This window comes from Orbicella franksi, chromosome 13 (genome assembly GCF_964199315.1).
Source record: "Orbicella franksi chromosome 13, jaOrbFran1.1, whole genome shotgun sequence".
Lineage (NCBI taxonomy): Eukaryota > Metazoa > Cnidaria > Anthozoa > Scleractinia > Merulinidae > Orbicella > Orbicella franksi.
The window spans coordinates 13,107,336-13,248,869 of record NC_138157.1 but is presented as its reverse complement, the minus strand read 5'-3'; the positions used below and the strand labels follow the sequence as shown (position 1 = coordinate 13,248,869).

Genomic DNA, 141,534 nt, shown 5'->3' with positions numbered 1-141,534 from the left:
ATGCTTGTTAGCATCCCGCTGAATTTCATTAAGGGGGCCTTTTTTCACCGTCATGCACTTCTTGCTGAGTGGGAAAGTAGCTTGCAAGTTTGAGTTGACTAGTGTACAAGCCTTACAGTTCGTTAATGAATGTGCTGTCTTCATTTCTTTGGTTATGGTCTTTCCCTCATCCCAGTTAGCCATTGAAAATGTTGACAAATAGACCGCCTTGTCTTCTTTGTTTCTCCAGGAAGAAATCTTTTCGTCTATTACCTTGCTCACACGGTTGAAATCATACTGGTTAAGAGTAAACTGTGGATACTCTTTAAAATGTTCAGAATAAAGTTTGTGCCTTTCTGTTAACACTCTGGCGCCAAATTTTGCACTGCCTTCACCAGGAGCTTTCTTCAAGCTAGAGCATAACTCTTTTGTTTTTCGGATACACACTCTGGCCTAAGCACATTCAGCCTTCAAGGCCATATTTGTGGGAAGTTTTAGTTCCTAAAGAAACTGTTTTAGTGAAAGAGTTTGGCTGTATGTGCTCGCTAGTGCCCGCCACAGTGAAAAAGTGATATTCAAATTGTAAACTGAGAAGTGCTATTTTATCGCATTAAACGCATAATTGGCGCCAAAAGTAAAACGAACGAGTTATTGAGAGAGGAAATGTTTTAAACAAAGAGAAACCACTGTTAGCGAAGGTGTGCACATTGATCTGTAAAAGATGAAAAATATTTCATAAAGCGGAAGAACTTGTCATTTTCATCTCTAAATTAAGAAAAAGATGTTTACAGATACCAGAAACTTTGTTCTTTAGATACATTGTCACCTTTATTCTCTCAATCGTTTCGCTTCAAATACACCTTGAACTAACGATTCTCGTCCGCCATCTTGAAAATTGTGACAATTTGGCCTAAGGGGAGACAACTGCAGGCTACAAAACAGCGTTTTCCTATTGCAGTAGAGTAGAGTAGGGTGAATTCTTGCCAAGTAGTACCAGTCCACACGCTGCCAAACAGGCAAAATGGCGCCGATTCGCGAGTACTACTCGAGGAAACCTATTTTGTCAAACGGGGAGATGTTAAACTTTATTAGATGTCGGAAAATATACGGATTTTGAAAATTGAGGTATTTTCCTTTACCGAAACGCCTTTTAACATGGGACAACAAACCAACAACATATAAAATTAAGTCACAACAAGGAAGAATTGAACGCTGAATTCAAAGTCTTCAGTCGCGTGTCATAATTAACCAGTTCTAAGCATGTGCAGTTGCCCTTAAAGGCGGAACTCTACACATTAGTTATGTATCTTTGAATCAAATACACATTCGAGTTTCGCTAAGGCGTTTTAGTGTTCCCCGTTTTCAAAAGTAAATAACAGACATTGAATAAGGGTATTGTTTCATAGATAAGGAATGATTGTCACGATGAAAACAATGCTCAACCAGGTGCTTTCTATTATTGCCCTTTACAATCTAGGAAAGTTTCATTCGGTTACGTAAAATGTACATCCAGAAAATGGCGATAACCTGTTATAGCCTCGTTTCCGTGCTTTAGTCAGGCCTTTATACACTTGAGTCTGTCCACTCCATCTTGTTCTGTCCACTCCATCTTGTTCTGTCCACTCCATCTACGAGTTGAAGATAGACTATAGTTAAAAAATAACTCGATGGAATAAAACCTCATGCTATTCGTGTTTTACTAAGAGATGTAAAATCATTGCGAAAAATAACGAAACAATTTAAGTTTATAAACTTTGCCTGCTTTGAAATGTCAAATGTCAAGAGCAAAAATTATTTTACATGTAAAACGTGTATTGCTAAAGCAATTAATTGCGATTTTTAACCGAAGTTTGTATCACCGTTCATTGAGAAAAAGACAGGTGTATTTTTAGACTGCCAAGATTACACACACACCTTGTTGTACTAAACATAGATTTTGAACAAAATCTCAGCTGACTGCGTTTTCATTCGACACATTGATCGGCCGCTCAAATACAGGAGTTTTGCCAATTTGCAATAATCTTGTTTGTACAAGAAATAAAATCCAGGCGAGATAATTTGGTAGCGCGAAGTTTGTCAGCTCTTGTAAACATTAAAAAAAATACATGCACACACTGTTCGAATACAAAATTCATCCAGTCGATTAAAAAAGCCTCTATGTTAAACGAAATACCAAGACGAGGAGATTGCCAAAATAAAATCAATGTTATTTCAAGCTATAGCAATCTACCGATTATACGTTGAGAAAATCTGAAGAAACTAATGATACTAAGCGGCATAACGAATGAAAGCAACCTCTTCGCTGAAGGCTAGTTTGACATGCGAAAAACATTGTTTTAAGCATAAAGGCAATCATTATGCAACTTTACCTTGGTTCGGCACCAAAATAGCACAAAAGCAAGCTAAAAGGGATCAGAACAAAAGATTAAGTACTCACGTTTTCGTCGTGACGTGAAACCCCACGCTCTCACGTTCACGACCTCAGGGCAACGCAAGGTCACAACGTGTTGTACATGCGCAGTTACGTCTCGAAAGAAATGTCACGTTTCCGGTTGCCGTCGTCAGGCCGGCGACGTCTGTTGCTTAAGGTGCGTAATGAAACAGGAAAATCTTTGAAATAGACCATGGAAAAATGTCACTTTAGAGGTTTACTACTTGAAACACGATCATCGTCACCATCGTGCTCCTGTTCGCCCTCACCTCCGTTATCGTTCTCTCCCTCACCCTCTCCCTCACCCTCTCCCTCACCCTCTCCCTCACCCTCTCCCTCACCCTCTCCCTCGCCCTTATCCTTACAATTACCTTCATCCTCACCCTCATCCTCGTGACCATCTTCATCCTCATCCTCGCCCTTGCCCTCGCCTTCGTCCTCGCTCTCACCCTCGCCCTGGACCTCTCTCCCACCCTCGTCCTCGTTTTCACTCTCGCACTCTCGCCTTACTCTTATTCTCATCCTCATCTCACCCTCGTCGTCATCTTCATCCATCACCATTATTAACCCTCCATTAGGAAAAAGTAGATTCCTCCTCTACACGTTTGACTTAATTGTCTTATTGCCGTTATCGTTACCGTAATCATCATCATCATCATCATCGTCGTCGTCGTCGTCGTCATCATCATTATCATCATCATGATTTGAAATGCACTTGTGCATGTTCAATGTGTATTTAAGGATAATTATTGGATAATGAAATTGAAAAGTTTTCATTGGTATATGTGTAGGAAATCGTATGAACGCGAATGCAGTTCGTGATTTAGGGGCACGATTGATGTTTTGAAAGATCTGAAAATTGTAGGAGCCGTAGGCGAGTGTAATTTGTGAACTTTCAAAACATCATGAGTGAAACGTACCAGCAGGTGTAGACGATTTTGTATTTTTTTAATACCCAAACGCACTACTTTGTACGTACTTCATTTCATTGGCCCTAAACCACGTTAATTGTGACTTGACAGTTGTGAACGTTGCTCACGGTCAAAGCATGGCCGCTATTGCTCGCCTCCTCACACGTTGAAGTCATTGCAGGAAAAAACCACATTGCTAGACTAGAAAAACAGCTGGCTAGGAACTGTTGACCGTGGAGTCATGTTGATAATGTTTGAAAGCTGTTGCTGTTCGTTTTCGCTTCCTTCAGCGCAGTCGTTAAAATGCTTCACTTGCGTGGCTGGTCACTTAGAAAGATTGCCTCTCGACGCTTGCGGCTCTGAGTTTCTTAAATTTTTTTCTTGCTTGTTTTCAGTGATGTGTTCTAAATAATCCTCTTCGTCATATTGTCGACCGGCTGCTTCATCTGTTTCTTGTATCAGACATTTGTTTTAGGATTTTCAATTATGGAAAGGTAAAAAGGGTCGTTCGCGTTCGTATTCTTCCAGTTTTGGGATTAATTTTCTTTCAGTCGCTAATGTTTGCCAGACATTCGACCAGGTCTATGTAGCTATCAACGTGTTTTAGTTTTTGCAGTTTCTTTAAGTTGCTCAGCGATGTTTTGGTTTGCCAGAGCAAACCGACTGTCAGCCCTTTTTTTTTTCACTTTGGTTTTCAAATTTGGGACTTCCCTGGTGTTTCCATAGCAACTTCGGTATTGTACTCTAATTCTGATGCACTCTATAACTTATCTATGCATTCGTCATTGGCCAATCCGAAATAAGATATTTTGTTGGGGAAATAATAAGGGCAATTATACCATGCTCTACAAATTAAACATGGTAAGCGAACATGTACGCGTCATTATTTTGAGGCGTTTTTGTTTTTAATTGATTTTAATTGTCAATATTTTCGGGTCGTTTTTAATAACACAATTATTCTATTCGCGCTTGTTGGATATGATATCACCGTTTCGTGTGGCCTCTGTACGTGTCTTTCAACCCTTTAAGGATGCGAAATGAAAAATAACTCCACCACTCGTTTTGCTTTTCATTTTAATTCTCACAAGTTATAAATTTGTGGATCACATAGTAATAGTTCCACAAAAACGTAATCAGTTACATTTGTGGTCATCGCATCTTGCTCACTTCAATTTCCTTGAACCTCGAAACTCAGCAGATCCAGTTTTCTGAACCGGAGAATCCACTGTTGACTTGCCAATGACAACCTGCTCGGAATCTTCTTGTTGGTCAAATCCAAATCTGTTGCTTTTAATCGTGGCGCAGTAACCGTTAGCGTTAAAGCTGCCTTTCGGCACATTTTGTTGATACTCCCCCATAAAATTCCCTGCTGGTTTATATCTTCCGACGATGTATGCACACTTCATACCATCTTCTTGTGATTCAGCTCGTCCAATGCCAAGAACCGTGCTTTCTTTCCACACAACTTGCGTGAAATGACCTGTTCCTCCGTTTCTGCTTCCTGCGTTGAATTGGTATCCTGGATCACAGACCTCGTTGTACCTAAAACAGATGCGCAAGTTGTGGTTAACTGTACTAACAATAAATAGGAGATAATCTTCACCAGCATTGTGGAGATGCTTAACTAAGGTCATAATCGTTCATGGGTTTTGCTAGACACATTATATGTTTGGTAATAAATATGCCAAACTTCGAAATATGCTGGATATTTCAAATTATCACATAAGGTTTACGCTGCGGAAACTATGACAATAAATTAATATTCTTGCGTCAATCTCGTTGTGACTTCTTTTGTTTTTGTCTATATGCCTGTGACGTCAGTAAAATTCTAATTTATCAAAATTGGGCAATTCATATAACTGTTCGACCTATTTGACAAAAGCAATTCTCTAAAGGATATTGCATCAATTCTCCTATTTGATTTGTAAGATGAATACTGCGTCTCAGTAGTATTGAGTTTCTAACAGCGAGTGCTTCTAGCTTGGTACGAGACGCGTAATACTAGTGTGCGCTTTCTTGATTTCAGATTTTAATTTTACGGATTTCGTTGAGAGCCCAAAGATATCACGCGTACGCTTACCATATTCGTAGAGCATGGTATAAATAAACAATAGCCTCCATTTGGCGCGAAAATATCCTCGGATATTTGTCCCAGAAGCGAACAGGTAATGTCCAAGGACAAATATCCTAGCATATTTTCACCCCAAATGGAGGCTATTGTGTTTATTACTCTTCCAATCTTTTTCGCAACGCACGCAGTTTTGAAAACTGGGGAATATTCTCGGATATTCCCCAGTTTCAGCTGGGGAATATTCGGTCACGTGACGTGTTTAGACCAACCGCGCGTGGGGGAAAATACTCGATGGATAATGTTTCGTATCCATGATGGCTACGCCAATGAAAATTCTTAAATTGTCTTATCCAATGATCCATTTTTTAATCATTCACAATTACTTCACGAGCGCGCGTTGGATAGGAGATGATAGATAGGCAACGCCAAAAAAAAAAGAAAAAAAAAAAGGAAAAAAAAAAAAATTACGCCCACGGTTACCACATTTTGTAGAGCGTGGTATAATTGCTCTCATTAAAGAATTATACCATGCTCTACAAATATGATAATAGTGCGCGTAATTTTGGGGGGCGTTTTAGTTTAGTTTTATTTTAGTTTTCTATTTCCATATTTTGGGGAGCGTTTTTAATGCAATTAAAGAGTTTCCATTGGCTTAGCCATCATGGCATATTTAACAGTTATTCCACTTACACTTGTTGGATATGAGATAATTCTAGCCGACTAGGCGCTTCCCGCCTCGTTGGCTATCTATCATCTTATATCCAACGCGCGTTCGTGGAATAATTGTTTAATATATTTTACCAGTTTGTCACGGCCTCTTCCATGGCTTGTGCCCTGTTAGTGGAGCATCCCATGGAAAGGTTTTCGCCTTGTCCTTTTCGTTCCTGTTTTGAAGAGTGCCTCAAATTCTTCTCTCTAGCGATTTTTACGGCGTAAGCTTTAGCTTGATCACACATTTGTCTGTCGAGGGTCATTAAAGGAACTCCGTGTGTTGCTCGGAATTTATTATGTGTCGCCAAACCTTGTTGTTCTTCATCGGTGAATTCTGCAATGGTAATAAAAAAGCGCGTTTATTCAACGAATACGGTTTAAAGCTAACCCTTCCGGCCACACTCGAGGAAGTCAGTCTAGGCCAAACAATTGCATTCGAACTAGCAGGCGCCTCGAGAATAGACCATTTTACAGTTGTCTGCTCAGTGACCTGGCCTCTTAATGGAAGCGAGGCCGGAGGTGACCTTGTTTTGATACAGGCCTCACTGCTTTTGTCGTGTAAATCAAGTTGTTCTCATGCTAACTAGCCGTCATTTAAATGAAAAGCAGAGAGGTCTGTATCAAAGCAAAGTCACCTCCAGCCTCGCTGGGATTCAAAGGCCAGGTAACTGAGCACACAACTGTAAAATGGCCTATTCCAAAATGTGATTGTAACTAGAGTTGATGGTTCACGGAAACGACCTTTCATATATCTGATATTTCAATGCAAACTGAAGTAGTGGAAGCGTTACGGGGTTGATCATAGATATTCAGGACGTTTCATGGGGTCATACATGGAATTCTGACCCTGGTATCTATAGGGACCCTGGGAAATGAAGATATTTACAATTTATAAAATCTAAAAAAAATAAGTACAATTTAAAAACTTTAAATAAGAGAAAAAAAAAAAACAAAACTTTAAGAACATTTAAGGTGGCTCCCTATGGTTTTACGATTGCACGTGCGCATATTACGAAAGCTCAACTAACATGAGCACAAAAAGCAAAACTGGCAGTGAATTTTCTCGCGTTTTCTTCGGTGAATTTTTTTTTTAAATTTGGCTCAGTTGTTGCCACATACAATTCCTATAAATACCCAATTTTTGTTAAAATCTGTCAGAGCTAATCTAGTATATTTAGAAGAATGACAAATTACAGAATATTGGAAAAACCAACCCTTTTACCAATTCAAAATGTCAGGCAATATCATTTCCATGATGTGGCAAAGTATGAAAAAGTTTCACCGAAGGAAAGTATAAATATTAAGGAGTTTAGGCCAAAATGAGGATTATATCTGTCTGTCATTAGATGAGATGTTTCCATGGTAACGGCCTTAATCCAAAAATTGACAACCAAAAAACAAGCCTTATTTTAACAGTACCCATATTGGCAAATCTCTACAGTGAAAACTTTAGGAAAAATTAACTAAGTTTTCTTTTCTAACTCGCGCTGTATAGGGAGGGTGTTCGTAAGTACTCTAGAGAGCCACCTTAAAAGGCTGAAATGTACAAATATGATAAAATATAATAAATTTCCAAGGAATAAAAATTAAAACTAAAAAGGCTTAATTATCAAACTTTTAAAATTTATACAAGCATGTTGACATTTACTGTTCCTGCATACTTGAACGTTTAATCAGAGATCTTCATTATTAATTATCAACGCTTATCTTGTCTATTAAGGTGCCTCCATAGGGTAATCCTATACCGCGTTGTGTGCACTAGTGTCACCTTTTGAATGCTGTTTTTGCATCCGTTATTACATCCAGCCCTCTCAAACTTATTAATTGTAATAAGCAATGATGAAATAGTGTTTTATTATCATCTCTATTAAAATCCTGGATTTAAGTCTTGAATTATAAATGCCCAAAGAAGTGCATTTTTTACTTTTTTTATGGCTTTATTTGTGATTTTCTTGAATTTTGTTCCGAGAAATCTGTCAAAATTTTCAGAATACATTGAGTCAGACAGTATACAAATTTTAAACTTGAAAAAAGTAGGGTTTGTAAAAGGCAGTTTTTTTAAGATTTTTGCAAATTTATGTCTTTCAGCGCTGAGGAAAAACTGATCAGAGAGATTTCCCTGAAAAACGAGCTCCAACAAAAGTAAAATATTTTTTACCAGTTTGCCGAATTTTACGGAATTTCACCAAAGAAAACGCAAGAAAAGTCACTGTCAGTTTTGCTTTTTGTGTTCAGATTATTTGAGCTTTCGTCCTCAGCGCAAGTTCGATCTTAAAACTATAGGGAGCCACCTTAATGTACATGGAATTAAAACAAGTAGTGTAAACGCTCGTTGACTAATATGTATCGGAATGTTTGAGTTATGCTCACGAGAGCTAAAAAACAGAGCATGAAAAAGACCAGCTGGTAATTTATTTGCAAGAGTGATAGCGGTCGCTTAAAGCGACCGTCTCTTACGAATGCGAAATTTAAAAGGAGCTGGTCGTCTACGACAAGGATTTCAAAAAGTATCGTTATCATCAGGTACATAACGGTCCATACCTCCTGATTGAGATCCCCCGCCTGCGCCTTGGCCTCCTTGGCCTCCTTGGCCTCCCTGGCCCCCTTGGCCTCCTTGACGTCCCTGTGTTCCACCAGCTGGAGCGGCCCCGTCAAGCTGTAGCTGAAGTGTCAAGGTCTTTTTGTCAGAGGAAAACTGTACATTTCCTCCTGTCACTCTTAGTCCGTTCACACCTGAGTGGAAAAAGGAACACATCATCGTTAGCCCTATTTAGCCTAGAGAAAGAGGCAAAGTTACAATTGCTCTCACTGGTTTCAATCCTTTCTTACCAAAACAGCATTCAAGTTACAATGTGCAAACTATCAGCAGTTTGAGAAGCTTTAGAAATGGCCCAAAGAAAATAAACGGCCTGATTAGTTTAAAATTGTGTTTCAATAACGCGATAGAAACACAGTACATGTCTTCTACTTCTTAAATAGTCCCTATTAGTGCAATTTAGATTTAGATAAACGTACTCAATTTAGCATATTATGTGAACGTTTGCAACAGACGTCGTTCCTTTAGGTAGAATTAAAGGCCTTCGGGAAACAAAAAAACATATTTCTCTTGAACGTCCCTGTTCGAGGAAAATTTCGGTCGCACAAGAGTAGAAAAGGAGAAATATTTGTAACAACAGACCTTTTTTCTTTGTTCTTTTTTTTTGGGGGGGGGGGGGAAGAAAAGAAAATCAGTAAAGGAAGTTACTTTTTTAAATCAATTTTGACGTTGTTTTGACTTGACGTTCTCCCTCTACTCCCTCCCTCTTGGTTTGCTGATTTATCGGTAAGTATTCAGTCAGGTCAGGAGCCATAATTGGGGACGGAGACAGTAAGTATGCGCCATTTCTAGTATTGGGGCTGTCCCTATGATATGGGACTATTTTTAGAACAAATTGCGCCATCGCTTGCAGCACACGAACGTACATGCTGCGAGGATTTTTGTGGATGTAGCGCGGAAGAAAAGGCGTCTTAAATTCCATAAATTTTTTATGTTTTTGGTCCACAGCTCAATACGTTAATGTCTGTTGGAATTTTGCTTAAGTATTTTCTTCGTAAGCTGCTCCAATTTGGGTGAAGTAAGACAGTGTCGAAATTAGGTATATTCCGCTTTATATCACTAACCAAGTTGTGCTCCGCTGCTTCTTTTGCAAGAACTCCACTTTACTCCATTCTAAATTTCACATATCTTGAAGTTAACAGCTTTTCCATAACACAGTGAAAAACTAGTTGGATATATTTGGATATAGCAGAGTTTCAGAGCTTCTGTCGAAATTTCCCTCCTCTCACCACATGCTTGCGGAGATTTCTCCAGAGTCTATCGCGACCGAAAAGTAAAACAAAATTGCAAGTTTGAGTTTCGCCTGAATTGTAAGCAGCGCTTGATGTTTCATGAAGGCCCTATAAATTAACGTCTGTAGATACTGCTTAGTTTTGTTTGTTTAAAATCCAATAAATTGTCTGTTTTTGATGAAAAAGAGCGTCCGCCGATGCGTGTTTTGTACAGTCAGTAAACCTGACAAGTTGGACTTCCGCTGAACTTTCTTGTGAGAACGTACATCGAACTCATACAATATCTCTTTAGTTTTTAAATATGTTTAAGATATTGATAAATGTTTGAAAACATATTAAAAGCTTAGCTGAAAATGTGAGAATACAGCAGAAATAATCGGCGGTTACGATGACGCTTTCTTTAATCAACTCGAATAACGATTTCGATTTTGTTGGTCGAGTTATCAAAACTCCTTGTCTATTTTGTTTTCGAACCGTAAAATTTCACTATGTTGAAGAAACACACATGATGTTAGTAGCCCTTTGGCCTTCGTGAAATTTGTTGCAGCATCTCGGCACGAAAGATAACGAAAGAAATCTTTGTCAAGATTTGTTGACAATTGAAAACACCGACTCGGACTTGAAAGTGCACGAGCTGCACAATGCAAATGAGCTACATGTGCGCGTCAGACTTTCCTTTCAAAAACTTTTGCAAACTCGCCAAACAAGCATAAACAATAAGAAACCATCAAAAAACAGTTTTTAGTTATGATTACGCATCGTTTGAGAAACTCACAAATTAATTCGATACTAGTTCCCGGATTACCACAGAATATATGTATTTTTAAAGTAAACAGTTTCCAATATTAATTCTTACACACCATCAGTAAATTGGATAACCACTGCGTGAAGACTTCTGAGGATACACATGATATGGTGGCACTCATGCACCACACTATTATTCCATTCATATTCGCTTATTAACTCCCAATGATCTGGTACAAGAGAAGATTTCTATTTCGTAAAAAGAAAATACACACTTTAAGAACTGCCACTGTAGATGAAGCTGTAAACGTTGAATCTACATCAGGCCAGTAGCTCAGTACAGGCGGAATTCATCCCGATTTCGGTAGCATGAAGCGACTAGGAGTATTTCTTCTTCCCCTTGGATGGGATGCTAGTCCATCGCAGGGTTACCTCCAGCATTAAATTCGCCGGTACCCATTTATACACCCGGTTTGAGTCTAGCGCACTAACCATTTGAACATTGCTCCTCCCCCTATACAATGATGGCTTACTCCAAAACCCAGGAAAAAAAAAAAAAAACGTCACCGTCGCTGTAGGTATTGTTTGAAATGATAAAACAGTCTGTAATTTTGAATCGTTTTAGCCTTCGTTTTGGGTTGTGACTACTTTTGAGCCAGTTTTAGCGGTCTTATAACATTTAATAACAATATAAAATCCAGGGTGGCGTCTGTTTGGAAACGATGTCGTCATTTGTACGTCATATGACTTCATCGTTTAATGTTACCGACCTCAAGAGAAATATTTTTGGACGTGCCATACCGAGTTTTAATGTCATTCCTTTAATTCTTTTAGAATTACCGGGTGAGGATCTCGGAAACCCCGTGACTATTATAGCAGAACGAATAAAAGCCAAGTACTTCGCTACGTATTAGGCAGGTACTTTTTATTTTTATATCAATTTAGTCAATCATTTTTTATGTCAGAGAAAGATGTATTAAAGAACAGATATATTTCGAATTACTTTATGTTAGTTGCATCTAGTTCACCGATTAAAGTGCACCTAAGCCCAAAATCTTTTTTTCGCTAAAACGAATCTACTTGTTATTTGAAATAGTCCTGCGAAAAAATTTTTGGATTCCGTTAAATCCTCGATTTTCTGTGCCCCGACGAAATCTCGAAAATAGCTCCAAAACACCGCCATTTTGTTTCACGACCGAGTTTGAGGAGAATGAGTCCAGCGGCCCTTGTGACGTCTACCCAGGAAGGTTGGATATCTCACGTCCTCTCATTTCCTTCAGGATGGTGCAATACACATTCGAAAAGTGCGCAGAAACGCCTTCCAGAGGTGCTATCGGCTGTTGCAGCAATATTCCAGATTTAAAGAAAGATATACTGTACAATTTACTGACGATGATCGGCTAATGGTGCAAAAAAGACGTAAACGATGGTTGATTTTGTCGAACCGAACCAAGCGAACTGAATCTGTGAGAACCATTGAAGAACTCTCACTGGAATTTGTTCCGCAGACTTTCGAACGCTATTTTCATAAATTTTCTGCTTAAAGCTAACCAGCAATTTTTAGAAATACTAACGACAACCTATATCTTCCAATCCCGCAGTATTTATAACATAACAGGCAAAGTTGTGTGATCCGATCATCATCAAGAAGCGTTATACTGATATGTAAATAGATCGCAACTGAACGCCGCTAACCAACACTTATTTCTCTTTCGATTTAGACGAAAGTCGAAGATCAATCCTTTAGAATTACATGATAACAAAATTGTTAGACTCACAGAGTTTTTCGAAGGTTTGGAAATCAGCAGTGCGACAAAGATTCTGTGCAATAGCGTCCAAAATATGACCGAGTAACATTATCTGCGGACCGCTTAGGGAACCCATCCTTTTCGCTTATCCGACGAATTTCACTGCAAACTTTGAGAGCAATTTACATTGGCTATTTGGAGTTACGACTTAAAACGTGTGACAATGTGAAATCGGTAATTGTGTGAAATGTTTCCTTCCGCCTTGCTTCCCGCAGCTTCAAAAATACAGGTCCAAACAATACGATTTTCAATCGATCGAAGCCAATGTTTTGGAGGTCATCGAGACTCGAAAACTGCAACACGTACGTCGCTCTTATAAACATGAAGCATTCAACTGAAAGTAAAACACAAACTGGATTGAACAGAACAATCACACCTTGACAAAAATACATTCTCGTTAAGGACAAATGTAAACGGGCTATAAACATGCGTGGGAATTTTGTTTCGTTGACGAAATTACCATCCAAAGCAGTCCTTGAGTTTTCTTTCCTGCTTTTCGTTTGCCTGCTCCTCCACATCGTATCTAGCTTTCCATTCCAAGCAGCTCGTCCGCAAAGAAGTCTTCTCCTTCGTCGCTTGAAATATTGTAAATTGCTCTCAAAGCTCTCAGCAGTGAGTTCACAGTGCTCGATCGAAGTTTATTTCGGAGTCTTCCGAATCGAAACTTAACTCTGACTCCAGTGACGAAAAGTAAATGATTCTGAGACAAAACTTGGACGTTTTAGTCACAAAACACATCGGAACGATTAGTTTTGGTGTTCCATTTTCTCGAGCAAATACAGAGAGTTGACTGAGGCGCTACTGTGTTTGGTTCCTGGGTAGACGTCATCAGCAACCGCCGCCCCAGACTCCCTAAAACGCGGTCGTGAAACACTTCAAGCGCGACTTTGAAAGGGCATAGAAAATCGAGGATTCAACCAAATTCAAAAATTTCTTCGCCCAAATGCTTCAAATAAAGTCTAGATTCGTTTTCGCGAAAAAAATTTTTGAGTTAGGTGCACTTTAAGTTCTCCAAAATTGTTTTTCCGGTTTGACGCTGATTTCGTGCAAAGTTTGAAGTTGTCCTACAAAAATGATAATTCCTATCCGTCGTTGCGAATCACTCGAAATCAGATTTTTCTACCGTAAATTGAGTAGCAGAAAGGAGGAAATTCGGTAAGTGTATTCCACAGATTTTCTCTTAAATACAGCAGCGATCAAAGAGGTACACTCTACTGCAATTGTCTTTTTTTTTTTGCTTAAAATTGTACGGCGAGAGAAACACAGGATTACGTCCCATTATAACGCCGAACTACAAACATGCAAACAAACTCTCACAACTTCAAAATACTCAATTGAATGTTTGAATTGAATAGAGATAAACCTGTGTTGATTAATCATCGATGGAAGTGTAAAAAGGGCAAAGGCTGACGATTACCCGCTAGTTCACTCGCGAAAATTGACCAACACGACAACTTTTTCTTCCAATGAAGTGACCTCTTAAGATACGCCAAGTGAAGTTTGCTTTCCGTTCTGTATTTAATTTTGTTAAGGATGTTGAGGGATTGTGACCTAAAAATTTCAAGAAATAAGATCGAACAGCGACTGCTCGTTGAAATACAAACATCTTAACAGGCGCCAATACAAGCTCAGTAAATAGAAACAAGTCATGTCACGGGCAAATCGTCCTTTATTCATTTTAACCTGCTAGACACCCTTAACGACCCATTGAAATCTAAAGATGCGAATTAAAACGTTCTCTCTACCATGCAACACGTTAAATTATGGAAGTCGGTATTAGGACTTTAACACTCATGCAATAGGTTATTTCCGAGATGCCTTTTGCCTCTGTGTCAAAAAGAGTCTACGTGCAAAACCATTCGTATAAAGAATGTGTTCTCCCCCTACAGGTTCATTTTCATGTAACTCAAAGTCATTTTCATAAGAAATGTTTTTTCACGGAGACTCGTTTTGAAGCAGAGGCACAAGGAACGCAGAAATGGTCTATTGATCCTTGGTTTTTTTTTTTTTTTTTTTTTTTTTAATTGATCCTTGGTGTAGTACAGCCTTACCTTGCAATTGAAAGTCAGTGTGGACCAGTTAATTCTGTGTTGACTTTATTTTTTTGTTTATTAGCTATTACGCAAATTATACTCTCATCAAGATTTTAATGAACCGCTGGGGTCACAGATCGAGAATGTATGATAAATGATCAACATGAAATAAGTTGTAACCGACCAGTACGTACTTACCTTCTTTTGCAAAAGCCGACAAGACAAGTAGAACCACTGCGACACGGATCATGACCTTATAAAGAACAAAGGCTCAATAGAGAGTCGAATTTCAAAAAAACGAAACGAAGATAACAAAATAAAATTGCCTTAGGCTACCTAACAGGCACCCTAGCACGGCATTATGCTTAAATCAATTTCTTAGCATTACAACGAGACTGAAAGAAAGTGAACACAGTAAACCCGTAACTATTGGCAATTGAAACTGGCTAAAAGTGATCGATTCTGTTCACCATATTGAACGTTTTTCCCATACAACCTTAATTTCATTTCATTATTATTTAGTTACAGTAGAAAATCATACATGATTCAGGTAGAAATTTCTAAAATTGAATGTACTCACCATTTTAACGTATTTGTCCGTAAAGCTAGTCCGTCGATTTTCGCAAATGCTTGTAACATTGATCGTTTCGATCGATCGCTTAAGTTATCTAACAATTACTCAATTTACCAGTGGTCTCGACCACTCCCATATCCTGGTATCTTAAACAGCACAAGATTCGCTTCAGCTGGTATAACCTGTCCAAGGAATATTTTCACCTCCGTTATTTGTTACAAAACAAAGGACCTTTTTCAAATCTTTTCCGATGTGTAAGAATTACGTGTAGTAAATTTTCTGGCTTGGAATGTTTGTGGGAGAAACACGGACGTTCAGGATTGTTGCAATTTCAATATTTTCCGGCGTAGTGTGGAAGGAAAACATTTCATGCGTTTTCAGAGTGAAACCTTCGTTTTCAAATTCCTCCAGCGTAGTGTGGGCGGGATCTTATATCGGAACCCAGGCGACCATGAAATATACATATTGCGTTTTGCCATGCTTAATTCGAATAACGGGTTAGTGAAATAAAGCTTTGAGTTCCTATTTGATATTTTTATTCAAAGACATTTGGGATTTCTTTATTTTTTTGCTTGAGTCACGAGTTTAAGTCTATTATTTATTCTATTACTCAAGTGCATTACCTTCTAATTACTGTTCTTTTAGACAGTCATTAATCCGGATCAAAGTATGAAAATTGGTTTGAAGTATTTTAGTTCCTCTCAAGCCATTTCAGGGTTTCTTTCTTATGAGAACAATCATTCTTCTCAGTCAGTCATTGTTCTTAATCAGTCCGCCAGTTATATTTTAAGAGGATGACGGCGGAATTTTCTTTAGCTAAAATGTACAGACCACTGAGGTTATCTAAGAAACAAAATGATTTTAACATCGCGAAAACCACAGCATGGTATACTCCAAGAAAATGCAGAGGTTTTCAGGGTTTAACAGCCTTCTGTTGGGCATGGTACATTCTAAAATGCAAATTGTAAAATCGTGACGGACTGTTATCTAAAATCGATTAAAATGGCCCGAACACAGTTTTTGATGCGTGTGTTTTTATTCACCGTTTTCTCAAAAACCCTTGCGAACAATGAGAAGAAATGAAATGATCAGGGATCCATCCAAGCTAGAGAAATTTTTTGTTTTGCTAAAGCCTACAAGAATTGAAAAAATCTTTGTGATAAGCTTTAACTATCGTTATTCAAACAGTTTATGAGTTATTCTGGGTTACTAACAAAACGCTAAGATCGACTTTAGAAATTAGTTTGAGTCTGATTGCAAAATTATTATAGCGGGATAACGGCTGTGAGATACTGTTTTAGACATTTAACTTCAGTTAGACAATAGATATTTTACTTAACTAACTGAGGCTTAGTAAAAACATAGGCTGAATAGGAGGATGATTTTAATACACGGAGCGGATGTTTTGCGACGTTCGCGATGCGATGTTCGATTAACCTTGTTGCATGTAGTTGTTGTTTTAAACGTTACGTAGCAGTAGTTAGCTTTATTGTTTGTTTTTTTTTTTGCTGTATGAATATTACCTACATTCAATTTAATTCCGCAAAAATGATCTCTAAAATTTTTATATTGCTTGTGTTATTTTATTTTGGCTAGATCGCTTTGGAATGATAATGAAAATTTAGGAAGAAGATGGTTTCGACGCTACTTACTTGGTTAAAGGAAAATATGCAACTGAAACTTATGCACAAGCGCACCTACGTTTCATGCAAACTGCGCAAGTCCTTTCGTAAACGTAACTTTCTAGGGAGTGGTATTTCGACATTTGATTGATGGTTCCAATCTGGTTACTACAAAAGAACGCTTGCAAGATATCAGAGGTTTGAAGTGGCACTTCGTCATTTGTAAAGGAAGGCAGAGGTAGTTCCTGACAACAGGTTATCACAGCCGAAACTGTTGCAACCTGCTCTGTTTCAGATACCAGCAAGTGTGGAGTAACCGAGACCTCTGGTAAATTAAGTATTTCTTTGATCACCACTGTTGAAAAATAACTATAAGGAAACAGATTGAAAGATGGTAAGTAGAAAATGAAATTTCGACAAACAAATTTATACATTGAGTTTTACCATTATATTAAAAGATCGACTTGTCTAAAAGAGCGCGCCACTTTTTCGTCAAATTAGTAAGTAAAACCAGAGCTAGATTTCACGTGCCTTGCTTCTTTGCTCGCAATCGTTTCCTTGCGCATCGCGTTAGCTCCATGATTACTTTGCTAGATTGCCTGTGTAATTTGTGATTGACCAGAATGATTAAGACAGTTGAAGACCAATTTATATGTGTTTATTTAAATGCGAATACGTTGATAGTCTTAATGGTAAAAAGTTCTCGTGTCCAAAGCTCGTGTAACTAAACGTTGATTTTTCGCTCGTTAGGATTTCTATAAAGTTCATTGAACCTGTTTGCGTGATTGCGTGTACGTGGACTGTATCTTTGTTCTTTACAGATCATGCTCCGTGTCGTCGTACTTTTATTTGTCCTATGCGTTTTTGCAAAAAGAGGTAAGTACGCCTTTCGGGAGTTACATGTAGTTCAAGTTCAGAATGACCTAAGACCTTAGATAGACTTTTTTACTCCCGTGGTCTTAATGTTTCTTAAATCTTAACGAAAAATGTCGAAAATTACAGCTTTCACGCAGACGGTTTTCATTTAGCAAAATACAGTGAAACACGGACTTCAAAGCCTTCAACATCAGTAAGTTTAAATAAATTCTGAATAAATTTCGGAAGCGGCGTTTCTGTTACCAACCTTTATTCCATTCGCAAAACTTTGGAAAGGTATCGTTAAATCACTTGTATTACTTGAATTGGAAACTCTCCGTAGTCTATCACTTTCATGATGACCGATCTACCAGCGAACTCCTGCATTTCCCCGTAAGAATACTTTTGAATTAATTAATACACTTTCTGCCTTTCACTGATACCCTTTTTCTTTCCTTTCTTTGAACATTCTTAGTGCGAAATGTTTACGTCGCTTTACTCTGCGGATTTTGTGCCGGGCGAAAAGCTTATAAATCACTCGCTTAACGGCTCGTGAGTTACAAGATCTCAGTCTTGTGTGCATGTTCTCCCAACATCCCGTGTGGTCTGTTGCGCCAGTTAACCCATAGAAAGAGTGTTCTATTGCTTTAATAGGATACTTAGAGGCTCAGCTGCATTAATTCTATCGCTCTCGAGAAAGCCTTTTGTTTAGTAATCCAAAAAAAGTCAACGCGCGCAGTAATTGCAATGAGGGAATCAATCCAATTCGTAACCTGATTCGTTTGTCAAATTAATTTGTGCTGGACGACAAAGCACCTCTTACCACATTTAGCTCCAAATATTCTCTCTAGAATATGTACTTTTCTCGTTTATACAACTGTCTTTGGTGTTCGATTAATCCGAAGTTTTGCGTTTCTGAAAACATTATTATTTTTTTCATTATTTCTCTTTTCAGAATTAACCAGTGAAGAACAGGAATTCAAAGGTCTGGAGGCACATAACATTTTCCGACAGATTCACCAAGTTCCCCAGATGACACTGAACGGAGAAATGTGTAAGGAGGCTGAGGATTATGCCAAAATTCTCGCACGGAAGGGAAGCCTCGAACACTCAAAAGAGACCAATGATGGCGAAAACCTTGCCTTTTCTTGTTCCTCTGATGACAAGACCCAAACCGTGGGAGAGGCCGTGAAAAACTGGTAAGATTTATTGTCATTATTCTTATTAGTGTAATAGCTGAAATCATTAAAAACAACGTTCTTTATACTGTCCTTTTTTTTAATAACTACACTACTTGTTTTCGTTATCTATATGAGCGATAGTGAACTGAGTTGCTGCAACTGTTCTCGATGGTTATTGCCTCGTGGTCTGATGCCCATAATAAGTGTAATTAGGGCATCAACGGGAGTAATGCAACCTAAGCAGAGGCAGCATCGGCAGCAGAGGACAAGGTAGCTTGGAAGCAGAGATCCTATAGACCTACCTCCACTAGGAGAATGGGCAAATAATGATGAAGAATCTCTGTGACAGAGCTAAGCATAATGCTTATGATATACTCTCACGCTTATATATACTTATCCCTGTTTAAAAGTGGGTCACTGAACTGCAGCTTTGACTTCGTAAGGTACTATGAGGTCTGCAAACCAGGATACAATTTCAAGAACGGCGGTTTTAGTGCTGGAACAGGACATTTTACGCAAGTGGTATGGAAAGGTAGCACGGATCTTGGAATTGGAGTAGCTACGGGCAATAAACACGGCATGAAGTGTACGTACATAGTCGCCAGATACAGACCGGCGGGAAACTTCATGGGGAGGTATCAAGAAAATGTGTTAAAGGGTAGCTTTGACGCTGAACGGGTTTGCGCCTCAGTTAACAAACTCGTGCCCTGATCTTCTACTCTTTAACGTCAACAGTGGTGTTCCAGTTGAGAAATCTGAGCCTGCTGATTGTTCTAAGTTAACTTATTTCGAAGAAAACTTCCTATACCCGCCAGCGTAACAAATGGCTTATTTCGTGGAAAATATACGTATTAGACATGGACTTCATTCATAGCTGTAACTTGTCTGAATTAAAATAATATTATAATAAAGCGCGCGCGCGCTTGTCCCACCGTACCTAATTCCATGGTAAAAATCTCTATGTACGCACGGCCGTGCGCAAATAACATGACGTGCGGCAGTTTCATTTTAGCTGCAAAATTTCCGTCGAGTTTAGCTTCAAGTTCACCTGTTATTTTGGTTTAACAACTAAACCATAAAAGTACAAACTCTTAGAGCTAAAGCTTTGTGGGAAATAGCTGAGATTACACGTATCACTGGTATCATTATTATAGAAAAAGCCATTCGTTATCCGAGTTTTAGGTCATTCCCCATTATTGCATTGCGCATCCCTACTGCGTATTATTTCACGCGTGATTAGCGCGCGCTCATTAAAAAATGGCGGCTTTTTCTTTACAGCTGGACCTCGCCATAGAGGTAAATCGTCATTTTCTCGCAAACGAGTATGGTGACCTCTCATTTTTTCCTGTTGTTTTGAATTGAGTAATACATTTCTATGTGTAAAATAAATAAGAACCAATTCTCAGTGTAGAACAAGAAGCAATCGTCGGAAACGTGAATTTAGCAAGCAATCGTGACTGCAATCAGGGTGTTATTATAAGGATTTATATGGATATAAACAAGGTGCTTTTGCTCCTAAACGAACATGGGGACCCCTCGTTTTTATTTCAAAATTTAAGTTCCTATAATATACACAATCGATAGGCAAAGTTTCACAAAAATCTCAGTGCAGGTTCCATTTCAGCGGAATGACCTTAAAGAAGAGATCCAGCGCGCTAGTTTCCACGGTCGACTAGCATTTTTTTTTCTTAATCTCGCTTCTTGACGATTTCATCTCGTGGAAAATTCGTAAAAGTTATGTTTTCGTTGCTAAGCGCTGGCCTTTTTGCCTTGATGCTGACGATGGACCGTCACTTCACCTTTTCTCCGTCCTAATGGTCATGGGAACCCTCGCATTCAGATGACGTCTTCTTTACTCGTCTTTAAACTTACACAAAAAACCAATAATTTAAAAATATTTGCGGTGTTTAGCTTGAATGATAAACCGTTTATAATTCACAGTATCTGCAATGTGATCATCTTGAGAAGTAAGTTGACGACTGCCGTTTTGACAAAGGTGACTATCAGTGAGGTCGTGGAAACTCCTAGAAAAATATATTGGTGTGGGTGTGCAGCCCGCTTCCCAAAACCCTCGCCCTATTTATGACCAAAATCTGCGATTTTCCTTACCCTATTTATGACTAGACCAAAAATTAGATACCCTATTTATGACTGTTGCGACTGACAGAGTTGCCTTAAACATAATTTTTAAGGGCTTTTGTTTACGGTCTTATCGATAATGATGAAAAAGTAGCTTCTTCTAAAAAACATACCCAATTCAAGACTAGAGCACAAAAACCATACCCTATTAAAGAACAAAATGGCCAAATCGATACCCTATTCATGACCAAAACGGCTGAAAAATCCTGCCCTTTGGGACCACACATACCTACATAACCCATATAAGGGAGTACCCCCCTCCGGGAGGAAACGTCCGTCAACAAGAGTCTTTATCGGACCACAAGAACGATCACTGCAAATACATTTCGGCCGCTGTCAGGTTATAAGTATTTATCATGGAATTTAAATGAAATTTATTCCAATTTTTATCCACTTTCGCTCAGTTGACTCGGCCATGGGAACTCCAGTAATATGGACCGAGCTGAATCATTTATGCCATTTACAAGTATTTGTAGTTGACTAGCCATGCTTATAACATATCCCACAAAAACGTGATTTTCGCAGTATTCAGTCATGTAATGGGAGAATAACACACAGCACGTGTTAAGTCCTAAGCTCAGCTTGACCAGCTTCTCACTGGTACGTTTACATATACAGTGAAGGAACTGAACGCCCATACAATACACCTGAGGTTTCACCCGGGATAATGACGATTGTTCTCCCCCCAGTCAACTTTTAGTCGGTAAATATAGGTTATTTAATGTTAAAAACCTTTCACCCCTTTCATACATGTTTATTCACGAGTTTTTAATATCGCGAACGTACCAGTCTTCGACCGAGTGGGCGATATGTTATTGAAAACCAGGGAATAAAATGATATCAGGCTCTTAACAGTTCATGCCCAATTTGTTTATTACATATTCAAAAACGCAATTCGTCAGACAGAACAACTGAAGCATAATTTAATTGTTGTAATTTTAACAAAATTCCTCTTGTGTAATCAACCTCTAAGACATTTTACGTTACTTCTGCAAACCATCATAAGTGGAGAACAGAGAAAAAAACTGCGAAACGAAATGTTGTCATCTGATCGTTTAATGGTATATCCGTAATTTTTCGGCTTCTTCGAAGTTTGGGGCAAGTTGAGATGATGGTTCAAAACAGGCTGAATCTTATTTTCTCGCAGAAAGAATAAAACTCTGTAAACCTGCATTGAGTTCTTGCGCCACCAATTCTGAAAATTTTTAAGATAACATATTTCAAATTGTATGTTTTATTACATGACTTTTCGTTGCTAACTCGTCTTCGGATTAGTCGTCGTCGATTTCTGCATCCTCACTGTTCATCAGCGGAATAAGAGTTTGCGTAAACCCTCCGTTCTCTCCATTTTCATCATATTCATCGGTATTTGCAGCCTGTTCATAGTTTGCTTTTTCAGCCGGGTCGTCTCCCTCAACAAACTCTTCTAAAACTTCGGCTTGCTTCGGGTAATAATCTGACGATGGTGTGGGCATTCGGGACTCTTGATTAGCACCCCAGGAGTTTCCAGCATAATAGCTTAGTTTATCGTTTCGATAACCTTGTCCGTGAGGATATCTATGTGTTGTCTTCACATTGGCTTTTCCATATTTGGCATCTTTGGACCTAGTGTTGTTCGCCGGGTTTCTCATTTCCTTCCCACTGAGCCTCCCGATGGGTTGCTTTGTTAACGTTTGTCCTAACAGTGGTCGAAACTTCGAAGGCCCATTTGGGGAAAAACTGGGCTGTTTTGACAATTTCTTAGTAGGATTTCTCCTTACTTTTAAGGTAGGTTTGTTTTGATCTGAGTCTGATAATGAAGACGCGGGTTTATGTCCACAATAAGATGGATTAAACTTTCCCTCAAACACGTTATTCAAAGTGTCGAAAGAAATCGCTGGCCTGTAACGCGCCACAATATAAGTGTAACGACGGCCGTTTTTCTTTCCTTCCGCCTTGCCAATTCCGAGCTCTGTGCTACCCTTCCAGATGACTTGCATGAAATGAGCTGTCTGCGGCTCATAGCCTCCTATCCCCCAGCTATAAGCGCAAACCTCGTTATACCTATAAAAGTGTTAAAAGCCGAAAAGTTAACAATCGTTTGCTTTAGAGGGGTTGTCAGACGAGTTTATGTTTCATGCAAGTAACCATCTTTCGACATCCAACGTTAAAAGGTTGAGGTCTAAAATGTATGTTCAGATCGAATTTACATCATACTAGGGTGGGGAATTGTTTTAGCTTATTTGTTATTTCCTCTGTCAGTAACCAGACAAATTGCCATGTTTACATTGCCTATCGAAATATGGACGCTATGAACGTAACACTGAAAAAAAGCTACAACTGCCTTTTCAAGTATACACTCTTAGTTACAACTTTAAAAAAAATTTTAAAAATCCCCCGAAGTCAACATGAAACACAAAAGAAACTTACATAAATCATGGTTTAATTCAAACCATTAACCCTTAACCTGGATTAAAAGCCTCTAACAGAACATCTTTGTTAAAATCTACGCGTATTCGATGCAAAACCCCTGTGACACATGAGCCACGCATATACCAAGGCATACACGACTGGTGGGCGGCCTATAGAATTTTGACGGTTCATTTGACTTCTTACGTGGGGGATGTGGTTCAGTATTGCTCTCGTGTGTTCCTTGATTACACTGATATTTTTCACATCTGGCATGATCCAGGGGCTTCTTTACACCTCCACCTAAATTCAAACTGACAACAGTGGAACGAGGGTTGATGCTTCATGTGACGTGTAACAGTGTTTCTCAGTAGCCCAAGTGACTTTCTTTTACTTAATCTAGGTATACCTAGTTCCCACAAGTTACGAGTGTCCGAAACTGTCGTTCTCTCTTTATGATATACATTGTGCAAGTTGAATGTCTCACCAGTTTTTAACTGCACCATATGCCGTCAGCCCTCCCAAACGGCCTCCTCCCGCGGCCAGGTTTTCACCTTCATGTTCTCTCTGAAGGACAAGCTGGTCTTCATGAACCATGGGTTGGTTCCTCGTACCCCTCTCAAAGAGCTTCTTTGCAAACTCCTCAGCTTCCTTGGACATATTCATGTTGAGCTTTAGAGGCGGCGAGTTGTGTATGGCACGAAATTTGTTATGGGAATCCAGGGCTGACTTGAGAAATTCTTCAGCTGAACATAATTGAAACAGCAAAATATTCAATTACTAAAATATGCTTCAGCAATTTAATTTATCAAATACAACTGATACCTTGTTGTTTGAATCAACTGTCACGATCAGTTTTGGTAGACTTAGATGGTGGAAATCGTGATGGGAATGGTCATCAGAGATCAAACAAATAATATGCTTTTACTGCCGCTTTTAGGTCGGCCACTGAACCTTTGTAAATTTATGTCAAATAATGGTGTCAGAGATTGGTTCGTGGAATATTATGAGTATACATGAGCTCAGGCTTACTAAAACTAAGTAGTTTGTTTTAAATATTTTTTCCCCTTTATTATCACTTCGAAGCTCTGTATTCTCCCCCTTTCCTCCCTTCTGCCTTGAGCTCGTATCCGACTCATGGTGTATTTCGTCTCAAATTCCTACACGACCCGCGCAGTTATATAAATGCATTTACCGGTTTCGTCTCCAAAGGAAGGTACATCTTGTTGGTACTTTGCAATAGCTGGTCCTGTGACTTGTTCAGTAGATTTTTCTGAAGCTGGTGTAGTTGGCGTTGGTACACTCAATGCTGATGGTTGGGAGTCATTCATCCTTGTCAGTTCAAGGTGTATGTCTAAAGATGTGTGGTCACCTCTTATAGTTCCAACTCCTTGGATGCGCATATTACCAAAACCAAGTGATACTATGGACGGTCATAAGATAAATAACAGTGTTAAAGCGTAATTGTTCTACTTCAGTGGATTTGAGGAGTTAAGTGGCCATAAATGCTGGGCAGGCACTTAACCCTGTAGGTTTCATTCCTTTAATCTGGACGGAATCCTAGTCCATCGCAGGTAACCCAGAGACAATTCGTCGAGTTGCTGCGCTTATTTATCCAGCTCGGCGATGAAATAAAGCGTTAATACACCGTCGTGTTAAACAGCACGACGCAATGACCCAGGCCAAGGCTCAAACAAGGACCGCTTGATCTGGGGTCAGAACGCTAACTGTTAAGTCACCGCGTAAACCCTGATTACATGAAAGTAATAAAATCACGTGCACTCCACGAGACATCTTGTTGTCTCGTGAATCTCTTGTGAATCTTAAAATTAAATTCCTGTTATTCAGTTGAATGAATTTGTTGATTGAAATATTTGACAGTTACTATCGGATCATATCGTGCTGGAAAAATTTCGTCGTGCCAAGTTGTGAAATCCAGGAATACAACAGTTTTTTCATCACACTCAATTCAAAAAACAACTTTCACTTGTCAAAGCACCTCTTAAAAGTAACTCCATCAAAGAAAACATGACAGAAGTAACAAGCTGATTCCGGCCTTGGCGATTCTAAACATTGGAACTATCAAAAGGTAAGTGCTCCTAAAACAGAATAGCGTTGTTGAGGTACTTGGAATTGTACTTGCCTGCCACAGCTGATTTGCTAATAAACACAACCAAGAACAGCGTACGTAGCATTGCCATGACGACGTCTTCCTTAAAATCAATTCCAGTCAATTAGCGTTGCTAAAATGATAAAATTGATTACCCATCAATTCAAAAATTGTAAATAAAAGATTCACTTTCATCTGCACGCCGCTATATAAGGCACTCCGTAATAATTATTTTCAAAAGCAGACTTTTTAGCTTCATATCTTGAGATGAAACTATATGAATCACACCAGAGTAAATTACAAAACAAGGTGAAAAAAATTCCTTATTGCATTAATTTCTTTTTGCATGTCACTTTTGACATGTTCAACTTTACTGGTTCTTGGTCCCCTCATCGCGACGTTAACGGCATTTCAGGGGGTTTTAAATTTTGTCACATAATGTATTGTAGCTTAGCATATAACATGTGAAAAATAGAGCGGGTGTCCCGATTTCTTTTTAACATCCGCTGTTTGTTAACAGGCCGAAATTTTTCCATGGGTGCAAAATAAAGCGGCTAGGGACAACGTTGCTCTAACGCTCAAGGCCACGGTCTTTCGCGAAGCGCATATTAATAGACTGTGACACCATACTTGTAAGCTACGGCTTGTGTACTATGATAGATCCCGTTACCTCCACCAGCCATCCCAGCGTAACTATTTGCACCGAACGAATTCTACCAGATCAGAAATACTTCCCTCGGGGAGAGAAATTGGTTGGTGTTAGCCGATCGTTTATATTTCCCGCGGGACGCTCGAAAATCAGTCCCTCTCGTAACTAAAGGTGTTTGCCGCCATTATTCTAAATTGGCCATATGATGTCATTTTGGTATCGTATATATTTTACTGAATGCAAATAAATTCTAACTACGCGCTGCAGTTTTTGTAAGCCTTACTAAGCCATTATCCATCTTACACTTCCGTCCACTTTCGCGCCATTGTTTTAAACCAGTCGCAATGTCTAACATGGCCTTAAGAGTTTAACTCACAGGAAAACATGCTAAACACTACAACCTGTTACGACACCAGTTTTGTAAATGCGACAACAAGCAAAATCGATCCCTAGCTGATGCTTAGCGTTAACTAGGACGTGAAGGGAAATAGATTCTTCAAATTTTAATCAAGAGAAAATTGTTTTGAATTTACTTTCCCTAAGTACTTTCTAAACAACCTCTCTTACTAGTAGTGCCTCTAAACCTAAAAACACCCGAAATTAAATAACTTTCTTATTTCTTTCTAAGTGTTTATTTGTTGATGGTACTTATAACTCATTGACTTAAAGGTCGACATTAATGTATTAAAATGAGAATTTAAACGCCCCCGGCGTTGAAATCTCTCTAAACCTGAAATGCATTTTCCAAGAAATAACTAGCTGGGAGTAAAAGTTGGTATTTCGGAAAATAATGATAATGAAAAAAGACAAAACAAAAGTGGAAAATAAAAGAAATTTTGGCTGTAACCTCCATCTGCTTATCGGAAATGACATCGACAGCTTAACCCGAATGGTTAAACTTTAGAATCAAACATTTGAGTAACCTTGTTGAGTCTGAGACCATGGCAATATTTTGGAATTAAGTCCATTTGTTTACAAAACTTTTTCCTTTCCATCCATGGTCATGTGCATGCACCTTAATCATGTTGTTTGGTCAGACTGTTTGTATAACGCTCTTGACCTGGCTAGTCGAGTTTGATTGCATGGCTTATAATCCAAGTGCTGTATAAGCACTTGTTGAATTTTACACTCCACTAAATCACCTCAACTAATATTTCACTTCAAAATAACCCACAGTATTGTCATCCCAAACTGCATTCAAAACAGGAATCTAATATATATATATATATAACGACTTTTTGTCCTACCTTCCTTGTTAATTCGCTAAATCCTTGACTCCTTTAAAGAAGGTTGCCTATACATTTCCCAGAATTCGTCTGAGTGCCAGTGATATGAATTATTCCTGCTTCATTTCACTGCTACCGATTGGACTACCCTCTAGCAGCTCTTGGTCTTGAGGTCACAAGTAAAAGTAATCGTCTAAACGCGAGTACAGTTAGAGATTTACACTACGAGTGATATTCTAAAATTATCTCAGAATTACACGAGTGTTTAGGGAAGTGCTATTTGAAAGAGTTTTCAAATGTCACAGGTAGCATAAATGTTTAATTGATCTCGCTTTTATTCAAATGCTCATTTATTATTTGACTGAGAAAATAACGAATGCGCGCGCGTTAATTTGCACTGCAGTGCAAATTAAAAATGTCATAATGTAGTAACTTTCTCCGTCATATAATACATGTAAACTGGCATTTATGTTTGGCTTTGCTAAGAAAAATGGCTTTGATTGGCTTGCACTTGCTTGCATCCTAAGCCTATCTAGAGCTTGGGGTCCATTATTGCTCTGATTTCTTTTGGAAAAATAATATTTGTCCTTATAAGCCTCCTATGCAAACGCTATTCGGGATGTGGAGGAGGAGATGTTGAATGCGTGAGGAAGTGCATCTTCATCAGATAAGGCTACGTTTTCAGCGTTACGAATTTACAACCGTCAACCCTTTTCCAAGTTAACACTGGCATTACCATCGTTCAAATTGTCAAGGAGCAGGGTATGGGAAATTTGGTCGCTTTTCAAGGCTGTTGAAGCCTCTTCTACACCCCGGTTTTTGCTGTTTAAATACAAGTGTACGCTTTTTCTTGGCTCCATCTGCTTCTTGTACAACGTTGGGGTAAACGATGGTGAAAGAAACCTTTCCAGCTGATTCAGGATACATATTCACCATATGTTAGATGTAACTGTAGAATGAGATTCAGCGCGGTTACATAGTACAAGGTTTAAGAGTTTCTGCTTTTAGTTGGTGGGTAATATGCACTGTTTCAAAATCTCCAAGGGTCGTTGATAAAAATCGCCGCAGTCTTTCATTTTCAGAGCGAAAAATTTAAAGGTAAGAAAGGTTAGCCTGTAAAGGTCTCTTAGTGACAGGCTTATGGTCTTACATTTTACTTGTTCTACGTGTTATATAGAAATAATGGCATCATATTGAAGTCTCCGATTGGCTTTTCAGATTTGGTTTTGAGTCCTGGTCATCCCACAACTCAGATTCGTCTTCAGAGTGATTTTTCGAGGCGAACTTCACACTTTTAATCTCTCTTGTGATGGATAAGCTGAGATAAGAAGAAGCCCTAGTTTATTCAGGCTAACTATTTGACAAACGCATCAGTGCCGTTTTAATCTCATGTCATGATCAAGAAGTTAAAAAGGAGAAAAAAAGATTGAATTGGCCACGAGAAAATCAGTAATTCCACAATTGCCTGATTTGATCTTGTATTACGTATATTTTGTGTATGTTTTTTTTGCACATCTTAATGACTGACTCAAGTGCAAAACTATATCCTTCCACTGATTTTCAGCTGGTTTTCTTGCCTGACCGAGCTTCGCCTTTTTCTTTGGATGGCTCATAACCTCTCTTCCAGGCATTGTCATCTACTACCATTGGAACTTCTTGATCATTTTTTCCTTCATCAGACTTGCTCTCTGCCAGATTAACGCGAGGCAAGAAGCTGGTAGCTGCTTCCGAGACAGTTTGCTCATTTACAAGGTCATGTACATCTTGTGCATCGATATTTTTCTCCCAAGAACTCAGAGGGAAGTAATTTACTCCATTTGTAGAACTGCTTGTTGTTTGTTGATCATCGGTTGGAGCCGAAGATTCGTCGTTTTGTCTGTTAGTACTTTCCAGGAAGAAGCTGCTGGGAAATCCTGTTGACATTAAACCTTCATCTCTCTCGGCATTGCAATAAGAAGGTACAAATAATCCTCTGTCGATGTTGCTTTCCAGGCCATATGAGTTTATTACTCCTGGGGTGTAACGTGCCACTATAAAGGTACAGGGCAGACCTTGACGCATTCCGAAAGCTCTCCCGATGCCCATATGACTGGTTCCTTTCCATATCAACTGCATGAAGTTCTTTGTGTTTGGTTGAGTGGTCCGCTTGCTCCAGTCCATATAACAAACTTGCGTATACCTGCAATTAGTTTGTGTAAAAGATTTTACATTTTGCTTGTGATTTGCCGATAAAATCTGGCCATGCTATTAGTTAGGCAAAACAAGCAAGCTAGATATATACGACAGCAGTGGGTCCCTGGCCACACAATGTGCTTATTGCAATAAAACAAAGTGAAATGACATGGCAGGAGATGACATGATATGATACCGAAAAAAAAAGACATTCTTGGTGGTGTTGCTGTAAGAGCTCATAAGCATAATGACCCAAAATAATTCTACTCACCATCTGTGTACGGCTCCAGTGGCGGTTAGCCCTCCCCATTCACTGCATCCTCTAGCTACATTATCGCCTTCTCCCTCCCTCCTAAGGTTTTCCCAGACTTCGTGACGTGCTACGCCCATCTTAGCTAGGTTTTTGGCAAACTTTTCCGCTTCTCTGGAGAGCCGTTCGCTAAGTTCCAGGGGAGGAGCCCTGTGAATAGCACGATATTTGTTGTGTGCCACAAGAGCTTCCCGTTGAAAATAGTCATCTGTTATCAAAGTAAAGGAATATTTAAATGAGCAGACAATTTATCCACTCTGAGTAGCCTGGTAATCATTAAGTAAATTCTGCCTTCGAGCCTAGTGGTTCATAGGCCGGTGGAAATCTCCGGATTCAACCTCTTCCTTCCTCGGTGGGAAGATAATCACTGCAGGGTCGCATCCCAAAATTTTAAATCCGCCGGCACCCATTTATACACCTAGATGGAAAGAGTCACTGTGAGAATAAAGTATCTTGCCTAAGAAAACAACACTGTGACCACGTCAAGGGCTAAAAATCTGGACCACTACGCACTAAACATTAGGCCACCACCCTGCGATTTAGCTTTACTAATACAAGCTAAGATAATTTAACTTTCATCGGCAAGGTCTTTAATCACCAAGTTAATGCAAACATTACTAACTTATCATTTAGTTAAAACTATATACTTAAGTTTAGTTAAAGAATATGTGAAACACCATTACCGGTCTCGGCGCCATACAAGGGTGATCCAAACTCGTCAACTGGCACATATCGCCGATTTGATAATGGAGTGATTGGATTGCCTGCTGAAAACGGTTCGTCGTCTTTACTTTCTTGATTTTGCTCGAGGTTGCTAGTATTGTCGCTGATTCTTTGGGTGTTATCCATTTCTTTTTCCTCAGGGCCATCGCTTTCTTCTTGCAAGGCTGTGGAATTTTCTTGGTCTTCAGCTAATTGATCTGTATTTACAGCCTTGTTTTCCTGATTGTCATAAGGTTCGTTCATTATGACGTTATCTTGGTAGTTAGTCAAATTTATTGAATCTCCAAAACCTTGACCTCCTATAGACTCATGGTCATTCTCGTAAACTAGTTCTGTCTGATTCTGCTCTGATATTCTAGACTGGTGCCCGAACGTCTCCTGTTTCAGCGATTCGTCGTCGAAAGTAGAAGGATAAACGCTTTCATTATTGTGAAGACCATGGCCTGTTATCCTTTCCATCTCATATCCATCTTCTTCTTCTTCCTTATTTCCAGCCTGGCTTGCATTGCTAGGCTGTGTTGGCAATTGATTTGGTTGCTGGTTACTTTCATTATTATGAACACCCCCAGAAAGATTATCATGTGTTTTAGAGAGGTTGTTTTTTGGACCTTGTGTTAACTGCGCTTCCGAAACGTTTGAAATAGTAGTGTTGTTATGGAAGTCTACATGATCTGCTGACTGGTTTGTCAAATGAGCACCTTTTACTCGCACCCCTTGGGCTTGGAGTTGAATAGGAGGGGCAGGGTTATAAAAAAGCACTCCACTACTATTGTGATGCATATTCACTTGAGAGGTGTTTTGACCTGTAATATCAGAACTTACATTCCCTTTCTGTACAGTGGGCGTTACGGCATAGGATCCCTTCTTATTTTCTTTTGTGAATATCAAAGGCTCTCCCATCACAATAATCTCTTCATCCAAGGGCGTGTTAGCTATTAAAGCCGATTGAGTTTGAAATTGTTCCACAGGAGACATCACCTTGTTCATGTATTTGCTGTTCGGTCGAGGTTTTGCTTTCCATTCAAGCCTTGGTCCTGCGCTTGAGTTAACTGTAGATGTTCCAAATCTCGAAACGCGTACGCCAATGTTGATCGTTTTGCTCCGATTAAGAGGAACTCCAACCAAATTCAAGGTTTTGACATTATAGTTGTTCTGTGTTGTGTTCACTCCCATTTCTTTTCCACGAAGTTGTCCATTTAGGATATTGGTGAAAGCATTTGCTTTTCTGATTTTCTTTACCTTTTTCAACTCCTGAAAAGTTGCCAATGGTGGATGCAGTTGTTTTTTTGAAGCGTTGGAGTCAAATGGCAGTGTTTTACGTTGCACGGGAAGAGTGAATGCAAAACTCAATGAGTTCGAATCTGAGGAAGACTTTTGAAAGACACGCGGCACTGTCATTCTTTCTTTTCCCGACTGATTCTTGATAAAATTCTCATCACCATTTCGTGAAAACAATCCAGTGAGCTTGGCTGAAGAGGCTGATAAGACATTGAGATATAAGTTATTGTATGGCAAACATCTCGTTGCAGAGTTAATATACCGCGTATTCACTGTTCATTCCCCCTCCATTTTCTGCGATTGCGTTGTGGCCGAATGTAATCTAAGAGAATATATTTATAAATGCAACTTAGCAGGGCTAATAAGTCTCTTGACTGTTCTTATCATTCAACCCCTTTCTGAGGCTAGCTTGAGCGCAGTTAATTTGAGCTGATTAGCTATAACTGCTTTAACAGTCATCAAACGTATAAAGAACGCAGATTTTCCTCAGATTTTGCTTCCAGAAACGATTTCCTGGGCAGACATGTTAACTATGTTCAGGCAGCAAATTTGTAGCCAGAGTATTGTAGGACCGGTTAGCCGAAGGAGTTGCGTTTATGTTCCTCAAAAGCAGGCTATATATATATTGATTCCACATCACCGCTGGTCTGGTTGTGATCGTGTATGTTACTTTAAGTCTTATTTGTTCTTACCTGGTTTTACTCCATCTGCTAAGTGGAGCACAATCACCATGCATGATAAAATATACATTTTCACATCGACGTTTGCCAGCAGAGAGTACATCTATTGAACTAATTCTTCAAGCATAGCTCAGTTTTCTTCTGTTAGAATGCAGCAACCAAAAACAACTTAAAGAAAGCTGAAAGAAAATTGAGATGGTCAACCCGGATACTTTCTATGACTTAAACCTAATAGTGACCGGCCAGGTTTAGACGATCTGCATGAGGGTGATGGAATCTTAGTTATTAGTTGAATTTTCGGTGCTTTCTTAGCTACCAGTTAAAATTTCAGCGGTTATCAGTAAATGTTGCCGATTTCAGATCTCGGCTATAGGTTAAAAAACGCCGCGTCATTTCTCAACTGACAGTTAACTAAAATTTGATCAATTCTGGCCTGTCATTTAAACCTCACTCAGAGTCCCATTTCAGTCTAATGCGATCTGTCGATTTCGCGGAAATTTTCTAAAAATTGCATGTTTTCATCAGTACTGCAGGAAATATGTCATTTTTGTGGCATTTTAAATAACCACATCTGAACGGCGAAAACCCAACTCACTTTACTGATGTGTATTTTGGCTTTAAATCAACGACTAAAACATTGGGCCATACATAAGTTCTGTCCTTTCGCCAATTTGAGGGTAAAGTCAATCCAGTGTCACACTTTAAGCACTTATAAAACAAGTTAAGACATTTTTCCTTTTAAAATGATTCATGTATGTGTTGAAAATGAATGAAGGGTATCCATTTATGAACGAGATCTAATGAGACCTTTATATTGCTAGTTTTCAACCGGATTTAGTTTAGAAAGTTGGAATACACCGCATCAGCAATCAGGTTAATCCCAAATGTTCTTAATTAAGGACTTTTCTGATACTCCTAACACAATTTAGGTTTACACTTAAGGCCGGATTCACGTTTATGAATTTGAGATGGTTACAGCATAAATCACCAGCATCATACAAAATGGGCAACGAAAATTTAATGTTGTTGAGATTCGCTGAGCAGTTATTATCATTTGAAATCAGTGCTTGCCAAAAGAAAGGAATATTTACAATATTTAGTTTTGAAGGTCTTCTAAACAGGCTTAGAGAGAGGAGTTAAACTATTGTAAACATATTCAAGTAAACTGTAAATCTTGAAAGACCTTATTGCGATAATGGAACCTACCTTTACGATGACAATCATATTTGTTATGAGAAATCCATGTTTAAGCAGCGAAAAAACAGGAAACTGTGTACCGATATGAAGACAATTTCAGACAATCTGCAAAGTATGAGGTCATGATCGAACTTTCGATATAAAATCTTCAACTCCTTCTTGTCACGCCTTCTCTGATGTTGTACCTTCCACAACAGCAGGTACAAGCATTGACATTTCAGTCATATGTTTCCTGATTTCTGGTCACAGATTTAAACTCAAACTGGCCACCATGAAGAGTGTGCTTGTCTCTTACTTCTACGACAAGACTCTGCGACGATCGAAACTCCCCCTCCCCCACTAGGTTTGGTTTATTAGTACATATTAGTTGAGCTACAGGAGTAAAACAAAGAATCACAAAGTTTTATTTGCAATTTAACAAATCCACATCATCATTGTCAGTTTGCAATTGCCCATCTCCATATGAATGTATCGGCGCCTTTGACTCCTTTCGACAAGCTGTGGAAGTCTTTTTAGAAAGTGGCAATATAATACGGCTCTAATGTCATTCCTGCAGAAGCTAAACGTAACAAACACACTTTTTTCCATCTAACTCTGAAAAGGCACAAAAGCCTCGTCCTCGACCTGTTCCCGGTTCAACTATTTGAAATCACTATAATATTCAGCGCTCTTGGTAGCCTTTTGTCTCATCACATTTGTTCATTGCCATCACTCGTTTTTTAACCATTTATTTTTTAAACTTCAGGAGTATGTATGATAAAGCCTCTTCATTTACACTGCCAGCATAGTTTTAGGAAATATATTCCTGATTTTAGCAGGCCACGAAGGAACTCTAATACCCTTGTGATGAAAATGCAGTCGCAAGTCTTCATGAGTCCCTGGACTGCATCGAATTAAATTAACAACTAGCTACTAAAAGAACGAACAAGAACGAGCTTTGACTATTATGAAGGAGAGTTTGAACTCCGGGGAAGGGGGGATACCCATATAAAAAGGACGGGAGAGGAATTTTTGTTTTGTGGGCGTGGCTTGAAATGTTTTTCACCCTTAAGAGGTACCAATTCTAAAAACACCGCATTATTTGCTGTTATATTGTTTTCGGCTCAATACCCTAACAGGTACGAAAACTGTCCTTTTAACCCCTAAAAGGTACGACGAGCACCACCGTCCTTTTAATATGGGAGTCGCCCTCCCCCCCCCCCCCCCGGTGGTTTAAACTACCACTCTTGCCTTTCAACTCATTCCAAGACTCTCATTAACTGTTCACTGTCATGCCCTTAATTTCACTGAAATTGAAGCTGTTGAGTTGTTAAGTTATTTGACCAGCAAATCAAAAGTACACGAAAGATTTAGGCAATGACAGCCTCGAGATAAAGTGATCTCTGCACTTTCGTTATGTTCACGTATTGTATATGTCATTCCCACTGGTCTGGGATGCACTGATTAAAGTCACTGAAAGCTTAAAAATAAGATACTTTCCTTTTACACTTCACTAGTTAAACTTTTTCTATTTTCGTGCATATTTGTCTGGAATTTTTCGTCAGGACTGGCATAAAGGTAAATAAAGAAATTTCTTCTGATTAAAATAAAATGTTGAAAGGCCCAGGCATAACCCTGGTATCGGCACGTTTTTTTGTTTTTTTGTTTTTTTGTTTTTTGATCGTCAGCCTTGGGGAGGTGGGGGGTCCCACCCATGTATTTCCAACAGTATTGACTCAGTAGAAATTAAACGAACATAGAATGGAAAGGTGATAATTTCGTATCAGCCATAACGTTTTAACATGGCTAAATTACGTCCCATTCAGAATGTACACCAGCTTAGATCCGCCATCTTTGATTTTAAAACGTTTTCAGAATTATCACTTCAGCTCCAAAATTGATTTGAAAATCACGATAACTGCCACATTTTGGTGAACACCGTTCGAGACATGGTTAGAAACGTCAAGTCACATGACCAGCTAAATGACACATCAAAATGCAACCTTGATCTTAGGTTCTGTCTCATTTGCCTCCCTTGTCCTAGAGGAGAGAGACCCTGGTTGCTGCTGGTCGCGTTACTACCTGTAACACAAACTTCACCTCAACGAAAAGGGAGGAAAAAGAGAGAGAGAGCCTGGGATCGAGATTGACCAAAATGCTCCCCGGTAAGTTTCAGGAAAAGTCATGAGGTTTGATAACTACAACTTGAATGCCGTCCAAGTTTAAAAAAAAAATCTGAGCGGCTACTTTGTGTTCAACTGCTCCCCCCTTAAATTTGAATACTGTTTGGCAGTATTTGAAAACCTTATGCCTGCTTGCGTTTGATGGTCAACTGAACGATGCGTGGCGTCCCATTAAGTTCTTAAATAAAACGCATACAACAGGACATCTTTGTAGACTTTTACAAAGACTGTATTCATAAAAAAATTGGAGAATAACAACATTCAAGACAGCATTCGCCAGATTCGCAGACAAGAACGTATTCCCATCGTTTTCTCAAGAGTTCGCGTCCAGAGTTCAATGTTCAGTTCGTGGGGGATAGAGTCGATAGAACCATGCAAAATTCACGTGCATGACACGTTCCGTCCCAGTTTGCAACAAGTTCCTATTCTTCACATGCGTGATTTGAAGTAAAGCAGTGGCGGCCAAATTGCTGCTAAAGGAACTAATTTTAAAATGTCTGATAAACATCGTTAATGTAATGCTCGATTTCTTTGGGGCAGATTTATTAACCAAATCGCCAGAATTAGAGAAGTGTGCATACGCTCTTTTCCCTAATTTATTCTCTTATTTGAAATGTAAAAAAAAAAAGAAAACAAAAGAGAGAATGAATTAGGGATAAAACCGCATGCATACTACATCCGATTTGGTTTCTTCGACGAGTCATTAAAAAATAAAAGTCAGTCACTAACTTTTAAGCTAAGATCAGTTGATCAACAGTGGTTGACATATGTGTTTTCATCAGAAAATTTACACCAGACTCTTAGAAATGTCCAAAGTAGAGGTCTTGCGCGGCTTCACTTTTCATTGTGGTTAGGTTCCTCATGACTGTTTATGAGTCTTTCAATTCATTAGAGCGTTCCAGAATAGCTATAATAACTTAGCTGGAGGCTGAACTTGAAAGCTGGCTTTTTGAGGTATCTTCAAGCTCTGTTTCTAAACTTTTAAGAGAATTTCTTACTACTGAAACGGGTGTAAGAAAATGAAATTTTTATATCTAACATTCGATAATGGTATATCAGAGCGGAATTCAGTTTTACGAGAACTGCAGTGACTGTCGTAGCAACTTTTCTAATTACTATCGCACGACTAATTTCTTTGTTAACTGTCTGAAAACATGTCTGTGTGGTCTACAACTTTGGCGTGCATTTCATCTTGGGAAGAGTAATAGTTGAGATCAGTAAGAGATTAAATTTAACTGCAGGTGGTATTTGTCGATTGTCAAATTCTTTGTAGGCAAAGTACATTATCAACCAGGTTGAGAGCCACATTGAGGGGTATATTATTCCCATTGCTTTATTGTAAGACTGCATTGTTTAAATTTGTTTTAAGGCTATTTTTGGTTGTTTGTCGGCCTGCATGGCCACTCATGCATTCTCTTATAACAATTAGACATAGTTTAACATACTTATGTTGCCAGAAGAATCGAAATACCTTCTAAAATACTTTTATTCCATGGCAAAAAGTTGCCGTCCAAATCTTAACTGATTGAATTTATCCTTGGCATGTACAAGCACCTAGCGACGAATCAACAATCTTTCCACGTAGCCTTGCCAAGTTGTTCTTCATCATTTCATTCTTTAATATCAATTTGCTAACACAATTACATGTAATGGGAAATCGTTGATGCGCAAAGTTCTTTGCTATTAGTCTGAAACCGTCAATATGATTTACAAGTTTGAAGCCTATTTGTAGCCTAGTAGGTTAACTACTTAGCGATACCGAAAAAATCGTCCTGAGCGATTTTGCCAAAATCATATGCAACCGAACGTTTTGCAACTGGAATTTTAGAACCGCCATTTTTAAAAGGGCCTCCCACATTCTACTTGCCTTTAGGCAGTTTACTTTTATAGAGAAATTCCCTTGTTTAGGTTAGTTGCTGCTTAATAAAGTAACCCTACTGATCCGTATATAGTTAATCGCGAACTAGATAATTTCAATCGTTACTTAGAGAGGTAGCTTAGAAATTCATGCCACTTTCAATTAATATCTGTGCGAACGTTGCCAGAGAGGATCAAAGGTTTCGTTGACAACTTTTTTTAAGGATCCACGGTTAGTCGGTTAGGCATTTGCTCCTGGCTCGGAACGCAAGGAGTAATTAGGAAAAAATGTCGACCTCACGTCGCGTATCTGCTTCGCGAAGAGAGTAGTTTGTTACGCAGATGGCTACACTCCAGGAGTCGAAGAAAGAAGGGTTTCTTCATTTTTCAGTCCTTGTACGACCAAATGAAAGAGTCGTTTTCAAACCTTATTCAAAAAGAGACGAGAATCCTTTGCGCAGACTATATTACAAAGGGAAAAATAGTTATCTTATTGACGTTTGGACGGAATGGCTATTTTGGAATACTGTAAAATAAATTACTTCTAAACCAAGCGAACCCTTAGTTAATTCTCCTGCTTTATTCACCTGTTCGGTGTAGCATTTGGAGGCTACATTGTGTTTTTGGTTATCTAGCTCTCTTTTTTACTACAAATTGGCCCAAGCTCATTTCTTAAAACATTGTATGCATCAAAACGTACCACGGCCGGGCGCGCAATCAACGCATGATGAGACGGAGCTTTAATTTGAGTAAGCGATGTTACTCTATAGAGGGCAAGCGACCAGGTTTCGTTTTAGAATGGTAATCGAAACTTGGTCTTTAAAGGCTTAGGATGTTGAATGTCTTGTCTTCTCCGGTTCATGTTAAAAATTGGCTTATGAATCTTTAGTCAAGTAACAGAAGGCGAGACTCGTCGCTCCTCCGATCGACGAATATGGTGACCCAAGAATATTCTGGGCTCTCGATCATAGTCCATTTATTCGGCACGATACTGAACAATAAAAGTAAGAAGTACATTTATGGGAATTTATCAGATTGCATTTTCGATAGTGACTAAGTACAGTTGTGAATTCACTACAGGGGATTTTTTTTAAATTGAACACAAGTATTGAAAACAATTAAAAGTACTGCGTATTTTGAATAGATCAACCAGAACAATAGAGGAAAATGAAGCCAAGTGGAAACAAGTGACAGATACCCAACTTTCAATAAAGCCAGCCGATAATTATTTTGCATGAATGCACCTTACGAAGGCTTCCATTAAAATTCTTGGATCCAGCTACAGAAGGCTTCGCATAAAGCCCGTAGTGCGTAACTTCAAGCTAAGCGAGATCCATAATATATAATTATAAGATGCGGAAAAACACCTTTTTTTTGTACTGGACACCGCTATTGCCCACCTTAGATAAGGCAAATTAATTTATGTGTTTTGTGGATTGAGTCGATCCAGGAATTGGATTCTCTTTTTTTAAAGTTGTGTTCTCTGGTTTATATTAGAAATTGATTTAGGAATCGTTATAAAATTAAGTAAAAACAGGCGAGACTCCTCGTTTCTCAACTGAATTGAGCTGTGTCCCACGAATACTCTGGGCTCTTTCCTGATGGAAAACAAGTACTGCATATCTTGGAAAGGTCAGCGAAAACAATGGTGGAAAGTGAAGCCAACTGGAAACAACTGACAGATTTCCAACTTTTAAATAAGACGGCCGATAATTCTTTTGTGTTAATGCATCTTAAGAAAGTCTGCATTAAAATTATTGTATGGAGCTCCATACTGTTCATTTTACCCGAGGTGTGACGTTGAGTCACCTTGCAGGACTTAAAGGTAAGCGAAGCCCTGTGCTAAGTGATTGTGTTCTTTTAAGAAGTTAGTCAAAGTAAGTTACAAGAGAACTGTAAGATGCGGAGATAACCCCCAGATTTGTACTTTTCACCAATAATTCCCTCGTGAGAGACAAGGTAATTTGCGTGTTTTGTGGGTTGGTCGCCACTTGCGGTCGCTGTAAATACCCAAAGAGAAGCACTTTTAAAACGAGCAAGTGAAATAAAAAACTGGCTCTTCGCTAATTATTTCGCGTTACTAGCAATCCTTTCACGCGGGATGAACAGTTCCACTTCAAGAAAATTTTGTATTTTGGTCGTTCATCGAGAAGGGTCGAAAAATCTGGAACAGCTTTAGATATTCTCATTATTAAAATTCTATCGACGTCAGTTCCAGAGCGGACGTTTTAAGTGAATAATGGAAGCAAATAAGGTGATCATGGGCAGTACGAGTGTGGCATCGGTAAATTACTACAGGGAATATTACTGAGTTAGCAAACAGTGACAGCTTCTGCTCCAAAAAAGTTTGCAAAAGTTGCAAATCTTGAAGGCGGCGAGCGAAACGCTACGGTACATTAATTTCGTCTGGTGCTATGAGCTTACAGTACACCGATATTAAAATTCTGTTATTCCCCTCAGATACAATGAAAGCTCATTTACGCGTTTTGCGGAATAGTTCGCTGCAAATATTTCAATCACATGCACAAGAAACATTAAAGAAGGAAAGTGAGTTTTAATATTGACTTTTTGCTCATCTATTCTCTGTTCACGTCCCCTTGACTGATAGAAGGATTTTTCTTCGAACGCGAAGTCTGTTCTAGTGAACTCTCGAGGACAACGGTTGAATAATTCCACTTTTTTTCTTAGCGATGCATTAAATGATTTCTTTCATCCCCTGATCAGAACTCATGTGTCTTCGTGCACTCGAGATAAACTGTTTCAAAACCAAAGAAACTTAAATATTCAAGCCATTTTTCAAACCACTGTCTGCGCCAAGAGTAACATAAACAAAAGCGCAATTCACGCACGACGAGATAGGAGTTGATTTGAGTAAGTAATGTTACCCTATATAGAAGTTTAAGAATGCTTATCAGTGCAAAACATGTTATTTAGAGACCTAGGAGTGTGATTCTCCTTTTATTAAGCTGTCTCTCTCTCTACATCTGGCTGATGGTAGAATTTGGTTCAGGAATGTTTATAAAGTAGAGCAGTAATAAGCGCCGCGCCACTCTTCGCCTCTCCATTGAACGATGACGCATGAATGTTCTGGTTTCTCATTGCCGGTTTTCTCCAGGTTTATACCATTGTTAAATTACATGATTGCAGACCGAATTGAACAAATGTCATTAATGGCGAGAATAAACGTAAGATGCGCGAAGAATAAAAGCAAGATTACATAAAAAGTATATATTTACATTAGTGAATTCACCGCATGGGCATTTTTTTTTAAATTGAAAACAAGCACTGCGTATCTTGAAAAGGCCAGCGAAAACAATCGAGGAAAGTGAAGCCAAGTGGAAACAACTGACAGATTTTCAACCTTTAAATTACGCTAACGGATAATTCATTTGTCTGGATGCATCTTAAGAAAGTCCGCATTACAATTCTTGTATCACTCTCCATGCTGTTTGTTTTACACAAGGTGTGGCGTTAAGTATCTTGCAAGGCTTAATTAAGGCAAACGAAGCCGGCTGTGATTTTAATTGTGCCCTTTCATGAAGTTAATCAAAGTCAGGTAGATGAGTACCATAAGACCCGAAACTATACAACTTTTTTGTGCTCAGCTCACCTTTACTTCCCTTCTGAGATGCAAAGTAATTTGCCTGTTTTGTGTGTTGGTCGCCGCTATGGCTTGCTGCAGACAGAGTAAGAGAAACACTTTTGAGACCAACAAAGCAGAGCCAAAACTGACTTTTCGCTAAATATTTCGCGCTAGCAATTCTTTCAATGGACAAAAAGGGCTTCATCTCAGGAAAAAATTATTCCAATGTGACGTGGTCGCCGTGTAGAGAAAGATTTCGAAAAACTTGACGTATTCTCATTGTGGAAATTTGTTCGACGTCTGTCTTGTTAAGCACCGGAGCTTATTTTTCAGTGAATCATAGACGCAAATAAGGAGATTATGGATTGAATACCATGTGCATCGTACCAAGACCTAACGACAGGATTACCAATTCACTTAAAGAGAGGGGCTATGATTCTTATGCATTAGATAAACTTCATCCTGTCTGTGGTTGAATGGATTTTTTGAACTCTTACCTCGGGCTTACTGAGTTCTCCTCCGGTTGTTTATTCCAGACGTACAAGACTCTTTCGCTTATAATTAGAGCTTACAAACATTTTTGTGGACGTTTGCGCTCTTCATGTCTTGCCCGACTGATAAAACGCGCTCCTACTTTTGTTCTTGTTTTAAACAAGAGGAAAATCGAATGTTTAATCAGTCCTAAAATAAACTTCTGCATGCCAAGAATTTTCTAGGATCACCAGAAAACAGGGATTGTATTGGTTTTATGAATTGGGTGACTTCCTGTACGCTATTTAAGCTACATCTCCAATAATTACACATACGCATACAGAGTGTGGTAAGACATACAGCAATAAAACCTATTTTCCTGTTTTCATGCCTGATCAGATCAGATTTTTAAGGAATGAACAAAACAACCAGCCATTTTTTAAAGTTAGGAAACCTTTGTTGCACCATTATCTGCCTCAGGTGCAACAAAGCGAGGTCTCTTCTGTACCCACCGTCGTGCTGTTTCTGGCAACTTTCCGTTTGATTCTTCTTCTAGCTTAAATTTATTGATTTTCAGTACCCTGGGATCCACGGTAATAAGCTATGCTGTAGTGGTCTCCCCGCCTAATGAATTTTTAATGTATATAAAATAAGTTAGTATTTTAGTTAGGCGAAGTTGAATAAATTAAAAAAAATTGTTCCCTGTTATTTTATTTTTATTCAAACACACGAAATTAACCATTTTGATCGTTTTCTTGTTTTAGCTATTTGCGACCTGAAAATGAAGCTCTGGCTATTTGTCATCGTTTGTTATGTTCCAGCGTCATTCTCAGGTTAGATTTGTCTGTCAGGTTATGGGTTGGTTTGTTTTGTTTAATTTAAGAACATTAGCAGATTTCACTCTAGGCTATTCAGACCGGACTTTTCTTTTTGGTCCTCTAGAACCGTGCACCCTAGATTTATAACACTTCAAAAATATTTCTTTCGAGTTTATTTACGCAGGACTGTGACGTCATATGAGGTAAAATGACGTTACAATTACGAAGCAGCCACCATCTTTGATCCGCTATCCTGGATCTATGGTTGTTTTAAAACTTTAAAAAAAACCAATTAAACTGACTCTAAAATAATCAAAACCATAGGAAAAGCTAAGCTATCTAAAGCAAGAAAGATATATGTTCTCTTCACTGAAAACAGGAAAATAAAGAATTAAAAAAAGGGTGTACCATAGTAATGTTGCCACGGAAAAATGTAGACCCTTGACCACTGACATACCATAGCAAATTTTATCAGGTAATTTTTTAAATAAGTCACAAATGAGAAGTTCGTGGTTTTTGCGTTTTAAAAGTTGCAAGTCGGTCCGGTTTGAATAGGGTTACAGCTCACAACAACCTCTTCAGACCCAGGGTCAGATAATCTATAGCGAAGTGACACTTTGAATAAATGAAGGGATGACCATTTTTTTCTCTCTGCTGTTATAGTTCGGGGATTATCAAATAAGGGAATCAACGATTTTGTGTATCAAAGGACATTAATGGTTAATGCTGAGACCACATTTTGAACCGGTTTTGCAGCATACCGCAAACCAGGCTCAAGATCTCAGTTACTTGTAGGATATCACCAATCACCCCTACACAGTATTTTAACAGCTGATTTTTTTATATTACTCATGTTACAGGTTTTAGCAATGATTTTACTTTTATTAATATCCTACACAGTCACTTGCTTCATTGTAAGCTTAGGCTTTTGCCGTTGTATCTTAATTATTCATTAGTAATAACAGCGATCGGTGATCGATCGACTGAATGATCTTACGTATTTGCAGCCTTGCCTTGCGGTTACACTACTTGGAGTTGCTGGTCTTACTGTGACGCTTCATGTGGAGATAAAATTCAATCTCGTGAAAGAAGCTGTACCAATCCCCCTCCTTCATTACCCGGATATGACTGTAGCGGGCTGGGCCCCTCGATAGAAGTACGTCAATGCTACGGACCAACAGATCAAATAGGTATGTGGATTTGGGTGTGGTGGTCAGAAATACAGCAAATTAGATAGGCATGTAACAGTAAGGAGCATTTGAAGAAGTAAAAATTGCAGGCCGTGTCATTCATACACCACAAGGAATGCCTCAATAGGTTAAAGGACCTCATTTTTTTGATTTTATACTTCTTGTTACAAGTTTCAGTTTTGAATTTGATTAATGCTTAGCTCTTCCAAAAATTAGCGATAAAACGAATAAGTGAATGAACGAAAGAATGAATGGATGAACAAGGATATAGATAAACAAATCATTTAAACCACGACGTCCTTCATATTAGCAATGTTTTTTTTTACCTTTCCGCTTTTATCTGGAACTTCTCATTCATGAGCATTTTCATATACATTATTTATTTAAGATGTCGATGGGGGATACAACAGCTGGGGACTGTGGTCTGAGTGCACCAAGGATTGCGGAGGAGGAATACAGTACCGCACAAGGTGGTGTGTAGATCCTCACCCTCAAGGAAAGGGGAAGGAATGCTCAGAACAGAAAGAACTTGGACCAGCTATAAAAAGTCGATCATGCAATGAACATGACTGCAGTGAAGGTACAAAAATTTACCAACAAACACCATTCCTTTCGACAGCTCATTCTTTCATGGGCGGAAATCAGCCTTATACACATTATATATGTATAATAAGAACAGTTTTGTCCAGCGTAATATATATATTACAAAACTGTTCTGGATCAACGTTTTACGACAGAAAAATTAAAACGCAAAAGAACATTCTAAATGAGACTCTTATTTCTCAGAAATCACGTGATTTAACATACTTTTGTGACTCTGTTATCAAATTTGGACAAGGTGTAACCCAAGCCTTTTTAGCGTTATCAATATAAAAATACGTTTCCAGGTGTGGAATTTAGTAGAGTTTAAGACAATCTCAAAATTAGTCGTGTCATTTTGTTTGTTTTATTTTTTTGTTGTCAAATGTCGATCCAGAACAGTTTTGTCCAGCATACTACGCACAAATATTGCATCCTTCGTTGCTGTATCAGGTTGTGATTTGCAGCCATGCAAGCCCAATGAACTTTAAAATGGTTACGTAACGGTTTTACGCGCCATGAAAAAGTTAGCCTTAATAAATTCATCGTTATTATCTCTTAGTAAACGTAAATAAAAGAACTTAAAATGCCGTGACTGGGCTCCTTCATATAGCTCAAAATTATGAATTATTTAGTTGTGAAATAAAATTTGCCTTACTGCATTTTAAGTATCTATAGCAGCTGAGTAGTTTGACTCGAACTATTTGTGTTTCCTTAGAACCGACTGAGGCACCGACAACGCAAGAATCGTTCGAGACACCAACCATAGAACAGGAATCAACCGAGGCACCAACGACAGAAGAATCGTCCGGAGCACTAACAACGGAAGAATCGACCGAGGCCTCAACGACAGAAGAATCGTCGGGGGAACCAGCAACGGAAGAATCGACAGAGGCATCAACGACAGAAGAATCGTCCGGGGCATCAACAACGGAAAAATCGACGACGGAAGAATCGACAGAAGCACCGATTACAGAAGAATCGTCCGGGGTATCAACAACAGAAGAATCGACCGAGGTATCCACAACGCAAGAATCGTCCGAGGCACCAACCATAGAACAGGAATCAACCGAGGCACCAACGACAGAAGAATCGTCCGGAGCACTAACAACGGAAGAATCGACCGAGGCCTCAACGACAGAAGAATCGTCGGGGGAACCAGCAACGGAAGAATCGACAGAGGCATCAACGACAGAAGAATCGTCCGGGGCATCAACAACGGAAAAATCGACGACGGAAGAATCGACAGAAGCACCGATTACAGAAGAATCGTCCGGGGTATCAACAACAGAAGAATCGACCGAGGTATCCACAACGCAAGAATCGTCCGAGGCACCAACCATAGAACAGGAATCAACCGAGGCACCAACGACAGAAGAATCGTCCGGAGCACTAACAACGGAAGAATCGACCGAGGCCTCAACGACAGAAGAATCGTCGGGGGAACCAGCAACGGAAGAATCGACAGAGGCATCAACGACAGAAGAATCGTCCGGGGCATCAACAACGGAAAAATCGACGACGGAAGAATCGACAGAAGCACCGATTACAGAAGAATCGTCCGGGGTATCAACAACAGAAGAATCTACCGAGGCACCGACTACAGAAGAATCGTCCGGGGCATCAACAACAGAAGAATCGACCGAGGCACCAACAACAGAAGAATCGATCGAGGCACCGACTATAGAGGCACCAACAACAGAAGGATCGACCGAGGTACCAGAGACGGAAGAATCTACCGAGGTATCGACGACAGAAGAATCGTCCGAGGCACTGACGACAGAAGAATCGTCCGGAGCACCAATGACAGAAGAATCGACCGAGGCACCAGTAACAGAAGAATCGACCGAGGCACCAGCAACGGAAGAATCGACCGAGGCACCGACAACGGAAAAATTGACCGAGGTGCCGGCAACGGAAGAATCAACCGAGACACCAATGACGGAAGAATCGACCGAGGTACCAACGACGGAAGAATCGACCGAGGCACCAGCAACGGAAGAATCGACAGAGGCACCAGCAACGGAAGAATCGACCGAGGCACTGACAACGGAAAAATTGACCGAGGCATCGACAACGGAAGAATTGACTGAGGCACCGACGACGGCAGGACCAACGACAAGTAAAACGAAACTTACAAACTCATCAGGTATAAGCTCACTCAATACCGCCCTGCTAAGCACCTAATCTTCTCTGCTGCTTGGTACTTGTCGACTGTGATTGCAAACGTCCTACTGGCGACTGCATGCACACCCAAAACTGGGTCTGAGCTATTTGTGATTACTAAAGAACAAACAATTGTTTGTTGTTTGCACGGCTTACGGGAACTTACATGACGAGCTACATAACGTAAAACGTCTATAACCTAAAGCTCCCTACAACTTCCATTCTCAATTTTTTTTTTGCTATTTTTAAAAATTGGTTATTTTTTTTAGGACCACCTTGTATAAAAGCCCTTGACCTTGGCATAATAATTGACAAATCTAAGAGCGTGAGGAAACGTAATTTGAAAAAGCTAAAACAGTCCTTGGAATCATTTGTCAACTTATTTGATGTTTCGGCGGAAGGAACTCACGTTGGAATGATTTCATTCAATGACGACGCTGAATTGCTGTTCAATTTTAAAGACGATCGTTACCATACAGAGAATCAGTTAAGGGAAAGAATAAAAGAAATACCTTTGAAACTGGAACTTAAGACGAGGACCGACTTGGCGCTGACATTGGCAAAGGAGAAGTTGTTCTCTGTGGAAGGTGGTGATCGACCTGATGTGCCAAACGTGTGTATAGTGTTCACTGATGGAAAGTCAACGGGCAAGCCTAAGCACAAAGGATTCGTCCCAATTCCGGAAACTGTGGAAATTCTTACTGAAGTAGGTATCCATTCATTCATCCGTCCATCCACCCATCCATTCAGCCCCCGAGCCAATCCTGCAACTATCTATCCCGCCCTACCTCCCTCTGTCCATCCTTAATATATGCCGTGTTCAAATAAACGATTCCATCTATCCATCCGTGCGTCCATCCGTCCACCTGTGGAGCTTGGTTTTTTATGATCAACTTCTAGCCTGCTTACAATAAATGAAAATTCTTTATTGTAATTACAAGAATTTTTGCCCTCCTCGTCCCGCCACGCGACGCCACGGCAAAGGGTTCCCTAGCGTTATCATTACGCGGGGTAGAATACTCACTGACATCCATTTGATCTACCAGGTTAAAAAGGTTCATATGATTGCCGTCGGAGTCGGGAGAGGTATAAAGGACTCGGAATTGAAAAAACTGGCTGGAGATAAAGGACACTACGTGCACCCCGTAGACTTCAACCATCTGTCTTACATTTTGGGAAAATTGAAAGACGCCGCTTGTGGTACGGTTCTTATTTTTCTGTTTATCCTCTCCTGTAATATCCATCAGCCGATAAACACCTTAAACATTTTAAAATCACCTTAAAATGAAATTCCAATCAGTTGATATTCATTAGAAACATGCATTGAAAGGTAAGATTGATAATATGTATGATATGTGTTAAATGGCTACCTTTGCAACACTTCTTGAAAGACACAAATTTCAATAACATACTAAACCGAATATGTTCCAACACTGAAAGTGGTTCGAAATATGTGGGAAGCTCTGGTCTCTATCTGGGGCAGAAGACTAAAACTTAGCGTTTCAACGAACGTAGAATATTGAAACCTTTCGGCAACATTTCTTCTATTTTCCATAGAAAACGTCAATAAATCAAAAACACATTTTTGCAAGGTGTTCAGAACTTTTAAAAACTATATTTTTTGACTGCTCCGTCCAAATGTATTTAATCAAGCTGCTACATTTCGGTATCCTTTATATTCTTAATAAGTCATTTGTTCTTGATTCATCATGATATGCTTATACAATTTTGCTCTATACCTCAAGCTGATGCCGAAACAGATTACAGCAATGGAGGCTCTTATCCCTACTATTATGGTAGAAGATTCAAAAACATTCCTGGAGGACTTCTGGATGATCGCCGTATGCGCTGAGACGTCGCTCTACACACTGAGCCCACTTTCGGCAGATGCACCAACTTTTGGTTCACAATATATCGCACTTTTTCAAAATAAAATAAAATAAAGTACATTAATGATAGTGGGTATGATATGTAATAGTAAAGCAGTGGCAGCTAGCAAGTCAAATTACTGCCAGAGGGAACTTAAATCTTGAAAACTGTTTTTGACATGTAAAATGTATGATGTAAGTGATTATTGCAAACGTTCGATTACTTTGGTGCAGATGCATTGGACGAGCATAGCAATAAAAATCATTCAGTAACTCGAGCTAAGAACAGCTGATCAGTAACTGTCGTCAAAAGAAAATTTACACCAGAGTCTTAGGGATGTCCAAAGTAGATGTTATGTGCGGCTTCACTTTTTAATTGCGACTAGGTTCTTTATGACTGTTTGTCAATCTTCCTAGCCATTCGAGCATTTCAAGAAAAGTTACTGTAACTCAGTTGAAGGTAGAAATTACAAGCTAGCTTTTTGAGGTATCTTCAAGCTCTGTTTTCTAAAGAGGATTTCTTTCTACTGGAGCAGGTGTAGGAAAATCAAATCTTTATATATCACGTTCCGAAACGATATATCAGAGCAGTCTTCAGTTTTCTGAGAACTGCAGTGACTGAAGTAGCAACTGTTTGGCTCTATAATTTCTATGAAATAACTATCGCATTGGAAAATCATGCCAGGATCCTTGAGGCGCACGACTTATCTCTTTGTTAGCCGTCTGAAAACATGTCTGTATACGGTTTACAACTGACTTCGGAGTGCATTTGAAGTTTCGCGAAGAGTAAAATTTGAGATCAGTAAGAGATTGAATGCAACTGCAGGTGAACTTGGTCGATTGTCAAATCTTTGTAAAACAAAGTACTTTAACAACCACGCTAATGACGAGACCACACCGCACTGTAAGACCAAATTGTTTAAATTTGTTTTAAGGCTATTTTTGGTTGTTCATCGGCTCGCATGGCCACTCATGCACATGCTCATGCATTCTCGAATAACAATCAGACACAGTTAAACATACTTTTGTTGCTAGAAGAATCGAAATACGTTCTAAAATAATTTTATTTCATGGCAAAAAGGTGACGTCCAAATTTTAATTGATTGAATTTATCCCATACATGCTCTACCTCGTGACAAACTTTGAATTAACTATCTTTCTACAGAACGCTATCAAGTTGCTCTTCATCATTTCATTCTTTTATGTCAATTTGGTGCCACAGTTAATGGGAAATCGTTGATGCACAAACTGAAGTTCTTTGTTAACAGTCTGAGACCCATCAATATGATTTACAAATTTGAAGCCCATCTGTTTGCCATTTTGAGCGGGTCCACTCACATCCTGCTGCCTTGAGGCAACTTGCTTTTATAGAGAAATTCCGTTGTTCAGAGCGGATTCCGACTAATACATTAATCTTATTGATCCGTATAAATGTGATCGCGAACTAGATAATTTCAATCGTTACATAGAATTAGTAGCTCAGAAATTCACGCCACTTTTTCGATCAATGTCTATGCGAATTCGAACGGTGTCCGAGCCGATCAAAGCTTTCTTCGATAATTAACTCCATTTTTAAGGATGCTGATGCATCAGGAATTCTACTCTACAGGGTAGGACGGAAACCGATCTGTGTCAAGAGTGGTTTATTACACAAATAACCACACTCCAGGATTCGGAAAGTGTTGTTTCCCTTTTCCTTGTGCGAACAAATGAAAGAGTCGTTTCCAAACCTTACTCAAAGCACAAGAATCCTTTGTGCAGGTTATATTACAAGCGGAAAATAGTTGTCTCATTGACGTTCGGACGGAATGCCTTTTCTGGAATATTGCTACTAATCAAGCGCATCCTTAGCTAATTTACCTGCTTTATTCACCCGTTCGGTGTAGCATTTGGAGGCTGCATTTGTTTTAGTTATCTGGCTCTCCGTTCTGTATCACCAATTGGCCCTAGCTCATTTCTCAAACCATTTTCTGCGGCAAAAGTACTGTGGTCGGGTGCGCAATACACGCATGCCGAGAATAAAATGAAACTTTAATTGGAGTATTTAATGCTAAGGAAAGTAACGTTATTCTATAGAGGGCCGGCAATCGTGTTTACTTCAGGTTACTGAAGAATAAAAGTAAGAAAGACAGCTATCAGAGTGAATTTTCGACAGTGACTCAGCTAAGTACGGTGATGAACTGCTGCAGGGGAATTTTTTCATTGAAAACTAATTGCGAAGGCAAGAATGGCGTATTTTGAAAAGGTCAGCGAGAACAATCGAAGAAAGTGAGGCCAAGTGGAAAGATCTGACAGATTCCAAACTTTTAAAGTCAGACAGTAATTCTTTCGTAAGAATGCACCGTGAGAAAGTATGTATTTAAATTTTTGCCTCGAGCATCAAGTTGTTTATTTGAGATAAAGACGACCCGTCAGGCACCTTGCATAACTTGAAGGTAAGCGACTCGCCACTAATTTGTGCATATACGTTTTATGAGGTAGATTGTTGTTCTTTCTCCGTAAAAATATTTCTACCATTGTGCACAAGAAAAGGAAGGTAGCACTTAATATTAACCGGTCATCCCCTTTGAGACAAAGTCCTTTTTAAACGTGTTCTAGTTTAGTTCTTTGTGGGCAACGGGTCTCCACCTGACGCATTGGGTATTCTTACCCCCTGATCAGAGCACGTGTCCTCGTGTACTCGACATAAAGTTAAGAAGCTCAGAAACCTTTAAAGTTTAAACCATTTGTCAAACCCCTTTCTGTGTCAAAAGGACCACTGCCGGGCACGTAATTCACGCATGACGAGATGGAGCTTTAATTTGAGTGAGGGATGTTACTCTATAAAGGGCGGACGATCGAGTTTTGTTTTAGAATGACAATCAAGACTTTCTCTTTAAAGGCCTAAGGGTTTGATTCTCTTTTTATGAACTTGTCTTGTCCTCTGCAGTTCAAATTACAAATTGGCTTATGAATCTTCAATTAAAGTAGCAGAAGGCGAGACTCGTCGCTCCACCGATCCATTGGACTGTGACCCACGAATATTTTGGGCTCTCATTATCCGTTTATTCCAGGGTATTGAATAATGAAAGTAAGAAGTACATGTACAGTTTGAGAATTTATCAGGTTGCATTTTCGATAGTAACTATAAGTGCAGTGGTAAATTCACTGTAGGGGATTTTTTTAATTGAAAACAAGCGTTGAAAACAAGTGCCGCGTATTTTGAAAAGGTCAACAAGAACAATCGAGGAAAATGAAGCCAAGTGGAAACAAGTGACATATACCCAACTTTCAATAAAGCCAGGCGAGAATTCTTTTACATGAGTGCACCTTACAAAAGCTCCATTAAAATTCTTGTATCCAACTACTCAAGGCTTCGCATAAAGCGTCTTGCATAACTGGTAACTTGTGATTGTAAGATGCGGAAATATACCTTCTTGTACTGGTCATTGCTATTACCCTCCCTAGAGGCAAAGTAATTTGTGTGTTTTCTGGATTGGGTCGGTCTTGTTACTCGCTGCAAATACTTCTAACATTGTCTACAAGACGCACTAGAAATATTCAAACTTACTGGCCATCTATTTCCCGTTTATGTTATTTTGATTGATGCCAAATCGAACAGATTGATTTCTAATGGCCCAAGAATTAGTTCTCCCTTCGTGAAATGCTGGTACCTGGTTTATATTAGAAAAAGATTAAAGAATCTCCAGAAAATTAAGTAAAAACAGGCGAGACTCCTCGTTTCTCCGTTGTACAGTGTTCCACGAATATTCTGGGCTTCCTCTTGAGTAAAAACAAGTACTGCATATCTTGAAAAGGTCAGCGAAAACAATGGTGGAAAGTGAAGCCAACTGGAAACAACTGACAGATTTCCAACTATTAATCAAGCTACCGATAATTCTTTTGTGCTGATGCATCTTAAGAAACTCTGCATTTAAATTATTGTATCAAGCTCCATCCTGTTGAGCCGACACAAGGTGTGGCGTTGAATCATCTTGCAGAGCTAAAGGTAAGCGAAGCCCTGTGCCATTCAATTGTGTTATTTCATAAGTTAGTCAGAGTAAGGTACAGGAGTATCATAAGACCCGAAAATATTTCCCTGTTTTGTGTTGCTCACCGCTATTTCCCTCCTGAGAGGCAAACTAATTTGTTTCGCGGGTTGGTCGCGACTCTGACTGGCTGCAAATGCCCTAAGAGAAGCACTTTTAAAACGAGCAAGTAAAATACAAAACTGGCTTTTCGCTAATTATTCCGCGTTACTAGCAATCCTTTCACTTGCAAAAAGAGTTTCATCTCAAGAAAAATCGTTGTATTTTGGTCGTTTATCGAGAAGGGTCGAAAAATCGCGAACAGCTTGAGGTATTCTCATTATGAAAATTCTCTCGACGTGCGTTTCATTGTTCAGTTCTCGAGCGGACGTTTAAGTGAATAATATAAGTGAATAAGGTGATTATGGGCAGTACAAGTGTGGCACTAGTAAATTACTACTGGGAATATTACTGTGTTTGCAAACAGTAAAAGGTTCTCCTCCAAAAAAGTTTGCAAAACTTGCCAATCTTGAAGGCGGTAAGCGAAACGTTACGGTACATTAATTTTGTCTGGTGCTATGAGCTTACAGTTCACCGATGTTATTCTCCTCATATACATTGTAAGTTCATTCACGCGTTTTGCGGATCAGTTCACTGCAAATATTTCTATCATTGTGGAAAAGAAACACCAAAAAAGGAAAGTGAATTTCAAGATTGACATTTTGCTCATCTATTTTCTGTTCACGACCCTTTGACTGATAGAAGGAGTTTTCTTCCTACGAGAAATCTGTTCTAGTGAACTCTCGTGGACAACGGTTTACAAATTCCAATTCTCTCTTCCTTTGCTATCAATGATTGATTTCTCTCATCCCCTGATCAGAACCCATGTGCCTTTGCGGACTCGAGATAAACTGTTTCAAAACCAAAGAAACTTAAATATTCAAGCCATTTTTCAAACCACTGTCTGCGTCAAGAGTGACATAAACGAAAGCGCAATTCAGGCATGACGAGATAGGAGTTGATTTGAGTAAGTCATGATGTTATTCTATAAAGAAGGCCGCTGATCGCGTTTAAGACAGTGCTTATCAGTACAAAAATTGTCCTTTAAAGGCCTAGGAAAGTGATTCTATTTGTGTCAAGTTATCTTTCTTTGCAGCTTGTTGATATTAGAAATTTGTTCAGGAATGTAAAAAAAAAAAAAATGGGTAATAATAGGCGACACTCGTCGTTTCTCCATTGAACGGTGACGCATGAATGTTCTGGGTTTCATTGCCTGTTTTCTCCAGGTTTGTACCATTGTTAAATTACTTGATTGCAGACGGAATTGATCAAATTGTCATTAATGGCGAGAATATACGTAAGATGCGTGGAAGAATAAAAGTAAGAAGCGCAGTCATCGGAATACGTTTTACATATTGAGTCAGTTGAGTACAGTGGTGAATTCACTACAGGGGAATTTTTTTAATTGAAAACAAGAATTGAAAACAGGCATTGCGTATCTTGAAAAAGTCAGCAAAAACAATTGAGGAAAGTGAAGTCAAGTGGAAATAAGCGACAGATGTCCAACTTTTAAAGTGACCCAATAATTATTTTGTATGAATGCACATTGGGAAAGTGTGCATCAAAATTCTTGTATCTAGCTATACGCGGTTCTTGCTTAGAGCATCCTGAATAACGTGAGGGTACGCGAAGTCCAGTGTTTAAATTTTAACTGATTTTGTACTTTTCACCGTTATCGCCCTCGCTAGCTAGGTGAAGACTATTATGGCGTATTTTTCGGGCTGAATCTATTCTGTTACTTGCTGGAAATACTTCTACCAGTGTGTACAAGAAACACTTAAAAAAAGGAAAGTGATTTTCAATATTGACTTTCTGGTCATCTCAGTATTTCCTGTTTTCGTTCCTTCGACTAATGTAAGGATTTCTCTTGCTAACGAAATATGTTTTAGTTTCGTTCTTCGCGGACAAAGATTTTAAAATGTACTCTACCTGATGCACTCATCATTTTAATTCCCTGATCAAAACACGTTTCATGGTGTACTGGAGATAAAGTGATTTAAAGCAAGTATTCAAGCCATCTTTTAAACCATTGTCTGCGTTATTGGTATTATGGCCGAGCGTGCAATTTACGCGTGAGGAGATGGTATTTAATTTGAGTAAGTAATATAATTCAATAAGGGCTAGCGATCGGGTTTCGTTTACGAATGGCGGCAATCGAAACGTATTTCTCAAATGCCTGGGAATTGTAGTTTCCTTTTATCAACGTTGTCTTCTCTGGTTCAATTCGCTAAAAAACTTTTAAAATGAAGTAATAATAGGCGACACTCGTGGCTTCTACGTTGAACGGTTGCCCACGAATATTCTGAGCTCTCATAGCCCGCTTATTCCAAATGTAAGAAGCGCGGTTAAGAGAGCGCGTTTTCGATTGTGTGACTAAGCTAAGCACAGTGGTGAATTCACTGCTGGGATCGAAGTTTCTTTCGTTGAAAACAAGTAGTAAACACCAAGTATTGCGTATCTTGAAAGTACAGTCAGCACAGACAAGTGAAAGGAAAGTGAAGCCAAGTGGAAATGACTGACAGATTCTCGGCTTTCGAAGTCAGACAGTGATTTTCTTGTATGAATGCACCGTGAGAAAGTTTGAATTTGAATTTTTGCCTCGAGATTCAATTTTTTCATTTCACTCAAGGCGTCGCGAAATGCATCTTGCAAAACTTGAAAATAAGCGACTCGCCATGCGGCACAGTATGATTATGTCTTTCGGGAACTTTCTGTTCAAGTCCCTTCAACTAGCACATGAAAGAGTTTTTCTTCGCACTCGGAAATCTGTTCTTAGTTAGTTCTTAGGGTTAACCCCTGATTAGAATATATATGCATATATCCTCGTGCAGTCGTCATAAAATGATTTAACTAAGCACAAGAAACCCTAATATTCAAGCCATTTTTCAAACTACTGTCCGCATCAAAAATATAATGATCGGGCGCGCAATTCAGTTAAGCATGAAGTGATGGGACTTTCATTAGAGCAAGTAATGTTGATAGAGTTCGGGGATGGGGCTTCGTTGCCATTTACCTGTTTTAGAATGATAATCGAAATTGATCTTTGAAAGCCTAGGAATTGAATTCTCCTTTCATCAATCTATCAGGCGATATTCCTCGTTTTTCCACAAACATTCTGGGTTCTCTTTTAATTGAGAACAAGTTGTGAAAAAGCGTACTGCGTATGTCGAAAGGGTCAACGAAAAAAATCCAGGAAAGCGAAGCCAAGTGGAAACAAATAATAGATTTTCAACTTTCAAATTAAGCTAGCCCACAATTATTTTGTGTTAATGTATCTTAAGAAAGTCTACATTACAATTCTTGCATCAAGCTTCATGCTGTTTGTTTTACACAAGGAGTGGCGTAACGTATTTTACAAAACTTAAAGGTAAGCGAAGTGCTGTGAAATTCAATTTTTTTTTTTTTCATGAAATTAGTCAAAGTCAGATACAGGAGTACCATAATACCCTAAACTATACACCTGTTTTGTTCTCAGCTTACCTGTATTTCCCTCCTGAGATGCACAATGAATTGCCTCTTTTGTGTGTTCGTCGCCGCTCTGGCTCGCTGCAGACGCCGTAAAAGACACTTTTGATACCAGCAAATGAGAGACAAAACTGACTTTTTGCTAATTATTTTGCGTTAGCAATTCTTTCATTTTGTTAAACTCTTGCCTTGGGTTCGCTGAGTTCTCCGCCGGCTGTTTATTCTATACATACAAGATCCTTGCAAACCTTTTTGAGATATTTTTGCTCTTTATGTGTTGCCTGACCGATAAAACGCACATCTACTAGTACTTTTGTTCGTGTTTCAAACAAGAGCAAAGACAAATTTTTAATCAGTAGTACTAAAGACTACTGCATTCCAAGAATTTTCTGGGATCACCAGAAAACAGGGATTGTATTGGTTTTACGGATTGGGTGACTTCCTGTACGCGCATGTAAGCTACATCTCCCATTATTACATATTCGCATACAGAATGTGATAATGAGATAAAACATACAGCAATAAAACCTATTTTGCGGCGGTCATATACATGATCGGAGTTGTTGGAATAAACAAAAAAAGGGCATTTTAAAAGATAGGAATCCTTCGTTGCACCATAATTGTTTCCTCTTATTACATTTTTATTCAAAACACACGAAATTAACTATTTGGTTCGTTTTCTTGTTTTAGTTATTTGCGACCTGAAAATGAAGCTCTGGCTATTTCTCATCGTTTGCTATGTTCGAGCGTCATTCTCAGGTTAGGTTTGTCAGTCAGGTTATAGTTTTGTTTGTTTTATTTAACTTAAGACCATTAGCAGACTTCGCCCTAGCTTATTCAGACCGGGCTTTTCTTTTTGGTCCTCTAGAACCATGCACCCTAGATTTATAACACTTCAAAAAATATTTTCTTTCGAGGTAATTAACACTGGACTGTGACGTCATATGAGGTAGAATGACGTTTCTTTGATCCGCCAGTCTGGATTAATGATTGGTATAAAATTTTACCAAAACCGTAGGAAAAGCTAAACTATTTAAAACAAGAAAGACAAATTTTCTCTTCACTGAACACATGAAAATTAAAAAATTAAAAAAAAAAAACGGGTGTGCCGTTTTAAAGTTGCCAAGGAGGGCAGATTATTCCCAGGTAATTTTGTAGAAAAGTCACAAAATGAGAATTTCGTGGTTTTTGCGTTGTAAAAGTTGCAAGTCGGTCCGGTCTGAATAGGGTTACAGCTCACAACAAACGCTTCAGATAATCTAGATAGATAATCTAGATAGATAATCTAGATAGATAATCTAGATAGATAATCTAGTATCGAAGTGACATTTTTAATTAATGAATAGATGACCATTTTTTCCCCTGCTGTTATAGTTGGGGGATTATAGGTTTTTATTGTATGGCGACTATAGTTCGTTGGTGTAATTAATATATTCCTGTTAGTATAGTTACTTTATTCTTTGTAATTTTTCACAGGACTCACGCGAAGAACGTTTTTATGATAAAATATCGTGTTACGTTTAAAGATAGATGGATTGATTGACCGATTTATTGATTAATCGTTTGAATAAGGAATCAGTAAGTAGCGATTTTCTGTATCAAGGGACATTAATGATTTATGCTCAGACCACGTTTTGCAGCGGTTTTGGAGCATACCGCATACCAGTCTCAAGATCTCAGTTACCTGTAGGATATCCCCAATCACTCCTAGACAGTATTTTAACAGTTGATTTCTTAGTAATACTCATGTTAAAAGTCTTAGCAATGTTTTTACTTTTATTAATATCCTACACAATTACTTGCTTCAGTGTGAGTTTACTTTTTTTTTACCGTTGTACTGTAATTATTCAGCGGTAACAATAGTGATGGGTGATCGATCGATAGAATGATCTTACATATTTGCAGCCTTGCCTTGCGGTTACACTACTTGGAGTTGCTGGTCTTACTGTGACGCTTCTTGTGGAGATAAAGTTCAATCTCGTGAAAGAAGTTGTACGAATCCCCCTCCTTCATTACCCGGGTTTGATTGTAGCGGACTGGGCCCCTCGATAGAAGTACGTCAATGCTACGGACCAACAGATCAAATAGGTGTGTGGATTTTGGTGTGGTCGTCAGAAAGACAGCAACATAGACAGGCATATAAGAGTTAGGAGCATTTGCAGAAGTAAAACTTACAGACCTTGTCATACACCACCAGGAATGACTCAATAGGTTAAAGCTTCTCGGTGGAGTTTTTGCCTACTTTTTCAATTTTATAACTTTTGTTACAAGTTCCAGTTTTGAATTTGATTAATACTTAGTTCTTCAAAACCTTAGCAATAAAAGTAATAAGCGAATAAACGAAAAAATGAATGGATGAATTGGGAGATAGATAAGCAGATTATTTAAACCTCGACGTCATTCATATTAGCAATTACGTTTCCGTTTTTATCTAGAACTTTTCATTCATGAGCATTTTCATATACATTATTTATTTAAGATGTCGATGGGGGATACAACAACTGGGGACTGTGGTCTGAGTGCACTAAGGATTGCGGAGGAGGAGTACAGTACCGCACAAGGTGGTGTGTAGATCCTCACCCTCAAGGAAAGGGGAAGGAATGCTCAGAACAGAAAGAACTTGGACCAGCTATAAAAAGTCGATCATGCAATGAACATGACTGCAGAGAAGGTACAAAACATTCGCCGACAAACACCTCTCTTTAAAGCGCATTGTTTCCCTGAGGGGACACCAGCCATATATACATTTTATATACAAATATTGCATCCTTTCTTCCTTTATCATGTAGTGATTTGCAGTCATTCAAGCGCTATGAAATATAAGCTACGTAACGGTTTTGCGCATCATGAAAAATTTAGCCATAATATTTTTAAAGTTCATCGTTTGTACTTCGTATTAAATCTTCGACATTCCTAACCATCCTTGTTCCTTTATGGTTTGTTATTATCTTCTATTAAACTACTGTTTTCAGGCTTTCCTCAATTTTTCATAAATTTTGTACGTAGCGAAAATAACTTAGAATGCTGTGACTGAGCTACCTCAAATAGTTCAAAATTATGATTTGAAATCGTCCTGAAATAAAATTTGCTGGATTGCATTGAACTAACTGTAGCAGCTGAATAGTTTTACGCGAGCTATTTGTGTTTCTTTTAGAACCGACCAAGGAACCAACGACAGAAGTAACGACCGAGGCGCCAACCATAGAGGAAGAATCGACCGAGACACCAACGACAGAAGAATCGTCCGAAGCACCAACCATAGAAGAAGAATCGACCGAGGCACCAACGACAGAAGAATCGTCCGGGGCACTAACAACGGAAGAATCGTCCGAGACACCAACCATAGAAGAAGAATCGACCGAGGCACCAACGACAGAAGAATCGTCCGGGACATCGACAACGGAAGAATCGACCGAAGCACCAACGACAGAAGAATCGTCCGGGGCACTAACAACGGAAGAATCGTCCGAGACACCAACCATAGAAGAAGAATCGACCGAGGCACCAACGACAGAAGAATCGTCCGGGGCACTAACAACGGAAGAATCGACCGAGGCACCAACGACAGAAGAATCGTCCGGGGCACTAACAACGGAAGAATCGTCCGAGACACCAACCATAGAAGAAGAATCGACCGAGGCACCAACGACAGAAGAATCGTCCGGGGCACTAACAACGGAAGAATCGTCCGAGACACCAACCATAGAAGAAGAATCGACCGAGGCACCAACGACAGAAGAATCGTCCGGGGCACTAACAACGGAAGAATCGACCGAAGCACCAACGACAGAAGAATCGTCCGGGGCACTAACAACGGAAGAATCGTCCGAGGCACCAACCATAGAAGAAGAATCGACCGAGGCACCAACGACAGAAGAATCGTCCGGGGCACTAACAACGGAAGAATCGTCCGAGACACCAACCATAGAAGAAGAATCGACCGAGGCATCAACGACAGAAGAATTGTCCGGGGCATCGACAACGGAAGAATCGACCGAGGCACCAACGACAGAAGAATCGTCCGGGGCACTAACAACGGAAGAAACATCCGAGGCACCAACGACCGAAGAATCGTCCGGGGCAACGACAACAGAAGAATCATCCGAGGCACCAACCATAGGAGAAGAATCGACCGAGCCACCAATGACAGAAGAATCGTCCGGGGCAACAGTAACGGAAGAATCGACCGAGGCACCAACAACGGAAGAATCGTCTGGGGCACTAACAACAGAACAATCGTCCGAGGCAACAACAACGACGGAAGAACCGGCAGAGACACCAACGACGGAAGAACTAATGACAGGTAAAACGAAACTTAAAAAGTTATTGTACAGTGAAAAGCTTACTCAATACCTCCCTGCTACGCACCTAATCTCCTCCGCTGCATTGGTACTTGTTGACTGCGATTATACACGTTCTTCTAGCATTCTTGTTATTCTAACACACACTGACTACGTTTACCACCAACACTGGGTCTGAGCTATCTGTGATTACTAAAGGACAGACATTTGTTTGTACGTTGTCTGCACCACTTACATGACCAGCGACATGACGTAGAACTACTATTACCTAAGGCTCACTACAACTTCCATTTCATTTTTTTTGTTTTGAAAAAAAAATTAAAATGTTTATTTTTTTTTGTAGGACCGCCTTGTATAAAAGCCCTTGACCTTGGCATAATAATTGACAAGTCCAAGAGCGTGGGGAAACACAATTTGAAAAAGCTAAAACAGTCTTTGGTATCATTTCTCCACCTATTTTATGTTTCGGCCGAAGGGACTCACGTTGGAATGATCTCGTTCAATGACAACGCTGAATTGCTTTTCGATTTTAAAGACGATCGCTACCATACTGAGGATCAGTTAAAGGAAAGAATAAAAGAAATACCTTTGAAACTGGAACTTAAGACGAGGACCGACTTGGCGCTAACACTGGCAAAGGAGAAGTTGTTCTCAGTGGAAGGTGGCGATCGACCTGGTGTGCCAAATGCGTTAATAATCTTCACGGATGGAAAGTCGACGGGCAAGCCTAAGCACAAAGGATTCGTCCCAATTCCAAAAACTGTCGAAAGTCTTACTGAGGTAGGTATCCATTCATTCATTCATCCATCCATCCATCCATCCATCCACTCATCCATCTGTCCGTTCGTCCGTCCATCCATCCATCCATCCATTTAGCCAGCCATCCAGTCAGCCGACTAGCCATCCAGGGAGCCATCCGTTCATCATCAATCCATCCATTTATCAGTCCATCCATTGCTCCATCTATTCATTCTTCCATTCATTCATCCATCCATCCATCCATCCATGTATATGACTTTCACTGCTTGTGATGTCCCTTAACTGCAACATGATACGAATATGGATTTACAATTTCTCCAAAATTGGCTGTAAGCAACTAGATTTACCCTGGGTGGTTTAAAGACAAAATTCGTCTTAGGAGGGTCATGGCAAAGAATAGCGACTCTTTCACAAGAATTTAATCTCTCCATAAACGGAGTCTCACTGAAAAAAGTAAATAGTAGCAAATGTCTAGATGTAGAAAATTGACGTTTCTGACATGTGACACTCATATTACTAGTGTATCTACAAAAGTAATTTTTGGTATAGGATTCATAAAAAGATCAAACCTTTTGTGACTGCTTCCAGCTTGCTTACTGTTTATCAGTCAACTGTTGAACCATATTTTGATTACTGTATCATTGTATGGGATACCATCAGTTACCACCTCTATGAAAAACTTCAAACATTACAAAATCGTGCTGCACTAGTAATCACGGGTGCCGATTGCCGAATGCCTATTAGCGAACTCAACTAATCCAATCATTACTAGCGGTAGAGTACTCACAGAAGCCATTTGATTCTAATCTACCAGGTTAAAAAGGTTGAGATGCTTCCTGTCGGAATCGGGAAGGGTATAAGAGAAAGAGAATTGGAGAAACTGGCTGGAGATAAAGGACACTACTTTCATATTGCAAACTTCAAAGAGCTGTGTTCAATTTTGGAAAGCTTGAAAGACGCCGCTTGTGGTACGGTTTTCTTATTGTCCTGTATTTCCTCTCCTGCAATATCCATCAGCTGATAAACACCTTAAACGCTTTAAAATCACCTTAATTTAAAATTAAATTGCAGTCAATTGATATACATTAGAAACATGCATTAAATGATAAGATATGTTTAATATGCATGATATGTGTTTAACACCTACCCTTGCAACACTTCTTGACGGACACAAATTTCAGTAACTCACTCAACGAAATATGTTCCACCACTGAGAGCGGTTGACCTCCCTCTAGGGAAGAAGATTAAAACTTAGCGTTTCAGTGAAAGGACAATTTAAATTGGAGAATGATATTGAAGACTTTCGGCAAAATTTCTTCAACGTTCCACAGAAAACGTCAAGAAATCAAAAATATATTTCTGCAAGGTGTTCATAGCTTGAGGTGTATTGTTTGACTGGTCTGTCGGCAAATTTCACCTCTTTTCCACAGAAAACATCTAGAGACATTTTTGCAAGGTGTTCAGAACGTTTAAAAGCTATATTTTTTTACTGTTCCGTCCAAGTGTAGTTAATTAAGCTGCTACATTTCCATATCCTTCATATTCTTAATCAGTCATTTATTCTTGATTCATCATGACATGCTTATACATTTTTGCTCTGTACTAGATTACAGCCATATAAATGGAGGCCACTATCCCTACTCCTATGGTAGAGGACTTCTGGATGATCGCAGTATGCGCTGAGCCCCTCTACACAACGAGCCCACTTTTGGCAGATGTACCAACTTTTGGTTCAATATACCGCACCTTTTCAAAATAAAATAAAATAAAATAAAATAAACTACATTAAAGACATAGAGCTCCATTTCTGCCGCTGGTTTAGTAGTAGAATTTATGAAGATTGGGCCTGCAGTTAGATTAGTCGAACACTTGATATCGATGCTCAAAGGACCCTAGTCAGCCTGCGGCATTTTCGATGCCATCGAAATTATTGATATTGTATGGTGAAGCGAAATCTTGTTGCTTCAGTTTAAGTCGTATTCCTGACAGTTTGTTTAATTATCTCGTATTTTCGGAGCGATTTCCTTCCTTTTGACATGCATGCTCAGAATAAAATATAATAGTCAAACTCTCGCATGTGAACAAAAACAAAGGTGTGGCTGACTAAGGCCCTTTAAAATTGATAACTCACAAAAAAAATTGTTGATGAATAATGTTTCGTTCGGCGGCAGCACTTTTACTGAGGACAAACAACTGAAGATAAAGAACTGAAGATAAACGAAGGACCGACATTTTACTTAACAACAGTCAAACAACTCCTGAGCACCACCAAAAAAATCGAATTAAGAATAGTTAAATGTTTTTTAACTACTTTCGACAATCATAAATGCGATTGTAATCTATTTGCCTATATGGACACGGCACCAAGTGAGCTCTGTAAATATCATGGGGGTAATACATTGTGAACATATATCGTAAAAAAATATATGCAGCAAATAAAAGTGGGTCAAGGGGAAAAAATTTGGTGTTTTTTATTAGTTACAATCGGATAGTTGCCTCTTCGTAAAAACTGGATTACTGAGGTCCGTCGGTTCAGACGCCGTACTTTCCATGAGCCGAGTCGAATCTAGTGATTTAATTTTATCCGTGTACCTTTAGAGGTGTCTGGCGTCCAAGCGATGTAGCGCGGCATTTTAAAATGTAGGTACCTTAATTAGCTTATAAAGCTGGCTATCAGACCATACCAAAAATTTTTAAATAAAAAGCGACCCCTAAATGTGATCGTCCGAGTCACCGTTTGAAAGGTACAAGTCAAAGAGAATTTAGTTTTTCGTTAAATAAATTTAATTTGTTCCTTAGTTTCCGGGCCCAGAACGTCTGCATATAAGCCAAGTGGCCCACCAGGCTGGAGCTTATCCCGGTTTCCGTAGCATGAAGCGACTAGGAGTGTTTCTACTATCCCCTGGATGGGATGCCAGTCTATCGCAGGGTTACCCCCAGCATTATGTTCGCCGGTACCCATTTTTACACCTGTATGGAGAGAGGCACTGTGAGAGTAAAGTATCTTGCCCAGGGACACAAGGTAATGTCCCCGACTAGGGCTCGAACCCGGACCGCTCGATCCCGAGACGAGCGTACTAATCATTTAGCGCGCGCCCCTCCCACATCTCCGGACCCAAAGCGCCAAAAAAAGATGTTTTTTTTCTTGCCATATTCAGTTGCAGTGAAAAGTTAAAGAACATTCTCGAAATGAGATGGAGTGATCATAAAAATTCGCTCTCGGAGAAAGCCTATTTCAAAATAAGGAAAAAATAGTAGATACTTTTTCGGTGTTTATGTGTTAAACTTCTAACTGACCAAATCTGCGGGTGAACGAGCGAACTTCCAGTTTTTGATCTTCTGGTCTGAAATTGCGTCACTGAATCGCCTTACCTCTTTTTTATAAATGCAAAATTATAATAGAATTCCGAGGAAAATGAAAGAAAAACAAAAACTCCTCTTCTAATCCTAGACTCCTAGCAGATACGCTTTTGTAAAGAGGACAGATTGCGTGATAAGCCCAATGAGTGTGTGCGTAGGAGGCTTCTTCTGTTCCGGTTTGAGCTGGTATATACAATTTTAAAAAAGACACCTTTCTCCGAGGTGGGCGTAGGACTTGAAAATAGAGAATAGAAAAACAATAGACCACCCTACCCTGACCAACATTCTAGGGATAGACTGACCACGAACCGCAAAAAAATAAACCACTAAGGATATGATGCCAAACAAATAGGTAGTACAGTCTGCAAGAGCATCCGGATTTTTCGGCTTTTGTTTTGCGCGAGAGGAAACAACCGGATATTCTCGCAGTCTATAGGTAGTAGCAGTGCAGATGAAAATTCCAAAACTCAATAGTTTCATGTAACAATTTCTCTGGTAAGATTATTTCTTTATTTTCTTCAATGTACAACTAACAAATACATCAATAAGGCCCACCCCTGCCGATAAGGACCTGCTGGCTGGTTTCTAGCCTCCAATGTAAAATCTTTTCTCGGTGGCAACCGTGCAGTCAATTGAAGGATCGAATACTCCTCGTTTTACATTAGCTCTATATTGTGTCTTGTCTTTGATGTTTCCCTTAGGCTTATAGCGAGCAACAACAAATACGCAATGTTTTCCGTTCAACTCCCTCCCAGCCACTCCAGTGCCGAGTTTCTTGGCGTCGTTCCACACAAGCTGAGTGAAACGCACACTTCCTTTCGCAAACAGGTCAGGTTCTTCAAAGTTATACTGGCACGCTTCTTGGTGCCTGGCAGGTTTGAAATACAGAAATAACCATGATTGATAAAGAAGACGTTTAAGCATGAAAAAATGCGTTCTTTGGGAAACACGCGTTCTTTGCAAATATCTTTTTTTCAGAGCCACCTTAAAATTTCAAAAAATTAAGTGGCTCTGAACCCCACGTACAGAATTTTCTTAAACTTTGCCAAAAGTTGCATCTTATCATGCTTATCAAAAGTTGATAATATAAAAAAATTTCACCGTGCCGTTTTTGAATTGTAAGCTCCTAAAGCTGTAATTAAGGGTGTTTTTAGGAGGTCATACTGTTGCTATGGTAACTTATTGTGCCACGAAAATGATAACAACGTGTTCATTAATAACTGGGCAGTTTTTTGGTACCTTGATTGTAGCATCAAGTGATAAAGCGTGGTTATAACGACCCATAAAAATCTAAATGTTGGAAACTGTTTACAGCCACCTTCAATGACCTTGCTCTCCATGAGTTCTCGTAGCTCAGTGAATAGAGTGCCCGCCCGGTGTTCGGGAGGTCATGGGTTCGATTCCTGTCGGGAACTCAGAAATTTTCTTTGTCCCACGCTCGTGTCATGTTGATTAATTCACCTTCACGCTTCAATATTGTCGTTATAAAGGAAACTAGTGATTAACTTGGTTAAAAAGAGTCAAGGCGAGTTTTCTTTTGGTTCTTGTTTAATTTCCAGTGAGTGCGTATTTGGTCGAACCTTCTTTTACATCCCATTGCTTAAATTGCCTTTTTCAAACTAGTGAAAGTTATTTTTTTTATTAAAATAACTAATGGCTCTTAAGGGCCAAGTAGGAGGCACGGTGGCCTCATTGTTAGTGCGCTCGTCTCCGGATCGAGCGGTCCGGGTTCGAGCCCTGGCCGGGGACATTGTGTTGTTTTCTTGGGCAAGACACTTTACTCTCACAGTGCCTCTCTCCACCCAGGGGTATAAATGGGTACCGGCGAACTTAATGCTGGGGGTAACCCTGCGATGGACTAGCATCCCATCCAGGGGGGAGTAGAAATACTCCTAGTCGCTTCATGCTACAGAAACCGGGATAAGCTCCGGCCTGATGGGCCACTTGGCTCGCATGCAGACTTTACCTTTACCTTTACCTTAAGGGCCAATATAACAAGATATTTTTGAATCGATATTTCAACCCTCGCTCTTGCAGGTATCTGATTGAGACTTCTAGCCCCGAAAATTTAACAATTATTGAATGAAATTGAGCAAAATATCCTGATTCAGTGTAAGTGACGAGCAGATCAATTATTCGCCGAGGCCAAAGATAAGTTATCTGCGAGACACTGACAAAACACGATATTTTGCGATAACCGTGTTCAATAATGGTTTTATCATTCGATCATCAAGTCTTTTTTAACAAATAAAGAAGCCTAAGCCGTGTATTACACTTTGATAAAACACGACGGGCATTTGATCATGAGAACACGAGGGAAATGAAGTAAACACGAGCCACAGGCCAGTGTTTTCCACATTTCTCAAGTGTTCTCAAATGTCCGGAGTGTTTAATCACAGTGTAATACACGGCTTAGGCTTCATCATTGCTTTATGATATAGACGTAATATGGCGAAAAACAATAAAACACGCTTTTTCTATGTTTTATACTCTGATAAAACATGGGTTTTTGACCAATCAGAGCGCGCGCAGGGTCCTATCTATATTACAATCACATTTAAACCACTCTTTGAAAACTCAGGGTAGCGATCTTCCATTTTTACAAAAGAGAATGGTTGCAATTGCTTATAAGCAAGCCATTATTTGTTGATTTCTGCAGTTATTTGCAAGTCACGTGTTGGGCTCTCGGGCAAATGAAATGAAAGTAAAAATACATAGAATGATAATTCGATCTGTTGGGCTCAATTGGTCTCTACCGCTTCCGTTAATCAATATACTTAATTTATCTACATTAAGAGAAGATCTAGCTCCACGTAAAGACAGCTGCTAATTGGGGACACAAAAGTACTTTTAAATAGAAATTTGTTTAAAATATTAAACAGCTACAATTAAATATAACAATAAATCGAATACCGTATAACAATCTAAAATATCGAAATAATTGTTCGACCTAATTTATACGGCAGCGTAAAATTAAAAATTGTAACTTCTAACAATCGCTGAAATAAATTATGATCTGAAAAGATCGTGACCTAAGAAAACCTATGTATTGTCACAAAGCGGACTCTAACAGTCCTTCAAGATTCATTGTTCTAATTAAGTTGCCTTTTAAATAGATCTAACGTCTCTGGTTGTTTTAACCCCGTGTTAAATTTAGGCCATAATACTTGTCCCATCAATAAAGTAGATAGCGCGTTGTGCCAAGTTGGCTATAATCCTCTCATATCCAACAAGGGCGAGTGGAATAATGGTTTTATTTAAAACGCTCCTAAAATATAGAAAACTAAACTTAAATAAAGATAAAATCGCCCCCAAAAATCATGCGCACGCTTACCATTATTTGTAGGGTGTGGTATAATTAACAATTATTCCATGAGCGCGCGTTGGATATGAGATGGTAAATAGCCAACGAGGCCCGTAGGGCCGAGTTGGCTATAACCAATCTCATATCCAACAAGCGCGAATGGAATAATTGTTTTATTAAATTCGGTGCGTTTGTATTCTTGGAAATATAGCTTAATTTTATTGGATTTTAATTTTACAAAACGACCGGAAGTCGATGTGACAAAAACAACAACAAGTGGGAAATCACATGACATGCGCGCCGTTTGTAAAATTACTTGAATGAAAAATTTGAGAGCGAAGCAAGCGAATTTGCTGAATGAAATTGCAATCAAGTAGAATTCAAGAAACGTCTATCAAATGAAGGAGATATAACCTTGGTCAGAAAGTTTGAAAAGCGTTCAAGTTCGAGTCATGGAGAAGAGCCAAATAATTGTGCACTTGCACATTGCCATTGTAATAATGCTGCGGAAAACGTTGATCGCCATGTGACACAGACGTTGTGCCACAGTTATTCTCGACAAGATCTCTCTCAGGATTCCCTCGCTTTGAAAGCCTTGGCATTTCGAGCTGTATGTGTGGAGCTCATTGTTGGTCAGTTTTAGAGTCAAGGGCAGAAACTAGCTTAGCGTCAGATTCATCTTCAGAATCTCCGAGGCCACCCTGGTGGTTTTTCGTGGCTGGTAAAGAACCGGGCTTACTTCGGTTCAGCTCAAAACACTCAACTCCTTGAGGTGTTTTTCGCAAGGACAGAATTGTTGGCGCTAGCTGTCGTTGATTCTCTCGTCGTCGTCGGCCAAAAAAGAGACTGAGATGAAACTAGGTCGTCCTCTGTAGCTGTGCGGGATTCTTGCTCTCGGCTGATCCGAGCTTGCTTAGTCGAACAGTTTCCTCATCTGCTCATTGGAAACTGGTTTCTTATGGACTACGCCGGCAATTATGCCTGTTTACCTGCGGCCTTTTAAAAATGCATATGCTCTAACAATTTATTTGCCTGGTCAGAGATAATGGAAAACGGTTTGTTGTGCGGCGGCGTGCGAAGGAAATGATCAACTGGCGGCTTTAATGGATTTAATCAATGAACTTTTGCAATACGTGTCATCTTTCTTCCTCGCAGACGAGTAAAAACACTTCAACTGAACATTCAGTTCTTCTTTTGACATTTCTTATATCGGTTTCGAAAATTTGGTGCCACCAGGACTAGCAAGCCATTCTGTTCAGGTAAAATTTGTTTTTGTTACATAATCTTCATGAATGCGTAAAATCTCGCCGGTCATATTTTAATTTTGCAACTTTAAGGGAAACTTAACGTAAACGTGCCGTTAAATAATCTTATCTCGAGCTTTGTGGCTTTTTGTTGTTACTGGGACGGCATTGTCCATAATTCCTGTATTTCCTGTGTAGATAGCTCACCGAACGTGCTTTTTTTCATCCATTTTTTTTTTCGACGAAACTTCGCGGCTTCACGCGAAAAAGTTCATGCCGAGCGACATTTGCCGCTTTCATTTCCATATAAGGTCAAACGCAGGTATAATGGCTGGTAGCCGAGATCCAGTGAACCAATCAGAAAGCTAGAATTGCATTATCCGAGGCTGAGAATTTAATAATTGCTGATATACCATGATGACTCATATGGGCCCATGAAAACTGTCGAATTGCATTATCAAATGATCCAGTTTTTAACAATAAGAGTTTTACCACGACATTAGTATGGAAGGAAACTCTTGTGTTATCCCTAAAACTGTCCGTTTCATCTATTCATATTGAGTCTAACAAAAAAACCTAAAATCCAAATTTTACGGAATTTCTGGCATTTTTGAGCTTGCTTTGGATAGATTTCCCAAATTTATCACAAAAGGACTCAGCTTTTGAAATATCTGGGCGCGTGATTAAATACGACTTGTTGCTAACAAAATACTGGATACCAGCTGGTTGGTTGGTGTGTCCGCGATTCTAGGTGTAACTGGACCGTGCGGAGTCACATCCTGGCTTTGGGAAGGCTTTGTAACATGATTTGAAGCCTTTTGTGCTGATAAGGGAGAAGTTGGTGAGCTAGACGTGGCTTCTGTGTTCTTTGTAATTGTTGATGGCTGCATCTTACTTGAGTGAACAGAGGGAGTTGAAGTTGGAGCGTTCACACCAGGATTTGGAGCCTTTTGTGCCGGCACAGTAGGGTTTGGTGAGGTAGACGTAACCTTTGTCGGCACTATTTTACTGGATTGAACTAAGGGAGTGGGTGTTGCAGCGCTCGCACCCGTTGAAGCAGACGGTGACACATAGCTTGTTAAGGAAGATTTGAAAATGGTAGTTGGAGTTGGAGATGCTTCAAACGTTTCTGGACTTGGAAGCCAGTTTACTTTTGAAGTTTTCGTCTGGGTAGGTGTACTTACTGCCTGAGTCGAGACTGATGGATTTTTGTTGAGATTTTGTTCTTGAGTTGTTGGTGGCTTTGGGTGACTTGAAAAGACTTCCCTTTCTTTGGTGACGATGGTGCCGGTGACGACGGCGTAGTTGCCTGACCAGGGATAACTCCAGGAACCGTTGGACCTGCATTATTAGTTTCCGTAGGAACCTTTTGGACAGGCAGACTTCCCTTGGTAGGACTTACTTGACTTGGAATGCTAACTGGATTTCCAATACTTTTCTGACCAGGTAATTTGGAGTGACTGGGAGAGACTTTGCCTTGCTTAGTAGTTGAAACTGGTTCTGGAGTAGTCCTTCTTGTCAGTAGTTTCCACGTGAAGATCGATTTTTGTCACGAGTCCATTTGAGGATCCAGTCCGAGATATAGTAAATTGTTCTTTTTTTAGCCACATCTGATTGTTTCTTCGCGCTCGCTTTGAAAAGGAAGTAAACACAAAAATAAACATGAATCAATCAACCACGCACCACTCCCATGCTACTGAAGTAAATATTCTCGGCTGGTCACCTCCGACAGCAGCATGGCCTGTCATGAGTATCTTGTTTCAGAGTTGCAATTTTAATTCCAATGTTTTGGCAGATATATTCGTTTCATTGCAGGTATTGGAACAATGTTTGATTTAGTTACAATCCGTTAAATGACTGCCATTATTCAGGTCTGGAGGCAACGCTTCTCCCAGCCTGTAAAGCCCTTAACCGAATACTTTTCCACATTTTGAGCTACTCGTAGCTTCGCTTCCTCAACTGGAAGCCAGAAGCAGAAAACGTTTGCGACTACACCAACCAACAAATCGTCATGTTTATCGTGATCCTTGCATCATAAACGTCAAGCGCGTGCCAAAATGTTGCCGTTAAAAGCAAAATAAGAGAGCAGCGAAATAACGCAAATAACGGTGATGAGAAGACTAGTGTTCTTATATCATTATTCACCTCATAGGCTCCTTACTTCCTTTCTTCCTTCTTTTCTTCCCTTTGTTTCTGCTTTCACCCAGTCACTCATTCAACTGTCGTGGGCTTCGAGAGTTCTTTTGGGAACATTCTATCTCTTTTCCTATTTATGTGACTTCATAGAGACACTTACCATATTTGCCATAGCATAATGTATAGGTAAATAGCAAACAGTCGACTAGCCTCTATTCCAGCAGGGTGTACCACTTGTAACTGTAGAAAAGAAACGTAAATTTGCGCGTCTCAGAGTTTAAACTATGGTAGACGTATAAAGCATGACAGGATTTTCGTTCAACTAATGATAAAAGTATATAGGGAATCGCAGGGGTTAGAGAAACGCACGGTTCAGTAAGTGGATTTTGAAATGAATTTCTCTGACATTTATCAATTTAACATTTGACTTTGTCTTTTATTTGACCTTATGTTTAAGAACTTATGGTCTCCCGTCAATGTTCCTGGACTAAACCATTCTATGATACGGTTTGCGAACAAAGGAGTTTGTATGACAACTGAACTTTACTAAATGAATACTCTCTTGTCAAACCAACACGAATACCGGGGCCAAAAAGCCGAGTTTGGTGTAAACGTTCCTGGCAATGTTAGTATTTTTATATGCCATATTATACAAATTTTAATGAAGGATGACTAAACCAGGTTTAGTACCAAAATGGTCAGGAAGGACTAACCCGGAACTCACCATGCTCGATAGTAATTTGCTATCAAATAACTATTTTTATTAGCTATTCAAATTAAAGCAAGTGACTAGGTAAAGAAAACCAATAATAACAATAAATTACCGGACTTACCTGAACGTTAAAATACAATTTCGCCAACTGGAATGTTTGTCCGATCGAAAACAGGTTTAAACAAATACGTAATATAAGCATCAGTAATATTCTAAGACGGGAGCAGAAAAAGTAAATATTTAAATAAAACCTCTGACGACAATAAAGGACTCATTTCTCATTGCTTTGAAAACAAAAGATATGTTTCTTTTTATATTTTAGTTTCCTCTTGATATTTTATGGACAGGTTTTGTCACCGCACCGTTACAGTTTGCCCAGGAGGATCAAATTAAATCCCGGGGAAGGTGGGGAGAGTACTGGGCTATATAGGTATGTGCGGCCCCAAAGGGAGGGTTTTTCAGCCGTTTTGGTCATAAATGGGGATCGATTTTGGCTGTTTTGGTCTTAAATAGAGTTCGGTTTTAGCACTCTAGTCCTGAATTGGGTATGTTTCTTAGAAGAAACTACTTTTTTATCATTATCATTTAGACCGTCAACCAAAGCCCTTCATAACTTGTGTTTAGGACAACTGTGGTAGCCGCAACGGGCATAAATAGGGTATCGATTTTTGACCAGGTCCCTTTTTTGGCCAGGTCATAAAAAGAGTAGCAAAAATCACAGATTTTGGTCATAAATAGGGTAAGGATTTTGGGAAGTAGGCCGCACAGCCCCATCCAACTTTCCTGGGAGTACCCCCATCCCCCGGGGATTAAATATGAAATCCCTGTTCATTTTGAACTAAACAGCCGTGATAAAGGCACGAAATTATTTAACGGTATACGTATTAGCTGAATTCACCGATGCAGCGCATGCGCTCCTCATTGGCCGCGGCCGCACTATGAAAGTTAACGGGCTATTTGTAATAAATAAATTACGATTAACCCGGTTACCGAAAACTCGTTGTGCGGCCGCTAATTTTGGCTGTTCTTTTTTTTTATTATTATTATTATTATTATTATTATTATTATTATTATTTAAAGTAACACGTCTTAACAAATTACACGTATCACAAATTACAAAAATTACAATAACAAAGTACTCTGGCATGGCTACTCCGATACTACAATGTACATTACTTATTTACATCAGGTGTTACTTACATTAGGAAAACGAATAACATAAAATAATCAATTAATTCTGACAGCACACATTAGCTACAATTAAATTAAACAGGATAAAAAGCAAGAAACAGAAAGAAAAAGAGAAAGAAAAAAACAATAAAAAGAAAGGAAAACTTAAAATTACAAAATAAGCAAAAAAGCAAACAAACAACTCGTAGCGCGGGGAAGGGGGAGGAGGAACGATTTCTAATCTTGATTTAATACAATTAAAAGTAACTTAGTCTATAAAGTTTGTGACGAGCATTGTTACGTTACGAGTACTTTTTCGGTGTTAATTTACAAATTTTCAACTTTGTATTTATAGTTGATTCTAGCAATAAATTCGGGTAGTACAAGCGAACTGTTGTTTAGTTTACTTATATACACATAGAAATTCATAAAAAGGAGGGTGTAATTGAATTTTCTCACTAGCTCCATATATGTTGGGTGTTTAAAGGTGGCGAAAAGCGTTTCTTTTGTATCTGGCTTAAAGTTTGAACCATTCTGAGTGTTAAACCAATTGATGACTTTGCATGTGAAGGTTTTTGTAAATTCGCAGTCGATAAAGGTGTGATTTATAGAGTCTGGCTCACCACAGTAGATGCAGTCACTGTCTGTATTTATCCCATATCTGAAGAGTTCTTTCTTTGTAATGACAATCCTATGGATAAGTTTGAATTGAAATTCTTTCAACTTATTTTCTTTGCATGTTTTTGAAGCCATTTTAAAGACATCTGTCCAATTCTCTGTGTCTATTGAAATATCTCTTTTCCATCTTCCGGGCCAGTATGAGGTGATTGGTGTTTCTTAACAAGAAGTAGGCGGTAATAGTCTCTTGCCTTATACGTTTCAAAATTGATTTGATTAGTTTCGTTCAGTAAAAAAGATTTCCAGTTTTCTCTATAATTAAAGATCGAGTTTTGCCCTAGGACTCGCGCTCTGTTCTTCAAGCTCACAGGAATTGCACTCAAGATTTGATAGAACTGGAGAAAATTTATGTTACAATGATATTTAGCATGAAATTCTTGAAAAGTTAGGTATTGACCGTTTTCATTAAAAAGCTGTTGGATCGTGTGGATACCCTTGACAAACCATTCCCTTATAAATAGCGGTTTTCCATCAACTAAGATTTCTTTGTTATTAAAGAGAATGGTTTCGGTTCCTTGATCATAATTGTACAGAGTCTTGATTTCATCAAATGCAATAAGTATGTCTCTGTAGAATGTTGGAATGTGCCTTAAATATTTGACATCGTAGTTACATCGAAGCAGGAAATTGAGACCTCCGTGTTTGTTAAAAAAAATAGTCCGGTACTACTTTCCAATTGCAGTTATCTCTAAAGAGAAGTCTTTTGATCCATGCAAGTCTGAGCGATTTTATCGTAAGTTCGATGTCAACCATCCGTAAGCCTCCCGAGGAAAGGTCTTGGTACATACTAGTCCGTTTTATTTTGTCCTTCTTATTTTTCCAAAGGAAACGAAACATTTTATCTTTTACCAGCTGTTGGTCATTTACATAATTATATTTTTCACGAAGCTGAGGATATAATTCTAGAATTTTGGTTGTGTATTCCTTGTCCTCTAATAGAGAATTATTGAATTTCCAAAAACCCGGTCCTCGAGGATTCTCGTTCGGCCACGACAATGATAATAATATCGTGTTGTGATCTGGTGCTATTGAGGTTTGGATGTCCACTTTTTAAACAAATTTTGTCAAGTGCTTGGATATTAAAAAGAAGTCTATCCTTGATTTCACGCCTAACGTTTTAGACCTGTAAGAGAACTTGTTAACATTCGGATAACGAGTTCTTTGTATGTCGACAAGGTCAAGGGTATCCATGGTGATATTTACCAAATTCCTATATGCTGTTGGCCTCCAAGGAGAACCACCTTTTTTGTCTTTTTTAGATAGCGTACAATTCCAATCACCTCCTACTATAAGAGTTGTAATTTCCGATTTGTCAATTAAGAGACAATTTAGTTCTTGAATGAAACTTACTTGTTGTGTGTGGTCGTTGGGCGCGTATATATTACAAAATGACAATTTTAGACCGTTGTAAGTGAGGTTGATTAAGATTATTCTACCGTCCGCGTCACTGGATGTGAAGGTCACTTTTTCTTTTACCGTTCGATTAATCAAGATACAAACACCTTTGCTATGAGAAGTCCCGTGAGAAAAGTAAATTTCACCTCCCCATTCATTTCTCCAAACGGCTTCGTCGCTTACTTTGGAAAACGTTTCTTGCAGAAAATAAAAATTGGCCTCCTGATCTTTCAAATACGTAAAAATGCTCCTTCTCTTAACCGTATCTCTGAGACCTCTCACATTCAATGAAATTACCGAACATTTGTGTAGGTGTAATTTATGCATTTAAGGATAGATTTTTGGAATAAAAAATTCGGTTCGCATTCCCCCTCGTATTAACAATTGTAAGCACCAAAACAAAACAAAACAAAACAAAAAAATTACCAATAATGAATTTAAAAAACAGACCTATTTTAGGAGTTCCTTCGCTTAGCAATCCAGTTGGCAGTCCCTTCTTTTATTTAGCAGTCCTTTGATATTAACACAGTTTAGAGATCGTCTAAGTCCTCTACGCAATAAATCCTTACCGGTGCTCCGCTCGGCGATGTCTTTACGAATATTTTTCCATCCATTGTCCAAGTGCTGGTAATCATGTTATCTTTCTTCATCTTGTTTGCTTTCCAGAAAAGCTCTCTTCGATAATTCGTAAGATTCTCGTTGATGAATATACGCTGGTCTTCTCGAGACGCGAAAGCATAGCTTGGAAATACGTCAGAGGTTTTCACGTTTTTAAGCTTGGTTCTCGCTTTGTAGAGAAGAGATTTTACTTTGTGACTCACGAATTTGACAATTACGGGTTTAGTGGTTTTTCTTTTCAGTTTGTGTGATATTTCTATATCTTCCGGTTTGATATCGACGTTTATGGCTTCTCCAATACGGATAACAACTTCGTCGGTTGATGTGTACGCGCCTTCAGGTACGCCCAAAATTTCCAACGAATTCTTACGAGAATATTGCTCCAGATCGTCATATTTTTCTTCTAAGTTATTCATTTCTTCAATATGATCTTTTAGTTTCATTCTTGTGTGGTTAAGCTCGTTCCTCAACGTGTCATTTGCTTTCTCGGCTTTGGTAAGTTTCGTTTTAAGCTTCTCCGTTTCCCTTTGGTTGGCATTTAGGGCGGATTTCAGCTCTAGAATTTCTTGCTTCAGTTCTTGGTTTTCCCTGAGTATCGTTGCAACTGTAGTTTGTATTTCAACTAGCATCTCCTTGATGTCAATTAGGTTTGGTTCGGGCTGAGTGGCTGCAGCAGTTGGTACTTCGCCGACACTATCCGCCATATTGCATCGTTTCGAAACGTTATCTTCTTCTTCCAATGAACCTCTTTCTCCTCTTTTATGTTTCCCACTAGTCTTCTTCATTGAAATTGGCACTACATAGCATCACTCCAAGATGTGATTAAGGTCGAAAATACCAAGGAAATATTATAAAAGAAGGAAACTTAAGCTCCGCTCAGAAACCACGTCCAACCATGACGGGCTCACGCATGCTCTCCCTAATTAGGCTGTTCGTTAAACTTAAACTGGGTTAATGGTTACCATGGAAATTAATTGAAGAACACTGAGAGTTAGGTTATAATAATAATAATTCAAATACAGAGTACAAAGAGTATTTGAAAAGGAGGACCATGAGGTTATCCCTATTTAGGTCCCCTAACTAAGATTACAATCTAAAATTTAAAATTTTAAAATATCTATCACATAAATAATCAACAATTTAAAATTTAAAAATTTGAAATATCTGCTAAGTAAATAATTGACAATCTAAAATATCTATTATGTGAATAATTAACAGTCCAAAATTTAAAATCTAAAATATCCATGATATCTATAATATTAGGTACTGTGGCATATAATTAATGAATATTCATCCACTTTTTAAGGCTTGATTTGAACCTGTTTGCATTAATGTCGTTGATGTCGTGTCTGAACAAGTGGTTTGGCAAATTATTCCATTCCTTAATAATTCTAACAAAGAAGGAATACTTGAAGGCATTAATTCTTGCTGATTTCGTTTGGATCTTGAACGGGTGGTTAGCTCTAGTGCTTTTGCTTCTACAACACTCAAAATAATCGTTAAAGTCTAAACCATTTAATCTGAACACTGTTTTATAACATTCTACATTGTTGAATTCACGGTAGATCTTTGTATCGTCAGCAAACAGTTTGATAGTAGATGTAACGACATTTGGTATGTCGTTGACATAAATCAGGAACAAAGTAGGTCCGAGAATTGTGCCCTGGGGCGCACCAGATGTTACCTGGGACCAACTAGAGTAGGTGCCACGTATTACGACCCTCTGATGCCTGTTTGTTAAAAAGTTTCTAAACCATCGCAACGGTGGCCCATCAATACCGTAGCGGCTAAGCTTAAGTGGAAGGCGCTCGTGAGACACACTGTCGAATGCTTTCGACAAGTCTAGGAAAATGGCATCTGTTGTTTCCGAGTTGTTTCTGGACAAGCACCAGTCGTGGAAACAACTTAAAAGTTGTGCGAGCGTCGACTTTCCTTCCAAGTAGCCAAACTGATTTGGGTTTAAGACATGGTGGGTGGACCAAAAGGTTGTAATTCTAGAACGTACTATCTTCTCGGCTATTTTACAGACAATAGATGTTAAGGAAATTTGACGATAGTTCTCTTTTTTATGCTTTTTCCCTTTTTGTGAATCGGTGTTATGTTTGCTATTTTCCAGTCAGCTGGCAACATCCCAGTCGAGAAAGACTTGTTGAATAATACACACAATGAAGTTGACAATTCTAGCGCGCATTCTTTCAAAATATGGCGTGAGATCAAATCGGGCCCAGGGGACTTGTGAATGTTTAGTGCTTTTAGGTGTTTTTCCACTTCACTGGATGTGCAAAGAATGTGGCTCAAGTTATCGTAGACCATGTCGAATTCAGGTAAATCACTTTGTGCATGTGTAAACACAGATGAGAAATATAGATTCATTTCCTGTGCGATACTTTGTTCGTCCGTAATTTCATTTCTACCATCCTTTAATAGCACTAAGTCATTTATTCCTTTTCGCATCGATTTTATATAATTCCAAAATGGTTTGGAATTATTGTCAAGTTTCAGTTTGTCTGCGAGTTCCTTGAGGTGTTGCCATTTCGCTGAGTTGCATTTCTTTTTCAGTAAGTTGTTCAAATTACGATAAGCGGCCCATGTTTCCTTCCTTCCCGACCTTTTTGCTCTTTTGTACAGGTTCTTTTTCTTCCTACAGAGTTTGATGAGATCCTTGGTTATCCAGGGCGCTGTGATTCTTTTCTTTTGTCTGTATTTTGGAATACAATCATCAACCGCGGTGAAGAAGATATCTTTCAATTTTATCCAGTTGTCATCAATGTCTTCATCGGATAAGACAAAGTCCCACGGGGTATTTTGGAACAGAGATCTAAGATGACTCCAGTAAGATCTAAGATGACTCCAGTAAATTTCAAACTGCATTTCTGCATTGTTTAAGCTAGTTTCTTCCCAATATGCGTCGGCTACACCATATCAGCCAAGGGCCCCTTAACAAGATGTGCTATAAATTTACCGCAATTCAACAACCAGCACCGCCAAGAGGACGAAAATTGAAAGAGAGGCCTTTAAGGTGACTCCATTGGGAAATCATTTACATTGTATGACGTTGCGAGCACAAGTCTTATGTCTTGATTGCCGGTTTTGCATTCGCTTTTGCATAGTGTTTGAATGGTGTTCTATTATCTTCTCTGTTAACATTTTGGGTTTTAGTCTTGAATTATAAATGCCCAAGCAAAAGTGTGGCTTTATTTGTGATTTTCTTGAATTTCCTTCGGTGAAATCTTCCGACATTTTCACAGCACATCGCATCCTGCGGCCGTACGAATCTCAAACACGAAAAAGGTAGGGTTTGTACGAGCAGTTTTTTTTTCGATTTTTGCAAATTTATGTCTTTTACCGCTGCAAAAAAAAAACTGGTCTTATAGATTGCCCTGAGCTCCGTCTAAAGAAAAATGTGTACTAGGAGTCTGCCAAATTTTACGGAATTTCACCGAAGGAAACGCGAGAAAATTTACTGTCAGTTTTGCTTTTTGTACTCATGTCGACGTCATAAATATATCGAAAAATACTGACATTTTCCTTCGAGCGCGCGCAGATTACTTGAACTTTCATCCTCAGTGCGCGTGCGATCGTAAAACTACCGGGAGCCACCTTAAACGAATGCAGAAACGAGAATTTTAATCGAGCTCAGCAGGGAATCGAATACAAAAGTACGTTAGTTAAAATTACGCGACAATTCGCAAAAATGGTAAGAATAGTGCAGATGAAGGCTATCTTTAAAACGAGGAACGGGAAATCGACGAACGGGAATGGCGAACGGGGAACGGGGAACGGGGAATCTTTAAAAAGGGGGAATCTTGAAGATGGGGAATCTTTAAAAGCGGGAATCTTTGAAATGGGTAAAAAATTTGGTAAAAAAATTCTCCGCATATCTTGTATAAGAAACATTGCTGTGACCTAAATCTTGGCGAAAGTCTTTGCATATTTACCTTCTTTCTCTTCAAGATCCTGGACTTTATCATTTGAACTGTTTTGATTTTGATTTTGATTTATTTTGAACGGCGTGACACTGAAAACCAGCAATAAAGTAATTCGATGCTCGATGACCGAACGATGTGAAGGCGAATTTCGCGTATAATCCGTCATTGTGTGCTTAATGATACCTCTTTCTACGCCATGCAGTCATGCGAAGACAATTTCAAAGAGCCCATTGCATTCACTTAAAAGAAGAAAGAATCGGTCACTTTAAAGGTCTTCCACAGTTTAAGTGGAATGATCTCGGCGAACAAGATGTGATAGGGGAAGGGTCGTTTGGAGCCGTTTTTATCACAGAAACCAGGAACAAGGTCGAAAAGTCGAAACAGTGGTTGACAAGAAATCACCAGCTTTTAAAGATTCCCGCTTAAAAACATTCTTCATTTTAAAGATTCCCGCTTTTAAAGATTCCCCATTTTAAAGATTCCCGCTTTTAAAGATTCTCCATTTTAAAGATTCCCGCTTTTAAAGATTCCCCATTTTAAAGATTCCCGCTTTTAAAGATTCCTCATTTTAAAGATTCCCGCTTTTAAAGATTCCCCATTTTAAAGATTCCCGCTTTTAAAGATTCCCTATTTTAAAGATTCCCGGTTTTAAAGATTCCCCATTTTAAAGATTCCCGCTTTTAAATATTCCCCAACAGAAACATCTGTCACAGCGTTTTTCTACAAAAGCGTGAATTTATCTCTTTAGGAACTCAAAAACATTTCAAAAATAATACTTTTTCTAATAAATGAAGTGTTCAGATAGCCAAATTCCCCGAAATAAGTCACTCTTTTAACCAACATGACAGTTTTCTTGCCCGTCATGTAAATGCCGCGTCACGCAAAAGCTTACAAATTCAAGCGTAGTCTATTACAAAACCAAGAACCCACTTGGAGCAAAAACTTGTATGAATATTAGTTTTCAGCTGCTCTTACACATCATGAAAGTAAAATCTCAGGATGATTAATAGTTCTGTAATTTCAATTTTAGCCACGTCATATGAAAACCAGATTGAGGGGACTGTTGATTTATCGATTAAACAACCAAAAACGTGTTTTCCCTGCCATATATTTGTCGTTAAGTCGTAAGTCCTTCCATTAGCGCATCGCTGCGAAACTCAATTTAAAAACGTCACAGTCTGGAGTTAAGATAAATCCAGGCGGTTCGATTCTTTGGTCGGTCTAGCGGATCTCAATTAAAGAGTGAGAATCGAGATTTGAACCACTCCACTATCCCGCTAAACCGATGTGCTTTAATAGCGTGCAATATAATTACAATGAATAAATTCCACAACTGTCTCTGTACCTGTTGAGTTGATACATCTGACAGAATAAATAGCTTCCGGTGGGAAACTGAGAGATTCTCGTTCACTTTTCAGTAAAGATTAACGCTATTAAATATTCCCCATTTTAGAGATTCCCCGTTTTAAAGATTCCCGCTTTTAAAGATTCCCCGCTTTTAAAAATTCCCGCTTTTAAAGATTCCCTATTTTAAAGATTCCCGGTTTTAAAGATTCCTCATTTTAAAGATTCCCGCTTTAAAGATTCCTCATTTTAAAGATTCCCGCTTTTAAAGATTCCCTATTTTAAAGATTCCCGGTTTTAAAGATTCCCCATTTTAAAGATTCCCGCTTTTAAAGATTCCCCATTTTAAAGATTCCCGCTTTTAAAGATTCCCTATTTTAAAAATTCCCCGTTCCCCGTTCCCCGTTCCCCGTTCCTAGTTTTCCATTTCTATTTTATTTTCCGAATATGTGAACAATGTTAAGTGCAAAGCATTTTCTAAACGCAAAAGAGAGGAGCGGTAGCATTCCCTTTATAACCGAGTTTTAACGAGTGTTAAAGTTATTTAGGAATTTCAACCTGGTTTCTTGAAAATAAACCCAGTTAACTCTCTTAGTGCGGCCGCAGCCATTGTTTAGCTTTCCACTTTCTTACATGCAAAATTATCAGCCTTCTAATACCTACAAACATTTAACAACAATTTGAAACAATTTGTCATATTTGCGTGTTTCACCTATACACCCGAGGTATATAGAAGGCAAAATAATTATTTGCTATCCAAGATATTCCCTAAAGGTTTCTGCAGCTCCAAATTATTTCTGCAGCATCGAATTATTTTTTTATTGCGTGACAGTGCAAGCCAAGAATTGTTTTTTTTTCTTGCTTGCCTTGTAGTAAACATCTTATTAACGGAGCTTAGTAGGTCTGTATGGGAGAATCTTGACCTCTGTCGTGTGTACAGACCTCACTACGTTCGGTCTGTACTAACGAGCTTGGTCAAGGGTCAAGATTCTCCCATACAGACCGCCTGCTCGGTTAATAAGAGCCAAATATTAAATCTATTAACTGCACTTATTCATTTACCTCAAACAAAATCTTGAAGCATATTCATTTCTGTTACTTTACAACGTTGCACGCACATTAATAATCTTTTTATAATCTGCATTGGGAAAGAGTAAATCTAATAACAATTATACAAGCAAAATTAAACATTTTAAAACCAAAAGAAGCAACTGCTCACATGTGTAATTTTAGCCGTGGGGAGCAGTTAAATTTCATTTGCTTTGTCATTCCAATACATTTGTTGACTTCTCAACGAAAACCAGTCTAGCCAAATTTCTAATTATTTGAGATCAATTAAAAAAACAGTTTCCTCAAGCAGTACTAGCCAAAAAAGTAACTTTTCTAGTGAACAATAAAGCAACAAAGAATCATCTACAGGAAAACATCGTCTTTAGATCAAATTACATCTATGTACAGCAGTTGCTCATTTACAGCAAACCGGCATTACTCTTAATGTCGACAGATTAAAACATTCAGGTAGCTGTGCCCTAAAAATGCTCCAAAGCAATCACGAGAGTGAAAAAAAAGGTTGTGAGTAGTATCCTCACGTAATATTTTGAACTAAATCTTTCAGTTTGGCTCTAGTAAAACACTTGAAAAGCCGCACAAAGACTTAAAAAACAACAACAACTTACCACAAAGGCTAACTTTCTTGTTTACAGACACATTTCACCGCCACTTTTAATTTTGACGATTGAAGCAATGCTTACCAGCACAAATTTCAACAACTGACTGAAAAATTCTCTACCCTCGGAATCTAGAAAAATAACGTCAAGCCCGTCACTCTCGTCAAGCATTGCTTGGCAAATATTTTATTTCCACGACAAAAGGACTCTAAAAATGCTTCTATCACTCAAAAAGCTCAAAAGCCAGCTCTTAGACCGATATTTACTACTTTGCCCTGAACTTGTAGACGAAGAAAGAACTTCCCCGAATATAAGAACAGCGTAACCCTAGACGGTGCAGGTTAACTAGGAATAACCGATGAGTTACAGCAAGAAGAGACCAAACGCCCCTGGAAAAATAATAATCTCCTTTATTTCATCAGGTTAGACAAAATAGAATATTGTGATTGACAGATACGATTGGTAATTAGTCTTTCAAGACGACTTCCTGTTTAGACAGATGGTTTGCTATTGGTTTACAGAAAGACGAATCAAAAACACCTTTCCTCACGTTCTTTTCGTAATCCAACTTTGCACCCGTGTTCCCGCGGGGCCTGTAACGGGCGACAAAGTACAGACACTGCAGATTTTTGACTCGACCATATGCGATTCCGACCCCGAGCTTCTGGCTTCCATTCCACGTCAGTTGCGTGAAATGCCTGTGACCGAATCTATCTGACAGGGGTTCGTGGAATTTGTAATTGCATCCCTCGTCATACCTAGTAAACAACAAGAGCCGAGGGTCAAAAACGTATGTATCAATACTCCTCCACAAATTTTCCTCCTAATGTTAACACGAATCGCTACCAAATGTACAATAAATTCAGGATTAAATAATTCTACAGAGCAAAAAAGACATCGTAAAGGCGACGGAGTGCATAATGCAGGTTTTCAAAGGGTGGCAGTATCGTCGAACTTCAAGGATCAGGATTAGGAAATATATTTTGTAACGTTTCGCTCATGACACTGGAGTATGTTAATTATATGTATAATTTGTGTTAACTGTAGAACTATTTAGGCGTGCTTGCAGGTATGATGTATCCCTAGGGGCTAGTAGGCTATTTGAGATTTTGTAAGTTACGCAAGAGCCACTCGAAGGCATCTCTTTCAACTTTGCTTTGTTGTTTATTCACTGCTGTAATTTCTTTATGGTGATAATGTAAACGCTGGCTGTATCAATAAACGAGATGCCCGCCCCTGATGCTGTGTTTGTGTTTATTAAGATTAGTCACAAAATATTTTATAATCGTTTCAGGGTGATTAGAGTATTTCTAAGATCGAAGTTGATTCCGGTTCATTAATTATAATTACAAATTATTTTGTGAGAGGATGTCAACAGAATCATAGATTTACATTCTGGTGATATTTTTGCGTCCTCATTTTAGACAATGTTTTTCTTTTTAGCTGGTTTTTGTTTGCCTTTATTGCTTTTTGCGCTGCAATCGTTCACGTATTTCAAATCAGATTCGAGATGATGACACAGACATAGAGCGCGGCTGGGCCCGACAAGAAAGGGTGGGTGTGAGCAACCTCAAAATAATTGTTGACCTCTGCAAAATTTCATAACTAGTGAGGGAGCTTATTGCCTAGAAGCCTTGATGGAGATTAAAAGAGATGTGGGTTTAGGTCAGCTTACAGCATTATCGCAATCTGCTTACCATCGTTTCATGATCTGTCTTAGCGCTCTCGAAGGATCAGGTCGAGTTATAGAGCACCGAAATCCCAGGTTTTCTCCTTCATCCTTGGATGTAAGCACAGAGTCCTGTTCAGGTCTTAGCAACTGACTTTTAGCCACTTTGTAGGCGTACTCTTGAGCGTCTTTTCGGAGACTGTCATCGAGGGACAGAAGAGGTGCTTCGTGTATTGAGCGATAGTAGTTATGCAACTCTAAAGCTGTCCGATCTACATCAGGAGCTAAATGACATTTAAGAATAAATAAATCACCGTCATTGATGATAGAGGGGATGTTTCAATGTGTAAACTTACAACAGAGGAACAGCATACATGTAACTGTAATCATAGTTACTAGAGGGGAATGGCCATGAAACCCGACCGTGAAATTTCTTTGTTTTAGGTTTTTGTTCCCTTTTTTGGCCTTGACCGTGCACAAAACAATACAGAATAATACATACAAAACAATACAGCGAACACAGAACAATACAGCAAATACAGAACGCTAATTGGTCCGCTGCTTGTCAGAGTTACCGCGCGAACTGAATTCAGACGAGTGTAGCCTGGGCTAAACTTAACACAAATTGAAAAGGGGGTGGTGGGGGCGGTCGATAAATAATGAAAAAAATACCTAAATAAATGAAGCATGTGGCAAGGGGTTTCTACATTTCATGCTAGGTAAGATTAACAAGCTGCTGTCATAGCGAAAGCAAAAAAAAATAAATAAATAAATAAATAAAAAATAAACAAACAAATATATCAAAAAACACTTGATTCAGTCTTTAACACATTTTCATAAATCGAGACATATATTTCAAGGGAGCAAGACTGGATGACCCAGAAAGGCCGAAAAACTAGCGTGTCTAATTCTGTCGATCTTTCTAAAACATCTAGAGTCAAACTAGGGAATTCCCTGATCAGTTTCGGACATTCTCTGCCAATAAATGTCTGAGTTTATGAAAACCGTGTTAAAGACTTTCCACCAAAATAGCGGGCATGTAGTTTTTGGAAAATCGGTCAGATATATAGGGGCCCTAATGGGCGCCTGCAAATATATATCTGCTTCATTAGGCTTCACTCAGTCAATCATCAACATGATCATACATTTGTTTCCGACCTAGTTAAGTCCAAGCAAGATTAAGAGCCAGAGAGCATGGATTCTAAGGATTTGTCACATGATTTTGATTGGTACCTTGGCACTTAAAATAACCAAAAAGACGTTTATTTCACTCACACATTTTCGAGTTTGCTGAGCTTCCCTTGTCAGGATACATTGGTGCGGCTGATGTGGCTGTTGTGGCTGGTCCGGGTGTTGTGGATGGCGCAGTAGTGGAGCTTCCTCCCCCGCTGGAGGCCGTTGTTGAACCCGAAGGTGTGGTCGGATTCTTGCCTGACGCAGTAGCAGTGCTTGCTCCAGGCGCTGCGGAAGTAGACACCGCTGGCGTGCTTCCAGCGGGCGCTGGGGTTGATCCGGCCGCAGGTCCACTCGAGCTGGTGGGGATGGTCATCGAACTGGGGACCTGTACGTTGTTAGCTTCCACATGAATGTCCATGGACAATTTTCCAGAGACTAATGAACCGCCTCCTGAGACTGTAAACTTTGTACTCGCTTAGGAAAAGATTGAAGAGTGCATTTAAAACAAATTAAAATCAGTTCAAATCAAATAAAAGAATTTTCAATTAATATTAATCGACCTCGCTCCCAATATGTGGCTTCATAGCTCAGTTGGTAGAGCATCGCACCGGTATCGCGGAGGTCACGGGTTCGAATCCCGTTGAAGCCCTGATTTTTTCAGGCTTCGGCTCTCCAATTGCTTAAATTGGAAAATTAACTGCGATGATCATTCTTCACTTTCATCTACAACCGCAGTTCGTATATGAATTATTTCATATAAACTTCACATCATTTCACTCCTCACGGGAAGATATGAACTCAATTAATTGACCTCGCTCCCAATATGTGGCTTCATAGCTCAGTTGGTAGAGCATCGCACCGGTATCGCGGAGGTCACGGGTTCGAATCCCGTTGAAGCCCTGATTTTTTCAGGCTTCGGCTTTCCAATTGCTTAAATTGGAAAATTAACTGCGATGATCATTCTTCACTTTCATCTACAACCGCAGTTCGTATATGAATTATTTCATATAAACTTCACATCATAGTTGACAATGGCGTTGGAACTTGGTATCCATGGAAACGTCCCCAAACTTTACTCTTCACTTGTTACCTATGTTATTTGGATTGCTATGTGACACAGAAAATACTTAAAAGTGATTGGCTGAGAGCAGGCAAATTATGATATCGTTAAACTTTAATTTGCACCGCAGTGCAAATTAACACGCGCACGCGCGTTTATAATTTTGTCACTCATATCATAAATGACTAATCATACGATTACCTATACCTATCTGACAGACTAAAGTTTAGTCTTCTTTTAATTTAATTATAATCGGAGGACGGTTAAGAGAGACAACACAGCAATACTAATGTTTTCCTAAAATGAATGGTTTGAATCAGCATATTTTGTTCTTTTCAGAAATATCACGATCAAACACACAGTGGTTGGCGGCCTTTGCTGGGTCAGGTGATACGGAAAGCAATGCATGACGTATATTAAACAACTCAGTTTGCTTCGCGAAATAAATATTGTAGTATATTGTAGTTCACTTACCACTTTTAGCATGTGTTGCCTGAATTAAGGCCAGGAATATGAAAGGCAACATCATTGTGCTATTTAAAGGAAAACCTCTAAATAAGAAAAAAAGAATGTAAATCAAAACATAATTCTAAAGCAAAAACGCTTATCCTTGCCGTATTTTAAAGCTCTGCCTAAGCTTTGTCCCCAATTTTCTGCTCATTTTTGAAAGGAGTTCTTCACAAAATTCTAATTATCCACAGAAGAAAGTTTAATTGGTTTTGTTTGAGTTTACCGATAAAGAAAGTGACATAGGTCTATCTTGATATCTCTAATGGCTCGGGTCCCCATCACAATTTTGAATTTAGGCTCTGGCAGATCTAATAACGCAGGACATTAAATAAAAAAAAAAAGAAAAGAAAAATCGGTAGCACTGTCGGCATCTTGGGGTCAAACCCTGAATCAAAAATTCCCAATCACAATTTTACTTTCTCCGCAATGGTAGAGGTAATGACCGAGTTAGCAATAAGGTACACTCTCGAAATCTTTGGGACAATTAGTCCGTTCAAAAGGGGAGTGATCGTATTGTTGTGAACGACATTCAATACCATGAAAGTTAATTGGAGCAAATTAAATGAGGAAAACCGATAAAGGAATTGAGAAACACTTTGCGTTACATGAAATAAAAGGCTGTCATCAAGGACCTAAATAAAAGAGCAGGTTTCTTCGAACCGAGCTTGCTCGCTTTATCGAGGTTTTACTAAATTTATTGCATAATTTAAGAATGAATTCAGGAGCTTATACGAAGATCTGTTTTGTTTAGTCTGAGTAGTAAAAAAAACATTTCAAGGGAAAACAAAGACATTTAATAAATTTAGTAATTGTCTAGCTCTTCAATATTGCACCTCGCCCCAAAGTTCTCTGTCAGAAAGACGTTAAACTGACTTTCGTTTCTTTGACATTACCTGCCTAATTCCACACCTACTAATGTAGTTTTTAAATTGATACATCCGGCCAATTATTGTTTGACTTAAACAGTAATTTGATATAATATAAGATTTCACATATTTGTCGTTATTTAGCTGAAACAGAAGGCCGGCTTCAAGAAATCACATATCTCTGCCTTAATTACCACTCACCTCTTTCGAAGACGCAGAACTGCCGTTGGTTGTTGGAGAGTCTCCTTTGTTTTCAACGCTTACAGCTTTAATAAAGTCATCATGAATATTATGTATACGATTATTAGAAAGTCGCTGGTGTTCAGCTTGTGACCGAATTCAGTCACTATAGACCACTTCATGTACCAGTCAGCGCGAAATTGAAATATCCCTTTAACTTGTAATTTCAAGTGGGAGTTTTCCCAATACAAACACTTAAAATAACACGGAGTTTCTCACATCGCAATTTGATTGGTTTATCCTAGTACCACCGCGAAAGGGCACGAGACCTCTCTTGAGATTCTAATAAAAATTTATAGGATTCAGTTACGAAATCGTATTTGCTAGTGACTCGAGCGTAAATTTTTCCTTGACCATGTGATGATCTGGCCATGGTTACACCTAATAATGAGAACTGACATAAAAAATTACTAAGATTTGCCCAGGGATGTTAAACCTTTCCCCCTCCATAGAATTATAACTTTTTATTTCGTCAGATCACTGTCGACTGCTTCGTGCAGGTTTTCAAGGTAATATTGAAACTTCTACCCACGATTTATCCCGAAAACTAACCCTGTTTTAAAATAAGGAATAAATAAATAAACAGCTTACGTTGTAACTCAGGGTTGGGCCAGGCTGTTCAACATTTGGAAAGCTTATCTCGCACTCTGTACATGAAGAAGCTAGCACTACTAGTCCCCTGGAGGGGAGACTATTAGCCCAACGACAAGTTACTCTCCCGTATTGTGGCAATCCTGGGTAGAGAATGGTGGTGCAACTAGAAAATGTGTTAAACTAGAGCACAGCACAGTGATCCCGGCCACAGCTCGAACCAGAACTGCTGGATCCAGAGTCCAACTGAACTCGCTAAGCCCAGGGCTACGATGCGCTTTTCTGGCTTTATTATAACACAACTTCATGATCAAAGGTATCTGTGTCTAGTAGATATCCTATGAATTTGTGTAATGTATGAAACTTTCGTCTGTTAATTATGAAACGCTAGTAATTTATCTTGATTTTTCCGCCACTGTAAGTTCACGACTCTTAGCTCGAAATATATCAAGGCAAGGGAGGGCGCCGAGTTTTATAATCACGGAAAATTTCAGCTTGGTAAAACAAATAGAACAAGAGATATAGCTGCCTACCCATAACTCCCTCTTTACATTCCTGACCCAGGAATTAAATTAGAGATCACGTATTCACAAACTTTGGGTAATGCGGTCGGTATTAGTTAGTCACTAATGTAATTATTAACAACTCAATTGACTCAGGCGCGTTTAATAGCTGCTGCCGTGGATCTTCGTGATTTACTATTTACTGACCTGTGTTATTTACATTCCAGGGTAAACTGTCGTTGTTAACGTTCTTATTTCACAAACGTGGTTCGCTTTGTATTTTTCTGTTTTCCATTTTCCATACCAAAGGAATTTAATTACATCAGAAAATAACAAAAACGTTGATTAAACAAATGTTGTAGAATATAGAAATTGCTAACAATTAATTAATTGATATTACAGCAGTTTATAAAGCGATTTAACTACAGGGTATTACTGGAAGTTAATAAAGCTGTCCGACATTTAGGAGATACCCCTTTGGCCAAATTAAGTCTCTTAATTTTCTTAATGGCTTAAATTCGTGTCGTTTAGAATTGCAATAAGACGAATCAAAACTGCCTTTCATCACATTGTCTTCAAATCTGTTTTCAATGTTTCCCTCGGGATTATAACGCCCTGCAACATAATAACACGTGAGGCCACCCTCATCACTGGTGGCCCAGCCGAGTCCAAGTTCCTGAGTGGAGGCCCAAACGAGCTGTGTAAAGTGACCGGTTGAACTTGTCCAGCCGGGATTGCTGAAGTCGTATTTACAAACCTCTTTGTACCTATGCGTTATATCAAAAATGAGAATAATACGAGTCTGAAAAGCGATATATATATAAGTAAGCACTTACATGCAAAATAGGTTACCGTCTTTAACATGCAAGGATTGAAGAAACAGGGATCTGGCAAAATCGCCAATCAATCAATCAATCAATCAATCATCGATCGATCGATCAATCAATCGATCAATCAGTCAGTCAACCACCAACCAACCAATCAATCAATCAATCAATTGATCGATCGATGCACTTTGGTGAAGGGAAAAATGGCGTCCAGGATCGTTGGGTATGTAATGGCTTCTCCATGAAGGACAATCATGCCCATGTACATATTCATCTCTCTAACTTTCCTAACAGCGGAGCGTTTATCTGAAAGCTAGTGGAGAGAGAGGAGGGGGTTGTTAATGGTCACCAAGGGATCACAAACAGCTAGTCATGAGTATTTAAAGGCAAGTCATTGAAAGTCATAAATACTTGTGTCTGTCAGGAAACTCGGCCGTACATGTGTACCTAAAGACACCACACTCAATCTAGTTGTCTTTCCACTAACTATAGAACATCAAGACCAATGGTGAATCTGTGATATAAATCGTGAGGAAAAAATTATCCTGATATGCTTACTTACCATCTCTCCGTAACTTTTGAGATGATCTCCTCTGGAGTCTCATCTGTGGCACAAAGTTTCCCTAGATTTTCTCCTTGTCCATTTAACTCCAGGTCGTCAGTGTGGGCAAGTTTTCCCTGAGACGCAATTCTCTCTGCAGTCGACTGTGCATCTCTGTTCAGCAGTGAGCTCAGAGTTAATTCAGGTGAATTGTGTATTTTACGATACTTGTTATGTTCTTTTAAGCCAACTTGGAGAAAATCTGTCACGGCAAAAGTAGAGGCTTTTAGTTTATGTTTAAAAAAAAAAAATGGATTTCATTTTTCTCTGTCTCTTTTCCCTCTCTTGTTCAATTACAGATATGCATGCAGATTAAATTGGGTGACACAGGTAGCCAAATTGCTGGCTCAGAAAATTCTGCGCAAACGCCCAGGTTTCGAGCGCTGGTTGGGGTCATGATGTCGCACTCTGACAAGACACTCAACTTCCTCGCTGGCTTTTCCTCCCTGACGGTATCATGTACTGGATGCTGCGTGCTCACTTCGGCTTAGAAATACTACGCTTCATGCTACAGAAACCAAGTTACGCTCCAAAGGTGTGGGCCAGTGGCCTAGCTGTGTGCGACTTAAGCTTTGGCTTAGTTGACTAGAATCGAAATTCTCTCTCAGTGTAAATGACATTGCTTAAATGAAAAGTGAAAATGTCCAGTGTCAATAAAAACGGACATTTGATGCTAACTTGAATGTTGATGGTAAATTGTGTACTAGACTGGCATTACGAACATACCTATGCTATCAAACAACTACTAGCACAACAAAAAGATCGGAAATTGAGTGGTCGACAGTGACTCCATTCCTCCTTGGAAGTCACCCAACGCAGAGATGAATACGAATAGTTATTTCGCCATGTAAGGAAATTTTATAAATTGATAAACCTTCTTATAACAGTAAATAATAAGCAATAAATAAATATTCTAAGAGGAGGCCTCCAATCACCTAGAGGTGGTTTTCAGAAGGGTCCTCTAAAAAAAAAAATTCTAGAATATACCTTAAATGTCTAAAACGGAAATACAAGGAGGTACAGCTCACCTCCTCCCTGTTCCATTCCACCACCAACTGTTGTTGGAATTGTAGGGTATGTACTAGCAGTGTATGTTGATTCCGTTGCTTCCGTAGTTTCCGTGGCGGATGTCACCTGAGAAGCTGATGGCTGTGTCTTCTCTGTGGTACTACTCGATGGAGTCGGCGCTGGTGTGCTGCTGGCCGGTCCTTCAGTCGGTGCAGTGGTTTCAGTGGTTGGAGCCGACGCTGTCGAGGTTAACTCGGTACTAGAAGATGTCGTTGCCGTAGGGGATGGTGAAGTGGATGACGAGGACAGTTCAGTTGAATATGTTGCGGCAGTAGTACCCAGGTTAGGCTTTTTGTCCTGATGGCAAAGAGCATCGAGGACACACGGTGGACACAAGTGCGGTGAGAGGCACAGGTCTGCTGTTTTTGACGTCGTGTCATAAACGAGCTGTCCTCCAACAGGAATGCGTAATGTGTCTGCATTTGCTGTCAGAGAGAAAATAAAATATAAACGTTATACAATTGCGAGGATTTCTAGTACAAAATGAAAATAAATATATGTATTTTATATAATAAATAGAAATGGGAATAGATATCAGGCCTTACTTCTACAGAACAGAGTAGACCAAAGGAAAAAACAATGATGAAGGAAGCATACTTTGAACTTTAAACTCCTGCAAAAGAAAACAGAACTGTAGTTTTGAAGCAGCATTAACAGTGACCAAAACTTTTTATCTAAATTTACGATTGCTACAATCATGATAATTCCCGTGGCAAGGACAAATAATTCAAACACACCAGACTACACGCGCGCTAATACTTAATACTTGCGAATCGAAGAATAAATAATATTTCGACCTCGATGTTAAGGGCCTAATCTCAAATTTATCTCAGAATTAGGTTTTCCATCAAAATTTACTTACATTTGCTTGCGCTCTCGTGTAGTATAAATCAGATTTAAAACACTTTTACGATTCGTTGTCAACCAGGATCCTCCTACAACCAAGAAACTGAAACAGAGCACCTGTCAGGTCACTAGTTCGATTGTACAAACCATTTAAAGGAAACCTGTTATTTTATCCTTTTAATTCGTGCAAGCCTCATAGTTTTCAACCTAGACTGCTAGTTAGCAAACCGAAAAATGCACTTAAGCTACACTTTTTTACAACTTCTTTCAAAGCGAGACGGCGATTTTCCTAAGGCGACGGACTTTTGGCCTAATTTTGGTCAATCTGAGCTGATTTTTTGGTCAATATAAGTCTGAATCAGAATAAGAAGGATATACCAAATCAACGTGTCACAGTGTTTCTTTCTTGCCATTTTTATCTTTCACTAAATCATAGCCGAGCACAATTAAGTGGACTACTTATTTGTGATGGAAAATGCATTATACGGAATGGCTTTATCAACTGTGGTCCAAGTACAGAATGACGTTAACAGTAAAGTGTTATGAATCACATTTGTATTGGATTTTTTGGTATTTCTGGGATACACCGGAACGCGGCAGAACTGAATAAGTAATCATGCGTCTATGTTTTGGCTTGGGAGACTCAAGCGCCTTTCTCAAAATGGCAATTCCAAGAGGATGGTTATCATTGTGTCTCAACCGCGAATTATTTTCGGCGTAATGTTAATAATTGCTGACTGTGAATGACGATGAAATCCCGAGTTCTCGAAATTCCGTGGTAAACGGAAATTGGTTCGAGAAATCGGGAGCTCATGGAATATCAGGGTAATGATTCCGTAAAAGAAATCCAAGAGAGACGCACTATATATGGTTGGAGTTATCTGAAGATTCGAGAAATCGAGAGCTCACGAGTTCGAAGTTAATGACCAGCGCGATTTGTTCTCCTGATAAGCATCTGATGGCCGAGTTGACTAAGAGGAGGAGAATTTATACACAACGTTAACTTAAGCCTGAACATCCCTAATGAAACTGACAACTTATATTGCTTTACATTATTTTAATATTGAGTACGACCCGTGCCAAGGTTATTTCATAGCGTTAAGTCCTAAATGTATTTGTGCTCTTAATTAAAAATTCCCATTTGCGAATGAAAGTTTTGCAGAGCGACTGTAGAATACCTGGATTATTCATCCTGAAAAGAGCTAGACATAATTATTGCAATATAAATATCATTGTCTAGTTAACTGTATTGTAATTCAAAAATTTTGGTTTGAAGTAATAAGCTGGTGGAAAAATCACAGTGTTGAATTTTTGCTTATTGACGACTTGCGTATAATGTACGGCAAAAATCTCGAAGATCTTAAACTGAATGCATATCTTTAATTATTACATCCTTCCTGGCAAGAGACACACCTTCCTGCAAAGGATCGAATTTAAACCCCCAAGCTTTGCTCACTTTCTTGAATTTGTTAAAGACAAGTTAATTGTGCAAAGATCAATTTTATATTCTAAAGGCCAAAAGACAAAATTTATTTCACTATGGACGCCTCTCCTCTCCTTACTTTCTATGGTTATAATTTAATATACGGTATGCGTCAAAGCAAGCCTGGATGTATTATGTATTAAGTGTTAGTTGAAACCTTAATTCTGGTAATGTAAATTTTGTAACCTTAAGTTTTGTAGTGAAAGCGATGTAAGTGATGTTGTGACAAAAAAAAAAGGTCTATACGGAAAAATACGCAGATGGAATTTAAAGCACATATTGACTTCGAATTCACTTAACGCTTTTGCTGAGTGGATAGCTTTTAACAATTTGAGCAAATAACAAAGCGAAACTTGACAGTAATGAAGCTTAATGTATTTGCTTTTAATTTTGCCGAAAAATCCCAAATAACTTGAATATATATACGGAACAGAAGGATGTCTTAAATATCCACAGTTTTTGAATTTTTTGAAAATTTGAACAAGTGAAAGAAACAAAGTAAAGCAAAATAAATAAATAAATAAATAAAAACAAAAGAACATTTACACTGAACACTATTCTGTAAATTAGAAATGATAGATTGCTACAGAGTCTTGTTATGGTTTCATAGCAACGTTTGTAAATGATTGGGCCAAATCACCACTTATTGTTTCGGTTGACTCAAGAGGTGAAGACAAACGCATTGCAATAAAACTAAAATTCTCCATTCAATTCTGAATTTTCAATGTAGAATACCCGACCGTGTTGACCATCATAGGAAAATAGGCATTTATAATATGGCATTCACGAGTATGCGGGAATATGTTGAAATATAGCCAAACACATTTAGTTTCGTATTGCTTTTAACTTAACGCTTAATTAGTGGCAGGGAAACGTTCAGCATAATGTATATAAGTTCTCATTGGTGTCAAACGATTCATATGACATCGTGAGTACGTGCACGTAATACCACTTGACTACATTTGGGAAATTACTATGAGATCGAACAAAAGAAAACCAATTTTTGGACAGATTCTACATACTAAGACAGCAGAGATTAAGCAACATCTTGTTATTATTAAGCAGCAGCTTTTAAGAAAGATTGAGCGATTTAAAGTGGCGATGTTCAGTCTGTATTAGTCCGAAAGGGAAATATTCTGGTGCTCAACACTTTGTATGATCACTTTACGCAAAAAGACATATAGGACCAGAAAAAGAGGGATAACTGGAGTCAATCTGTCAGTACGAGTTATCAACAAGAACACTAAAAAAAAGATAAACTGAAGAATTGCCAGGTGGGTCAAATCACCAACAGTGGGCAAGTTGGCCTGAGTTGAATAGAAGACAAAAACTAGCTAAGTATATGATGAATCACACAAGTGCAAGTGACCCTCTGGTGCAGATTCCACAAGGTGTTATTATAACTGTTTTTGTTCTGACAGCAGTTTTTCTTGTCGCTGGTACTTACGGAAACGCCAAAGTTTTTCTCTTACTGGAAAGACGGCGTGACCTTAGGAAAGTTCCACACTTTTTGCTTGCTAACCTGTCGGCGATCGGATTGTTGTCCTCAGTTGTGGTGATGCCAATCGTTATATCAATCGCAGCAAGAACATACTTTATGAAACAACAAGACGGGATCGAGCTTCCTGTTCTGTGTAAAATTCGTCTGGTACTATCATTCTTCTGCAGTACCGTCAACGCCATAACATTGTCACTAATGGCGATGGATCGCCAAGACTGCATTTGTCGTCCTCTCCGGCGGCGTTTACATCCTGACAACGTGAAAAAAGTTCTCCTAATTGTCTGGTTGATGGCTATAATTATATTTGCGGTCTTTGCTATACTGCTTAGTATAGACGAATCGCAGTGCCCTCAATACGATCCCTTCAATTTAATATCTCATTCTTCCACATCGAGAGGTTTCTTTAACGCTTACATCACCATCTTTGGCACAGTTTTTAATGTCTCGGCCATTCTTATTATCATGGTGACATTCATTCGCGTCGTAAGCGGACTTCGCTCGTCGCCTTTACCTCAGTCCCGGTCCCTACATCGGAGGTACGAATCGCAAATTACCAAACTTACTTACAAAACAGGTGCTATTTTCATTCTGTCCTGGTTTCCAGTAATAATCTGTCACATTACTACTCGATTTTTTGCTCCTGGGTCGGAACTTACACTTTCCCTGAAACTGCTAACGACTGCTTTTACAGGTTTTGCATATGCATCAAATCCAATTCTTCATTATAAAATTTTGAAGACTGCTTCCCCAACCTTAAGAATGAGTGACGTTGTTGCAATTCAGAGTTCAACGGAAGCCAGAGGTGATGGAACCCACAACGCTTTTTCAGCCTGTCATTCAGATGCCTTTTATATGGAATCTAAACTTTAAGGAAATCTCGTGCTTAAGTCTTCTTTTATGTAGATTTTTGCAGACATTGAGATATTGCGTTACTTAAGCCAGAAATTCAAGAAATCAAAGAGCTCTCGTAAATACAAAAGGTGAATGAAATAATGTCAGAAGTCCTTGACCTTCGGCTCCTGATTATGTATATAATTTTGTCTTAGCTTTGAGTTGAAAGTTTAGCAGAGTGACTGTGGAATACCCAGATTATTCATCTTAAGAAGAGCTAGATATATTGCATAATAAAATCATTGTATATACGGAAAAAAACGCAGATGGAATTTAAAGCACATATTGACTTCGAATCCACTTAACACTTTTGCTAAGTGGATAGCTTTTTACAATTTAAGCACATAAAAAAAGTGAAACTTGACAGTGATGAAGCTTAATGCATTTGCTTTTAATTTTGCCGAAAAATATCAAATAACTTGAATATATCCATGGAACAGAAGGAGTCTTTAATGTCCACAGTTTGTGATTTCAATTGTTTTTAAAATTTGCACAATTCGAAAACCTAGTAAAGCAAAAAAATATTTAGACTGAATACTATTCTGTAAATTAGAAATGATAGATTGCTACAGTCTTGCTATGCTTTCATAGCAACATTTGCCAATGATTGGGCCAAATCACCACTTATTGTTTCGGTTGACTCAAGAGGCAAAGACAAACGCATCAGGGGCACCCAACGAGCGTTTTCTCTCTAATGCTGTTAGATGCTGTTTTAGGCTATCTGGAGTACTTTTAAAGCTCTGTAGGTTAATTTTAGGTTGCACTAAAAAAATTTTATCTGTTCGGATATTCTAGGGGAACTTGAGTATTCTCGAATTTATTAGGGCTTTTTTGTCCATTTCCCGAAAACCTTAGGTCTTATCGCCTTTCCGAAAATGATAGCTCACCTTTTTTCGGTACTCAAAACGACATTTTCAACAGTCCGAAAACAACAGACATTAAATTTCTCATGTCACGAAAGTTCGAGGTGCCAATTCTCTCAAGAAAATCAGAGGGGATTAAACGCCTTCCGAACAGATAATTTACCGAAACGATCCGTTGGGTGCCCCTGACGCATTGCAATAAAACTAAAATTCTCCATTCAATTCTGAATTTTCAATGTAGAATACCCGATCGTGTTGACCATCATAGGAAAATAGGCGTTTATAATATGGCATTCATGAGTATGCAGAGTAGCCAAACACATTTCGTATTTCTTTTAATTTAACGCTTAATTAGTGGCAGGGAAACGTTCAGCCTAATGTATATGAGTTCTCAATGATGTCAAACGATTCATATAACATTTTGAGTACGTGCACTTGACTACATTTGGGAAAGTACTACTAGGTCGAACAAAAGAAAGCCAGTTTTTGGGCAGATTCTACATACTAAGACAGCAGAGATTAAGCAACATCTTGTTATTATTAAGCAGCAGCCCTTACGAAACATTGAGCGATTGAATCTGGCGATCGGATATGTTCAGTTTGGACAAGTAAAGAAAGATCGGCGATGATCTCAAGCACTTTAAGACCCACGTACGGAGGCTAGATCTAGGTAACATCCTAGATGGATGTAGTGGCTGCCATCTTTGTAACTCATAATTTTAATTCTTCTTATAGGAACTTCCTGTATATTTTTTTTGATAATTCTAGTTAGGTGTCCCCTGTTAGCAGTGGGGATTCTCTACTGCTAGATGTAATTGACAAGATGATAAAGTCATCATCATCATCATCATCATCATTATTATTATTATTATTATTATTATTATTATTATTATTATTGAACACGGATTAAACACGGAAAAAGTTCCTGGTGGCACCCGACTGTCGTTGAAAATCTTGGTCGGAGTGAGGGGAGTGAAGGCTCCAGATTCACCAAGAGGATAGTCAACTGCGGCGTGCTTTACACTCATTACAAATAGTAACTGGGTTACCATGTCAATGACTTGCTTCGTGCTCGTAAACTTTGCAGGAAAGTCTTTCACCCAGAGAAACACGGAAGTGTTGGTAGGAAGGTAACTGTTGGAATGTTGCCGGTTTATCGGACAAAAATTAGGTTAAATTAATTTTAACTGGAAAGAGCAGCTCACTTTTCGACATGTAGGTGAGAAAAGTAGAGAAGCAAGCTAATATAAGAGAACAGCTGAAAACCGATTAGAGTTTGTTATGTTGGCAAATTCTAATTAATGGTTGATTATATTAGTTATTACGGACAAATCCCAAGCTTATCGTGGTTTCAGCTACCAAACAAACATCATGAACGGGATAGCATTGCGATATATTGGTTCCATGACATGCGAGTATTTATAGGAGTTTTAGATGCTGAGTTCTTTTCACATGATTTTTGCAAAACCTGGAGAGTCTAGCTAGGCACATAAAGGAATTCTTAATTCATCGCGTCAGAAGGATTAACCGTGACAGGCAGCAGCAAATGCCAGTATAGTAACTCGAAGGTATGGTCGAGGATCTCTCCCTTTGTTGAGATGGTGGGCATTCCATTCGTCTTTGCCTTTCTTCTTTGTTTCAGCGATGAATCAGTTTCTCCTTTGTTCAGTGTAGTTTTGCTGGTGTTTACAGGCCTAGTCAAAAATAATCTTTCTTTACTTGAATGCATCCATTCACTGGAAAAAGCGATGATGAGCAAAGTGACATTGTTCAGTACTATGTTTTTAAAGGGCTGTTATCGATGAAAGTTGTTATTTTTGAGTATTGTTCAAGGTACTATGTCCTTTTAATATTATTCTGTTCTGCAAAATAATGACGTACGTTATAGTCAGAAATTTACTGCACAGTTTGAATAAAACAAAATGAAGACAAAGCAGGATTCCTATGTTCTGTTGCTACTTAACTTCAGTTGTGGTAATCTCTTTCAAAGTGCATAATATTAAAAATTTGCCATTAACAAAACACTTTTAAATCAAATTTTCCGGAATTCCTTGCGTTTTTTACCTTGTTTGGACAGATTTCCCAAATTTATCACAAAAGGACTCAGCTTTTGAAAACTTTGGTCTTGTGATTGACCCATTGACTCCAAGAAATTTTTGCCAAAAACGTACATTTGCCAAAAACGGACATTTTGGAGCTTTTCAGCCTGGATCTGGGCCAAATTAGCCCCAATCTTCTCAAAAAGGCATTTGCAACATGACAGTATGCCTTTCTTTCCACTAGCATCGTGTTCAATCTCGTTCCCAGAGCCCACGTGTCTTTTGGTCGGCGCCAAGACACGGAGCTCTGGATCGGAATAATCAATATCCAGACTCCAAGATTTTAGGAGTTCCGGTTTCACGGCGCATGCGTGCCTTGGTTTACAACATGGCAATCTCGTTCCCAGAGCCCACGTGTCTTTTGGTTGGCGCTGACCTCTTACATAAAACCTTAATCAAAAAGCCCTAATCTGAGAACGCTCTCTTAAAAAGAGAAGTTTTTAATCTTGATTTAAAACAGTCCATGGTGGAACACTTTTTAATTACCATGGAGTAGCTAAGTGAAGTCGCAGGAAGTTTCTCACTTAAATTTCTGAACATTTTCGTGCATATTTTGGGCTCCATTGAGTCGATCAGTCTGATCTGGATATCATTAGAAAGATATTTTCCTTCTGTAGAACTTGCGTATAGATGATGCCAATTTTGGTTAAAGGTGATGACGTCAGAAGTGCAACAAAGGCCAACGCTCGTCACGGCCGGTTACGGGCGGCACGGGAGTCAATGGGTTAAAATTCCGTCAAAAATTCCATTTTACCATTAACATTCATTATATGCGGTATTTTGTACTAATTAAGGTGATTCCCTAGTAAAAGAACCCGCCATAGATTTCCGATGAAACTTGGTATGCTGTTGTTATGTTACAGGACAAGGAGATATTAAAAACGTAATAAAAAGAGGGGGTCACCGTGCTTGTTTTCACGCCAAAATGCTGAAAATATGGTTGTTTAAGTGAATTTTGGTAATTTCTTTGCCCAAAAATAAGCTCGATGCAGCGTGCTATATCACACAGAGTTTGACTTTCTTTGATTGTTTCTTCATCTACGTCCCAGAAAAAATGTCTTCAAATAACCTAAATTTTTTATCCTTTAAAGGAAACATAATCAGGACATGCGCTGTTGAGCCCGTTATGTCTCCCTCTGTAGTACTTATTTCATTTGCCAAAAAAGTAGCCATAGATTTCTGCTAATTTTTTCTCAGTAATTGAGGATATTGTTCTCATTGAAATTATGAAATAAAAAGTTGAGGTCACCGTGCTCGTTTAAGAGAAAAGGAGCATTTATTTCGCTATCGAGCTAAGTTTGAGGGAAATCTCTTACGTTTTGTGCGCGCACGCGCTCATGTACGCGCGCTAATGACGCGAAAATCGTGCCCCAGTAGGAATGTGCAATGCAATACTAAGGAGTCACCTTAAACTGCAAAGTTGTAATCAGACAGATAGCTGTAACCGGACACCTGAAACGGACAGTTACACGACGCCAATCATTTTAAGTCCTTTAAGCTAAATTCGCAAATTACAACAGTGATTCCAGTCACTATGGTAACCAATCCACAGGAGAGATTTTGTAACATTGCCATAACTTTGGTGGCTGTTTCCAAGGGAACATTAAAAGCCATTTTCTAACTATGGTCTATAATTTATTTTTCGGAACTGTTAATCATCATATTTTGCTACTTTGTTAAATGAATTTTTTTTTTTTTTGAGAAATTGTAATGGTTACGATTAATTGTTAGCAGGACATTGTGTCGTCCAATTCTGCCTGTAATCATATACGCGGTATAATTAAACAAATCGGACTCCCTTTTCGCGGTCGTCCGATTTTGTTAATCACTCGTATGATTACAGACTGAATTGGACTCTACTTAGTTCTATTACCATTACTAATGACTATTTCCTGGGTTTAATCTCTTTTTATAGAACGTTTTCACTGTTTAAATAGAAGCATCGGGAATTACCAATTTCGACGTAGATTTAGGCTGCCGTCGACGTCAAAATACAAAACATTTTACAAAACAACAACAACAAAAACAATCAAAAGTAAAAGTAGAACTAGTTCACCAGGCGGGTTTGGGAAAATCGGACCTTTTTAATCTTGGATACCCTTAGTCAGCCTTACAGCAGACCGCTCTTAAGCTCCCCTATCCCAGAGTAAGGTTTCTTAACCCTTGGACGCACAAACTAACTCATAACCCCACCGTGGTACAAAAAGGGGGTGCATGGACTCCCCTCCCTCCACTGGGTTTTCGTTTTGTTAAGGCACAGTGAAATAAATTTACATTAATCGGATAGCCCCGAGCTTGCTCCACAAAATGGTTCCATATTTGTTGCTTGTGATGTCATATGACGTCAAATGACGTTGTTTGACCCGCTATTCCAACGACAAGGGAGGCAGAGGAGAGAGAGCCTTGGAACAAGGTTGCCATCCTGGATCTGCCATCTTGAATTTTGCTATTTTCTTAAAAAGTCAAGTTTCTTAAAAAGTCAAGAGATAACGCTTTGCATACGGCGGCTGCGGCCACAGTGCGAGTCAGAACTTAGCTGTCCTACTGAAACAGCACCATAATAGTCTTTTTCTTCGCAGCTAACAAAAAAAAGCCAATTCTAAGTTTCTTTGGCCTCTTCTAATAATCAATTAAAGAATTCTGACGAGGAACCGCATGTTTTGTTCAAAATGTCCAGAATGGCACAACTATTATCCTATCTGGCGACAGCAATCGAAGAGCGTGTTGCCGAGCGCGGGCTACCCATTTTTGGCGCTAAATTAAAAGGTTGGAGACACAGAATGTTTCATATTTTTCACTCTTTACATTCTGATATTGCTTTTGGGGTCAAAAAATCCTTTTTCGTGAATATTTAATGCCGTCTCCAGTGAGAAAATATGTCCGACATGCATTTGAGGACCCTGCAGAATCCTGATTGGTTAATTTAAATTTCATGCTCGCGGGTCGTATGCAAGGTCGTATGCATTGTTTTAGCAATGAAACACGCTTCACTAAAAACGTTTTTCAGATGTACTTTACTTTGTAATGTACAAATCGCTGTTTTAAATAAAATGCAAGATATATATGTATGTGTTTTTTCGCTGTGATAATATTTATTAATTAACACGAGGCGAATTACAGGTATTTATCCATTTCCTGAGATCAGTTTTGTAATGAAGGTTTCGTCGTTCATCCGCATTGATATAGACAATAAAGATTTTGAATCTGATATTGACTATGTTAAAGATTTATACGTAACTGTCACGCGTCATCCTAAGCTCTTGCTCTGTAGCTAGCTCGCAGTTGGTTTCTCTTGTCCACAGGGATCAGGGTGAAGGCTGGTGCTTTAGACCTTCTAGTGCAGTAAGCGTCGTTGAAATTCCCTCTTTTGACATTCTTTTCCAGTCTTTGCGATTCCATGTTGTTACCAGCGGGACGGTATCGTCCAACAACGTAGACACATACATATCCGGGAAATTTGGCGTTCTTTCCAACGGCGTAACCAACCCCAAGCTTTCTGCTGCGGGACCAAACAACCTCAGTGAAATGACCGACGCGTGGCGCAAAACTTGGCTTGTCAAAGTTATAATCACAGACCTCATCATACCTGTGAACAAAAAGAAAATGCAAATAATGTTAGAATAACAAATGAGAGGAGAATATGATGTCCACTGACCCAAGAAGAATAACAGATGAAAAAACATATTGCATCTTGCTCATATTGGATATCGTTTATCATTATTATTTGTTTCATAGGTACTGAGATTTACCCACGAAAATCATAGTGAATGAAATTCGTACTGATTATAAATGTAGGCAATCAGGAGCCTGAACGACAAAATTTCACTGTGAAAAAAATATCGTTCGTCCAATCAGCAACGCAGACGGCGAAATTTCACTAACGATGAATGAACGTACTGAAGAGAACGTTAACGCAGTAAATCAGTCTCCGACGCTTGCCGCAAATCCGCCAAGTTCCGAAGCGGTGAGATGGAAACGTGTGAAGCCTTTAGAACTGGAAAGTGACTCTGACGATAACTAAATACGGACTTATTTTCATGACATTACGTAGCTTATTGGCATGGCTTCCTTTAGTGATAGGCATTTGACTTTATCGATATTAATATGATGAACACAGTAACTGTTGGAAATTTTATAAGCTTTCATTAACTTAGTTGTTGTCGAGCGATTTTAACCTTGAAATAGTTTTTACGCTTTTCATCGCCCCATTTGTGCAATTCGTCTACCAAACACTACACGAAAAAATCTCAGTACATGTGAAATAAACACATTACAGCATGGAAAATGCTTTGTGCGATATTTATTCACTCGCTGATACGTATCAGAAAACTCACTATGTTCGCTGCGCTCACTCATTCGTTTTCTAATACTACTCAACTCATGAATAAAAATCCTACGCTCGCATTTTCCATGACGTTATCTCTATTTATCATATAGACACAAGTGTTATACTGGAAACTACGCCACTTGTAAAATTCTCATAAAACTGCATCCGGGACCCAAGTGGCGTATTGTCCATATTCTTACCAGTGAGGACATTGTGACGTCGTTTCTCGCTTTTTCATGTTTTGTTGTTGTTGTTGTTGTGCAAATGGTCAGTTTTTCAGTACAATAAATAGCGGATAATGCCTGGGTGCGCGTAGATATCAAGTTGAACACAAGAGAAATATTCCATATCTACAAGTACCCATGTATTATTTTGTTTATTAGATAAACATACTGATAACGACGTTTTTGACGATGTTCCGAAAATTTCCGATCACTTTCCGAAGATTTCCGATGATTTCAAAAATTTGTTCGAGGGCCACACGAACGTTTCCGAACATTTTCCGAAAATTTCCGAAGAAACCGAAGATTGCTAATGGTGATCTTTTCACTTGTGAAAATAACTTGTTATTTTCACGTGTAACGATATAGGATCTTATAGGGGATATTACAGGGCCGCGTACTCGCGTCTATATAATAAATTATATTAATTTAAATCCTTACACACTTACCAGCGCTTAGCAACATTTCCTACCATTCTCTTTATTTTCTGAAAGCTCAAGGGCCCGTTTCGCGCAGGCGTACACGACATTCCAATGTTTTCCCCCACTCTCTTTCTTGACAGGGTTGAACTTGATTGGTGTTCCAAAACTCCTCTAGAGGCCATTTGTTGGGCAAAATGTTGAGCGTCACAGGTCATCTGCTCATCAAGCTGCAGAGCAGGGGAACCATGGGTACGACGGACTGAATTGTGAGCTGCCATGACCCCTTTGGCAACTATTATCACATATACTAAAATAATGAAAACGATAAGTAAGAACATTAGGATCTCTTCACGATTACTGCTGCTTAATTCTTGAGTACCTTCAACCTTGTTCAGACCAAGCTTTTTTTGTTGCTACGACAGAAGACAGGGGTGACGAAATCTGTATCTCCCCTTCCCTTTCCATAACGTGAGGAATATATAAAATATGGCCTCCATTTAGCGCAAAAGTATACTCGGATATTTGTCCCTGGACATTATTTGTTCCGAGAGGCCAAGAGATAACGTCCACGGACAAATATCTTGAGCGTATCCGAGGATATCTTCGGCCACATGAAGGCCATTGCGCTTATTATGATATATAAAGTTTTGAGAACTCGACATTTTATACCAAATCGTTTCCAGGCCATTTAAGATAAATCTAAGAAATAACAGCAAACTACCACTTGGTTTACTTTAGTTCATCGTGAGGTGATATACAACTTGAATTGCTAGGACATCGATATGAAGTTTCTAACCTTGTCCAGGAGTTAGACATATTTTGACTGGAACAGCTGGCTTTGAAGTAGCCGCTGTTGGCGGCATGGTTGAAGGAGCGACAGTTGTCATACCACGCGGAGTTGATGAACCTGGAGCAGCTGATGAAGGCACTGATGTCGCTGGTCCCGTGGTAGAAGCTGTAACACTCGCACTAGTGGTCCCTGCGGCAGTGGTTGCTGCTGATGTTCCAGCTGTGGTACCAGATGTGCCTGCTGTGGGGGCTGTTGTGGAAGGAGTAGGTCCTGACGATGCTGTAGTTGGCTGGCTCGGTGTAATAGAGCCTGGTGCAGAAGTAGATCCCCCAGTTGGGGTGGTCATGCCACCTGCTCTGGTGGATCCCCCAGTTGGGGTAGTCGTGCCAGCTGTACTTGTGGATCCCCCCGGTGGGGGAGTCGTACCAGCTGCATTGGTAGATCCCCCAGCTGGGGTGGTCACGCCACCTGCTGTGGTGGATCCCCCAGTTGGGGGAGTCGTGCCAGCTGCACTTGTGGATCCCCCAGGTGGAGGAGTCGTACCAGCTGCACTGGTAGATCCCCCAGCTGGAGTAGCCGTGCGGCCTGCACTGATAGAGCCCCCAGCTGGAGTAGTCGTACCAGCTGCACTGGTAGATCCTCCAGCTGGAGTAGTCGTACCAGCTGCCCTTGTGGATCCCCCAGCTGGAGAAGTCGAACCAGCTGCACTGGTAGGTGTTGATGAAGTTATTTTCATAGTTGCTCCAGTTGTCCCTGATGTTGGTTGTGTTGATGCTGCGGGGGTTGTAGAAGCTGTTGGCGGCATTAAGCCAGTCTCGGGGGCAATTTCATTTTCTAAACTAATATCCAGCTCGATTTTTCCATTTTTTAACGTTGCAGTACCCTGAACTCTGAACGTGCCTGTCATGGACTCTTTCTGGTTTTCAGGTTGAGCTGTACGAAAACACCAAAGCAAACAAATAAACGATTGGTTACATTTAATAATTACTCTACGTGCGCGCGTTGGATATCAGGTGATAGAGAGCCAACGAAGTGCTTAGCGCAGAGTTGGTTGTAATCGTCTCATATCCTACGGGCCAAAGTGAAAAAATTGTTGTATTAAAACCACCCATAAGATATTTACATAAAAGAAAAGTACTAAAATAACATAAAGGCAAAAACATGGATCCACCAAAGTGCCCGTACGCTTACGATACTTGTGGAGCATGGTCCGTAAATCCTCGAATTAGCGACCCCCCTCGAATAAGCGCCCCCTTCGAAAAAGTGCCCCTCCTATCGGCCAAAATTGAAAATAAGCGGCTCCCTCCCCTCGAATAAGCGCCCGCTTCCCCTCCGCCCCATTTTGTGGACGAGTAATGAGACAACAAAGGATGTATAGTTTTCGTCATTTAGTATTAGATTCGTACATCGATTTAGCTTGTGATAACGTTAATTGAACACGTCGAACACGCTAAGTACTAACGGTGCCGCGATTTAAACTTTAGGATCAGCTTTTTATGTCAATAAACAGCTTATGTTGATGTTCACGCGCAGATGATGTATTAAAAAAATTATCATGTCAGGCCACGATTTGGGAAAAATGAAATAAGCACCCCGTCCCCCTCTCGAATAAGCACCCCCCTCGCATAAGCGCCCCCCATCTTCTCCTAAATTTGAAATAAGCGTCCCGGGCTCTAATTCGAGGGTTTACGGTAATTGTTCATGATGGCACCGAGCTAATGGAAACTCTTGGATCGCATAATCCAATGACCGAGTTTTTTATGAAGTATAAGATAATACAAGTGTATTGATAATAAACATTACTATAATTTCCAGAGGTAAATAGAAGCATTGGAAGTTCTGATTGGTCGAAAAGCTCATCATATGACGCTATATTCCCCCCGCTAGAACTTGGTTACTAAGCTCGCCATCTTTGCCATCTCGGCAAGTAAACATGGCGGACAGTTGCTGAGTGAAGTTATCATTTATTCAAAAGGTGTCACTCCAAGTCCAGGATATTTGAGAGGATGGAGAATTTTCGAAATGACTGCTGTCGCCCTTGAACTTAAAATCTTTTCAAGGCTATTATTATTAACTAATTAAATCTATTCAAGGCTTTTAAGAATCGTAAACGCAGTGGTTACGTCGATCGCTAGCAGGTCAGATAGATTGACCGAAATTTTGTTTTTCTTCAAACTAAAATTACTCATTTTTAGGCGATGATAACAACTGTGAATGACGTCAACAACGATAAAATAAAGGAACCTGATGAATTTATTTTTCGTAGCGTTTCGCTCGTTTGTTTTACTGCAGAACTTGATGAGTAAATTGTTTGACAATCGATGTACATGTAAGCTTATTATTAAAACTACGGCTGCATACGGGTATGCACCGCGGCACGAACAACTTCGTCTGTGTTTGTATGTTTTAGTCCGTTTTTTTTTTTTTTTTTTTTTTTTTTGTAGTTTTTGTAGTTTTTGTAGTCTTTGGTATTCACCTCTTTAATTATACTAAAACAATTTTTCACCTCAGGCTCAGTGAACATTGGCGAATAATTGTTAAGTATAGATGAAAACGTCAAAACTGCCTATAATTCTATTCAGCCTTGATTTACCCCACTAGTGAGCCTGGGAGCTGAGGAGAGGGCTCTATTTGTCCTTCTTCCTGTATCTCAAAAAATATGTGTAGAGGTTATTACACGGTGGCGAGAAGATATGAATGCCAAAGGTCTAATAAGACAACTGGGTTGGAAAGATTTGTGTACCCAGCGTCAAATTCAGAAAGCCTTAATGGTACATAAATCTTTAAATGGCTTGGTTCCTGAATACCTATCGTCTAAATTTCTAAAACGTACTGGAATGCGCTATTCTTTAGGGACCGTTCATTTTTTATAAGGTAGGGGGGGCTGGTGGGATTTGGGGCCATCCCAAAAAAATAAGGGAAAAAGGGGGGTCACGTGAAATATTTTAGTAAAACTTCAAAATGGCATAATGTTTGAATATCAAAAAAATTGCTATAGAATAAACATAGAAGGCAGGATACAAATTTATTACAAACTTTCCTTCTGCTTTAAAAAAACGTTTGGCGACAAAAAGCATTTGTAGCTGCTGAAAAGAAGTATTTAACACTGTTATTTTCGAATGCAATTTTCACTGGCACTCATCTTCATCTTCGCTGTCGTCGAGTTCTTCGTCGCCGCTTGTGCTGCTGTGGGAGTCTCTTTCACCAATGCTGCAAGAAGCAGCAATGCTTTCCGCCAGAGTGTAATCTTCAGGGTACATGAAGGTGTAAACATAATATCTGACTTCCTGCTCAAGGTTTGTGGTGATTCTGCTTCTTGCAGCATTGGTGAAATAATTCCCTTCCAAGAGCTGTGCGATGTATGGCCCATCTCTTCCAAATAACGACGTGGCAACATCCTCAACTTTAATACACTCTTCCGGGACGGCCGTTCTAGGAGGGTACACAAGGCATTGTGGAAGATCATTTCCTAGCGGGTTTCCAACACAGATTCCATAAACTCGTTGGACGTTGTTTTCAGTCCGCTTCCTCTTTCTTTCATTTGACTTTCTGCGGTTTTCTTTTTTCCTTCTCCTTTTGTTGATGTGTTGTTTGAGTATGCCCTTGAATATGCTGTTATAATTGCTCTTCTTATTTTCTAGTGCTTCCATGTCCTGCGTGACCTTCGTCAACTTAGCTTCTATACATTTGATCTGTTTTACATTAAAACTGTGTGCAAATTCCTCGCCCTGCTTTAAATGTAACAATGTGTTTCACACAACACATCAACAGATTTCCAGTTTTTTCTTAACACTTCGTACTTGGTTCAGTATCACAATGCAGGGGCAAGGAAAGACTCTGTTCCAGGCCACTGTTACTTCCGTAAGATTGAGAAGTTTATGAATGAGCACTATGAGGAGGGGGAGAACTACAGGGAGTTTCTAAAGTTGTCCTGTCAAGAAAAGGTAGGAGAAATTTGTTCTTTTTGTCGTGAATGGACTGGACCACCCATAGAAAGATACCCTAAACCAGTTCCTGACCATTCCTGCCTACCGGAATACCACTACCTCTCCTACCAGAAGACCCCAAAAGAAGGGCGGGATCCAGATGACTGACAGCCAAGGGTCCAAGCGAAGAAAGAGCATGGAAGTGGCAGGCTGGTTTTATCTGACCCAGAGAGCGTTGCTCTATTTGCAGATAAGTTCATTGTCAAATCAAAGTTTGTGGTGGATTATCTTCAGCATCTTGAAGTGCTGGAATTTAAAAGGAAAAAGAGAGCAGAAGAAAAGGTAAAGCTAAGTAGGGACGCAAAGGATAAATCATATGAGGATTCTCCTTGGACTGAGTTGTGCGAAGATCTAACCAAGCTTAAAAAGCTACGTGTTCCAGAACTAAACAAGTACTTGAACCACCACGGGCTGAAGCAGCATTTGAAAAGCAACAAGGGTGAGAAGGTAAAAGCAATTGTAAGACATTCATGCTTGTAGCAGAAGAGTCCTCTCAGAGCTGGCCAACCAACACTGAGAAATGCCAGGACATTGACACAAAATGACAACAGGGCAAGTGCTGACAGCAGTGAAACGGATGAAAGTGACAATGATGAGTATGACAGTGATACCATTGACTCTGGGGGAGAAGATGACTCAAGTGGCGTCATTCTTGTATTCATCAATTCAGATGAGGAAGATGCCAATGAGAGGCCAAATGCCACACGCTCAGGGCGAGCCATAACTAGGAGATCCGAAATTGACTTCTCTTTCTTTTGATTTGTTTTTTAAACAACAGCTCTCTGTAGTAAAGGGATTGTAAATATTGTCTTCATAGTGAGCATAATAACGTGAAGTAGGAGGATAATAGAGAAATATTAAAAAAGTTGAAATCTAAATATTGTTTGTTCAATTTCTTTTGGGGGGGTCATCCCAAAAAATGACCGCTATAAGGGGGGGCCATGTGAAAAAATTGGTAAGCTGAGGGGGGTCATGCGATTTTTAAATGGTGCTTCCCAAATCCCACCAGCCCCCCCTCCCTCATAAAAAATGAACGGTCCCTTAAGGGATTCCGAAAACAAAATGGTTGTACCCCATCCACGAACTAACTATATGAAAAATAGCTTTAGTTACAGTGGTGCAACTCTCTGGAACAGCCTACCCTGCAATCTCAGGACGATAAAATCCTTTAATCAATTTAAAAGCAAAGTTAGACACGGCATTCATGGAAAACAGGATTAGTTTAATATTTAAATTAGGATTTACTACTTCAATTTTTATTAATTAGTACTTAGCGTGGACTGTTTATTAGTAGTTTATTAGTATTCATTTTAAATATTAGTATTACCTGATGATTTTTAACCGTGTATAAAGAAATGTTAAATAAATAAATAAATAAATTTTATGTTCTCGTGGCAAGAGCAATATGTCACGAGTGAGCGCAGCGAACGAGTGAGATATTGTTCTTGCCACGAGAACACAAAATTCATATCTTCGAGCTAACGTGTAATGTTCTTTTTATTATTTAGACATACTAATGACGGCGTTTTGACGATTGTTCGAAGATTTCCGAACACTTTCTGAAGACTTCCGAAGATCCTCCAAAACTTATCAGAAGGTCACACGACCGTTATCGAACATTTTCCGAAAATTTCCCACGATTACCGAAGATTGCCGAGGACTTTAATTTCGAGGAAGACCCGAAGATGTTTTGATGATACATCAACGAATTTAAGTACAATTTAAGAGACAAACTTGATGTCAGTGAAATCATCGATATCTTCATTAGTGAGGACATGGAAAATACACCACTCGAGTCCCGGATGTGGTTTTGTATGAATTTTACGAGTGGTGTATATTCCAGTAAAACACTCGTGTCTATATAATAAATATATTTATTCAAAAGCCACTTAAAAAATCTTAAGGTATGTAAAGCTTCCCTGTTTGGTTACATTAGGGATAGTAAACTGACAATCACGACGTCACAGCTTGCCAAAGTGACGGCTCACATTTCAAAATGTCCACCATTTTTGATTTGCCTACTTGAAATTTTCACATGATTCAGAAGAGCTCCGAAAATGATTTTAAAAAAGAAATCAGGAAAACATAGAATTGCAAAGAATTTGAAATATTATCGTCTTAAAACCTAAATTCTTCCTGAAACCAAAAATATTACGCTTGAAACTTATCTAAATTCCGCTAAAAAAAAAAAAAAAACCTTTGAAAACGGGATCGTCATTAACATATTAAGTCACATAACTAAACCATTGACACAATCAAAATTTCCTTGATAACGATTGACGACTTTACATGTAGTTTGAACACTTTTCATGCAAGACAAGGCCGATTGAAATCACCCCCACTCCTCGTGCACCCAACACAGCTACGGTAAAATATAAAATATAGAAACACATCAAAACCTCTATCCCCGAATATCTTATATATTAGCCATCTGGTTTTGGTATAAATTACACCAAGTTCTTCCGTGCCCAGGCAACTCAAGTGGATTGGCAAGTGATGGAAACTTATACGGATAGCTGCGTGCAGTATATAAATGTTTGCAATCGAGTTTTGAATCGAACATGGGCAAGTATGTTCATTTCGAACACTATAATAAACTTTGTATTATTTTTTCTTTTACGTTTGCTTTAGACGCGCTTTTTCATAAACGTCAATGGCGTTGAAACCACGCCAAGTACAAAAGTCACTAAATCTATCTCGAGTTAATGGTTCGGAAGACCAAGATAAAGTAGAATATTTGACCTTTTACACTGATATGACTCTAAATGACAGATTCAGTCAAACATAATGACTTATGGGATGGCTTATTTTTTCAGAAGATGTGTGCGAATTTACACCGAAAAGGACAGATTTAGCGTCCACTCAAACCGATGGTTCTATTCTGGACACAACATTGGGTTTGCTACTTCTTGCCGGTTCATAACCGGATGACTAGTTGCAACTTTTCTGCAAGAGTCATGGATTCTTTCACAGCCAATACAACGGAACGGGTAAACGTCATAGCGGGTACACATTGAATTTTGAGTCAAGTTGCACTTACGAGGAAAGCCTTTTAAAGACATCGCACGCAATCATACCTCTTGAAGTTTCAAATGGATTTCTCCAGAACTGCAGCTGAGGTCTAAGACTACCTGGGACCAACGCGTTTTTCCTCCCGAATATCGCCGCTTTTAAAGGAATAATTTGTGTGGCAAACAACACAAAGAAAGTGAACGGAATTTTCATAGCCAAACGTCAATGTTGTTTCTAAATTTGTCAAATGGAGAGGCCTGCAACTGAATAATAGTGCAATATGATCAGTATACTTTGGTTTAATCAAAACTTCATTCACTCACCATTAATTATGGCAAATTGAGATTCATTTAATGATGAATATAACAAAAGATCACGAAACCGCTATAACGTAGTCATGAAGAGCTTTGTTTTTTAGCAGTCGTCTTGTGCTAAAGTATCTGTTTTCCTTTTACAGAAGTGAAATCGTTTCTGGCATTCTTTGTGATTTCACTTTAAAGTAGATTATATTACGCAAAGTAATGGTAAAACCCAACATATTTTATTCTTTAGAAAACTACGGCGACTCTTAACAAAGTTTGTTATGGCAATAATTTGTCTCTTGCCACGGATTTGACAACTGTACAAGAGAAGAAACTAAAATGTTCTCAAAGGAATCGATCAAGATCAGACTTATTTCTACAAGAAAAATTATGATTTTTGGGGAGTTAAATAGTTTAAGCTAGTCGCGAGGGGCCTTAATTAACTCAGGCAATTCTAACCCGCCTTAAGAAAAAGAAATCAAGACCTCCTCAATGCACTCCTACCCAGGCCTCCTTTACGATCGTGGTTTGATTCCCAAAATTAGATCAATATGATCTTGAGCTACAAAAGAGTTTTGTAAACCTACCTATTTACAGCTAGATGCGAGAAAAGAATCCTAATTAGCAGCTTTGACTAAAGGAACTGCCGTTGTTGAAAAACATCGCAAAACTTTTGTCGATGACTGGTCATGCGAGAAGTCTAAGGACTGCTCTTATTGGACCAAGCTCGAGCAATTTAAATTCCCTTTCTGTGAACGCGTCAAAAGGGCACGCCTCTTGTCGTGGTGGCCTGTATGTTTGGTTGAAAGGAGGCGTGGTTAGAAAAGGTCGCGCTAATGGATGTTGGGCTCCAATCACCACAAGTAGTATCTAATATTTATTTTGTTCATGAGAGAAAATGCGATATCAAGCATCGTCTACTTTCTAAGAAGTGTACTATTTTGGCAAAACAGTAAATTTATGTATTCTATTCTAGGGTTATTAACTTGAGACTTACGAACGGTGAGTAAATATTAGTAAGTAGCTGTTACGGCACTTGACAGGTAACCTCGAAGAACTGAAGTGAAACTTAATTAGGTCTCCATGGACAACTGGTAACTCTCCAAAACCACTTCGGGTATTTGATAGCTATTATATGATATTTCCATTCAGCGATCACCTCAATTTTGTATCATCAGCGCAAACGTTTTGGGAAGTTGCTTCATGAAAGTTTTTGTTATAACTCGATCAAAACCTTCGTCGACAAAGAGAACGCATAACGTGACGTGCTTCAACACTGCATTACTGCTTAAAGGAACAAAACGCTTCGACCTCAGACATGCACCTGATAGGAACGTACCTCTCAAGACTGCAGTAAATCAACAAATGAATGAATTTTGTGCACATTTGGTAGTTGATAAACACAAATACTGATTTGACTGAGATAATGAAATCTCAAGACAAAAAAGAAAAGAAGGCTTAAAGCATCGCATCGCGTTAAAAATAATGTCGATAAATATATTCATGCCGGTCTTGTAGTGAGCAATAAAATATTCAAGACAATAGAGTGTTTGTGTTTAGTAGGCGGGTACGTACAACACAAAGCCACTGGAAACTTTGCCTGGGGAAACATTATGGCTTTTGGGGTAACAAAAGTTACTGTTTCTCTTGACGCCAGTTTCCTGGTTATTGGTAATAAGTGGCGCCCCATACCCATAAAAACCCATGAATTGCTATTCTCGTGGTCATCATGGCTAGCGCTATTGCTCGTGTGCGCGTAAGCACGTCGTCGACGAAAACGACGTTCCTCAACATGGCAGCCATACTCCAGCCAATAGGTCGACTGAGGCAAGCAGCCTTTGTTTACGGTGTACATCTTTGATATTGGACATCCATGTTATGATCAACTGACAGCTGTCAAAACAAGGTATCCGCTGACTAGAATCACGTGGCCATCTCGTGGGCTCGCGTGCTTTTTTGAAATTGACCGTTTGAGTGGATCGCATGCTCAGGCCAGGTTATTACTCTGAGGGAGAAGGAGGAGATACGTAAAAAAGGCAAAATTTTGGCGCAAATTAACCTTGGCGCGTTTTCTTCAGAATTTCCTAGCACAATACTCTCTTGAAAAGTCCCTAATAAATTGCGTACGTAATGTTTAAAATCTTGTAAGCTTTATTTTTTTTCCTTTTTGTTGAGTTTTTAACTGAAAAAAAGTGAAACCACAAGCCCAACAATTGCATGCCCACAATCGATCAGGTTTTTATTTATGGTTAACTCATTGAAATCAGGAGGTTTGCTTTTAGGCTGGGCAAATCTACATATTTATCAGTTCCTTGGTGATGTCAGAGATATGCAACTGGTCGTTTCCAAATGACTTAAGCACCCTTACCAAACGCGCGCGAATTCCGGTTTGAATATCTGTACATTGAACAGGAACAGAAGACAGCCTCGCGATCTATATTCAAATTTTTGAAACGTTTTCGGTGGTGTGGGTGGAGTTTAACTGAGAATTGTTGAGACTTCTTACGTGTCAGCTGAGTAATTTTGCGTTTCTAATTGATAATTAACTGAGTTCAGAGACCTATGAAATTTACTGATGGTTTAGAAATGGGGTGAATGGGGTGAGATCACAGCACCACTGCTTCAGAGCCTATCACGGTTCTCATTCAACCAGTTTCAGTTTATAATTATTTTGCACACAATAAATTAAAATGATTTCACAAAATTCATGTCTGTCAGGCAAGGAAGCCGGGAGGGAAAAAAAGCTTAAGTAAAGGATTACCTCTAGAGATATCCAAGAAAAACTCAATTAAATTAAAATACTGTTATCTAAATAGATAGATCCATTTTTATTTTCTTGCACACAAAAATGATCATTATTTACTAACACAATAGATCATCAAAGCTTCACGTGCAAATGCGCAGAAGCGAAGGTGTTCTAAAAACAAACTGAAGAGAAAAAAGCACACACGAGCACACTAACAGGAAGTAAAATATACTCATAGATGTGAACACAGCAACATTGGATTCATTTCGAACTTCAGGGCTAAGACAATGAAAATCTAGAAAATGGAAAGAAAATTTCCTCACATTATTTGTCCCACAGTAGGCAAACCACAGGAATTCCACGCCATTGCACCTTTTGAATTTTTTTGTGACTTAACTAACCTCAAACTATCAAATTCGATTTTACAATTTGCTTTCTTACCATGATCTGCACTACCAGCTGCTTATGCTGTATTTTTGATAACTTTTAACAGATTATACTGATAAGACTTATTTCCCGTCCCCTACTTGCACTAGATGAATAGAACCTTACGAAAGGCTTTTGTTCAAAACATTTATAAGATATGAAAAACGGTAAGTTGATTACTACACCATAAAGGCCTTATTCCCACGATAATCCCTCTTTAATTTTTTTTTTTTTAGACGTGGTACCCAGTTTTCCCACCGACAGTGTCATCATGCGCTTTGCCTAGATATTTTAAGCAGGATGAAAATGCGTGTAAAGTCGCTTGGGCGATCCATATAAATGAAAAAAAAAATGATATGCTCCACCAGATAAGCTATGTCTAGACCTTCCTGGGAATTCTGAAACCTACAGAGATCTAGAAATAACTTTAGAGAGGTTACCCTAGGATGAAGGCCTTTATCGGATATTATCCTTCATCCTTTTCTGGTAGTAACTTCTAATATTAACACAGTTATTATTAATAAATTAATTAATATTATTAATATCATTGTTATATGTCATTGTCATTACACAATTAGAGTAAGACGCAACTTGATCTTTCCATTGTTCTTGATTTTTGCAGTACCCTCAACTCTGAACGTGCCTGTTAAGGACGCCAGTGCTCCAGCTTCCTCTGTACAAAGACACCAAAGAGAACGGATAAACGATTGGTTATATTTAACATTATATTCCACGAGTGCGCGTTCGATATAGGACGATAAAGACCCGAGAGGATCAAAGCGCCGAGTTGGCTATAATTGCCTCATAAAACTGAATGGACGCAACGGTGACGTAGATGCTGGGAAAGGCTTATTCAAGTCACAAAAGATTGTCTTATATATGTCAACATTGTGTAACTGCGTTGGTAAACAGATTTTGAATAACCACTCTGTTGGGGGTATGAGGTCCAGAGAAAAGATTCTGTCACAGTTGCCTTTTAGAGTCATTATTTTCATTTCTCAATTGTGATTTTTCCTCCGAAAATATTACAGTTTAATTTCATAGGAGTAATTCAATATTACGCAAAGTTAGCTCTTGTGAATCATTATTCAATGGAAAATTCAAGGGTTTAGTCATAGAGCACTTTGTTTTATTCCCATTTGTGAGCCTGGGCAGCCGTGAGGAGAGTGCTCTATTTGCCCCTCCCCCCTGTATCTCCAAAAATATTCCGTCTGAAGCCATTAGAACCTAGGGTGTGTAAGGCTTCCCTGTTTGATTACATTAGGGATAGTCGCCTGTCAGACATGACGTCAAAGTAAGTCAAAGTGTCAATGTCTGCCAATTTGGATCCGCCTTCTTAAAATTTTAGGATAACTCAGGACAGCTCAGAAATTATTAAAAAAGGAAATCAAGAAAAAAAAATAAGAACACAAGAAATGTATAGAATTTGAAATATAATCGTCGTAACCCCTAAATTCGCCCGAAAACCAAAAACGTTAGGCTTGAAACTAAGCAATTGACATACGTGCACCCAATTTTTCTCGATGTTTAGGAAACGACACAAAAAAAACGATCATAAGTGTAGTTTGAACGCTGTTTAAGCAAGACAAAATGGACTGAAATCACCGCTGCCCCGTTCCCCCTGTCCAAAAAGGGTTAAAATACTAAATATAGAAAGAAATAAAAAACTTAAATATTCATATTTCTTGAAAACTCTTTCCTTGAATATCCTATATTTCAACCATAAGGTTTTGGCATAAAGTGTAGCAAATTCTCTTGTGTACAAGTGAGATATTTTGCCCTGGCAGTTTTTAAACGTTATTACGGACGACTGTTTGATATATATAAATGCCTGAAAAGAGTTTTGAATCAAACATGGGCGAGTATGTTCATTTCGAACACTGTGATACACTTTTTTGTCCATGCTTTAGACGCGCAATTACATAAACGTCATTTTTCTATTTTCCGACAATTTCACATAATTCACTCTGTTTGCCGCCAAATTTTGCAATAGCTATTGTTATGAAATGCCCTTTGGAATAGCAAAATTTGGGGCAAACAGCGTGAATTATGGGGAATTAGAAATAGAGAATAGTGTTCAAGCAACGCCAAGTGCCATTAACGCAAAAGTCTTTAAATCTATCCTGCGCGAGTCAATGGTTTGGAAGACCAAGATCAAGTGGAATATTTGACCTTCATCGCTGATATGACTTCTGATTCAGTCAAGCAGATTGACTGGAGGGACGTCGAATTTGCTCTGATGAAGTCAACGAATTTACACTGAAAACGACAGATTTGACATCCAGTGAATAACTTAGGCCGATGGTTTTATTCTCCAAGAGCATATTCCCAAGAGGGGGCAAACACAGTGAATTATATGGGGAATTGAGTTCTGGATAAGAATCGGAACGCACAAACAGAATTCTAATGAAAAATAGCATTTCTATCGCCATATTTTTGTGGCTAAATATTCAAAAACAGATTTTCTGCGGGAAACATGGATTGTTGCATAGGCAATGGATTCGAATAGATTAATGTTATAACTTTCACTTGTGCTAAGTTAAGTCAGACGCGTGCTTACTAGGAAAGCCTTATGAAGAGAGTCTCAAAGAGAGTCCTCCATGGGGTTAACCGTCGAATGGCCAAAAAATTAACCGTCAACCGTAAAAACACAATATCTTTCAACGTCAACCGTTAAATGAGCAAGATAATACTAGCCACCAAATGTCTCAGATATCCTTAAATAAGTGCTAAACGATTGTCAAGTTATGCCGTTTATAAAAGATCGTTTTCAGTCCTTTATTTTCTAGTTTCAGGAGCAGGTGATTAATACGTCCTGTGGTAACAAAGGGGAAGTAATTACGCTTATGATACACATATTTGAAGACCATTTAACCGCCAACCTTCAAAACGGCTTATTTTTATCCCGATCAACCGTCAAAGGGACGACCCCCCTCCCCCCCCCTTGACACGAAAAGCGGTCATACCTTTCTCATTGGAAAATGGGTTTTTCCAAAACTTTATCTGAGGTTTATCTACGCCAGTGATGTCCAAAGCGTTTTTTTTCCAGTGCAAATGCGCTTTTAAATCAATAATTTGTGTTGCAAACAACACAAAGAACGCGAACAGAATCTTCATTGCCAAGCGTCAGTGTCTTTTCTTCACAAAAAATTTGTCAAAGGTGGGAGATCTGCAACTAAATAAAGCGCAACACGATCAGCATACTTTGGTTGAAAAAATAAATTCCACTAATCACCATTAGCACGAAATTCGTATATTAATGAATATAACAAAAGATCACGACGTTATTAACAAAACGTATTCCCGGAGAAGTTGTTTTTCAGTGTTAAATCATCTTGAGTCAATCAGTCTATGCTACTTGTACTTTTTGCAGAAATGAAGTAGTTCCTGGTATTCTTTGCGATTTCAAATGAAAGTAGACGATTTTGTGCAAAGCAACGGAAAAAGCTAGTATACTCTTCTCTATTCAAAAAGTACAGCAACTCTTTAAAACGTTTGTCAAAGCAAGAATTTGTCTCTTGCTACGAATTTGACTACTATAGTGGAAAAGTAATTAAATACTGTCATTGAAATCAAGTTCAGGAGCTACTCCATACCAAAATATTACGATTTTTGAGTGTGAAAAGTTAAACTTAATCGCCGACGGCGTCAACTGACTCATTAAATTTTTTCTTCGACAGAAATTGAGTCTTCTAGCACTGCACTCCTAAATATCCCTGCTTTATAATCGTGGTTTTATTCCCAAGAATAAGTCAATATGATCTTTGATGACAAAAGATTTTTGGTAACCTACCTATTTACAGCTAGATGCGAGAAGAGTATCCTTATTAGTGGCTTTGACTAAATGGACTGTCTTTGTTGAAAAACATCGCACAACTTTTGCCGATTACTTGTCATGCGGGAAGTCTCTGGGCTGCTCTTATTGGACCAAACTCGAGCAATTTAAATTCCCTTTCTGTTTACTCGTCAAATGGACACACCTCTTGTCGTGGTGGCCCGTAAGTTTAGTAGGAAGGAGGCGTGGCTAGGAAAGGTCGCGCTAATGGATATTGGGATCCAATTACCAAACAATCATTTAATATTTAGGCTGTATATGCGAGAAAATGCAATGCAAAGCTTTGCCTGTTCCTTATACATGTAAAAGCCATACTATTTTGACAAATAATGTTTTTGACTTGTTTTATTCTATTCTAAGGTTATTTACCTGATATTCACGAATGCTGAGTGCATATTGGTAAGTATTAAATACGGCACTTGACAGGTAACACCGAAGAAGGTGAAACTTAATTAGGCGTTGATGGGCAACTGGTAACTCTCCAAAACCACTTTGGTTATTTGATAGCAATTAGAACTGCACCGTACCTTTCGTCATTTAATGACATTTTGAAAATATAGATTAAAAATCAGTCAAAAAATCAGTCTTAACTAATTATAAGAAAAAAAGGAACGTGTGTATAGTTCATGAATTATGTCATATTCATTGGGCGATCACGCCCATTTACTAATATCTGCGGATTTTACGTTTACTTTTGAAGTCTTTGAGAAATTGCTACATTTAAGTCTTCGCTGTAACACCGACCGATAAAGTTTTCTATTGGAGGAGAACGAGAACGCATAATGTGACGTGCCTCAACACTGCACAACTCGCCACGGAACAAAACGCTTCGACCTTAGACGGGCACCTGATGGGGACGTGCCTCTCAAGATTGCAACAAATCAACAAATGAGTGCATTTTGTACATATTTGGTAATTGATACACGCCAATACTAAATTTGACCGAGAGAAATATATAAGGAAGCTCAAGAAAAGAAAAAAAACAGAAAGGAAAGCATAAAGCAACGCAATGCATTACAACAAATGTCGATAAATATATTCATGACGTTCTTGTGGTGAACAACTAATATTTAAGTTTGTGTTTAGTGGGCGGGTATAAAAAAAAGTTGGCCACTACCTTTACTGGAAACCGTGGATTATTAGGCTTCGTCTTGGAAAACATCGAGGGTATCGGGGTAACAAAAGTTAATGTTTCTCTAGACATGCACCTGTTACATGTTTATATCTACTTGCGATGATGTTGTTGATATGCAATTGGTCATTTCCGAATGACTTCTACTACCTTGTCAGAACGCGCGAATTTGTTCATGTGACAATGTGGGAGCAAATCTGGCTCGAATATCTGTATATATCCGGTGGCGATCGAATTGAACATAATTTTCCAAAATGCTTGGAAAAGAGGACTCTCTCGGGCTATATCCAAATTGTCGAAAATTTCTCGAAGGTGTTGGTGGAGTTTAAATGAGAATTGGTCATATTTGATAAGTGTCAGCTCAGTAATGTTACGTTTTTAACTGAAAGCTGTATTCAGAGACCTTTGAAATTTTCTGATGGCTTAGAAATGGGAAAAAAATTTGAACTGATCATGAATGCTGAGAAATTGTGGAATACTGAACAGAGGTTACAGCACCACTGAGTCAGAATCTGTCACAGCTGTCATTCAACCAGCTTCAGCTAGTTTATTCATTATTTTGATACAAAATAAACTAAAATAAATTTACAACTGATGAAGTCTATGAGACAAAGAAGCCCAAGGGATAATGACTTAAGTTTAGAGGTGAACACAGCAATAATAGAAGCAGTTTTGAATTTCAGGGCTGAGACAAATACTTTAAAAAGTAGAGAATTATGTCAAACAAGTATGTTTTTTTGGCCGAACCTGCATAAAATTTGCAGTCGCCATGGCAACGTCAAAACTCATGGACAATCCTCGACAATCATGGACACACAATCATGTCAAAATTTCCGTGAAGGTTGAATGAACAGGCAATGAAAGTTTCAGCTTTCAGTAAATCGCCTTTTCTAAACTTTGAAAAAATCTTAATTAACCCTCCTTCGCCTTGTACATTTGAGGATTAAACAGCAGAACAAAGGATCTTCGTGTTCCTTTGCAGGTCAACAACGTGAAATGACCAATTTTCAAGCTTTTGGAGAAAGTGAACCGCTACGACTAATTTTTCAAATTTCTTTTTGCAACTGAGCGCTTTCATAGAATATTCAGCAGGGACAAGTTTTTCTGCCGAAAGAACACCGAATATATGTAAATAACTGCAAAGCTCTCAAGCAAGATATGTGTATACAGGAGCCATAATCGGGGACGGAGACCGTAAGTCTCGGGATTCGCGCGCACCTATGATATGGGACAATTTTTCTATTTTTAGAACAAATTGCGCCATCCTGACGTCATATATCCGCGCGGATTCACGCACGTGTCGGGGGCTCTCGCGTGGATGTTGTCACGTTGTGTGATCAAATGGTGAGAGTTGAGAGATTCTTTTGCGTATTTTTCACAGCAATGGCAGGGAATAAGGCAGGGAATACGAACCAGGGCGCTTATATGTAGTTTTATGCTCTGAGCTAACGAAAAAGGTGGGTTTTTCAGGGTCGAAAACAAGACTTCAATCTCGCGCTGGGAATGAATACTAAGATCTGCTCGCGCTAGCTGTAAGCTTACGCGTATGTTTTTGCGTTTGTTCTGACTCAAGATTATAGCAAGAAAACTCTACACTCTGATATCGAGTTAATTTGTGAGTTTCTCAGACAATGGTTCATCATAACCAAAACCTGTTCTGACGGTTTCTTATTGTTTCTGCTTGTTTGGTGAGTTTGCAAAAGTTTTTGAAAGGAAAGTCTGACGCGTACAATTAGCTCATTTGCATAGTGCAGCTCGTGCACTTCAAGTCCGAGTCGGTGTTTGAATTGTCAACAAATCTTGACAAAGATTTCTTTCGTTATCTTTTGTGCATGCTGAGGTGCTGTAACAAATTTCACGAACCCAAAAAAGGCTACTAACATCATGTGTGTTTCTTCAACATAAGCATAGTGAAGTTTTACACTGCGAAAATGAAAATAGACAAGGAGTTCTGATAGCTCGATCAACAAACTCGAAATCGCTATTCCAAGTTGATTAAAGAAAGCGTCATCGTAACTTTGCTGATTATTTCTGCTTTATTCACATATTTCCAGCTTAGCTTTTAATATGTTTTCAAACATTTATCAATCTTAAACATATTTAAAAACTATAGAGTTATTGTTTGAGTTCGATGTACGCTTTCACACGAAAGAGCGGCGGAAGTACAATTTGTCATGTTTACTGACTGTACTGAAAACACGCATCGGCGGGCGCTCTCATTCATTGACAACAGAGAATTTACTGGATTTTTACACGAATAAAACTGAGCAGTATCTACGGACGTAAAGTTATTGGGCCTTGGATGAAACATCAAGCGTTGCTTAAAATTCAAGCGAAACTCAAACTAGCAATTATTTTGTTTTACTTTTCGGTCGCGATAGACTGACAAATTCCTCGCAAGTGTGTGGCAAGAGGAGCTAGGAAACTATGAAGCCCTGAAGCTCTCCTATACCTAAATATATCCAGCTAGTTTTTTGCTGTGTAATGGAAAAGCTGTTAATCTTCAACATATGTGAAATTTAAAGTGGAGTAATGTACAGCTCATGTAAAAGAAGCATCCGTCGGAACACAACTTGGTCAGCGATATATATAAGCTTACAGCGGAACATACCTAAATTCGACACTGTCTTACTTCACTCAAACTGGAGCAGCTTACGACGAAAATACTTAAGCAAAATTCCAACAGACGTGAACGCGTTGAGTTGTGGGCCAAAAACATGAAAATTTTCGGGAATTTCGGACGCCATTTCCTCCGCGCGACATCCGCAAAAATCCTCGCAGCATGTACGCGCGTGTGCCGCAGGCGATGGCGCAATTTGTTCTAAAAATAGAATTATTGTCCCATATCATGGGGACAACCCTAATACTAGAAATGGCGCGCTTACGGTCTCCGTCCCCGATTATGGCTCCTGGTGTATATAAATACATACAGGTGTCATCCTCGCCGTCGCCGTCGTAAAATATACGTAAGGGCCTTAATAATTAATTTCTAAAGGTGAGGCGAGGTTTTAATGAAACATTCCCAAATAAACATGGGAAAAAGAAGAAGTGAAGGATTCCGTAACTTGTAGTCGAATGCCGCCATTTAGAAAATCGCCTATTGACAAACTTTTGTTGCTAGAGAAAATTAATTCAAAACGATTTGAAACAAGGCACAGAACACTGTTGAGAGCTAATTTTCTTTTAATTATCAGCTACGGCAGTTGCAGCAGTTCTGAGCAGTTACAATAGCATTACCAACATTTGAAAAAGTTCCTATAGACCTTTGATTATGGTCATTAATTCGTAATTTTGCGTATATTTGCTTGTCGTTCGTTTACCCCTTAAGCTATTGTATCTGTTTTTGTTAACTTTTCGGCCATCTTAAGAGACGAGACACGTGAGGTAGAGGTCCCCAAACTGGCAAACTATTTCATGCTCATAAGGGTGATGGCCTGTTTAATTTGTTAGTCTTCCCAAAGAAATGCCATTAAGAATGACTATAACCTCACTTTGAGCGTTTTGTGAAGTGATATATCAAGCCTGGTTTTAACAACAACATATAAGCACAAGCACTAGGATAAGCATAACGTCCATAACCGTAGTGAAGACGCCGACAACACAAGCATACGCACAATCACAAGCAAAACGATAGGATTTTATTCTTCTTGTGTTATGTGCTTATGCTAAGTCAAATGAGAACGCGCTCAGTATAAGTATATGCATAAGCTCTAGTCCGCCATTTTGTTTTACTGTTGTGCTTGTGTTTATAACGTACTGAAAACCTGACTTATTAGGGGCCGGTTTTCCATTACATGATAAACCACGATAGAATTATATTTTATGCTTATGCTTCAGTAATTTGACATGTAGACCCCCTCCACTGAGAAATAAATTAAGTGATTTACAGCACTTTTATGGGCGAGACCCGAGGTATCTTAGCTCTGTACACTAAGGACCGAGGTCTTCCTTCGTCCTGGTTGACACCGTTTGATGCGTATTGCTTCTGACTTTTGTCTGTGTATTGCTTAACGTTGTATTCAACATTACTTGGTGACAGCTGTTTTGAATAACTTTCTGGGGTTTTCATGTAACTATGGGAATCTCGAGAACCTAGGACATTGCCAAGCCTCTGGGGTTCATTGTTGCTTAGAATTTCATTTTTGTCAGCATTCCTAGATTTAACCGGTATCAGGTTATTGTGCAGTTTGTTTTTTGAACTGTCTCGACCTTGGCTCCCCGCTTCTTCTTCTTCTATTTCTTCTCCTTCAGATTGGCATATCACAGCAGAGCAGTTGTACGCCACTGGATCAAAGGTGCCCCTCTCAACGTTTTCCTTGAAATTTGCTTCACTATCAATGTTCCCTTTCGGTTTGTAACGCGCAACAATGAAAGAACAGTTCATTCCCCACTTGGTGCCAAATGCTCGGCCAACGCCGATTTCCTCTGTAGCTTTCCAGACTAGCTGAGAAAAATGTCCGGAGACATTTCGAAAGCCATGAATAGAGAAATCATGGCAACAGGCTTCGTCGTACCTGGAAGAATCATTTAATCAATAATTAATCGGTTGGTCAATTAGAGCGGTTTTCGACTGAGTATCGTAAAGCCAAAACCAAACCAATTACTTACCAGTTTGATTACTCAGCCAATCTCAAGCCGCAATAAAACAAAACCAAAACCAAAATAATTCCCTGATTACTTCGACACTCACTCGCAAATCGCCCTAATCAGTCTATTTTATTTCATCCAGGGGTGAAAAGTAACTCAACCAGCCCTCCTTCCAGCCTGTCAGTCATTTAATCAGTCAGCCAGTCAGTCAGACAATCAGTCACTATGTCATTCAGTATGTCGCACTAAGTCAAATAAACGTACGAATGACTGAAGAAATAATTGGAGGATAGTTAAATCAATCATTCCATTGATCAATCGATCAAGTAATCAGTTAATAAGCCATCATTAGAGTTAATGGGCATCGATAAACGAGAAACATTAAAAGAAGTTAACCGACCTTTTAATACTCAGTCAATTAATAAAACACTCAGTCTGTCATTTAATCCACTGCACGAGACAAGGTTGACCTTAGTTTTTATGAGATTTACCATTTCGCGATAGCTTCCTTAGCGGTGATTCCTTCCTCAGCAGCTGTTGTGCATCCCATTGCAAGGCTTTCACCTTGGTTTTCTCTTGAATCAGGCGGGGAATGTCTCAGATCTTTTTCTTCGGAAAGTATCTGCGCCCACTCTTTGGCTTCGATGGACATCTGTGTGTTCTTCTGAATTGGAGGAGAAAAGTGCACCGACCGAAGTTCGTTGTGAATTGCAACCATGTCATCAATGAACTGATTATCTGAAACGATTTTAAAATGCGTCACTCAGTTTCCAGATTCAGATGAGTTGTCTTAGGCAAGAAATTACATTAAACCTACAATATGCTTGTAAAAAATAACTGTTATCTTCCCAGTTTTCCCATAAGTTTCAGCTTAAAGGATCTTTTGACCTTAGATTTTCTTACACGGCCTTGATAAATTCAAATCTATCATCTAATCAGAGTTAAAGGATTTCTTAGTATATAATTTTCATTTTGCCAACCTGCTGGAGTTAGAATGCCTCCGGAAATTCCTGCTCCGTTTGTTCCCACGGGGCTAGACGGAGAGGACGGAGAGAGTGCGCCGGCTGCAGCGACCGGGCCAGTAGCACCAGGCAGACCGGAAGCACTGGGCACACTGGAAGGACTGGTAGCTCCTGACGAGCTGGACGCACCGGATACACTGGACGGATTGGAAACAGGAGGGAGTGAAGTAATAGTCGCGGTAGCCTTGTCTTTTGATATGCTTGATGCTATTGGTATTACCAGTTTAAGTCCTATTTCCGCAAGGTCGTTTGAGATGGAGTAGGCACCTTGGCCCAGTACGCCTTGGTCAGAAATCTTGAATGTTCCCGATGGGGCGTTTAAGGAAGCTACAATAAAATGTCCAAATTTTTAGATTAGATCGCGGTGAAATGTTACTGCATCAATAATATAAATGTTGCTGCTTTGTTCAAAAAACATAGTTTATCATCTTGTACAGGTAAGGGATTTAAACGTTCATTTCACTTAGCTTACCTGCAAGTGCTTTGTACGCAGCCAAAAGGATAACTATAGAAACATACAACAGAGCATGCTTTGTACTACTCATCCTGAAAGAAAAGATAGTGGGAAATATACGTGTGCCTCGTTGATCGTAGACCAAGAAAATTTCAAAACCGATAATAACAATAATCATAATATATACTTAAGTTATACTGGAGAAAAGGAAAACCGGTCAGTCAATTGACTGGTTTTAATCGGTGGCCAATACACAAAAATTAAAATCTCAACAGCTAATTTACAGCTAATTTACAAAATCAACAGCTAAACTACAGCTAATTAACAAAGGTATTTCCAGCTAATTTACAAAATGCATTGAAGTTACTCTAGACCTTCAAGGGCCTATTTTGTTCAAAAATTTTTCACACCAAATTCAAGACTTCTACTTTATCTGAATTTTCCAAAAACCAAATTATTTTAAAAACTTAAAACGCGAACGAGTTATCCGCGAAAACGTAATTTTTAAAACGAGTCAATGAGCTGCAAACTGTGATAAGCCGATTAAAACGTGTCAACCCATGAGTTGAGCAGTAACAATTTTCGCGACAACTGATTTCATCCGCGGAGTCGTATTTCGCTTCTTTTGTTTATCCCTTACGTCTTGCAATTTCTCGCACAGAAACCTTCGCTTTTGTTGAGTGTTTTTGTCTCTTAAGTGATAGACTAGGCGATTTTGTTCGGTCTCCGTGCTTCCACAATTGAACGCAAGCGCAAATCGCAAGTGAATGTTTCGCCAATGCACTGCTCTAGCTTCTTCTGGCACAGAAGTTGATTGCCGCGGCATATTACGGGCGAATTTAATTGCTGATATCTGACAAGGCAGCTTCTCCAAACGCTCATTTTCTCTGCTTCGTAGAGTGTTTTTTTTTTTTTTTTTTTTTTCATATTCTAGTAAAACAAACAGGCTGATGAATTACGCGTTGAGTGTTTTTTTTTTTTTTTGTTAATGTGTAAGCATGCGCACTCGACTCGGCTCACCGAGTAGGCCTCTTCAAGGCTATTCCGATTTCCGATATCATTTCCCTTTTTTCACTTTACCTTCTTAACCATTTATCTGCTGATTCGGTTTATAAGCTGCTGAGTGTTTCACGGCAGACTTCGCTACTTCCGATGTAAGATATCAAAATATACTGTAAATATAAACATTGCTCATTCATTCCCGGAAAGCGTTATGTAGCCCGCGGGGGAGTTCAAAGCTGTGTTTCATTGGTTGGCGGCCTGGCCACGTTGACAACCGCTTCAACGAGGTGCGAAAACTGTGAATTTCTTTCGAGGCTGAAAACTCAAGGTTTATTTCTGTCTGAATTACCTCTATTCAAATGAATTAATAGGGTATGTAGATTTATCGGATTTCAACGAAACTTGGTCAAAATCTTCGTCAGATATTAGCGCACCAAAGTGTTTGAGGCTTCTGCGAAAATCGAAATACTTTTTTCCTGTGATGTCCCATTGAGTAAAAGCAGTCACAAATTTTCCATTGTCCAACTTTAAAAGGGATTTCCTAAGCAACTTATAGAAATATCGAAAAAGCCTCATACACTGTGTTAGCCCATCATCTCCTGATTGATAATGTTCAGTCAGTTTGGATGTCCTCGGTAACACAAAGGCTGGTAATTCAGTTTAGCAAGTGCGGTCATTTTTGCGTTTAAAGGCTTGCGCGTGCCTATCAAAACAAAAATAGCAAAATATATTGTCATTTTCGCATTCTAAAGTTTATTAGCTTTACAATGATATATAGTTTACCGAAGTTTTCTTTACAGCAGCGCGTAAAGAAAGCATTTTCCGGTAGGCACCCCTGAAGGTCTACAGTAACCTTAACGATGTATTCACGTATGCTTCGCGAAAATGGTTGATTATGAATAGCGTTTACACTTTCAGTTTAAAATCATGGGCAGAAGAAGCTGGCCATTAAATAAAATAGCTACTTGCCTTTCTAGGCAGAGGGCTAATCTTCGAGGGAGTAAGTGATAAAGAAGTCGGGTCCAAAATTAATCAATGGAAGGTCCTTTCCCAAAAACTACTGTATTATCTTACATTCATTCAAAGATAGGCTACCATCCGTGCGGCATTCAAATGCAGGGCCATGAAGTCTAAAGCGGTGATTGTCAGTGTTAGATGCACTGACAGATTCGATTATGCGTTTTTATCATTATTTAAACGTGTTTCTAGTAAGCAATAAACATAGTACGTAGGGTAATAATCAAGTTTGTAACCACCGCTTACATATTCGAAACACAATTTAACACAAAGCATAGCTTTTAAAAGTATTTGGAATGTCTATCTGTTTCATGTTGTTGCCGCGGATAACAAACAGTCATAAAATGGTCGTCTCTATCTTACCTTGATTATCGAGGATACTTTTTTTTTCTTTTTTATTTCCCCCTCCTCGTGGTTCTGTTTGTGGAGGTTCACCCAGAAAGGTCATCAGGTCGACTATTACCCGTTCTACACGTACACGTAAGGTGCCGGTCAATTTGAAGAGCTCGAACTAATAAATCTGTCTTTTTAGAAGTTTTATCATGACGTAGTTAAGGACCGTAATTTTGTATCAAGTTAGGACCATCGTGTTTTGCCAGCCGTGAACGAGAGTGATTACTATATCCATTTTTTACAGCGAAACAGTGTTTTAATTGGATGTGCTATTTACAGGTAGACGAGTCCATTGCTGCCCTATGACAACAAGTTAAGGGTTTAAACATATTGAAAATGAATACCACTGAACCACGTTGCGGATCGCTTGAACCTAGGAAGAAATAATACTTTATAGGTGGTTTTGTTTACCATTGGGATTTTCTTACAATCTTTTGAGTGAATTAAAACACCTTCTTGCACGTGGAGCAGGTTGGAAGAAAAACACAAGACAATAAACGTATTCAACACGTGCACATTATGTAGAACACTTAAGGGCTTGAATGCGACCACCGAATGAACAAATAAGAATAAACAAACAAGTAGTATATAGATTTAGCCAAGCCTAAAAGCAGAGCTCCTGGGCCGGGTTGTTCAAAGAAGCTAACCCAGGATAAGCAAGAATTTTAATTTGAGTTTTGTAACTTTGCGGTGAGGTTTTCTTTCTGACCTTTTGTTTTGAGCTTGAATAATTTATATATACTTCAGTTAACTTTTACTTCTGGGTTAGCGTTAACCGGCTTCCGAATAACGCGGTCCTGATTACACCAAGTTAACCTGACCTGAGCCCGTGATACAGTCGAAAACGTCAGCGTCAAATTAAGCTATAAACTTGAGCCCGCGATATAATCGCGTGATACGGATCAGCGGATACCTTTATTTGGCAGGTATTAAGTGACCATAGCATGGATGTCCACGTGCACTGTCAAAGAAGGACGCTCTAAACCAAGGCTGCATGTTAGAGTAGAGCTGCTCTCCATCCAGGAGGGAGAGGTGAACACGTCAGATTTGACTGACCCTATGATCATGGCCATTATGACGTCATGGCGAAGAGGCGCGCAAATGCACAAAGTTTTCGAAAATGTCGTCGTCGCCTCTCACTGATACAACTGTTTGAGGCGGATTTCTCCAATCATTCCAGCTTCAAATGGTATTGTATTTGGATCTCAAGGAGTCATTATCATTTTTCTTCCTTGAGAGGTAAGCAGATTTTCATTATAACTGACAAATCTTGCTTAAAGTGTATTTCAAGTGTTACTGTCATCGCTCTCCGGTGGAAATATGTGGGGCAAAATTTTGACAATTCGCTCTGTAAAATTGCGTTTTTTACGTGATCGGTAGCTTAAAGAAACGTGTAACTTGGTCACAGAATAGCTTACATGTATAAGGAAACATTGTAATTGAAGATGATTTTGAAGAATCGGCAGTAAAAATGATCAGTTCATTTGAGTAAGAAATATCTGCGATCTCGTACTCGGCACATATCCAGCAACAGGCCCAACAAACAGAAATACTATCCACAATGATGGAAATGAGAACTTTCACAAACAAGAACATAAGCTCAATTTTTCAAATGAGACTTAAAGCCTGCCTACTGCACAGCGGTGGTTAAAATGCAGACTGCAGACTTTTTAAGAATCGAAATATATTGTATTCCCATTTCCTTTATTTAACAAATAAAGAAGCCTAAGCCGTTTATTACACTGTGATAGAAATGTAGAAAACAGGCGAGTGTTTTCTACATTTCTGGAGTGTTCTCAAATGTCTGGAGTGTTTTATCACAGTGTAATACATGGCTTAGGCTTCTTTATTTGCTTTATGATATAGATTTACACACCCAAAACAATAAAACACGCTTTTTCTATGTTATATTTAGCTCTTCTTAACCGAGCAGGAAGTCTGTATGGGAGAATCTTGACCAAGGTCGTGAGTACAGACCGAACGCAGTGAGGTCTGTACACACAACAGAGGTCAAGATTCTCCCATACAGACCGACTAAGCTCAGTTAATAAGATGTTCATTATATGGCACAAACAAGAATAATGTAATTCGTTTAATGTAACTGGTTTGTACTAACTATCATTTTTTGCTTGCGAATCGGCGATAAGCTGAATTAATTCTGCTAAAGTTTGCTTGTCCTGTTTACTTTTTTTTCTCATCAGGCTTTATGGCACTTCCATAAATATATATTGTTAGATGAAAACAGCCAATGACTTTGTATTTTAGTTTGCAACTTTCTTACGGCAAAACATTACCTGTCTAGATGGGAAAATCTAGAACGCTTTCAATATCGATTTCAGCCAATCAAACTCGTGAATTCAGTAGTTCCCAGTCCTTGTGAGACAGAGCCGTATAATAAACTCTGATAAAACATGGATTTTTGACCAATCAGAGTGCCCACAGGGTCCTATCTATATTTCAAAGAGATCTAAGTGCTGTTAGCCTGAAATATACAGCTCAGGTTAGCCAGTGTATGGTTAGCTGAATCTCTCTCTCTGGGAATATGATGTTCTTAAAAAGCCTGCAGTCTACATTTTACCCATGGTTTGCAGTCTAGTCTTGTAAGACTTTTCTTTAAACATATTGACATACAAGGTACTCTCTCCTCAGCATAGGCCTCTTTTGTGCTGCTTTGACTGTAGGCTGGTAGTTTGGAGTATGTTCAATTTCCTATAGGGAGTCTCTGTGGAGGAGAGTACAAGATCCCATTTATATGGTCTTGGGTACTGAAGACAACCCTTTCAGACCCTTCTGAGGCAACTTTATCAAGTGTTTATATGAAACGAAGTTGTCCCTCCTCAATTACTTAGTACATGTAAGCCTTTTTTCATGTTCCAGTGCTCAGTTATCCTTCTTCCTTTGGCTTCCTTTCAGTCATTTGATCACTGTGGGGTTTTGTGAGTTAATTTTGATTTCTTCATACCATGAGTTGCCCCAGGTAGGCCAGTCATAGTATTTTGACGAAAAAAGGTTATCAGGCCTACCAGGGTTACCCTGGTTATGTTGCTAAGGGTGACTTGTGTTTCACTTTCTCAACAAAATGGTGAACGTTAACTTGGCTAGGGTCAATGGGGTAATGGCTTTCTTGGTTACTTGAGACCAAATAAGGGGCCTCACAGTTGGCTGGAATCATGTATGCTTATATAACAAAACTTGAGTTCCAAACTCTGGTCACCTTGAGTTCCTGTTGCTGGATCTTGTTATGTGTACAAAATTGGCACAGTTGATCAACAACTTAGGAATTTGAAGTTTGATCTATTTTAATTCCAAAACAATATTGTAGCTGTTCTTTAAGTAAGGATCCAAAAATGCTTTATGGAGAGTGTTTGATGTAGTTTATATGACACACTTCAGAAATTTTATTTTTTCTTTGTGCAGGTGAGGGTGCTGAAAAAGTTTCTCTATGTGAAAATCTGAAGACCTTAATTCAATACATTGATACTGCAAATGAGCTATTTTATGTTTTATAAATTATGATAAAATATTAGCTCTTGTACATTACCGCATTGTATCTGCTTGGACAGGACTTAAAAGGTGGATGGGGTTGGATTGTTTAATTGTGAGAATTACTTTTTTTAATCGTAAATACATATTGAGTTCCCAGTGCTAGATCTCATTAGGAAATTTATCTTTTAGTTTACATGTGCTGTTGAAAAGAGTTAGGGGAGATGTAAAAACCAAAGAGGGAAGGGAGGTCTTATAAACATTTACTCCAGTTTTCAACTGGTGAATATTAAGAGGAGTCTTATTTGATCTTTTTAAACCTTAGGTTACCATCCTCCACTACCTTTGCAAGATCATTCAAGCACTGAGGCCCCATTTCTGAAAATACACTCAACCACCATGGAAAGCTATCTATGTGTTGTCATTGTGCTGTCAATTAAACATTTACATGTAAAACCCAATCTTGTTTGTGGTTTTTGTTATTTGCTGAAAATGTACGCTTATCATTCTCTTGAAGCCAATAATAAACTCATCAATGCAAAAAGCAACAGGGAACCTGGGATGGATGAAGCTGGGGAGAAATCAGGGTTGGGGTTCATGTTTACAAGTACAAGCTCTGACACTCTTCTCTAGAATATTTCTTTGTAAAATAATTGTTAGAGCTATCTTTATTTACATAAGATTTATGATGAAAATTTAAAAGCATTAAGTATAAAGAAAATAACTGATTATCATTTCAAACTTAGTGGTAGTAAAGTTATTACAGTTTCTCAAGACAGATACTGTTAGAAAACAAGGGGTTTGGTTATAAAAAGAGATCACCTGATATTGATCTTTCCAGCTTTGTCATAACCTTCCTTACTGAACTCTTTGTTTTGGCAATAAGTCATTTTGGTTTAACAAGTTTTTCCTGGATAAGTTAACCCTTACTGCCAATGGCTTAGCATAGGAAGTGTCCCTGTTCATATTTTCTTTCCTCTGTAATTCTCTTGCTGCTTGGAACCAGATTCTGTATTTTTTAGTTCTTTCCATATGACATCCTACACAGTTTATACAAGTTTAAGTGAACTTACTGAGATATATATATAAAAAATTAGAGCCCAAAGCACCAGTTTAGGATACCTTTCTTGTCAGAGGTGCGAGACAAGAAATATCTCTGCACTGCATGCGGACGCCCGAGGAAACAGATCCTGCTCCGATCTCATATTTCACGAACATTTTTACACGAAATTAAGCAGCTTTCTGCTGAGAGGTCTCGTCCATGTTGTTCTGAATATCATCTGTTTCATTTAGGTCTCCCGTACAGTGATTTTATATCTTACCATCTATAAAGATATCCACACGTCTGCTCGGCTTGCGTCAGTTGGTTGGCTTCGCAGAAGAAAATGTTATCGTTGACAGTTTTGTGGATAATTTAGCGCGGAAAAATAATTCTTTGGTGCATTATTTACTTTCTAACCCAGCATATGACTTTATGTCTTTGTAAGGGAACATTTTCCATCTAATACTTTCTCATATTTCGAGGGTTTCCAGTATTGATCAGTAGGTCCTCCATGCTATCGTCTACAAAATAATGGGTTTAAACCCACTGATCATTTTTATGCATAAGTTTAATGATTCGTTTTCATCACCATTCAAACGGTTTAAACCATATCAAGATCATATTTTTGTGTTCGTGTTGTTCATCGTTGGGTTCTCCAGATATCGCCCAAGAAACAGGCGCAAAGCTTCATTTTTCAATCGCGTTAGATCTCGAAATGTTGCGTGTTTTTGTGCCTTCTCACGACTAATTTTTGAAATTCAAAGTATTTTTGGACATAATACTAACAGGTTATCTTATTCCTGTGGGCTGTTGATCGCTTTCTTTCAAATTCTTTGAGCAATCATCAGATGAAAAACTTTTCTGGTATCATTTTTTAGCGGCCATTGAAACTTCACGGACCGGCTCACGAGTGACGTCATAATGGCCAAGATCATCGGGCGCGCAATCGCATGGCCACGGAAGCAAAGTTGACCTCTCCCTCCTGTCTCCATCCTTGTCGTCGCCGTCGTGCGTACGCGCCCACGAGCAATACCGCTAGCCATGATAACCAAGAGAAAATCAATTCACCTTTTTTCCTTTTTTTCCTATATGAGCATCATGGTACTCCGCTTGACGGCCCTTCGGGGCCAAGAAAGAGGAGATATAGTCACAAGCTTTTTTCATTTCCTCAGTGAACAATTGTTTACAGGAAACATCAAAAGTAGATTCCTCAATGAGAATGCTTTCTTTTCCAAATTGTTCTAGTTTAACGTCTTGCGGATTTTTTTCTTTGATATGGTTGTAAATCCAGATAATTATTATATTATTGTTATTGAACAATCGTGAGGTTCGTATTGGAGAAAAATTTGTCGGTTGAATTTTTATTTCGCAGATTTATGGACCGAACTGCAGGCGAGGTCCGGTCCATCAACTTGCAAAAAAGAATATTCTGCAAGACTGACCGAACAATCTAGTTCAATAAAGAGTTTTTAATCTAATGGCTCTTTTTATTCTTCTGATGAATCGGATACATTTTCTCGATCCATCCCCGGTAAACGCGCGCGCGAAAGTTAAGCAATTATTTTGGTTTCTCGCGTTTATTTATTTATTTATTTTTTTTATTTTTTTTTATTTTTTTTTATTTTTTGGTACATTTAACTGAAATTGTGTTCCAAACATAAGGGTTAAAAGAGTTCTCCGCTGAAAACTATTTATCTTATGCAATGAATTGAAAACGCAAGTCGCCAAATTTAATTCACGATCGTGCGGTCCATCTTAGTGATTTTATAGCAAAACTCGGAATGCTAAGCGAACCAATCACAATCCTCTGTCTCATCGCGGACCACTTCAGCCCTATAACAATTGGCTTTTTTAATTAAGCTCCATAAGAGCTCAGCGTTTTCAACGCAGTTTAGATTGGCCTACATATGGAAGAAGAAACGAACGTCGGTCATAATTTGAGTTTGGAACTTGGCACAACTTCTAATCACCAGTTTCTACGGTAACTGGGACTACCGTACGTACACCATCTTTTTAATAACTCTAACGCAGGATTACCGAGAATTTTGTTTTTAAAAGCAAGTAGAAATTTCCAAATGTTTAGTGACATGTTATTTTCCGTATTGTCATGCAACCTCGAAAATCAATTTAGACTGTTTAATTTCTTACGGTTTAATGTCACTTTCAAAGCGATTAAATAAGCCTCTTTATTTCATTAACAGACATCATTTATAATAAATCTTACAAACCGTTCACTATTAGAAGGAATTTACAATGTATTTAAACTTAATTCGACACGAACGTTCTATAAAACTGACGGCAGATGAGGTATTTCAGGTGATATTCTAAATTATTTTAATATGTTACTTGTTTTAGCAAATAAACTAACGCTGCTTTAAACGCTGTTACAAAATCGTTACTTTCTTAGAAAATCAAGTTGAAATTTCGCATCAGTGATGTATGCGCAAATGAAGCTCAATATGATGTTTACAAGATTACAATCTTCGGAAAACGAGGAATCTTGGTTCTGTATCGGTACTTCCTGGAAGCAATATTTGATTTCCCAGCTCCATGATGCGGCAACACGTCTCGTTGTACATTACTGCAGTAGGACGAGTCAAAGTTCCCTTTGGTAACGTCATGAGCGAACTCGGATCCGATGTTACCCAGGGGTCTATAGCGAGCTACTATAAAAGTACAATTCATGCCAAATTTTGTCCCCATGGCTTTGCCGACGCCAAGTTCTCGAGTAGCGTTCCACACTAACTGCGAGAAATGCCCAGATTTGTCTTGGTAGGCTTGGTCGTAGAAATTGTGGCTGCATACCTCGTCATACCTGTGATACAAATATTTCATGGTAACAAAAAGATTCTGTGTTACCCTGTGTCTGTTCAGTAATAGACCACAGATGACGTCAAAATGTGGTAAGGGTTAAAACAAAAGAGGCAACGAGTCGTTAGGCGAGATTGTCACTGACGCTCTTACCACATTTTGACGTCTTCTGTGGTTTAACCACAGTTACATAGAATTTACTTGTTTTCTAATTATAACAAAGAAACATAAAATTGTCAATGACATCATCTAAGCCGGTCTGTCCTCCGGTAGATCATAAGTACGAACCAATCAAAAAGCGCGATAATTCCTCATAAATGTAAACAGTAAAAAGTCAATCCCTGGGTTATTTCTCCCATTTTCAGTTCGATTCTGTGGATTTTCTAATAAATGGTTAGAAGTTCTTTCAGTTAATCATTCTGTTATTTTCATTTACCACTGCCCAAATCAACCATTCATTTTAGATCCACTCGAAGGTAAGTTCAATACAAACCATTCCTTCGCTGCGTCTTTGGCTGTTATCCCAGGGCCAGAAGATGTACATCCCATTGCCAAGTTTTCTCCTTGATCCATGCGAGTGGCTTTGTCAGAATGCCTTAGGTTTGCCTCTGATGCCAATTGAATGGCCAATTCTTTGGCTTGAAGTGACATGTTTCTGTTCTTCACCAATGGCGGGGAAAGATGAATTGAACGAAGCTTGTTGTGTTCCTCTAGCATTTGGTCCAGAAAGTCCTCATCTGAAAGAAATTAAATTTGTTGACATTTTCGATCGCTATATTTGGCACTAATATTAGAGTGAACCGAACTTTTTTTGCGGACAATTTATTGCAAATCTTTTAGAAACGATTTTCGAGGTTTGAGTCGGTAAGTTTACACGATACCATTTATTCGTAGTCATAAGTATTCTGCCTCATCTCTATGCATCGCCCTTTGGACATTCCTTCTTCTTCCCATAAAACTCCGCTCTCCCTAAAGCCAATGATACACGGTTCAACATTTGTTGAGCAACAAATGTTGCAGCTGCTGTTCAACAAATGTTGAACAGTGTATAATGTGACGTTGAACGTTGAAATATGCGTTCAACATGTTGAAAGTTGTTAAAAGTTGTTGAACGAAAATAGACCTTGGCTCTATTCTGTTCAACAAGTTACCGCTTGTTGAACGGCTTCAACAACCGTTTTCGAATTTGGTGTCACGTGACGTCGTGGAAATATCAACATGGCGGCCGAAGAATTGGAATCGGCTGAGTTCGAATAGAGTTTTGATAACACCAGTCAACTGATCAATCTGTACGAGACTTTTCCGTGCCTGTGCGATATAAGATCGAAGTATCACAACAACCTGTAGCTTGAAATGTCTAAGTTTCTGAGTTCTGCTAGCAGGGTGTAGTATGCTCCGATTATGGTTCTATTTCTTAACCATTCACGGGTCCAAATTTTGCGGTTTTTTCGTCTTTTTTGTCGACGCCTCATAATAACGGCGACAACGCTCGAGCACAAAGCTACAGCAACATTTCCTCGTCCGCCATTTCAAATTCGCGCCAAAATGTGTAGTTGTTGCTCAACAAAAGTTCAATGAGTATTCAACAAGTTGCAACAAGGTTTCAACAAGTCGCAACAATGTTCAGCATTTGATCAACAAAAGTTGAACGATGTTGAACCGTGTATCATTCGCTTTATGAAACCCTATACCGACGAACTAACAGGACGCCTGGTGACGAACAGGCCAGTGTCTATTGAACTTCTTTCACTCTGACCAGGTGGTTTATTACAACTGTAAATCCTTGGATAGATTAGTTACTGTCGATGACGTCTCTACATTCCCATGTTTCTTCTGTATAGCAATGAACTGACTTAACTAATACGACATTCGATCCTCCAGAATAAAAAGAATTTTATAATTATAAAGAAATTCTTGACTCATAATGTTCACCCTAGTAATATCATAAGATCTTTCTCTTACGCTTTTTATGGAGTTTCTCCAAGAGGATACAAGAGTAATTAATTATTGGCAACATTTTACCTTCTTTAGTAAAGGTGAGTTCCGTTTCGGTATGATCGCTCAGCGAGGTTGTTTTCAGTGAGTTTACGGCACCTTTGTCTCCTGCGATGACAACTTGCTGCTGCTGGGCCATTTGTCCTAAAACCACGTGAAGACCGATCTCTGCCGTACCACCGGAGATCGAGTAGGTTCCCTCGCCATCTACACCATTACCAGTAATGTTGAAATTTCCATCCGCCAAGTTGATAGTAGCTGAAAAACCAAATTATGAGAAAAACAAAACGAGAAAAGAAAAGAAAAACGCGAAACGTTTCATTTCTTCGCAGTAAGGAAGGTTTGTAATGCATCTTTATCTTGCCAAATATTCATCCAGCTATGTATACTATGACGTTTATTTTCGAAAAAGACAACATTTTCTTATTTTTATCGATTTATATAACCACGAGCGGAAATTTCAGGGAACACAAAATGGTGGCTGTGCAGGAACAAGTGCCGATAGAATGTCATTGCAGCAAGACATAGTCCTTGGGTACACTGGGCGTTAAACGGGGGAGATGGGAAGATAAAACGGGAATATAATTGATGGAGAGGAAGTGGCTTTTGCCTCCCTTACCCCCTCCCCGTTTACGCCTGCAACGCAAGCCAGGGTACATTACCCAACTTGATAAACAAATAGACGTTTTGTCACTGGGACACTTGCGAAGTAGTGCAGCATGCATAGAACACCTAACCTACACAGATGGTGGTTATTTTCGGTTACATAGTGGGTTCGCAATTTAGACACGCTCCAACTTCCAATCCAATTTTTCTTCTCGCCTTTAAATGTAACTTTTATTGATTCTCTTACCGCCGTGTGCTATCACAAGCCAGGCGGACAGTAAAATGAAGTCCTTGAGACAGACTTGGATAGGTACCATCCTACCGCGATTAGAAACCATCAAGTTGCTGAAAACGAGAGAGTATGGATCAAACATTTTATTCAATCTTAAATGGGACTTCAAAACCCTCCAAATAGACCCAAATTGAAATTCAAAAGTAACCCAGAAATCCAGCAATTGAATAAAAACTGTCCTCTAGTCGATATAAAGTAGCTGGTGTTATTAAGACATTAATTAGTAGTATTGTTTTAACCCATCCAACTGGTTAACCCTGGAGAGTGATTAAATAGACGATTAGACTGAGGCCTTGAACCACTGTTATTCCTGGGGAGTGAGTACCAACTTTTACCATGTCCTCCATCCCAGGCTCAGTGTATCAGAATTAAACGAAATTCATTTAACACCTTCAAGTTTTAAAACATGACTATTCTCTGATTGCTTATTCTTGATTGTAGCTGTCTTCAATTCATTAACAAACGTCGAGTTGACCACTTAAGCATTTCCACAGGTGGGCTCCCCAGTTATTTTCTCTAATTTTCAATTTGACTACCTGTCTTTACTCTTGAACAACCAGTATTACTAAGTTAATGGAAAGAAATAATTCATATGTATCATTCTCCTGCTTATTAGCACAGTCTTGATCAGCAAAAGTGGAATCGGGATATTTAGGACTGAACATATAAGATAATTTTCTCTGAAATATTGTAATGCTAGCATCCATTCTGACGAACCGTGGTGAACAACTTAGCCCAATACAACTTTAATTTTTACTGAGTTTGCACTACATTTGCTTTCTTTTATTTGTTATAAATCAAATTATCAGCACTCCATCTTAAGGACTTCTTTTTGCACATAAAATCAGAGTATTTGTCGTTTTGGTATTTTTCCAATTGTACTTGTGCTCGTAAATTCGGCTGATGGCCTCGATATCTATGGTCTCGGGTTCTACTCTTAAAGAAACCCATAACATGTTTAATTAGTAATGGGTCCACCGGAGTCGGAAATTTTATCCATGAAAATGGTGGTAAAGCCAACCTGAACTGCTTAGTTTCAATAACAGTCCGCTCTTTAAACATTCTTGTTTAAATAAAGAACCTCTAGAAAATATCAGTTGGCCTTACGTGGGGGTATATCGTGACTGCTGGTGGGGGATTAGTGCGAGGTGAGAAATCTAATTTTCTTCAACTAGTTCAGACATTCACTGTCGCTACCAATTAATAAGAGAATTATACTCGAATAACGGAATATCTTACCTCTAAGAAAAAATCTCTTAATCTTTTCGTTGTGACGACGCGATTGTTTGACAGTCGCGATGTTGAACCAAGAGCAGCGCTTTCCTTAATTTTGTCAAACAATCTTCACCGATAATCATGATGTTTTGTGACCTTTGAGGTCACGAGGCCGACCGCACCCTGCTATACGGTCGAGCAATCTGACACCAACAAAACCACGGCCATAAAACGTACTCTTCTTAGTTATATAAGCTTTCCTGCTAGTAATTACTTGAATGTTAATTACTGTTGCACATAATAAGAAAGCATAATTAGCCAAAAGGATTCTTAAAATACTAATTTTTTTTTTCCTGCTGCAGATATTTCAAAGGTCCGTACAGATCGTTCTCAAGCCGCAAAACAGGTACTGAACAAATTACTCCTAAGTGTAATATTGGGTCACATAAACTTATGACATTGCGTAGATATTTCTTTCACCTACGTACTTACTTTCTATTTTTTTTTTCCATTACTTTTTTCTTTTTGATTTACTTTTTGAATTCAGTTTTATTTCTCCTACACCACTTCCTCAAGGCCAGGAGAAGTATCTTGAAACAAAAGATCCTCCCTTGAACAAACATGACAGGACACAAACAAAGATTGGGTAAATTGATTCCATTTAGGTGTACTTGGCACCAGCAGGTTTTACGTGATTTTTAAGTGTATTTTAAGTGCCTTCTGGTACTTTTCAAGATTTATAAATTAACATAAAAACCTTTAGTGGCTCCTGATAGCAGCGATATAAAGTTACATAAATGTACAGCAACTGAATCGCTGTCAGTTCTAATCAGTTTTCAGTAGTTTCCCGTTTCGTGTGAACTGAGTTATAAGCTATGGCTTCAGCAACTTCCGATGATGTCACCTCCGATATTTCATAGCCCTTGGTGATGTTTTACGGCGTCATAGAGTTGAAGTGTCGTGCGTAGAAAATCTGTGCAGTGCTACAACAGTTTACAGAATAAGTGTACCAAAATTCAACGAGTGAATCTTATGAGAGATCGAAACTGTCGTGGTTAAATATCAGAATCAAATAAAATCGTGATTAAGGATGTCGAACTGAGTGGCCTCTGTTTCTTTGTTTCATAATGGAAAAAAAATTTCTCCCTCAACGACGATA

The 141,534-nt window shown here is 38.9% G+C and overlaps 13 protein-coding genes and 1 long non-coding RNA gene across 16 annotated transcripts; 4 read left to right on the top strand and 10 right to left on the bottom strand.

Annotated features, from left to right (window-relative positions):
• Positions 1-4,167: 4,167 nt before the first annotated feature.
• Positions 4,168-8,913, bottom strand: LOC145466809 (Golgi-associated plant pathogenesis-related protein 1-like). The gene is made up of 3 exons (XM_081450518.1): positions 8,645-8,913; positions 6,194-6,437; positions 4,168-4,863 (listed from the first exon to the last, which is right to left on the bottom strand). The coding sequence occupies exons 1-3, from the start codon at positions 8,859-8,861 to the stop codon at positions 4,485-4,487; spliced, it is 840 nt and encodes a 279-aa protein (XP_081306644.1). The 5' UTR covers positions 8,862-8,913; the 3' UTR covers positions 4,168-4,484.
• Positions 8,914-17,437: 8,524 nt separating this feature from the next.
• LOC145466816 (Golgi-associated plant pathogenesis-related protein 1-like) lies at positions 17,438-20,093 on the top strand. Its single transcript, XM_081450527.1, has 3 exons — positions 17,438-17,588; positions 18,523-18,766; positions 19,192-20,093. Exons 1-3 carry the CDS (start codon positions 17,537-17,539, stop codon positions 19,457-19,459), a joined length of 564 nt encoding a protein of 187 aa, XP_081306653.1. The 5' UTR covers positions 17,438-17,536; the 3' UTR covers positions 19,460-20,093.
• A 566-nt stretch (positions 20,094-20,659) lies between these two features.
• On the bottom strand, positions 20,660-25,010 carry LOC145466822 (uncharacterized). The gene is made up of 3 exons (XM_081450532.1): positions 24,471-25,010; positions 23,763-24,021; positions 20,660-22,930 (listed from the first exon to the last, which is right to left on the bottom strand). The coding sequence occupies exons 1-3, from the start codon at positions 24,676-24,678 to the stop codon at positions 22,159-22,161; spliced, it is 1,239 nt and encodes a 412-aa protein (XP_081306658.1). The 5' UTR covers positions 24,679-25,010; the 3' UTR covers positions 20,660-22,158.
• A 3,691-nt stretch (positions 25,011-28,701) lies between these two features.
• Positions 28,702-32,874, bottom strand: LOC145466821 (uncharacterized). Its single transcript, XM_081450531.1, has 4 exons — positions 32,436-32,874; positions 30,426-31,943; positions 29,704-29,950; positions 28,702-29,439 (listed from the first exon to the last, which is right to left on the bottom strand). The coding sequence occupies exons 1-4, from the start codon at positions 32,524-32,526 to the stop codon at positions 28,821-28,823; spliced, it is 2,475 nt and encodes an 824-aa protein (XP_081306657.1). The 5' UTR covers positions 32,527-32,874; the 3' UTR covers positions 28,702-28,820.
• A 6,446-nt stretch (positions 32,875-39,320) lies between these two features.
• On the top strand, positions 39,321-49,351 carry LOC145466777 (uncharacterized). The gene is made up of 8 exons (XM_081450489.1): positions 39,321-39,464; positions 42,458-42,526; positions 43,519-43,701; positions 44,090-44,281; positions 44,999-46,402; positions 46,716-47,152; positions 47,493-47,646; positions 48,192-49,351. The coding sequence occupies exons 1-8, from the start codon at positions 39,401-39,403 to the stop codon at positions 48,296-48,298; spliced, it is 2,610 nt and encodes an 869-aa protein (XP_081306615.1). The 5' UTR covers positions 39,321-39,400; the 3' UTR covers positions 48,299-49,351.
• Positions 49,352-52,139: 2,788 nt separating this feature from the next.
• Positions 52,140-64,033, top strand: LOC145466781 (uncharacterized). The gene is made up of 8 exons (XM_081450494.1): positions 52,140-52,302; positions 56,537-56,605; positions 57,752-57,934; positions 58,326-58,517; positions 59,001-60,149; positions 60,491-60,927; positions 61,721-61,874; positions 62,513-64,033. The coding sequence occupies exons 2-8, from the start codon at positions 56,554-56,556 to the stop codon at positions 62,587-62,589; spliced, it is 2,244 nt and encodes a 747-aa protein (XP_081306620.1). The 5' UTR covers positions 52,140-52,302; positions 56,537-56,553; the 3' UTR covers positions 62,590-64,033.
• An 818-nt stretch (positions 64,034-64,851) lies between these two features.
• LOC145465033 (Golgi-associated plant pathogenesis-related protein 1-like) lies at positions 64,852-65,606 on the bottom strand. The gene is made up of 2 exons (XM_081448839.1): positions 65,506-65,606; positions 64,852-65,134 (listed from the first exon to the last, which is right to left on the bottom strand). Exons 1-2 carry the CDS (start codon positions 65,604-65,606, stop codon positions 64,852-64,854), a joined length of 384 nt encoding a protein of 127 aa, XP_081304965.1.
• A 17,247-nt stretch (positions 65,607-82,853) lies between these two features.
• LOC145465889 (uncharacterized) lies at positions 82,854-88,330 on the bottom strand. 2 transcript variants are annotated; one of them, XM_081449647.1, is made up of 5 exons: positions 87,946-88,330; positions 86,843-86,919; positions 85,408-85,782; positions 84,161-84,416; positions 82,854-83,221 (listed from the first exon to the last, which is right to left on the bottom strand). In XM_081449647.1, the coding sequence occupies exons 2-5, from the start codon at positions 86,895-86,897 to the stop codon at positions 82,930-82,932; spliced, it is 978 nt and encodes a 325-aa protein (XP_081305773.1). In that variant the 5' UTR covers positions 86,898-86,919; positions 87,946-88,330; the 3' UTR covers positions 82,854-82,929. The 2 variants fall into 2 exon arrangements, with proteins under 2 accessions (XP_081305773.1, XP_081305774.1); XM_081449648.1 differs by having other exon boundaries at positions 86,843-86,901.
• Positions 88,331-91,475: 3,145 nt separating this feature from the next.
• Positions 91,476-92,009, bottom strand: LOC145466039 (uncharacterized; the record flags this gene model as incomplete). Its single annotated transcript, XM_081449819.1, has 1 exon — positions 91,476-92,009. A coding segment is annotated over one exon (507 nt), but the record flags the coding sequence as incomplete, so codon positions are not given.
• Positions 92,010-95,187: 3,178 nt separating this feature from the next.
• On the top strand, positions 95,188-96,274 carry LOC145464956 (neuropeptide Y receptor type 2-like). The gene has a single exon (XM_081448767.1). It carries the CDS (start codon positions 95,246-95,248, stop codon positions 96,272-96,274), a length of 1,029 nt encoding a protein of 342 aa, XP_081304893.1. The 5' UTR covers positions 95,188-95,245.
• Positions 96,275-102,297: 6,023 nt separating this feature from the next.
• Positions 102,298-113,003, bottom strand: LOC145465943 (uncharacterized). The gene is made up of 5 exons (XM_081449711.1): positions 112,905-113,003; positions 112,081-112,278; positions 105,024-105,950; positions 104,255-104,534; positions 102,298-102,843 (listed from the first exon to the last, which is right to left on the bottom strand). Exons 2-5 carry the CDS (start codon positions 112,226-112,228, stop codon positions 102,510-102,512), a joined length of 1,689 nt encoding a protein of 562 aa, XP_081305837.1. The 5' UTR covers positions 112,229-112,278; positions 112,905-113,003; the 3' UTR covers positions 102,298-102,509.
• A 1,745-nt stretch (positions 113,004-114,748) lies between these two features.
• LOC145466047 (uncharacterized) lies at positions 114,749-119,406 on the bottom strand. Of its 2 annotated transcripts, XR_014041799.1 has the most exons (3): positions 119,283-119,406; positions 118,456-118,664; positions 114,749-116,162 (listed from the first exon to the last, which is right to left on the bottom strand). It is a non-coding gene; the product is annotated as an uncharacterized LOC145466047 (long non-coding RNA). The 2 variants fall into 2 exon arrangements; XR_014041800.1 differs by lacking the exon at positions 119,283-119,406 and having other exon boundaries at positions 118,456-118,861.
• Positions 119,407-122,551: 3,145 nt separating this feature from the next.
• Positions 122,552-126,653, bottom strand: LOC145465451 (uncharacterized). Its single transcript, XM_081449227.1, has 4 exons — positions 126,538-126,653; positions 126,024-126,392; positions 125,535-125,781; positions 122,552-124,970 (listed from the first exon to the last, which is right to left on the bottom strand). The coding sequence occupies exons 1-4, from the start codon at positions 126,608-126,610 to the stop codon at positions 124,340-124,342; spliced, it is 1,320 nt and encodes a 439-aa protein (XP_081305353.1). The 5' UTR covers positions 126,611-126,653; the 3' UTR covers positions 122,552-124,339.
• Positions 126,654-135,620: 8,967 nt separating this feature from the next.
• LOC145465631 (uncharacterized) lies at positions 135,621-140,591 on the bottom strand. Its single transcript, XM_081449408.1, has 5 exons — positions 140,400-140,591; positions 139,116-139,213; positions 138,290-138,520; positions 136,761-137,004; positions 135,621-136,271 (listed from the first exon to the last, which is right to left on the bottom strand). Exons 2-5 carry the CDS (start codon positions 139,204-139,206, stop codon positions 135,923-135,925), a joined length of 915 nt encoding a protein of 304 aa, XP_081305534.1. The 5' UTR covers positions 139,207-139,213; positions 140,400-140,591; the 3' UTR covers positions 135,621-135,922.
• Positions 140,592-141,534: the final 943 nt, after the last annotated feature.

Bases quoted from the DNA above. Each gene is read 5' to 3' on its own strand.
- LOC145466822 (XM_081450532.1), bottom strand. From the start codon at position 24,678: ATGCGCATCCAAGGAGTTGGAACTATAAGAGGTGACCACACATCTTTA. The intron at 24,022-24,470 runs GTAAATGCATTT...AATTATGTTCAG, and splicing joins TTCCTTTGGAGACGAAACCG to CTGAAGAATTTCTCAAGTCA. The intron at 22,931-23,762 runs GTGAGACATTCA...ACACTTTTATAG, and splicing joins TATGGTGCAGTTAAAAACTG to GTATAACGAGGTTTGCGCTT.
- LOC145465451 (XM_081449227.1), bottom strand. From the start codon at position 126,610: ATGAGTAGTACAAAGCATGCTCTGTTGTATGTTTCTATAGTTATCCTT. The intron at 125,782-126,023 runs GTTGGCAAAATG...AAATCGTTTCAG, and splicing joins AGGCATTCTAACTCCAGCAG to ATAATCAGTTCATTGATGAC. The intron at 124,971-125,534 runs GTAAATCTCATA...TGATTCTTCCAG, and splicing joins AAGGAAGCTATCGCGAAATG to GTACGACGAAGCCTGTTGCC.
- LOC145465943 (XM_081449711.1), bottom strand. From the start codon at position 112,228: ATGAAAATTCCGTTCACTTTCTTTGTGTTGTTTGCCACACAAATTATT. The intron at 105,951-112,080 runs GTATGATTGCGT...GTTTTCGTACAG, and splicing joins TCCATTTGAAACTTCAAGAG to CTCAACCTGAAAACCAGAAA. The intron at 102,844-104,254 runs GTAAGTGTGTAA...TTTTGTTCACAG, and splicing joins GGAAATGTTGCTAAGCGCTG to GTATGATGAGGTCTGTGATT.
- LOC145466816 (XM_081450527.1), top strand. From the start codon at position 17,537: ATGCTCCGTGTCGTCGTACTTTTATTTGTCCTATGCGTTTTTGCAAAA. The intron at 17,589-18,522 runs GTAAGTACGCCT...TTCTCTTTTCAG, and splicing joins ATGCGTTTTTGCAAAAAGAG to AATTAACCAGTGAAGAACAG. The intron at 18,767-19,191 runs GTAAGATTTATT...TGACTTCGTAAG, and splicing joins GGAGAGGCCGTGAAAAACTG to GTACTATGAGGTCTGCAAAC.
- LOC145464956 (XM_081448767.1), top strand. From the start codon at position 95,246: ATGATGAATCACACAAGTGCAAGTGACCCTCTGGTGCAGATTCCACAA.
- LOC145466781 (XM_081450494.1), top strand. From the start codon at position 56,554: ATGAAGCTCTGGCTATTTCTCATCGTTTGCTATGTTCGAGCGTCATTC. The intron at 58,518-59,000 runs GTACAAAACATT...TGTTTCTTTTAG, and splicing joins TGAACATGACTGCAGAGAAG to AACCGACCAAGGAACCAACG. The intron at 60,928-61,720 runs GTAGGTATCCAT...CTAATCTACCAG, and splicing joins CTGTCGAAAGTCTTACTGAG to GTTAAAAAGGTTGAGATGCT.
- LOC145466777 (XM_081450489.1), top strand. From the start codon at position 39,401: ATGGAGCTCCATACTGTTCATTTTACCCGAGGTGTGACGTTGAGTCAC. The intron at 43,702-44,089 runs GTATGTGGATTT...TATTTATTTAAG, and splicing joins CGGACCAACAGATCAAATAG to ATGTCGATGGGGGATACAAC. The intron at 44,282-44,998 runs GTACAAAAATTT...GTGTTTCCTTAG, and splicing joins TGAACATGACTGCAGTGAAG to AACCGACTGAGGCACCGACA.
- LOC145465033 (XM_081448839.1), bottom strand. From the start codon at position 65,606: ATGGAGAGCAAGGTCATTGAAGGTGGCTGTAAACAGTTTCCAACATTT. The intron at 65,135-65,505 runs GTACCAAAAAAC...CAAACCTGCCAG, and splicing joins CACTTGATGCTACAATCAAG to GCACCAAGAAGCGTGCCAGT.
- LOC145465889 (XM_081449647.1), bottom strand. From the start codon at position 86,897: ATGATGTTGCCTTTCATATTCCTGGCCTTAATTCAGGCAACACATGCT. The intron at 85,783-86,842 runs GTAAGTGAACTA...TCTTTTCCTAAG, and splicing joins GGCAACACATGCTAAAAGTG to CGAGTACAAAGTTTACAGTC. The intron at 83,222-84,160 runs GTAAGCAGATTG...GTTGTTTACTAG, and splicing joins AGACAGATCATGAAACGATG to GTATGACGAGGGATGCAATT.
- LOC145466809 (XM_081450518.1), bottom strand. From the start codon at position 8,861: ATGATGTGTTCCTTTTTCCACTCAGGTGTGAACGGACTAAGAGTGACA. The intron at 6,438-8,644 runs GTATGGACCGTT...TTACCATTGCAG, and splicing joins CGGGGGATCTCAATCAGGAG to AATTCACCGATGAAGAACAA. The intron at 4,864-6,193 runs GTAAAATATATT...CATCTGTTTTAG, and splicing joins GAAGAGGCCGTGACAAACTG to GTACAACGAGGTCTGTGATC.
- LOC145466821 (XM_081450531.1), bottom strand. From the start codon at position 32,526: ATGTACTCTCTGCTGGCAAACGTCGATGTGAAAATGTATATTTTATCA. The intron at 31,944-32,435 runs GTAAGAACAAAT...ATGTCTTATCAG, and splicing joins AGCAGATGGAGTAAAACCAG to CCTCTTCAGCCAAGCTCACT. The intron at 29,440-29,703 runs GTGAGTAGAATT...AACTAATTGCAG, and splicing joins ACTGGAGCCGTACACAGATG to GTATACGCAAGTTTGTTATA.
- LOC145465631 (XM_081449408.1), bottom strand. From the start codon at position 139,206: ATGGTTTCTAATCGCGGTAGGATGGTACCTATCCAAGTCTGTCTCAAG. The intron at 137,005-138,289 runs GTAAAATGTTGC...AATTTCTTTCAG, and splicing joins ACTCACCTTTACTAAAGAAG to ATGAGGACTTTCTGGACCAA. The intron at 136,272-136,760 runs GTTTGTATTGAA...TTTGTATCACAG, and splicing joins AAAGACGCAGCGAAGGAATG to GTATGACGAGGTATGCAGCC.